The sequence below is a fragment of the Asterias rubens genome, chromosome 12 (genome assembly GCF_902459465.1).
Source record: "Asterias rubens chromosome 12, eAstRub1.3, whole genome shotgun sequence".
Taxonomy (NCBI): Eukaryota; Metazoa; Echinodermata; class Asteroidea; order Forcipulatida; family Asteriidae; genus Asterias; species Asterias rubens.
Genome location: NC_047073.1, coordinates 5,330,364 through 5,474,542, shown reverse-complemented (window position 1 = coordinate 5,474,542; position 144,179 = coordinate 5,330,364). Strand labels below are relative to the sequence as shown.

The window sequence follows — 144,179 nt, the reverse complement described above, 5'->3', positions numbered from 1 at the left end:
TCAACATTTGCATAAAATAACAAACCTGTGAAAGTTTGAGCTCAATCGGTCTTCAAACTTGCGAGATAATAATGAAAGAAAAAACATCCTTGTCACACGAAATTGTATGCGGTGATTTCGAGACCTCAAGTTCTAAATCTGAGGTCTGAAAATCAAATTCGTGAAAAAATTACTTCTTTCTCGAAAACTATGGCACTTCAGAGGGAGCCGTTTCTCACAATGTTTTTTACCATCAACCCATTACTCGTCACCAAGAAAGGTTTTATGCTAATCATTATTTTGAGTAATTACCAATAGTGTCCACTGCCTTAAAGTTTGTGCCATTAAAAATAGCACAAACTCCTAGTAATGCTTCATGAGTGACACAAAATCAGCCTTGGAACAGTTTAAAAGTGAAAACAATATAAGTTATCGAGCCGAAGGCCGAGTTGGATATGGGACGCAGACACGCCGCGAGTGCGCATGTGATAACAAATTTCTCTTCGAGCAAACTTGGCGCTTGACATAGAACACACAGTACGCAGGTAGTGATATTAGTCGTGCAATATAGGTTTTTATCACGACTTCATTCTGCAAATCTGATTTGAGGATTATCTCGTACTTGAAGAAATGTTTTAGTTGCAAGTGTCCGAGAACTGGATCAGGCAAAAACAACGGTGAGATATGACCTCAGTGCATGGGACAACTTTTGTTTGATGAGACAAAGTAAAGTTCAAATTTAGTAGATATTGAATAAAACTTCAAGACTTACCCACTGAAGATAACAGTTACCGTCACATGGATGACCTACAGTTGTTGAAGTGAAGTAGCGAGTTTCTAGATTGCACGACCTGTACAGTCACATGGATAGCCTGCAGTGAATTTCTAGATATGTTCCAAGTTGTTAGACATGTTCATCATCTGTGCAGTCGGCAGCCAACTCTGTCAAAGAAACAACCAGCATGGCAACAGAGACAGAGTTAAAACATACATGACATTAAAGCCGTTGGGCACTTTCGGTAAACGGTATTGTCCAAAGGCCCACACTTCTCACACACAGACTCACAACTTATATATATAAAATAACAAACCTGTGACAATTTAAGCTCAATCAGTCATCGGAGTTGGGAGAAAATAACGGGAAAACCAACCCTTGTTTCCGCACGTTTTCGCATGACATGTGTTTAAAATAAATCCGTAGTTATCAAGAAGTAAAACATTTCATGGAATATATTTCAAGAGAAGTCTTTCACCATTACCTTCTGTAAACCCTGTAAGTTATTTGTAAATCTGTGAACTTTTTGTTTTGTTTTCTGTTCCGAAATTGTACAATAACTTTGACAACCACATTATTTAAAGTCACAAGACAGTCAGCAAAACAATACCAACTTGTACATTGTGTAAACTGTTTAAAAAGCACATTTGCTTGGGGGAAAATATTTAAGGATTGAAAAACATTAGGTTAACAAGTATCGATAGACTTGGCATTATTAGCTTTTTTTTATGAGACAAATCAAAGTTCAATTTACATGTAAGTAAACATGGGATGACACTAAGACTTTCCCATTGAAGAAAATAGTTGCCGTCACATGGATGCAGCAGTGTTCCTAGCAGTGTTCCATCACTTGAATGACCTGCCATGGTTGGAGTGTAGCAGTGAATTCCTAAATAGCACAACCTGTGGCGTCACTTGGATGACCTGCCATGGTTGGAGTGTAGCAGTGAGTTCTGGACAGCACAACCTGTGCCGTCACCATGGATGACCTGCCGTGGTTGGAGTGTAGCAATGAGTTCCCAAATAGCACAACCTGTGCCATCACTTGAATGACCTGCCATGTTTGGAGTGTAGCAGTGAGTTCCTAAATAGCACAACCTGTGGCGTCACTTGGATGACCTGCCATGGTTGGAGTGTAGCAGTGAGTTCTGGACAGCACAACCTGTGCCGTCACCATGGATGACCTGCCGTGGTTGGAGTGTAGCAATGAGTTCCTAAATAGCACAACCTGTGCCATCACTTGAATGACCTGCCATGGTTGGAGTGTTATTATGTAGCAGTGAGTTCCTAAATAGCACAACCTGTGGCGTCACTTGGATGACCTGCCATGGTTGGAGTGTAGCAGTGAGTTCTGGACAGCACAACCTGTGCCGTCACCATGGATGACCTGCCGTGGTTGGAGTGTAGCAATGAGTTCCTAAATAGCACAACCTGTGCAATCACTTGAATGACCTGCCATGGTTGGAGTGTAGCAGTGAGTTCCTAAATAGCACAACCTGTGGCGTCACTTGGATGACCTGCCATGGTTGGAGTGTAGCAGTGAGTTCTGGACAGCACAACCTGTGCCGTCACCATGGATGACCTGCCATGGTTGGAGTGTAGAAGTGAGTTCCTAGATAGCACAACCTGTGCCATCACTTGAATGACCTGCCATGGTTGGAGTGTAGCAGTGAGTTCCTAGATAGCACAACATGTGCCGTCACTTGGATGACCTGCCATGGTTGGAGTGTAGCAATGAGTTCTAGACAGCACTGCCTGTGACGTCACTTGGATAGCCTGCAGTGGTTGGAGTGAAGCAGAGAGTCCTAGACAGCCCAGCATGTGCTGTCAAATCGATAGCCTGCAGCGGTTGGAGTGAAGCAGAGAGTTTACAAATCAGCAAAATCGTGTTTAATAAATCTGCTTACAACTAAAAAAAGATTCAGCCAGATATGAAACATGAAAAACGATATAGTTTTTGGATTGCATGTTTTATTCAATATCAGTTTTAAATTAAAGCTGGTGTAAGACAAACTGTTAGGATTCCATTCAGGGTTGTCTGATTATTTAGTTCTTTAACCTGTCATGTTTCATTCCTAACTAAATTGAAACAATTTGTTTATGGGGAAGTGGCACTCGTTGGCCCTTAATTAATATCTTGTCAATTTTGGAGTGAAAAAGAAATCAACTTCAAGGAAGAATCCAAAGAGTTTACTGGGGATTTGAAATTTTTTTAAGAACAGCACAAACTTTGGTAATATTTCATGAACGACACAAAATCAGCCTGGTAACAATTTAAAAGGGAAAAATATCATGATATTAGTGTTCGAGGACAAGTTTTGTTTGATGAGACAAATCAAAGTTCAATTTAGGTAGATACAAGATACAACTTCAAGACTTGCCCAATGAAGAAAATAGTTGTTTGTCTTAGGTGGTTGAGATGCAGCAGTCACTTGGATGACCTGCAGTGGTTGGAGTGAAGCAGTGAGTTCTAGGTAGCACAACCTGTGACGTCACTTGGATAGCCTGCCGCGATTGGAGTGTAGCAGAGAGTTCTAGACAGCACAACCTGTGCCGTCACCATGGATGACCTGCAGTGGTTGGAGTGTAGCAGAGAGTTCTAGACAGCACAACCTGTGCCGTCACCATGGATGACCTGCAGTGGTTTGAGTGTAGCAGAGAGTTCTAGACAGCACAACCTGTGGCGTCACCATGGATGACCTGCAGTGGTTGGAGTGTAGCAGAGAGTTCTAGACAGCACAACCTGTGGCGTCACATGTATAGCCTGCAGCAGTGGTTGGAGTGAAGCAGAGAGTTTACAAATCAGCAAAACAATTTTTCATAAATCTGCCGACACCTGAAAAAATATTCAGCCAAATATGAAACATGCAAATCGATATCATTTTTGGATGGCATGTTTTAAGTACAATATCATTATGGCATCAAATGGAACACAGTTTTAAATAAAAGCTGGTATGCCCTATTGAGGCAAAGTAAAATATTAGGATAACATCCAAGGCTGTCTGACTATTTACTTCTTTTACCCGTCAAACTAGCATCTATATCAAACAAAATATTTACGTTCGTAACGGAATATAATTTTTTTGTTATAGTTTTTGGGAGGAGCGGCCCCCAAATTGTGTATGGCCTACCTCTTAAGAGCGAGATGCAAGCAGCTCTTTCACCGAATGTCGGGTTGAGCTAGGGGTGCCGTTAGAAAGCTTGCAGTTGCAGAGGAAGTCTGCTGCCTTCACTTGCTCGGTGTCAGGATCGGCATCACCACCAGCATTGCCAACATCTTCAGGTAAATCGGCAACAATCACGGCTGGTCTGTCGTTGCTCAGGCGTTCGTCAGTAGAGGAATCGTTTACTGCTTCGTCGTCCAAACTGTCACCATTTTTGAAAATATGTATCTTATATAAGTAAAAACAAGTAAAAAGAAAAAATTCTCCCCAAAACGACCCATTCCACATGTGTAACCGTCCATTACAGGCTAATGTATTACCAGACATCTGACTCATTTTCACAGCGCGGGTCACAAATAACACAAAATCAGCCTGGGAACAATTTATAAGTGAACGAATATAATGATTTAAGTTACAAGTGTTTGAGGATTGAATCAGCTAAAAACACAGGAAAGAGGTATGGCCTCAGTGTAGGGGACATGGTTTGTTTAAGGAGACAAATTAAAGTAGATACAGCAGATAACTTCAAGACTTGCCCATTGAAGAAAGTAATTGCTGTCAAATGGATAGCCTGCAGTGGTTGAGATGCAGCAGTGAGTTTTAGACAGCACAACCTGTGACGTCACTTGGATGACCTGCAGTGGTTGGAGTGAAGCAGTGAGTTCTAGACAGCACAACCAGCATGGCAACAGAAAAAGAATTAAGAAATACATGATATTATCAGACAAATTGTTGAAAATCAAGAGATTTGTACGTTTTTGAAAGACAGTCAACAAAACAGCACAACATGTACATTGTGAAAAAAAACACCAAAAAACATCTGCTTGAGAAAAAATAAAGATAAACACGAGGTTCATAAGTTTCAAGGGAATATCTTTTTAAAAACAATTTAAAACCGAAAACCAATGATTTCAGTTGCAAAGTCGAATTTTATCGAATATCGCGATATTAATTTGGCAACGATTTCGATATCGGATGGATTTGGTTTTAATCGAAATATCGATATATCGCGATATATTGCGATAATCGTGATATATCGCCATATCGATTAAATATCGCGATGTATTTGCTAGCTTAGACATCTTGCACCCCATGGGTTTGGAGTAAAACCAGAAGAATAGGTCATTAGAACACCTCTCTTATGCTATGACTGTCTCTTCTACAACTTTCACTTTGAGTTTGAAGACTGATGATGTCAAATTTAATTAATCGCGATTATATCGAATATCGCGATATATTGTCGGCGATATATCGTGAATAAAATAAATCAATATCGCCCAAGCTTAGTTCTTAATCTTTTACATGCGTTACACAACAAATGGGACCAATGGCTTTATGTTCCATCCGAAGGACGAAGCACTGGTTAAGTGTCTAGGTTAAGGACACAAGTGTCACGGCTGAGGATTCGAACCCACACTCTGCTGATCAGAAACACCAGTGTTTGAATTCGGTGCTCTGAACAACTCAGCCACGACATTGCTACCAACTTGTACATTATGAACATAAAATAAAAAAATTTGCTTGGGGAAAAATATTTAAGGATTGAAAAACACCAGGTAAAGAAGTTTCAAAGGAAAGAGGCAGCATTAGCTCTTTACATCTAAGCTTGTCTGATTATTATGTTTGTTAACTTCTCAAACTGACGTCGATAAAAGAATGGCACAAACTGGTAATATTTCATGAATGACACAAAATCAGCTTGGGAACAATTCATTTTTTTTAGTTGCAAGTGTCCGAGGACTGGCTCAAGTAAAAATAAAACAGACAGATATGACCTCAGTGCATGGAAAAACTTTTGTTTGATGGGTCAAAATAAAGTATAAATTTAGGAGATATGGGATAAAACTTCAAGACTTGCCCATTTAAAATAATAGTTGCAGTCACATAGATGACCTACATTGGTTGAAGTGAAGCAGTGAGTTTCTTGACAGTCACCTGTACAGTCACTGGATGGCCTGCAGTGAATTTCTAGACATGTTCCAAGTTGCTGGATTTCCATCATCTGTGCAGGCAGAAGCCAACTATCAAAGAAACCCTCATGCAACAGAGACAGAATTAAGAAATACATGACATTATCTGACACTTTGTTTAAAATCACAAGATTGGTAAGTTGTTGAAAGGCAGTCAACAAAACAGTTATAGTAAAATCAAAATTGAAGCCTTATATAGCGCATGTATGTACCAAAAAGGGTACTCAAGGCGCTGAGTAAATTCAAACTTTCAGAAAGATAGGTTATTGCAGTGATTTATTCTGAGACCCAATTATTTAGCATACTTGGTTATGAGTAATGGGGAGAGGTTGATAGTATAAAACATTGTGAGAAACGCATCTCTCTGAAGTACATAGTTTTTGAGAAAGAAGTAATTTTCCACTAATTTGATTTTGAGACCTCAGATTTAGAATTTGAGGTCTCGAAATCAAGCATGTGAAAGCACACAACTTCGTGTGACCTTGGTGTGACAAGGGTTAATATCTCGCAACTTCGACAACCAATTGAGCTCAAATTAATAATAATAATTTGGGGGGCTAATCGTCCTTACTCGCAGCTAAGAGCTGAATTGCGAAGGACGCGGCTACAACGTGTTCGAGAAGCAGGCATGCAAGGGCGCATTCAGCTGCCAGCCACATCAACCCATTATGACCACGAAGCACAGCCAAGATCGAAAGTGTTTGATTTTTTCCTGAGGGAGGAAAACCGGATAGTCTGGAAACCCCTCGTGGCACAGCAGAGAACCAACGCACAACTCAACTCACATATGGCCCCGACCGGGAATCGAACCGGGGTCACCTTGGTGAGAGGCGAGCGCTTTACGCACAAGCCGACCGTGCCAAATTGTCACCGGTTTGTTACTGGTCTTAGACAATTACCAATAGTGTCCACTGTCTTTAAGAGTTGACGGGCCGGGGGATGGAATGGCCCACGTGATCATGGGCCTTGGTTATTTTGACATAGTTGAAGAAAAATTCAATTGTAAAAGAAGGACCCCAAGATTGTACAATTTATTAAATTTTAAACAAATGGGAGTTAAACGATCATTAGATTTGCATTTTTTTTTTTAAGAATGGCACCAACTTTGGTAATACTTCATGACACAAAAACAGCCTTTGAACAATTTAAAACTTGAAACAGATCTGGTTTAGATAGAGGACTTGATAAGGTGAAAAAAACAATAGAGACATATGACTTTAGAGACAAAGTAAAAGTCAAATTTAGTAGTTTGGCTAATGGGATAAAACTTCAACGCTTACCCAATGTTGATAATAGTTGCTGTCATATAGATGAGCTTTACAGTGTTTGTAGGATCCATCAGTTCCTATATATCGGCCTTTACAGTCACATGGATAACGTGCAGTCGGAGTTTCTAGACATGTCCCAAGTGGTTAGACTTTCATCATCATGTGCAGGCAGCAGCCATTACTCTGTCAAAGAAACAACCAGCATGGCAACAGAGACAGAATCAAGACATATACAAAATCACAAGATTGGAAAGTTTTTGAAAGACAGTCAAAAAAACAGTACCAACTTGTACATTGTTATTGTTTAAGTTAAAAAACAACAACGTTTGCTTGAGAAAAATATTTGAGGAGAATAACACTAGGCTAAATATATTCAATGGACTGGGCTGCATTAGCTTTTTAAATCAATAGTTGTCTTATTTAATGTTTAACCTCTCGAACTGGCGATGATTTCAAGCAAATTTTTTTTACAGTTTTTACTTCAAAAATAAAGATTTTCTTTTTTGAGTGGGGGGGGGGAGGGGCATAGCCCCCTTGTGATCAACCCTTGATTATAGTGAAAATCTTGAAGAAAAACTCAGTTTTTAAAGAAAGACTCCAAGAGAGTACGATTGTTTTATATTATTAACTTGAACTATCATTTGCATTTTTTTTAAGAGAAAGGCACAAGTTATAACTGGAAAAAAATATTTTTCTTTGTATTTGTATTGTATGTTTGCATAACTTTTTTTATTATAAATAACACTAATATAACAACTTAAAAACTATGACACAGGTCAAAGGCAAGTTGTAAACGATCTTTAAAAAAACCCAAGTGCCTTTAAGTATTTCCATTGGGCAAAAAACGTGTGTATGGAAAATAAAATCCGGGAGGTGTTATAAATAAAGAGAGGAAAAAGTTAAGCAGTGGAGATTTAAAAAGAAAGATTATGAACCAGTTATTGAACGTGCCGTACAGATGAGACTTTCTCCAACTTTCGAGGTAGAAACATCGTTGTTTTATACCCCAGATGCAAATTGGAGCACGCACCGATTGCGAGGTTTAAAAAAAACTCTATAGAACGATAGACGTGCACTTGCTTTGCATGCAAGAAGAAACAAATCAACACAGCCTTAAAAAGGGTGCGACCCAATTTCAAGGCAACTGTAGAACGTATGCGGTATAAGGTGCCTTGCCGTGACGTCATAGTAGGCAAATCCTATGGTTTTAGGCGGGACTGTAGTGATGAGATTGGTACCTAGAACAAAAACGCGTTTAAATTCGCTGGTTCGTGTTTTTTGGGTTGACAAAAAATTCACAATAAATAAAAAGAAAAACACACGAGAAGTTCTTCCCCCAAATTAAACAAAGACGAATAATCACGATTATTATGTATATCGTATTGATAGCGTATCGATAGCGATAGCGAATCGGTGGCATAAAAGAGTGTCAGAATTTTTCGATAGGATGTCGATAACTGATCAAAACATTTTCTTGCAACTTCAATTACCAATTGAGTCCAAATTTTCACAGGCATAATATTTTATGCATATGTTGGGACATAATGTTGGGACACGGCAAGTTTGAATACTAATCTTTGACAATTTTAAGGATGAAAAAACATTTGGTGTAGAAGTTTTGAGGGAGAGGCAAAAATTAGTTTTGATACAGATTGAGAGATTAACAAAATCAACATGTTGGCAAGTCTTTGAGAACTGGGGCAACATGCAATGGGGAAATTAGAGATTCGATTCTGAACAATATGGGAGCTAAATATCACAGTACATTGGCAACATGTGAATTGAAATGTGAAACTGAAATTGAAATAGAAATCAAACATTTTGAAAAATAGATATCATGCGACTCGATATAAACACCAACCAAAGACAGGACAACATCAGTAATAAATTGAACATTCAAGAATTTTAGATTGGCAGGTAAGTGACAGGATACAAATGAGCAATTTATCGATCAATAAAGGAAAGTATACAAGGTTGCAATCTGTTTGTCTTTGAAATGTGCTAGAGTCCCAGACATCACAACACTGGCTTCACTAGCTTCACGGGACAATTTATCCTTAATACTTAAAAACTTTTCAGGTTTGGCAATTCTGAGGAACCGAGAGATTTACGCAGCCTTAGCCCACAGACAATTGAAGCGGGTTCATACTTCCTGTGAATGAGAATCCAATAAACGAAATATGTTGACGTCACAAATTCACAACAAACAATTCACAGGGGTTGAGTTGTGCTCAACCCTCTTGCTAGTATCGCAGCGAAAACAGAGTTGTGACGTCAAATTAATATTCGCATTCGCAGGAAGTATGAACCGGGCTTACAAGAGAAAGCACAACACCCATTTTAAGATGATATCAGAGTTGAAGAACATTAAAGGCAGTGGACACTATTGGTAATTACTCAAAATAATTATTATTATGAAACCTTTCTTGATTACGAGTAATGGGGAGAGGTTGATAGTATAAACCATCGTGAGAAACAGCTCCCTCTGAAGTGACGTAGTTTCCGAGAAAGAAGTAATTTTCCACAAATTTGATTTTGAGACCTCATCTTTAGAATTTGAGGTTTCAAAATTTTAGCATCTGAAAGCCCACAACTTCGTGTGACCATGGTGCGACAAGGGTGTTTTTTTCTTTGAATATCTCGCAACTTCGGCGACCGACTAGAGACCCGGGTTCACAGGTTTGATATGTTATGCATAACACTAACTGTGAAGACTAGTCTTTGACAATTACCAAAAGTGTCCAGTGTCTTTAACTCGGCAAGTTTTGATAGATTGGGTAACATGTTTTGGTGAAATAAAAAGATGGTGTAAAAATTGGCTTTTGAGAGTTGGGATACAGTTTAAAAAGTTTAAAAAAATCACTAGGATGGCAAGTCTTTGAAGGATGGCACAACAAGCATGGAGAAAATACTATATCCACTTGTGAACAATTTGAGGGCTGTTATATCGGTAGGCCTTAGAGAAAGACTTCATGAGCCTCGAGAAACATCAACCAAATTCAGCTCAACATCGGTAATAGTTTGAACATTGGGATAGATTTGCAGGTTTGTAAGTGACAGGATAAGAATTAGCACAAAAATCAACTCTGTACATATATCTGAGTAAGGACAGAGAAACACGAGTCTTTTAATTTCACCGGGTATTGGACGTGCTTCTGGGCGGGTTGGCACATAGTCGGAGGGTACGCGTTGTCGTTGCGAACAACAGCTCGACGTTAGCTCTCAGCGAATCAGAACCCCACAGTCAATTTAGATTTTTTGTAAAAATGGCTTCCCGTCTCTATATAAACGCATCTCGGAAACATAAATTTTTAATCAAACAATAATAATTAAATTCTGTTGAAAAAATTGTTTTCACTATTAATTTTGTGGATATGATCAACTAGCGTAACTTACGGTTGTTTAATGTTGGGGTGCGTCTCTGAACTGAATACGCAGCAACACCGGCACTGGAGATACTTGGTAGCCTACTTGGTAGTTATCCTCCTGAAACTTCCGCTGTGGCTCTTGACAAGGAGGTCAGATAGGAAGATAACACTAATAACTCTATTAACACTACAAAAATAACATAGCCTCAAGAAATCGCTCATGAAATCTGCTATAGCTGCATGAGTTGCCGATGACGATGTTTCAGAGACACGATGCTTGACGCCGCTCACTACAAAGAAATACCCGGGTAAAACCATGGCGCAATGGTAAAACCCAAACTACACCGACGTTCTGAAAAAGTAGTCTCGGTGCAAGACCTCCCCCACGCACTCAACTATCGCTCGCTCGAAGCTAGCCGCATTTCTGGCCTGGAAAATTGGGGGAAATAGAACCCATGCAGTAAAAGGCACTGGAATTTTCGCCTATACCATCCTATCTTATGTTAACGATTTTTTTTTGTATGTCATAAAGGGTAATTTGTTTTCACACAGTTCTTATTTTCACAGTTTTGAAAAAAACAAATCAGTAGCAAACTAACAGGTAGAATAAGATTAATTGGTTGCATACTTAACCAGTAGGCCTAATTAGCCGTCGTAATTAAGACCTCATCATCCAGGACCATAAAAACATAGCCCTGCTAAAAAACTTGCACTCAACCCCAAAGTAAATGAACCATTGATGAAGTTGCATAAAAGATGAAAATGTACTACCTAATTCGATAGACTATACTTTTTCCATGGGCAGACTTGATTTTGGAGGAAGCTCAATTGGTCCACTAATTAATCCCAAATTAGCCACTAGAATACACAACATTTTCTACGGGATGTTAATGGTACAAAAATACTTACTCCTATAAATGCACCAGCCGTAAAGTAAATGTACCCTTCATGATGAAGTTTTATATTCCATAATCTGACAGACCATACCACTAGGCACACTTATTTTTGGACCAGGCACCCTTCATGAAGAGTCTATACCCCTATGTAAATAAAAACAACATGAATACAAAAAGCATACCATCAAGTAACTTTTGCTATGAGGGCTGCCAATTGGCAAACTTCACAAGGAGTTTATATTCAGATCATGTGTACACTACAGAGTGTAAAGTGATCACAAAAAGACATAAAGTCACTTCTAGAGAGGGGTGCAAATTGGGAAACTTAACGAAGTATCCATTCACATATTATTATATACGGAGGATAGATTGACAAAAAAGCATACCATAGAGTAATTTTTGGTTATGAGATGTGCCAATAAGCCATTTGCGAGTTGGATTTGAATAATGTCTGGTTCAATACTTGCTTAGTTACAATGCACCGCTTACATTTGAATACCTCAGACTATCGAGTCAGTTGCTACGCCACGTGATAAGGGGCAAGCTTTTGTATAGCAACCTCCTGGATGAGCAAACCCTGGTACCTTTGTGCCATACACATCCATTCACAATTGTGTATGGGTGTTCACTGTGTCTCTTACGTAACTACGCAAGGTGACGTTTTCCAAAGCTGCTAAGATACCACTACCATGGCTGTGGTGTTTGTAAAGGTAAACACATAAGAACAGAGCATATGCTGCAACATTAACTTTTATTAATACCTGAACTCCATGAAAACATGGCGCCCGCCTGAGAGCGTAACAAGCAGTCCGTAAATGGCACCCTCATTGTTACATTAGAGAAAGTAAACAATACATGTACATGGAATAATAACGAGTTTGTAAACACAACATATCCCCCCTCCCCTTTTTCAAAGTTCTGAGAAGCTAGGCAAAGTCTGATTTATGTAGTCAAAGTCTTTGAGATATCGGGGCTGGGTCGTGGCTCGCTGAGAACAACGCGTGGCGACAAAAGGAGACAAAGGGAGACAAAATGGTGCATCACATGTTGGTCAGTAGGGGGATAGGTAGGAACAAACTGTGGCCCTGTCATCACTTAGGCCACTCTGTTTGGAGAAAGTGGCACACTTGTTAAAGCAAAGGGTCTTGCTGGGACTCATTTTTCAGTTCTGAGCAAGAGACGAGACGTCCAATAGACTAACTGATGACAGAGCGAACATACGTGTCATCATCATGAGTACACAAGGCTAAGTACATTGCCTTGTGTACATTTTAGGGACAAATATTGGACTCGTACGCAAGGCTGTACCCTTGTGCATATTTTCAAGCAAAATTTGATAAAATACACAAGGATATAGCAATATGCACATTTTAAGGCAAAATTTGATAAATACGCAAGTAAAACAAAGTATAAGCTTTTCGTTAATAAATTTTCTTCCAAACTCCAACTCAAAACAATACTTAAATACAAGTAGAATCAAATTCATGTTATTAAGTCCAGTTTTTAGGGAGCATTAAGAAAACTGATTTGTGCAAAAGATGCCAAACGCATTTCAACATGTAGAACAAATTTGTTGGGCAGCAAAATTGTGTCGAACACAATTGAAAACTACAGAATGTATAAGTTCGTATCAATTTTATATGAGCCTTCAGATTTAAAAGAAACTAAGTATTAAGACTCTAACCAAAAACTGGATGCCTTTGAATGGATTGTACATGTTTGGTATTGGAACTCACTGTCCGTTTAAATCCCACAATATTTGTATATACCGTATTACTAAACTGTGGAAATTTCATTTCAAAAGCTGGTAGGATTTTTTTTAAATATTGCCGAAAAATCAAGAGTGATCTTTGAACTCCGGAGGGTGTACCATTACTGAAGGGGTGTAATAATGATTAAATTCTGTTTAGAAAATAAATAAAAGAAACCGTGAATATGACAGGAGTCTGGCAATCTCATTCTCTTCTGGTTTGACCCTTGACCTTGTGACATCATATCTCCATCATCCTGTCTGCGTCACCAATGACCTCATTGCTGTATTTAGCTGTAATAGGGAAAAAGGGAGAAAAGGGAATGGCTTATAAAATATGTCAGCCTACACAATGAACAGTGGTGAATGCATCTACACAGTATACAGTCAACCCTCCTACTGTCTGACCATTCAATATTTCATACTGTGGTTTTTAACGGTCGATAAAAATTCCAGCCTGCCGCATGATATCTTACGCTACACACATTTACGTGTACACAACACACTCAACCCTCCTACTGTTTGACCATTCAATAACACTTATACTGTGGTTTCCAATGATATATAAACTATGCCAGTCTGCAATATGATATGTAACAAATGTGCCTTACACAGTACACAGTCAACCCTCCTACTGTCTGACCTTTCAATAACACCCAATGTAGTTTACAATGATAAATAAGGTATGCCAGCCTGATATATGGTACCATGGTGAATGTATCTACAGTACACAGTCACCCCTCCTACTCTATGACCATTTAATATCACCCCTCGTGGTATTAAACAGTAGATAGTAAAGTACATGTATCTACCATAAGGAAGCCTGTACTATGGTAAAATGGTAAATACATCTAAACAGTACACAAACAGTAACTGGTGTTTAGCAACTATTCCACGACACACAACCCATACATGTAGTACAGTTGAATTGTTTCAAAGGACGATCAACTTAGTAGAAATAATGATCAAGAGTAAAGTAGCAGCTGATATGGAATATGAACAATATGTACTAATGCAGGAGTCACAACTTCCATATTCAATCATTTTCCCTAATTGCAAAGCTCACGGCGAGTTGAACATCCTTGATGTCCTGGACTGGACCTCATATCTATGTAAGAGGGGTGGGGGTCAGCTCTCAGTTTTTTTGGTTATGCTGGGAAAATAATCTTTGCCATACCCAGCGTACAAAATGGCTTAGCATGAGAGTCAAGAGAGACCACGCACATCCAACCCTATCAACTGCCGGTGATAAAGTATAACCATTCCAGCCGTCTGTTTATTGAATAATGATGTCTGGCAAACCTCAAAGCAGATTTGCCGCTTCCAACTGCCCACTATTCAATTAAATGTGACTGTAACCAGATGACCCTAAACTGTCGTGGCCGAGCGGTTAAGAGCACCAAATTCAAACTCTGGTGATTCTGATCAGCAGAATGTCGGTTCGAATCCCCAGCCGTTACACTTGTGTCCTTAAGCAAGACACTTACCATTGCTTCATCCTTTGGATGGGACGCAAAGCCGCTGGTCCCATGTGTTGTGTAAAGCTTGAAGAGAACCCAGTGCACTTATCAAAAAGAGAAGGGGTTCGCCCCGGTGTTCCTGGCTGTGGCTGCTGTATGCGCCGTAGCACCTTGTAAACCCTTTTTAGGTGCTAACTAATTGGGTTTAAGAGTTGATCACTGCTTTAACCTATCTTTCTGAAAGTTTGAATATACTCAGCGCCTTGAGTACCTTGTTTGGTAGATACATGCGCTATATAAGACTTTGATATTAATATTATTATTATTATAAAAAACTAACCTTTAGGTGAGAGTTTCTGTGAGCTACCAACAAGGCAGTCTTTCATCTCAATGCTCTCTCCTATGTGTGTGTCTCCACAGATAACACTGCCCTGTATGGTGCACCTGAAGCGAATCAGAAAACCATGTCAGAAACAAACAACCTCAAACCTAAAGAGTGTGTTCAGGGCTTAAAAATTACAATGGAGTGCAGGCCCGAGGCCAGTGGTTTTAGCGTCGGCCGGTAAACTCATGATAGGACAGGTCTGGCCATCTTGAGGCTTGCCTTGTCCACCCTAGTAGAGTCTTTCTAGAAAGCTAAAGGCATTAAAGGGACAAATTTGGACAAATTTGTGTGCTTTCAGATAGGAATAAAAGACTTCTAGCTAGAAGTCTATTATTATTTTAGTGAGAAATTCCCTCTTTCTCAAAATCTATGCTACTTCAGAGGGAGTCGTTTTCCACAATGTTTTATACTATCAACAGCTTTCCAATGCTCGTTACCAAGTCAGTTTTTAAGTAAGTATTTGTTTTGAGTAATTACCAAACGTGTACCTTCCCTTTAAGTCTAGCAGAGTCTATTAGAGTCTTGTAGAATCTTACTAGAAAACTAAAGGAATTTAGCTTAACATAGTATGTACAGTTTTTCTAGAAGGTTACAGGCATTCAGCCTAGCAGAGTCTACCAGAGTTTTTCTAGATGGCAAAAGGCAAAAGTGATAACCAAACATATACCTTCCCTATAAAGGCACTGGACACTATCGGTGTTACTCAAAATAACTGTTAGCATGAAAACATACTTGGTAATGAGCAATGGCCAGCTGTTGATAGCAAAAAAACTAAGTGCGAAACTGCTCCCTCTGAAGTAACATAGTTTTTGAGAAAGAGTCACACATTCTCACTAAAATAATAAAAGACTTCAGTCTTGAAGCCTATTATTATGCATGTGAAACGACACCAAGTTGTGCAACATGGGTGTTTTTTATTTTAATTTTTCTCTTGCAACTTCAATGACCAATTGAGCCCATGTTTTCACAGGTTTATCATCGTATGCATATGTTGGGATCCACCAAGTGAGAATACTTGTCTTTGACAATAACCAAAAGTGTCTAGTGCTTTATAGAGAGAGAATGCAATGTTGAAGTTTACTCAAATAGATTTTAACTCACCCCTCGCCGATGGTCACATGATTCATGAGCACCGAGTTGATAATCTTGACTTTGTCTCCGACGGTGCAATGCTTGCCGATGATAGATCGCTTGATTGAAACTTTCTCTCCGACGCTCGACCCTTCCCCTACCATGGAATCTTGTCCCACCTGTTCAATTCACAAAGTGTCTTTTAAAAAGAAAATTCAGTTTTGGGCTGTTCACACCACAGAAAATATCCAAGGCATCAACAGAGGAGGGCTGCATGCAAATTAGGCCAATTAGAATCAGACATAATTTTACACACGCATGACAGAACTTGGGCTGAGATTTTGCAAAAGGCGCCAATATTTAATTCGTAGAAATCCAAATCCGAAAGAAAATTGGCAAGCAACGAATGGAGACAGTCGGCACAGAATGCCTTGGTTGCATTGGTGTTGAAGTGGGATCACATAAATAATGTTTCATATATTATATTTTTCTAGAAGAGGTGGCCAACCATCACAAGGCGTGCCGGCAACTTCAAGGCGATGGTTACACTCAACTGATTTGGTCGATGTCACCAGGGTCATGTTGTCACCTACATGTACTCCTGGAGCTGAACAGGGTTATCCCTTTACAGTCTGTAAGGATGTAGGTATGGGTATCTTGTGCGCTAGAAGCCTGGTTGGAAATACAGAAAGCACTGTACCTCCCCAACTTTTACAAAACAATTATGCCTAGTGCCTAGCTCAAAGGCGCAAGTGTCATGACCTGGATTCGAACCCACACTCTGCTGCTGACCACACCAGACCTTGGGTCCGGTGAGCTGGACCACTGGGCCATGACATGCCATGATACTTACAGATCAAACTCAGTTTTGTGACAAACTCATTTGCCAAAGGATACAGTTCTCATGAAAGTTGAAAGAAAGTTTTTAAGTATTTGACTTCAAGTGAATAAAGTGCAAAACCCCATCATTTTTTACACCCTTTCAATGTAAAAAATGTTGATATTTTGAAAACACCAATCGGCGTCACATATCATTTATATGGGTCTTACCAATTTGAAATATTAGAACTTCCACCATGTTCAATAAAAATAGCATTTGAATATGACCTTTTGACCTGAAGAACAAATTCTTTGTGGAGAGTACCAACACATTTTTTTGTCAATGACATTGTGTTTCATATTTCACTCAAAAATAGTACCAAATGAAATGATATTTTGACGTTAGATTACAGATTTTAAATATTTTTCCCCCTTTCATAGAAACTCTATTAGTCATTGAGTTCAACACAAAACTGATTTTGACCGTGGAGCCCCTCTTTATCATTAAAATACCAGTTCAAGAAAGTAGGTTCTTACTTGACTCTTAGCCTTGATGGTTGCTGTAGGGTGGAACAACGGGTCATCACCAAGAAGCTGCTTTTGTTGTGGGATCTACATGATGATGGACAAGAAACAGAACATTAATGGGAAGGTACACATTTGGTAATTACTCAAAACAAATATTAACTTAAAAACTGACTTGGTAATGAGCATTGGAGAGCTGTTGATAATATAAAACATTGTGGGAAACGACTCCCTCTGAAGCAACGTAGTTTTTGAGAAAGAGGTAATTTCTCAGATGTTAAATTTGCAAATTTAACATCTATTAAATCGTTTGCAGTACCCGCTGCTAAAAACATAGGACTCGAACTGCCTCTAGCTACCGGGCAATCTCGGTGGTCTAGTTGGTATGACACTGCTCTAGAATTGCAAAGGTCGTGGGTTCGAATCCCACCCGAGTAAAATGCCTGTGATTTTTTTCACAGGACTCGGGAAAGTACTGAGTATACAGTGCTTCACACATCGGTGTATATGGGTAAAAAACCAAAAGTTAATATAGGTAATTTCTCACTAAAATAATAAAAGACTTCTAGCAAGAAGTCTTTTATTATTATCTGAAATCACACAAACTCGTCCAACAAGGGTGTTTTTTCTTTCATCATTTTCTTGCAACTTTGATAACCAATTGAGCCAAAATTTTCAAAGGCTCGTTATTTTATGGTTATGATGGGATACACCAAGTGAGGAGACTGGTCTTTGACAATTACCAAACGTGTACCATCCCTTTAAAGGGCCGTGTCACACAAACTGGCCAATTTACAGGAATCCAGTTCCAGGCGATCTTCATTGAGAAAAACACTATAACCGTTTCAATCATTGGCCAGTGATTAACCAATGGTCAATTCAAACGAAACAGTTGTTGGTCAAAACAGCGCCCTCAATGAGTTCAACAAAAGACCTTCCCGTGGCTAAAAGCTATGTATACCATTTCACATGTACATGTATACACATATTGACTGGCAACGAGGTAACTAGTATACGTCTATTCCCACGAGGGACTTTGAGTGACCAGAAGAGGGACCTATTTCCCCTAGGCCGAAGGCCGAGGGAAATAGGTGGCTCTTCTAATCACTCACAGGCCCGAGGGGGGATAGACTTACACTAGTTACCGAATTATGCCAGTCAATATATGTTTTATAACACAACTAGGTCTTAAATGTCAAATAAGAACAGAAAAAGGAGTTTTGTAGTGGTTTTTTACGGTTCAAGTCAAGAGAGGGCGCTGTTACCGCAGGTACTATATTCAAAGACTATTGCCCGCTCTGGTAGTATTCCCGCAAAACACGCGCGCGCGATCACTAGCCTGTATTAGTTCATCCCATGTGACCGTGTTTCAGCCAACCAGAATACAGAACAAGCAAGAGGTGTGTCACAATACAAACTTGAGTCTGTGCAAGCCCAAAGTCCCAACCGTCACTATAAAGAGCCGACAATGGAAACATGTGAATTCTCCCGAAGTGTTCCACGACATAGGCACTCATTTAGCAAATCTAGAAGTTGATCATGACTGCTTGGATTCCTATGTCAGCCAATATGAGAGTACAGTCAATGACATCTTGGATAAATACGCACCTTGGAAAACGAGATCAGTCAAGGTCCGAACTGAAGTCTCCTGGTTCAATGATGATATTCGTACAGCGAGAAAGATCTGTCGTCAACTGGAGCGGAAGTGGCGGAAAAATGGCAAATTGGCAACACAACGACAAGAATATCGCAACCAATGTAAAGTAGTTAGGAATTTGATCAACCAGGCAAAGATCATCCATTATTCATCTCAAGTACAAGAATCCTCAGGAGATCAAAAGAAGCTCTTCAAGATAATTGGTAAGTTGTTGCTCAAACCCAAAACCCCTGTCCTTCCATCCACCTACAATAACCAGGACTTAGCAAACGAGTTCCAGAAATTCTTTGTCACCAAGATTTCAGACATCCGCTCATCATTTTCATCAGTCCCTTACAACGTGCCGCAGACATTGCCACATCTTCAACCAGAGTGTAGACTATCTGTGTTTGAGCCTGCCACTGTTGCTGAGATTCAAAGGGTTATTATGAAATCTCCTTCAAAATCCTGTGAGCTAGATCCAGTATCAACATCCATGATAAAGCAAAACATTGATATATTTGTACCCTACATCACTAAGCTTGTAAACGAATCTCTCAGTTCCGGTTGTTTCCCCGATAGCCTCAAAGTTTCCTACATCAGGCCGCTCATCAAGAAACCAAACCTGGACAAGGAGATATTTAAAAACTACAGACCGGTTGCAAACTTAAAATATCTTGGAAAAGTCATCGAACGAGTAGTGTCATCACGTATTTCTGATCACATTCATACTTTCAACCTGTCCGACGTGTTCCAGTCAGCATACAAGCCTTTCCATGGGACCGAGGCTGCACTAGTCCGTGTGAGCAACGATATTCTCTCTTCTATGGACAATGGTAACCTTACAGCACTAGTCCTGCTAGACCTGAGTGCTGCTTTTGACACTGTTGATCATAACATCCTTCTCTCTCGGCTCCAGAATCACCTTGGCATAGAGGACACAGCCCTAGCATGGTGCAAATCATATCTCCACAATAGAACTCAGCATGTATGTATTGGCACTGCGATATCCGACCCTGTTGTTTTGAACTACTCTGTGCCACAGGGGTCGGTACTCGGCCCGCAGTGGTTTACGCTGTACACTTTACCGATTCGTGACATCATCCTCAAATTTAATCTGAATTACCATGTGTACGCAGACGACACTCAGCTATACATCACGTTTAAATCTTCTCAAGAAAACGCCAATGCATCTATTGCAAGACTTGAGAAATGCATCCAAGAGATTCGACGTTGGACACAACAAAACTTCCTGAAGTTAAATGATGATAAGACAGAGTTCCTTTTATTTGGGTCACGTCAACAGTTAACTAAGGTTTCAGTGCCATACATCTCCATCGGTGATGCTCGGATAGCTCCCTCGCTTAAAGCTCGGAACTTGGGGGTTATTTTTGATTCATCGATGACACTTCAGCCACACATCAACAATATTGTTCGTTTATCATCATATCACATCAGGAATATAGGTAAGATTCGCAAGTACTTGGATAAAAGTGCCACTGAAAAGGTCATTCACGCATTTGTTACTTCTCGTCTTGACAACGGCAATGCTCTTCTATACAGTCTACCTAACAACCAGATTTCCCGACTTCAACGGCTCCAAAATACTGCTGCCCGCATTGTGACACTGTCTAGAAAATCCTGTTCTATCACCCCCATTCTGAAACAACTACACTGGCTCCCTATCTCTCAACGAATCATCTTCAAGCTGATGCTCATTGTCCACAAAGCTCTAAATGGCAAGGCTCCCCACTATATTTCTGAACTACTTCAAGTTTACACTCCATCAAGGAATCTTCGATCAAGTTCCATGCTTCTCCTCATTGAACCCAAGTCTCGACACTCATGGGGTGACAGGTCTTTTTCTTCAGCCGCGCCACGCATCTGGAACTCTCTACCACTTAATCTTCGATCTTGTGTTTGTACCGCAAAATTCAAGTCTCTTCTCAAAACTTATCTTATGTCACAGGTTTTCAATGACTAATTTTGTTGTGTCTGTTTTTCTTTGTGTTTTGTTTTTGTTTTTGTTTTTGGTTTTACTGCGCCTTGAACACCCAGCAGGGTGGATATGTGCGCATTACAAGTCTTATTATTATTATTATTATTATTAATCATTCATTTTTGGCATGGAGGCAATCAGCTTTGTTGCCTCTGTGAAGAGTCAAGCCTGCTCAAATCCGTCACTAAGTGACGCTCATGGCACTCTAAACTCTGATCCCTGGACCATTTATTTGACTCCTTATTACATGTATTAAGTAATGGTTTCTTCTTAAGCAGCTCTATGAAATTTGGCCCAGAGCTTTATTCCAATGCACACATGTATGTAAGTCCGCTCGCCAGAACACTCTAACGAGAGACTTTGGAACAATAGGTGGCAGCAGACTTAAATGGTAAATTTCCATTGTTTTCGCTGTTCTGAGCACAATGCCGAGAACAATGCCGAGAGCAAAGTAGTTGCTTGGTAAATCTGCTGCCACCTAGCGTCCTAACAGTCCACCTTGTACCTCCGTTTGTACGCCCAATTTACGAACCTGCCTATTAGCCTCACAGTAAGCTGCCATTGTGTTTGCTCTGATACAAAATCCACTGTCCATGACGTACGTGTGACAGCGTAACGTGTCTCCCTCTTGGAAATAGTCGGACATCGCCCCCGTGTGTTCGTTCCATGACGACATTGTACGAACTTTCTTGGTCATGTCGTCTTCTTTATCATAGTTGAAAATATCTAAGGAAGCAAAACATGTCACTCTGTTAGTAAAAGTTTAAATAACTGCTTCTTATAAACATGTACCTCTCAAAGGCCTGCATGCTTCGTTGTTTAAAGGGGCAAGGGCACCAAGGCATTTTCTTTATGAGGGCTACCTATGAGAAACTTGTAAATTTCTACTTGATCATTTCAAGGGCACTAAGGTAATGAACAGGGGGAATGGAGGCAATCGCCTTTGTTGCCTCCAGGAAGTATCAGCCTTGCTCTCAAACAATTGACTCCCAAAATGGTGACTGGGGCAGACATAAGCTACGTTTGACATTGGTTTGCACCCAAGGGATCAATAAAGAATAATTTCTGACGCGACACATCCGGTTTTTTTAAAGTCAAGGGGAATTGAGGATGAAAAGGGAGTCTGGTGGAAGTTTATTTACCTTCAATCTCTTCAATGTCCAGAGGTTCTAATGAGTCAGGTTCTGTGGGAACTTCTTGATTTGTCTTGCGTCGTGAGAACTGTTTCTTGACGAGGTGGGGTATCAGTTCCCCCTTCACCGTTGAGTAAGAACTGATGGAAGGGAAAATCCAAAACAAGTAACAAGCAAGGGTTTTTGAACTTTTTAACAGTGCACAACCACACTCATTGGTACACTTTTAGTTACAAAGACACCAGTTGCAGAGCTCCCAACACTTGTAACTTGCAAGCAGGTAGACTGTGTACACCAATCAGGGAGATGTTTAGAATTACATTCCACATAAGGCCAAGTAAAATAAATAAAATGTTGCTAGTCCCAGCCCACCTCGATTTTAGCGCCCGCACCAGTTTTTTTGTTATTTGTTATTTAAAAAAATAATAATAATAAAAATAAAAAATCATTTTTTTAAATACATATTATTGATAGCTATTTCAATTGTACCCTTCATTTTTACTGATCAATTTCATCATCTTTCTTACATGTAGGCCTACAAAAAATGCTATCAAAACGCATAATGAGAAACTTGGTACTTTGAAACGTTTTGCCCTTCACGTTTGCATGCCACAGTTCTATGCACCAGGGCGTGATGCCACACACACAAAATAACTTTGGAGCAAAAGCAAGAGTAATTCTTTGGAAAGAATAACAATGTATCAAAATAGACACAGAAACACACACAGAATTTCAAGACATACAGAACATACTCATAAAACCATAAAACCATCTTCAAATATGATACCGCGGCCATCTTACACATGGTGGCCATCTTGGAAAAAATAACAAAAAAATTGAAAATAACAAATAACAAGGACGTCCCTCATCAACTTTTTCAAAATGTCCGGACGAGCAACATGTTATTTATTTTACTTGGCCAACGGGGAAAGTATCAATAATCAGGTAGATTGTCAAATTTGTTCATCAGAACACGGAAAGATTTGTTTATTTTCAGGGAACTTTCTGCAGAATCAAGGAGAGTTGGCAGCTCTGCAGTTGACCCACAGATAAATATTGAGTACCTGTTTGCAGATCTTGTGTTTGACAAACTAAAGCACTTTTCATTCATCATTGACATGGCAATTGCTTATTGGTATATCAATAACATTGAGACAACTGAAATACATGTATGTGTACTAAGCTTGGGCGATATCTCGATATAATCAAAAATCGCGATACAGTTTCTTAAACGATTACCATATCGTCTTGATTTTTTGTTAATCGAATTATCGGCATATCGTGGTTTCGATGAAGTATCACGATGTCTTCCCTAATTGAGACGTCTTGCAACCACAACGGGCTGTTAAAAAAAAATATAAAGTCCCAGAACCAACGCCAAGATTCCCCAATTGAAAACAAATAACATCAAACACTTTATCGACCAGGCGTCTCCCACAGACACTTCAGTAGTAACACAATGTATCAATTACCTCCCCTGTGTGGGAGCCTTGTGCGCCGCCTCGCAGCCCAACTGCAGACCACAATGGGATCATATTACACAAACCACAACCCATCCACAACTGTTTTATGAATGAGAGGTCACCCCATGTGCATTATGGATGCTTATTGGTTAGCTAGAACAAGATGGGCAGGATATACACACATGTAACAACAGTCATGCGCAGTAGACACTTTAAAAGACACTTTATGTGTGTGTAACTCATAGAGCTACAACACCATGGGTAGACAGTACACCTCACAGAAGCTTAATGTGTACCGATGGCTGGGGCTGTGCATCTTAACGTTTGGGTGGAACAATAATAATAATAACCCATTTTTATATAGCTCTTTTCACACCCGGAGGGCATTATTACCCCTGGTCACTGGGCCTTAAATCACTCCTTAAAGCATGGGAGTATGCAGCCTGTGCAACATTAATATGCGCTACTCGGCTAAATCAATCACAAGAACCATCTCTGCCCTCATAGGTACCCATTTACCCCTGGGTGGAGAGAAGCAATTATAGTTAAGTGTCTTGCTCAGGGACACAAGTGTCACGACCGGGTGGCTGGTGCACTCGCCTCTCACCACAGTGTCCTGGTTTAAAAAACATTGACTAATTTGTTACACTGTACATGTAGCACCTAACTCTCATTGTTGTTTACAAAACACTGGAGCCTCTGTCAATCAATCAATCAATCAATCAATCAACATTTATTTCCATACAAACAAAATATACAAATACAAACAATAGGATGTTACAAGACTGAAAACTGTATGGAGGCATGGCCCATTAAAGCAAAGCTTGTAAGCTGGGATGCCTTTTATAAAACAAAGGAAGGTAATAAGATCATTTAAATTATAAAACAAAGCGTATAGTAATAACAATAACATCAAAACGAGACGGATAAACGAAACGCAAAAAACAAAACACCCAACCAGACAAACAAACACCTCAAACTAACACCTCAAACTAACACCTCAAACAAACAAACAATACAAATACCACAAGACGGCCACGACGATAGAACTAAACCAAAATAATGACAGAATCACAACTATGTTACATAATGGGAGACAATGTGTTTTTTGAAGGAGGCTTTGAATCGACCAACAGAGGACTGCGAGCGAATTCGCCTATCAATTGAATTCCAGAGGCGGGGCCCATGATAGCGAAGAGTGTTCATTGTGTAAGAAGTACGTGCAAAAGGGATATAGAGATTGTTACAGGAGCGTGTGTTATAAAGGTGCGTGTTGCTGACAGAAGGAAAGTAATTGGAGAAAGTGTGGGGCAGAAGATTATTTGTGTATTTGAACATGAAAATGGCTGTTTGAAGTTTGTTGATATCCATGAGTGTGAGTGTGTTCAAGTTAGCAAACAAGGGCGCGGTATGATCACGACGATGAGACATAGAAGCGATACGGATAGCCCTTTTTTGGATTAAGAACAGAGAATGAAGTTTGCTAGTGCTTGAATGAGCCCAAACAATGTTACAATAGTTAAGATAGGGAAGAATAAGAGTGTTGTAGAGAGAAAGTAATGTGTGTGTGGGAAGAAAGGAACGAAGCTTAGACAAAATGCATGTGTTGCGAGAAACAATTTTCGAAACAGAGGATATGTGATCTTTCCAGGTCAGCTTATCATCAATTAAAACTCCTAAAAACTTTGTGGAGTGAACCTGTTCGATTGGAGTATCATTAATACTGATGGTGAAGTTGTCGTTAGCGTTGCGAGTCCTGCTGAAAAACATGTATTTAGTCTTGCTCGAATTGAGTGACAGCTTATTAGATCTAAACCAAGACGAGGCCAGACTTAGTTCCCTGTTGATGATATTGCTTAAAGAAGATGTATTAGAGTGAGAAAAAAGGATAGTGGTATCATCAGCAAATAGAATAAAAGACAAGACGGATGAGCAATGATAAAGATCATTTACATACAAAAGGAACAGTAAAGGTCCAAGAATGGAGCCTTGTGGAACACCGCAGTCAATTGTCTTTAGAGGGGAATCACAGTTTTTTAAAACTGTATTGTTTCCTGTCAGACAGATAACTAGCGAACCATTGGTTAGCCACACCACGCACTCCATAGTGATCTAATTTGGAGAGAAGAATGCTATGGTCAATGGTGTCAAAAGCTTTGGAAAGGTCTATAAAGACACCAATAGTAGACATTTTCTCAGTGAAAGAGTTGTTAAGATGATCAACAAGTTTAAAGAGGACTTTGGAGTATAAAAAGGGAAAATTAATTATTTTTGGAGGAACTATGGTGGGATTCTTACCTTCCTACTTTGTTGTCTGCCAAGAAGTCAATGACCCATTTCTTTAAGATGTACATGTGAGCATCCATCAACCGTGTCTTCACTTGTATGAAGGGATACCTAAGGAGTTAAAAAATTAACGCTTTGGTCAACACCCTAACTAAATCTTTCAGTGCTGACATTTTGTTTGCGTTTTGAACCTGAAATGCCCATGTTATCGAAATTATGTATGAACGAATAAGTAACCAACAGATAAGAAAGTATACAGAGTATACTGTCTTTACAAACATCAGTGTAAGGCTAAAACCAAATAGTACTCTAATCTTGTTCTTATAATTTTGCCACAATTTCTCAGCATTCGCATAAAGTTGGGGAAGTAGTGCTTTCTGCTCTACCAGCCAGGCTTCTAATGGATGATACCCAAGCCTACATCCATATGGACTGTAAAGGGGGTAACCCTGTTTCAGCCCCAGGAGTAGGTGGCTCCTAGTGGATGATACCCAAGCCTACATCCATATGGACTGTAGAGGGGTTAACCCTGTTTCAGCCCCAGGAGTAGGTGGCTCCTAGTGGATGATACCCAAGCCTACATCCATATGGACTGTAGAGGGGGTAACCCTGTTTCAGCCCCAGGAGTAGGTGGCTTCTAGTGGATGATACCCAAGCCTACATCCATATGGACTGTAGAGGGGGTAACCCCGTTTCAGCCCCAGGAGTAGGTGGCTCCTAGTGGATGATACCCAAGCCTACATCCATATGGACTGTAGAGGGGGTAACCCTGTTTCAGCCCCAGGAGTAGGTGGCTCCAAGTGGATGATACCCAAGCCTACATCCATATGGACTGTAGAGGGGGAAACCCTGTTTCAGCCCCAGGAGTAGGTGGCTCCTAGTGGATGATACCCAAGCCTACATCCATATGGACTGTAGAGGGGGCAACCCTGTTTCAGCCCCAGGAGTACAATGTAGGTCGCAACAGACCCTGGAAATTAAGTCGATTGTATCCACACCTTGGAGTGGCCTTGTGTGTCTGGCGACTTGCATAAAAAAAATCAGCCAAGTTAAAGGCAGTGGACACTATTGGTAATTACTCAAAATAATTATTAGCATAAAACCTTTCTTGGTGACGAGTGATGGGGAGAGGTTGATGGTATAAAACATTGTGAGAAATGGCTCCCTCTGAAGTGCCATAGTTTTCAAGAAAGAAATACTTTCCCACGAATTTGATTTTGAGACCTCAGATTTAGAACTTGAGGTCTTGAAATCAACCATCTAAACGCACACAAATTCGCTTGACAAGGGTGTTTTTTCATTCATTATTATCTCACAAGTTCGATGACTGATTGAGCTCAAATTTTCACAGGTTTATTATTTTATGCATATGTTGAGACACACCGACTGTAATGGCTAGTCTTTGACAATTACCAATAGTGTCCACTGCCTTTAAAGAAGAATCCTCAGTCTAAGAAAATGTACCAAATAAGCTTGGGCGATACCACAATATTATCGAATACCGCGATATTAATTTGGAAACGATTTCGATATCTGATCGATTTGGTTTTAATCGAAGTATCGATATATCACGATATATCGCGATATCGATCAAGTATCGCAATATCGCGATGTATTTCCTAGCTGAGACATCTTGCACCCCATAGGTTTGGAGTAAAACCAGAAGAATAGGTCATTAGAACACCTCTCTTACATGTATGCTATGACTGTCTCTTCTATGACTTTCACTGGGAGTTTAAGACTGATGATGTCAAATTTAATTAATCACGATTATATCGAATATCGTGATATATTGTCGGCGATATATCGTGAATAAAATAAATCGATATCGCCCAAGCTTAGTACCAAACTCCAACCTACCTTCTAAGAACTGATTTCCGGACAGAGAGCGCTTCATCGATGTCGGCTTCAGCTGCTAGTAATAATATTCTTCCCCCTTTCTCGTCTAAACCAACGATGTCTCTTTGTTCTGTCACAAATAATAATGGTAAAAGTAATATTGGCTTCTTATACAGCGTTCATATCTGTCACTCAGTGACGCTAAAGAGGGCTTGGTACTTTTTGCAGGAAAAAAAACACAATGTCCACAGATTTCCATTAAACTTATTAAACAGTTTGAAGATAATGATAGTAGAAAGCTTCCCTAAAAATATTACTTGGTGAGGTGCTGTAGTTTTTGCGAAATGAGTAAAACAATGTCATTAAAATCATTTTTGTCTCAGTGATCTTGAGACGAAAATTATTTTAGCGTGTAAAAGCGTGTTTTCATGACATTGTTTTACTCATTTCTCACACCTCAGCAACTAATATTTTTAGGTAGGCTTTCTACTATCATTATTTTCAAACGGTTTAAGTTTAATGTAAATCTGTGGACAAAGTGTTTTGTGTTAACAAACCCTTTAAAGGCAGTGGACACTATTGGTAACTACTCAAAATAATGATTAGCACAAAACCTTTCTAGGTGACGAGTAATGGGGAGGGGTTGATGCTATAAAACATTGTGAGAAATGACACCCTCTGAAGTGCCATAGTTTTTGAGAAAGAAGTCCTCTTCCACGAATTTGATTTCGAGACCTCAGATTTAGAACTTGAGGTCTCGAAATCAACCATCTAAACGCACACAACTTTGTGTGACAAGGGTGTTTTTTCTTTCATTTTTATCTCGCAAGTTTGATGACCGATTTTCAAATTTTCACAGGTTTGTTATTTTATGCATATGTTGAGATACACAAACTGTGAAGGCTAGTCTTTGACAATTACCAATAGTGTCCACTGCCTTTAAGGTGACGCTTAAGGTGAAACAGGTTTTTTTGACCTTTTGTGGACTTGGTTCCTACATGTATGTGCATTACAGAAAACACACTGAACTAACCTCTTTACATCGCATACGAAGGGTTTAGATAAATAACTATGCCGATTATGAACAGACTAAAGGCGTTGGACACTATTGGTAATCACTCAAATTAATTATTAGCATAAAAACTTACTTGGTGCAATGTAGTTTTTGAGAAAGAGGTCATTTTTCACTTATACTTAAAGATGTCAGGCCTGAACCCTTTTTTATGGCATCTGAAACCACCACATTTGTGCAACAAGGGTGTTTTTTCTTTCACTATTCTCCAGCAACTTTGATGACCAATTGAGTCCAAATTTTTGAGGATTTGTTATTGTATGCACATGCCATGTATGCTGAGATGCACCAAGTGAGAGTACTGTTCTTTGACAACTACCAAAGGTGCCTTTCAGTGTCTTGGAAGTGTTTCTTCTATGATGCAGGGAGATGAAGGACAACCCAACATGTCTTGCTACAAATGCCAAAGATCTGGGAACAATTTGATAACTTTGCTTACTGCGCAGTTCTGTACTTGCTAATATACATCATCCACTTACAGGTCTACTGCCAAATTAATTTTCTCATTGCGTAAGCGAAATTGCGAGCAAAAGATCTGGGAACAGTTTTATAGATTTGCTTCTGTATGCAAATCTGTCCCTACAATTTAGTATTACAGTATATTCTCCAGGTTTGCCGCAAAATTTCCGTTCAAGCTGTATAAGCGAAGATTTGATTGCTCAGAACTACACACACACTCTAGCAAGAAATTCCTTGCTACATTGTAGTCTGCAGTAAGCGTTTGATCATATATACCGTAAACAGAGCCGTGACAATTGGCTGTGCACATCTCATACACACTCGTATGGGTCATGGACTTGTCTGTAAATACTTTTAAATAATCTAAATCAAACCATCCCGTTTTCAGCATCATGAATTTCGTCTCCAAACCCACTCACCCGTTTTCCTCTTGGATTTTGTTCCAGGAACCGAAACGCCCTCGGTGGACTGCTCGGCCATTGTGTGCAGTAATACTGTGAGTGAAGCGTCGTACGTTCTGTGCACATCCGCTAATAGATGTAGTTCTACATCAGTGATCAGATCACAGCTGACTACGAGCACATCAGTCTGCAAAGAAAATGGCAAACAAACAATGAAATAGAACTTAGCCTAGTTTAGAATACTCAGTTACAGTGCAACAGTATACACATAATGAATGTTTATGAGTGCAATGGTGCGAATATGTTCATGAGTTGAAAGATGGAATGTTCTATTCAACGAGGCGGAGCCGAGTTGAATGGAACATTCCAGCTTTCAACGAATGAACATATTCGCACCATTGCACGAATGAAAAACATTCATTATTTGTTTTATATAACATCCAAGTAGATCTTTGTCATTTTGATTGAAAGATCCAACTTTCAAAACAAACGATTTCAACTGTAGAAGCTGAATGCTAGTAATTTTACTATGCCTTCTTGCAGTAACACCTGCTGCGTTACCAAAGACACGCGCACGCAGTGATGTTTTTACTCAGCTTTTTCGTTCCATCCGAAAAGTACCATTGCACGCTGCCAGCGTGCAATGGTACTTTTCGGATGGAACGAAAAAGCACGGTGAGTGACTCAGCGTGCAATGGTACTTTTATTTGCTATCATGTGACGGACAATCCTTCAATCAAATGGCAAGGATCTGCTTGGGTGTTATATAAAGACCGACATCCTAAAACAGGACTACTGAACTACCATAGTAAACACTAACTAAGCCTGGGGTGACTATATGTAGTGCAACTAGTGTCCAAGTTGCGACAGTTGATTGCTTAGTTGAGTCATGACTACTGCTTTTCAACTACTCGGTCAATCGTGCGGCCAAGACTAAGACAAAAATAGTCGCGACTACCTGCATGGTGAACCAATTGTGTCGCTCATGACTATTCACGACCACAAAACTTAACTATGAAACACAATCACACATCAGTGTCACAATCTGGTACCCTGCTAAATTTTGCTTAGCAGGATAAGGAATATTTAAGGAATATTTTCATAAGCAGCTCCATGAACTTGGGCCCTTGAAACATTTTACAGTCGATTAGACATTGAAGAATATTCAACCTCATATGTAGGCTTTTAATTAGGTGGCAAAATAGGACTCTTAGAAAAAGAACCAACTAGACCATGGGATGGGTATTGAAAAGGGGCCTATTTTTTGGGTTCCGTGGTCCCCATCTCCGGACCATGAAATGCATGAAATTTGACGCACAAGGGTTTGCAATGGTACTGATTCCGAATTTGGTTGTTGCTAAGCTCTAAAACTGCACAGATCGTGGACAGACCAATTTTTGGGTCATTTTAGGTCAAAAACAGTATTTTTGTATAACATCTGTATACACTGGGACTATTTACCAATTGTTCACGGCACTGCAAGAACCTATTCTAAGTGTTTAATGCGAACGATGTCAATTTCCCCCTTTTCTGTCCGATTAGCATGCAAAGGCCTACATAACAACAAAAACCCATAATTTGTATTGATTGAACATCAAGTACAATGCCATGTGTTTTTCGTTGCTACGAAGTACGTGTGTCAATTTTTTATTATCACACGCGCGGCCGAGTAAGATGGGGACGCAGACGCACTATTTTGTTCGTATTCCACTCGCGCTTGTGTGATAACTTATAATTTTGTCGAACGAGCCTGTGAATCGGCATCCTTTTGTTCAGGGGTTTGAAGAAGTACACTGTATGTTATAATGGTACAGTGTGGAAACGAAATACGATAATGCTTCGAATGACGTCACCCATATCGCAGGCTTCCGAGGATTTTTAGATCACTATTTGTCGCCGTAATTGTTTCTTTTCGAGATTTGGTGCAGGATTTTCGACAAGCAACAGCAAATAATGGATTTTCTGTATTTTATTTCATACCTTCATACAAAAATTGCGTGGTCCAAAAGTGGGGGCTACGGTTTTGAACAATTCTAGCGATCATCCCATGGTCTAAACTTGACCCCGAGCAGATAAATTCACAATCTCGTTAGCCATAAACCAATCAGTTATATATTTTTTCACACTATTTATTAGTTATTAAAGGCAGTGGACACTATTGGTTATTGTCAAAGACTAGCCTTCACAGTTGGTGTATCTCAACATAAGCATAAAATAACAAACCTGTGAAAATTTGAGCTCAATTGGTCATCGAACTTGCGAGATAATAATGAAAGAAAAAAAACACCCTTATCACACAAAGTGTTGTGTGTTTAGATGGTTGATTTCGAGACCTCAAGTTCTAAATCTGAGGTCTCGAAATCATATTCGTGGAAAATTACGTCTTTCTCTTGAACTATGGCACTTTAGAGGGAGCCGTTTCTCACAATGTTTTATACCATCAACCTCTCCTTATTACTCGTCACCAAGTAAGGTTTTATGCCAATAATTATTTTGAATAATTACCAATAGTGTCCACTGCCTTTAAAGAGCAATTATGTGTTTTATTTCTAAACGCACCTTAATCTTATCCCGTATGAATCTCAATGATTCTGCTGTCCCCCAGTCGTCATCGCTGGGTATCGTCACGATGTCCAGCCGGATGGAGAGCTCACTGACGGACTGAAGTGCTTGGATGAGGTCACGTTTTACCGACTCAAATGTGATGATGATTACACCTACAGGTTTCATAAAGGAAAACGTGCAGAGCGTTAAAACGCAGGCTATGGAGGCCATGCCCTCTAATACATCTTGTCTTGGCCTTGGTGCCCCTTCAAAAGTTCCCAATAGACTTAAAGACTGTCCAATTAAAGTGCCCTTTGCAAAATAAACACTGACCTTCTGCCCTAGTCAAAGACGAAATTCCAGGTTGTCATTATCTTTGCTCTGGGAGTGTCGTGGCCGAGCGGTTAAGAGCACCGAATTCAAACTCTGGTGTTTCTGATCAGCAGAGTGTGGGTTCGAATCCCCAGCCATGACACTTGTGTCCTTTAAGCAAGACACATAACCATTGCTTCGTCCTTCGGATGGGACGTAAAGCCGTTGGTCCCATGTGTTGTGTAAACGCATGTAAAAGAACCCAGTGCACTTATCGAAAAGAGAAGGGGTTCACCCCGGTGTTCCTGGCTGGATTGGCAGCATTATTGCGCCTCAGCACCTTGTAAACCATTACATTGTGCTTAAGAATTAGGTCTTATAGGCCTACTTCAAAATTCTCCCCACTCCTTGCAGTAATAATACCTGGCGCTTTGTATCCTCTGGCAAAAGGCGCGTTATAAATACGGTTATTATTATTATTATTATTATTATTATTATTTCATTTTATCACAGCATGCAAAAGAAAGATCTCATTTTCCTTTGTGCCGGTAACTCCTCGAGCCGGGCTACGTCCCGTAGCCTTAGATCTCAAGGGTCTTTCTCAGGATCCATTATTATTATTATTATTATTATTATTATTATTATTATTATTATTATTATTATTATTATTATTATTATTATTATTATTATTATTATTATTATTATTATTATTATTATTATTATTATTATTATTATTATTATTATTATTATTATTAGTCAGAAACAATTGAACCTGTAACTGCCATGTGCATATTGTACATTTTATATAATATATGTAGCCAGGGATCAAACCTAAGATTAGTTACAACCTAAGAAGCATCAGCCAAGGGATCACCTAAAGAAGATGTGACTTTTTACAACAATGCTACTGATATATTATTGCATGTTCGGACAGTAGGAGACTTGAAGTTTTTTTCCCCAAGTCACAAACTCTATGATATAATAGGACCTAGTTACCTGGCAATCTCAGTGTTCTAGTTAAAGTAAGGCACTGCTCTAAAATTGCAAAGGTCAGGGTTTTGTATCACACTCGAGTAGTATGCATGTAATTTGTTTCACAGAGCTCGGCAAAGTGTTGAGTATACAGTGCTAACACACATCAGTGTACAGATAAAAACACAAAATTAATCTTTATCCCATATATGCAAATTTCCATCTTCTAAAATCTATGATACTCTCTGACTTACTCTCAAAGCCAGCTTTCTCCAGCATGTTGACAGGATACCAGATCACTGGCCTGTTACCAACCGGAAGAAGTGCCTTGGGGACGCTTGCTGTTAGGTCAGTCATACGAGATCCCCGGCCCCCTGCCATTATAACTGCTTGAAATTCCATGGCCAGGTTGATGGCGAGTATCGCAAGAAATCTAGAGCCTTGGAAGATATTCACAAAAATTAATGTGTTGTTGTCAAAGATCAGTATTCTCACTTGGTGTAGGCCCTGTACCGACCCCAAAAAATGCACAAAATAACGAAAAGTGTTCATACTAATTAAAATACTATTATTATCATTATTAATCGGTAAGATATAATGAGGCATCTGTCGACACCTCAACATGCTCAAGGTTGAATTGCAGACTTTGGCGCCCAATTTAGCCCGAGTTCAGGGAAATACAGTTGTTAGAACAGTGCCTGTCTTGGAGATTGCTGTCACAATGCAGTATTTAATGGTAAAAAAGTGTTTCATATTATTTGTTTCAAAAATTCTATAGTTACTATCGACATCTCCTCAGGATACTTATAGCATCCATATTTGTCCACATTTTGAACTCAGTTATGATAATGCAAGAACCTCATTCATAGGGACTGCAATCACCAAGCACCAAGTCAATGTGCGCAAAATGTAGGGACGCTGTTTCCAGGGTTAAAGCCATTATACACTTTCGGTACAGAAAAATAATAAAAGTTTACAGATTTACAAATAGTTTACAGGGTTTACAGAAGGGCAATTCCATGGTTAGTTTGATTACACTTTTAGCTGCTTAGCAAAGCTCTGTGGTCTCCAATATTAACATGAAAGCCTATCAAGTCTCCATTTTTGTACCATGGCTACATCTTGGCTAGACCTAATATACAAAAAAATTACAAACTTCTAGACACATTTATTCGGTTGTTATGATCAGTTTAATTTTGGTTAGTTACGTTACAAAAAAGGGACATGGAAAAGAATTGCATGTCTTTGAACTAAAAGTTTCCTCAAACAGGGTACAGCTGAAAAAAAATGTACTATTTCTATAACTACAAGGGTACTAGCAAGTGTTTTTGTAGGGACAAAAATTAAATAACTCTTATCAGTTCCAGGCATTGCCCCAAAATCATGGTTAGTTACGTTACAGTTAGTTACGTTACACTTTGTCCGTGACTAATATTATTTGTGATACACCCTTTGTACTTCACTCACAGCTCTTATCTGGTCTATATTAGTAACTAGTATGCAATACTACACTATATACAAATCAATTAAGCAAAAACAATGGAATAAAGTAATATTTTGTAATAGAATTGCAAACAAGTAAAAAAAGCCATTACCTCGCCATATCATTAACCCGTGTCACATATATTACAAAATGTTTATGTCTGTAACATATAAACTTGTTCCTTTACATTCATAAGCCATGCAGTATTTTAAAGTCACAATAAACCAAGTGAATTTCTCTCTTACATAGATACCAAGGAAAACAAAACAATAGAAAGGATGTTGAATGAGTTCCTTGTCTTGACTCTTGGTCATGTACACTAATCTTAAAGTTCAACAGAAATTTTGAAATGCTCGCGAGTGTTGACATTTTCTGGCACATCTAGCTTGAAAATCATTTTGTCCCTCGTATAGAAGATACATGTACAAACATTTTGAGTGGGCCATTTTACATAAGATGTTTCACTGCCCCTCACATGCCATCCACATGACCTTTGCCATGGGAGGTGCAGAAGAAAGTCCAGTGAATTTCAATCTTGTGCTGCTCTTGAAGTACAGCTATCCCGCTCCACAATGCTTTTCAGCTAAACGCTTAAATGGGCAGTCTCTCTCTCTTCATCACACCCTCCCTCCTTTCCAAACCCCACCCCGGCCTACCAACACCAGTTCCTCTTTGCCCTTCTACTACATACATGTACCCCCTCCCTAATTAAGAACTAAAGCCTTTGATTCTCCATGTACAAAGGAAGACTTATTATAATATTCAACCTTTTGAACACGTTCCGGTCCTACTATTTTTGTGCTTTGTCCTAAACAATATCTCGATGAGATGCACATCAAAATGTTTTTTTTTTTTTTTTTGGTCACACTATTCACATCCCATGGTCTGTTTGCACAGGGCAAAAAGCTTATAAATATATGAGTTTACTTCCCCCTTACACACAAGCTGATATTGTTGACGATTAGACAGCAAACTCTCTTGCTGTTTCTTATGTCACAAAATGTCTTGACGGCCACTGCCTTTTTCTCCTCGTATTTTTCGGAGTGACTAGCTGCCTTTATCTTTTCTTAGTGTTGCTGTTGCTTTTCCTTGTTAGACAATGGCCTGTTTGATCTATGGACATAAAATAAGGAACATAGTCAATCAACTTTTTTGAAAATTGCAATTTCTATAACTACACAATGTACCTGATGAACAATGTTAGAATTATACATGCAGCACTTGTACACAAACTCTCATTAATTTAGTATATAGAAGAGAAATACAACTTTAAGATAACCCTTTAAAATAAAATTCATATGGATTACACCATGTCACTTTATTGTCATCAAACTTACCCCAAAAAATTCACCACAAAAGTTGAAGAAGATGAACTTGTAGGACAGGTGTGTTGCGCATGGATCTTGCATACATAATATGCATACACACAAAATGAGGCACATGGCAAACAAAACATGCTAGAAGTTGAATTGTGGGTCAAAGAATAGTATCATACTGCCCTAACTTGTTTAAACTTTACAACATGGCTGAAAACTTATGCTTGTGTCAACTTAGCAGCATCTTAATAGTCTTTATGTCGGTTAGTTACGTTACACTCAGGTTAGTTACGTTACATAGTTAGTTACGTTACAGTTTTTGACTGCTTCTATTTTCCACATGGTACAATTTTAATGATTTGTCTTTCCTTATTTTAACTAAGGATTGCACCAAGTAGGAAAATTCAAGATATAAACATTTTAATTGATTGCCTTCTCTAGAGGCGGAAACAATCGGAAGTTTTGGTTAGTTACGTTACATAGGCTTTAATGGGGTACAAGCTTCACAGATTGATGGTCTGAATCTATCACAAACACACATTTTGACGATTGCAGCCAAGTGTAGGTCGAATCAATGAATAAATATGACTAGATTGATTTGATACCATGTAATCTTCCCCATTCAGTAGTAAATTGAAGTTGCACAACTTTTTTACACATAATTTCATGATAAAACATTGTTGGCACAAAACATTTTTTTTTATGTATATCCTACCATACAAGCCCAATTTTTACTTAAAAAACACAATTCTAAATTTTGAGGTCATGTCCACTTCTTCATGGAATTGCCCAGAAGGTGAATGGTGAAAGACTTCTCTTGAAATACTGTTCCATGAAATGCTTTACTTTTTGAGAAAACATTAAAACAATATCAATTCTCGCTAGCGAGAATTCGTTTTATGTTTATTCTAAACACATGTCATGACGCGGTGAAACGCGCAGAAACAAGAGTGGGTTTTCCCGTTATTTTCTCCCGACTCCGATGACCGATTGAGCCTAAATTTTCACAGGTTTGTTATTTTATAGATAAGTTGTGATACACGAAGTGTGGGACTAGGACAATACTGTTTACCGAAAGTGTATAATGGCTTTAACCCATGATAATTCAACTGAAACAGGTAAGATTGGTTACAACAGCTTGAGCGCACCCCACGATAACCTAAGGTGCATGTACATACATAAGGTACATGTACATCGGAGCATTGTTTCTCTAGTCAACCTGAATAAAATAAAAATAGTCTTCATTAAAATATGAAACATATTTTTTTACTTTTTAGGATGAAAAAAAAAAGGGTTGCATTTGAAATGCTGCGCATGTTGATTGTTTTAATAAAGCATTGAGGAAGGTAGTTTGCAATAATTTAACGTAACCATCCTCCTGGCGTTACAATTATCGCAACTGGGGGAGAAAGGAAATACCCTCCATTGATAGCAAGAGCGGAACCCTGCAGCTGTGGACGATAAAGTTATTTTAAAATCTAGTGTTTTTCCATAATCAGGGCCTATTAGTAAATAATATGTGTATCATATAATATTAAATTGTTATTGGGAATATTGGCCTTTAAAAAAATGTCAATCAAATGAATCAAAGGACTAATAAATACAAACAAAACAAAAGTAAACACATAAATATTTCAAAAAATTTCAAATAAATAAAACACAATCAATAATAAAAAACATTTCTTTGTCAATTAACATCAATCAATTGCAAACAAAAATGCTCACTGTTATAAAGCACAAACATCGTATTATTTCGCAAAACTGAGGCCAGGAAAAAAAACCTGGAGTTTCATCTATGAGTATGAGTATCAGAGAGTAGCTAGGCCATTTTCATTTTACAACGGGCACTTGCAATGGGAATCTGTATTATTAATTGGAAAAATTTGATGGCTAAACAAATTATACCCCAATCAGCAGCAGACTGGCAGAGCTTGGCCCAATAGACCTTGGATAACTTTCCGTATGGCGCCACCACTTTTTCACTAATTTTTACAAAAAGGGATATATCAATCAGGTAAATTAGATACTATATTATTTTATTTCGAATGAAAAAGTGGTGGCGCCATACGGAAACTTTTCCTAGACCTTATGCACATGACGTCATTTCAGTACGGCGCCCCCGCATTGAGGTCAAAAGGAGGTTGTTCATTGGCCAATCTATGTGCGTTTCGATTGTTTCGTCACCGTTTGACCTCAAAGATGGCGGCTGGATGCATCAATTGTAATAATAGGCAAGAGACTCTGACTGAGAGTACGAGTACGATGTTTATTGTATCAAGACTAAATCCAAGATGGCCACTTACACCAAGTGTTTATATGTGACACCTAACCAATACTAGTCACAAGAGGGCGGTATGACAATATACAATAGATGTGTATATGCTCATTCTACATCAATGCATATCATAAGGTCTATTTCATAGAGCTGCTAAGCAGACAAATTTGCTTAGCATGAAATTTATTCTTTGTTGATAAAAACAGGATTTATACCAACCGAATTTCCATTTGTTGCATATTGCTTGTCACTAGTAATCAGCTGTTGTTTGCTTATCTTGAAAATCACATGGAAATTTGGTTGGTAATCCCTGTTGTTATCATGCTACATTTCGTGCCTAGCAGCTCTCTGGTTAAGAAATTGGGTCCAGATGGCAGGATGCCAATTCCATGCCTATATGGATGCTGTAACTTGTACACATTAAAATTTAATATACTTACAATTACAGTGCACTACTGACGACGACAGTAAACCAGTAAAGAGTTACCAGTTTGCACATCAATATTTTACTTTGAACAAAGTTTAGTTTATACTTTGTGATGTGATTGCTGATTGTAGCATGTGTTCGTCCATTCGTCTGATGCTGAGTTGAGTGTGTGTTGATGTTTTTGCAACTTCGGTCGCACAGCAATCTCACTCCCCTATTCAAGTTTACGTAATTGGCTGTGGATTTTGAGCAGCTGTGGATTTAAGGTTAACTAAAGTCTAAGACCTGACCGTCGTTTAATGTAAAGTATACAGTGACATGTACCGGTGAACTAGCTAATCATTCAACTCGTCGTCAATGTACACAAATTTTGAGGTAATTTCGGTCTCGTTTTTACTGTCAAATTTTCAGGTAAGTATTGACTTCCAATCTAAGCTGCCAGTAATAATTATTAGTCGAGTGTGATTAGTATGTATTAAGAGCTGTACAAGCAAATCTACTCAAGGTCAGTTTGGTTCTGCACATTGTTTACAGTTTAGGCTTTAATCTTGAATTGAACTTGAAGTTATTAATTAAATATTCTGAATCTCATATTTTGTAGACTGACGTTTCGACCGTATTGATTTATACATGTGAATGTACGCCCGTTTATTACTTCTAGCCTAAGAGTACGCCTATGAGTTTCGTTCCGCAATCGTGTCCACGTTCAGACGATAGCGGAACGAACATCGTAGTTCTAGAAGTACCCGTTTATGTAGGCTAGTTCGTTATAAAAAATGATATGTAATTTATAGATAGGCATTTTTAGCAGCGCTGGCTGGACTACAAAAATAGGGAGTAGGGGACTAGGTTACGGTACAGTTATTAACTGTAAGTACACACTACACAGTATAGCAAGCAACAAGGCATTTTTCAGCGACTCTGGGTTCTGTGATTATAATTTTAAATGCAAAAAGGAAAGTTTCTTGTTGGGATAATCTTTAGAAAAAATTGACGATATTTTTTTCATTCGTGTTTTCTAGCAACGCCAACAGTTTAAAAGACAAACAAATATTTTAAAAACTTCTTTTATTTTAAACTAAACCTTAAAAAGCTAAGTGAAAAATCAGTTGTGATAAGTGATCCCCCCATCCTACTAATAGAAACTAGTATAAGGCTCCCCTGTGTGAGCCTTTATAGGGGTCTAATAATATTTTGGGCCTCCTTATTAATGCTTTACGTTTTTAAAATCAGCGTTGATAGGTGAAAGTTTCATGACCGAGTACCACCAATAACTGAAGTTTCTTTTGTACTACACTACCAAAACTTTCCCAACATACTAAATATACATTCATAATGCTTGTATTTCCTTTTTGTTGAGTGAAATAAATAAAAAAAATGCCATTTTCTGCTCGGTACTCACTGTTGTTTTTCTGCCGCATCGCATAGGAGTAAATAAAATATTAGCAAGTTTTACTACTTTCTTTGTTTTTCCTTTTAGTTGTTTGATGCAAGTTTACCCCCAAACAAAAAGGGGCTTGAAAAGAAGAATATTATGATGAAAATAATCCAGTGGAGCTGAAAGTAGGAATTGATATTCCTCTTTCAGTCTACTCTAAATTGTATTGTAGGATGGAGGGAAACATGCACCAGGCAAGGAGTTCCAAGGAGATGCAGTACTGTACCTAGGAAAAATGATGCTGGAATGGCCCTTTTTAAGCTACATCTCAGCATTGATCTCTTTTTCACATTATTTCAGTTTGGACAATAATAAACAAGTGCAATGCACAGAGAGTCTGCTTGATGCTCCACTGATGACAATCACCGTACGCTATGGCACTACATGCACTTTGACCTAGATGCCATGGCAATGACACCACCATTCGTCATGGAGGCTTACACACCACCTGAAGCCCTCTGGAGGCTGGTAGAGGAGAACGTTGCTCCAGGAGAGCAGCAAGAAATCCGAGACATTCTTGGAAACTCCATGGTAGAACAGAGTCTTGAACTTCGTAATGAGGTAAAATGTAGAAATAGTTCTAGGAGACTTAAAATAATTCATCGAACATCTTTTGCGCAGAATCCTCCTCCAGAGTATTGCAGTTGAATTGCTAAACAGACTTTTATTCAAGCTATGCAACTATGTCGGGAACACCAAAAGGTGAACACCAAAGTGATTGTATAGTAACCCACTGTTTAGTCCAGCATTCTCCAGAAGACGATCAGAGCATACTGATAGAAACGTCGAGTTAATCCAACGGTTCTTTTCAGAACCACCCCAACTCATTTAGAGATTGTTATTACATGGTGTTACCGCAAACTTTTCTATATCTTACTTCCACCATGCAAAGTTTCAAATCCTACTTAACCCACTGTTTGTTTGATGTAGAATAATACCTTCAAAATAACCTGTGAAGATTTCATTTGAAATGGTGGAATTTGTTTTAGTTATTGCCGCAAATCTTGGGTGGTTATTTCCGTGCAGGAAAAAAATCTGCAATGTGCCGTATCTACATAGGGTATTTATGTCTTATCCGCAGGACTAAGCAATAATAGTGTCAAGACAGGGTTTTTCCTTGACAAAGAACGTTTGAAGCATAGACCAAGGCCAAATGTCATGGCTTTATTTATTGTAAGTGAAAAAACAAAACCTGAGTCTTTATGTTTCAGGTTGAAGCGTTGCTTGACATCTGGAGTGAGTATAGACAAGAGACAGAGTCGCTAGCACCATCCGTCCCGGTACTCCCTGAACCGCCACTCCTCAGGAAGAGTCTTAAAGGCCAGATCAGAATTCTTGTTGAGAGTCTTAAGGAACGAGCAAAGGAGAGTGGAAGGTTAGCTCTTCATGTATATTGAAGACATGGATTGTAAAGAAAAAGTAGCAGATGTTGGAAGACCAGGGCCCGATTTCATAAGGAGCTTTAAAGCAGAAAATATTGTTTAACAGTCGTCTATTAAGCAGAAAAAAATCATAGAAGTTTGGTTGGTAACCTTATTCTGGTAAGCGTACATGTAGTTTTGTTGTGCTTAGCCACTGGCTCAGGGCAACTTGGTTTCTATCAAAACTCGACAGATGAGGTTTACATGGTTTACAACCTGAAACCAGCTCGTACTTGTTTGTCAAACAGAAACTTGTATTTGTCGATTTTGAATCATTTTTTTGGAAATAAACTTTTGATAATTAGGAATATAAAAATGCAAGAACTTTTAGCACTGAGGCGACAAAATTACACCGTTTCTTTCCAATAGGGCAACACTTGAAAACTTGCTTTGTGAGAAGGCATCGTTAATCAAACATTTTTGTAGTTTGTATTTTTTGGGGGAGATATCTGTAGCTTTATGTCAACAATTTTTTGTGTGTGTATTTACAACAGAGATTCCGGACTGAGTCTGTCCAGGCAAAGCAGTAATGATATTCTAGAGTATGCTCTCGATGATAGTCCTAGAGGTAGGTACACTGGGTCACTGTTGTGATAATACTTACGAAGGACTTGTACAAGTCTACACTCATGTTTATCCATATAATGCTAGTAAGCCCGGTGGATGTCACACAACCAGTTACTCAATAAACCATTGTGTTCAACTTATAACAACAAGTCCCCAACCTTGTAACTATTACAACATACATAACCACATTACTTCGTAGTAAAACCATGGTAAAACGTTCTGAATTTATGCTGTAATACTTTTGAAAGCTGATGTAGGCTTCAAACCGGAAGTTTTTTAGCGCCAAACATTTTAATGCATGTGGACAACATTGGTAGTTGTCGAATACCATATATATCTTGACCTAAACAAACATGAGTGTAGACTTGTACAAGTCCTTCATAAGTATTATCACAACAGGTCACAACTTCCCTTACACACTGTCCTGATTTGCATCATCCAATCCTGTACTTTTAGGGAGACACAATATCCTGGCCAATGCTAGGAAATATTGACTCGTCAGTTGGTAGATTCTCCTAACCTTGCTTATGATGCCATCAGAATATTGTCTATAGACCAAATGGTACTCATGTAAAACAAATTAATAATCACAAAAATTCAGAGTCCATTTAGGCCATCCCAAATACAGCACATGTAGCATGGACAATTTTAAATAACCCATGATTGATTCTTTGACTATAGGAATCTACATCAGTGACCACCTCTGTAAGAATTCCAACAGGATCAATAGTAATTGATTGTAATTAATAAGTCTCTATAGCCAATCCAATCATGTATTGGACAGATGGCTCACAGATGGCTTGACAAGTCCCTTGGTTAAAGACATTGGAAACTATTGGTAATTTTCAAAGACCAGTCTTCTCACTTGGTGTATATCTCAACATATGCATAAAATAACAAACCTGTGAACATTTGAGCTCAATTGGTCATCGGAGTTGCGAGATAACCATGAAAGAAAAAACACCCTTGTCACACGAAGTTGTGTTTTCTTCAGATGCTTGATTTCGAGACCTCAAGTTCTTAACTTGAGATCTCGAAATAAAATTCGTGGAAAATTACTTCTTTCTCGAAAACTACGGCACTTCAGAGGGAGCAGTTTCTCACAATGTTTTATACTATCAACCTCTCCCCATTACTCGTACCAAGTGAGGTTTTAGGCTGATAATTATTTTGAGTAATTACCAATAGTGTTATCTGCCTTTAAGTCCATTTGGAAAGGATCATGCTCACTAACAAAATATATAAAAAAGGTACACTGTCAGCTACATGTAGTAACAGTTTTGGTGGTGCAAGTCTATGTTGTCATGCAGTGATTTAAGACCATCGTTGTTTTCTTTTGTCATTAAAGACTGTAGCTCTGCGGGCAGTTTGAGAAGGCCCTCTACAGCCATGAGTTCAAGGGATGGACGGGATACACCAATGAGAATGACGCCCTCTAGTGACGGGGATGAGTAAGTTTAAACTCAATGGCCTGAAAGTCGTACAGGACACACACTACACGGCTCAGTATAAACTTTATAGAAGTCACTGTTCGTTGCTTAAACTACCGAAAGCTGCCGTACATGTAGGCTTGTGACAAAATATTGTTGTTGCCATTATTTTCAAGAGTGATTACCAAACCGATACCTTCCCTTTAAATGCAGACTTAAAAGCTGCTTCTTTATTCTAATATCTTTCAACAGGTTATCAGCGACATCAACAATGAGTGACAGAGTGGATTCAGTGAAGGATCAACTTAATGTGTTGAAAATTGATGAAGTTGTACAAGAACTGAGGTACATAAAACTAATAACCTAGGAATTTGTAACGTGCCAAATCAATCTTTGCGACGCTAAGACAATGTTAACAAAACAATACATTTTGCATGAACCTCTTTTAAACAAAGTTTTTGATAAACAGAAAAGTAATCCCAGGTCGAAATTCCAGTTGAACCTAGTTAAACTGGGTTTAACTGTTTAACTGGAACTAGTTGAAACCAGTTGATAAACTAGTTAAACACAGTTAAAACCAGTTGGTTTAATATGGAAAATGGACAGAGACCAACTGGTTTATAATTTCAACCTAGTTGAACACAGTTAAACCTAGTCCAAACCAGTTGGTTAATATGGAAAATGGACGAGTTTGATCACTATCCAGTTGAACCAGTTGACCCCAGTTAACTAGGTTCAACTGGAATTTTGACCTGGGATCTGAAGGCAGGGTATACCTTTAGTAATTGTCAAAGACCAGTTTTACTTGGTGTATCCCAACATTATTGTAAACATGCCTGTGAAAATTTGAGCTCAATCGGTCATCAAAGTGGCAACTAAATCATGGACGAAAAATATCCTTGTGATGATTTGAGATGCCTGGCATGAAGCTTTTTTTTAGAATTATAATTTGTGGGTTAAAACAATGTTTTATATTATGTGTTCAATGCTATTTAGCAAGTTTATTTTCATGGTAAATAAATAAATTAATACAAATGTCCACAGAAAAATTCTTTGCGTTTATGATATTTAAAATCACAGGATTGGGACGAGTCAAGCAAAGTAAAATCTGTGGAGTGCCTTTGATTCTGTCTATGACTTTTTTTTTTTCAAAGAGATTAGTTTCCCTTTTTTTTACTTTAGGAGTGCCCTTGAGGAAGAGGTCAGCCAACTCCTACGTGACATCAGTTTCTTGCAAACTTGTCTTGAGGATGAATCAGACTATAGAGGGCAGTCTAGAATGGCCATCCACCCACAAGAACCATCTCTTCAAGGTGACGATTAAGAAAATTCCCTGAACTTGAGGGCAGGAAATTGATCTGGCCACAAAACACTGATTTTGTTTTGTCTTTTTTTTTTAAAGCCTGTGACATATTATACATCTGACTTAATAGAAAGTTGTGTATAGGTCCAAAATTGTGGTGGTTTTGCCAAGGGTTAGGTAGTTGAACAAAAACATTCACATACATACTCGGGTGGGATTTTCACAGAATTCGGGAGAGTACTGCGTTCACAGTGCTTACACACAGTGTAAAAGTAAAATCAATTAATATTCATTATCCCCGATGCAAGTTTAACTTCTATGAGAAAAGGCATGTTTCCGATAAATTGATTTGAAGAGAACTTATGACCAATAAAGTCTACTTATGAGCCCGGGTCTAAAATGTCCCAATCAAAAATATGCACAATAAATATTTAAAATCCATGCAATGCAAATTTTACTAAAATCTGAGTTGACAAAGTATGAAACTGCAAATTAATAAGGACTTCTTGACCTGTTGAGCTGTTGATTTTTTGATCTCTCCTTTTTTTATCTCCAAAGAATTACGTGCTGAGAAGCAAGCCTTGGAGAAGCAACTTGAAGAAGTGTCGTCGTTTGGCACAATTAACATAATAAATTCCATCAAGCCTAAGTCTTCAGTACTATCGTCCCCCACAAAGTAAGTAACTGAGAGACCTATTATAACACTTAAAAAATATTAATATTTGTTTCTTATAATAGTGTTCATGTCTATCACTCAGTGATGCTCAAGACGCTTCAACGTGCAGTACTTTCCTGTAAGGTATTGTTGAGGTTGAAGTATGAGACCTAATCCTTTGCAAAATACTATGTCATGGTTTACAAAGTGCTTTACGTCCAATCCGAAAGACACAGCATTAATGTTTAATTGTCTTGTTAAGGACAAAAGTGTCACGACCGAGACTCAAAGCCACACTACTGAACAGAAATGTCAGAGCTTGAGCCTAGGGCTCTTATCCGCTCGACCATACACATGCCAAAAAGAGGCGTTCCATAAAAGCTGGCCAATAACACATACAATAAAATTCTTCCCTTTGAGGTACATGTACAGTAAACAGAATGTTTTATTTACAACTGTATGGAAAGACTGGATTGGACGAAAGTGTACAAATATGTCACACTTGGCTAACAAGAACAGCAGACAGTGAATTATGAATGACAACTTTGATGACCAATTGAACTCAAATTTTTACAGGTTTGTTGGGATTCACCAAGTAAGAATGCTGGTCTTTGACAGTAGCACAAAGAATATACCCTGTCTTAACAGCACGGGCAATTACTTGGAACACTTTGCTGTCTTTAATTTGTTTTGCCTGCATCACCCTGTGTCTCCAACAGGAAACTTCCAAGCCCTTTATTGCCTTCAGGACGAAGCCCAACAAATATACGGCCATCCCCACCACCCTCAGCGAGCAGCAAGGTCCGACAGGGTCCATTTAAGGTTCCCCATCCTGGAGGGAGAGTCAGACCCTCAGAAGGTAGCACCGCGATGAAGAACGGGAAGCGCCCTAGCAGTGGGGGCGACGACAAATCCACCCAGAGGACTTCAACCATCAAAACAGTAAGTACCAACAGTGTAGTTTTTATCATAGTACTATGAATTATTGTTTGTATCTTGCATGCATTGACTTTGCTAAAGAACTTTTTTGCCACTCATCAATAACCTTCTTGATTTGTATTTAATTTCAGTAGACAACATTCCAAAGATAGGCCATGTTCATTTTCGGATTGCAGTATCAGGAAAGCTCCATTAAAGAAGAACTTTAAAGACAAAACATCTTTTTCATCTGACAACTCACACCTGTTAGGGGCCTGTCTCCATATAATTTCTTTGTCAAACAGTACACTACAAAATCAGACCCCTTCCTGGGTTAAGACACTTAGTATAGAATGCAAGCATGGTACACGTATTTTCAGTCATGCCTTTTGATCTCATCAAAGTCCCCCATTCCTTTTGTGTGCATTGCTAGAGTTTTTACTTATTTTGTTTGCCAACAGGGTGCCTCAAACAAATCAGTTGCGAAGTCTAGAATTAGTACATCCAGTGTGAATCACCAATCTTCCAAAAGCACTTTACCTCGGAGCTCCAAGGCTCCAGCCTCGCCTCCCCCTCGGCAGTTGATTCCATCCCCACCATCCTCTGCGAGACCCCCTCTTGGTCGACCGAGCTCTGCTCAGCGCTTCAGGACAAGGGTGTTGGACTCCAGACAAGGTGGTTCATAGTTGATCAGATTGGCACATTGGTGCTTCCCCATTTCCCACAATCTATGTGGCCTAGGTTCGAATCTCACATGTGAATTCACATTTGTGACTCCAGAAGAATGTTAAGACTCAAGGCAGGGAAGTTGAGAGATGGTTGTATTAGCCCGTTGGTGCTTTTCATTTACCACCATCTCTATGGCTGAGGTTTGAATCTCACCAATGCACTCACAGTGGGTACGGTGGTTTATATTTGGTCAAGTTGGGACAGTATTTCTTTCCATTTCCCACTGTATATATAATCTAGGTTCGTATCTCACCAGTGGGTACACAATGGTGACACCTGGAGAATACTTTGTCTCAAGACAGGGCGGTTCATAGTTGGTCAAGTTGGCACATTACTGCTTCCCATTTACCACTATCTCTATGGCCTATGGTTTGAATCTTACCAGTGGGACTCACAATGGTCACTTCAGAAAGATTATTTAGACTTGAGGCTGGGTGGTTCATAGTTGGTCAAGTTGGCACAATGGTGCTTCTCAATTACCACCATTTCTATGGCTTAGGTTCGAATCTCCCCAATGGACTCACAGTGGTGACTCCTGAAAAAAATATTAAGACTCAAGGCTCGGTGGTTTATATTTGGTCAAGTTGGCACAGTATTCCTTCTCATTTCCGCCCGTACCTATGGCCTAGATTCGAATCTCACCAGTGGACTCACAATGGTGACGCCAGAAGAATACTTTGTCTCAAGTCAGGGCGATTCATAGTTGGTTCAGTTGGCACAACGGTGCTTCTCATAACCCACCATCTCTATGGCTTAGGTTCGAATCTCCCCAATGAACTCAATGGTGACTCCTGAAACAATATTTAGACTCAAGGCTAGGTGGTTTATATAGTTGGTCAAATTAGCACATTAGTGCTTCCCATTTCACCCGCACTCCATTCAATGTGGCCTAGGTTCGAATCTCCTCCAGGTAAAGTCACCAATGGACACTCGATGAGAAGAATGCTGAGGACTCCAGGCATGGTTTCATGGCTTTTCCAAGATGACATGGCCGTACTTCCCTGTACTTTCACGGCTTGGGTTCAAATCTTACTGAGATTTTTTATTTATTATTTAAAATCCAGTCAAGGTTGTATCCTGTGCTTGATATTGTGTGGTTTGCAGCTCTGTTCTCATTGCAAAGGTCTTTGTAGAAATCTATTAAAGATGCTATGTCAGAATTTTTGCCGATTTGACCCAAAAATTTGGATTTAAAATTCAATAGGTATTTTGATGCGGGTCGAGAAAGTTACAAGCTTTCATTTGAGCCATTGCTCAAAAAAGTCCGCCAATTATTAGTAGGAGTTAAGTAAAGTGCTCAAAATTAGTTTTTGTCAGGATCCCGACAATACATGTATATCACTTGACCAATTCTTATGTGTTTTATAAGAAACGTTTACAATTTTTGTCATGGTTCCTGACCATTAAAAGTAAAAGTTAAACTTTTTTTCGTTAGAGCCGGTGATACTCTTTGAAATACCATTCACTAAAAAAATTTTTTTTAATGTCTGGGGCCAAAAATCTGACATCGCATCTTTGACTGAGAATATTGCTCATCAAATGTATTTCAAGTCACAGAATATTACCCGACAAATATGTCTTCAAATCAAAACATAGTTTGCAGGTTTCAGCAAGTCCCATGATTGTTTTAGTCAGAGCATATTACTTGTTTCCTTCTGTGCAGTACGATTTTGTGTTTGTATTACAATTATGATAGCATTAAAGGGAAAGTAAACATTGGGTAATTAAATCTTGAAACTAATGGCCAAAGAAACATGCTTGGTTAGAAGTCAAGCAGCTTGCGTTAGTATAATGCATTTTGAGAATCACTTCACTTTGAAGTAATGTGTTTAAATGGGAAAATATATAAGTATATATTCCCCAAATTTTAATCGGAGAACCGTTACTGGCAGTTACGTCTCTCAGATTGTGTAATCCAATTGTGGATTATTTTTCCTGCATGAAATTATGAAGATACAAATAATTCAGTAATGAATTCAGTAACAAATCAACTTGATGATATTCTTTCTATTTTAGTCTGATTTCTGATTGCTTGATCATTGGGAAAAAGTTATAAAAATTGTGATTAAATAGCCTGAAATGTCTATTCATGCCTGGCATGTAGGTTAAAGGCAGTGAACACTATTAGTAATTACTCAAAATAATTATTAGCGTAAAACCTTACTTGGTAATGGGGAGAGGTTGATAGTATAAAACACTGTGAAACACGGCTCCCTCTGAAGTAACAGAGTTTTTGAAAAAGAAGTATTTTTCCACGAATTTGATTTTGAGACCTCAAGTTTTTGAATTTGATGTCTCGAAATCAAGCATCTGAAAGCACACAACCTCGTGTGACAGTTGTGTTTTTTCTTTCATAATTATCTCGCAACTCCGACGATCAATCGAGTTCAAATTTTCACAGGTTTGTTATTTTATGCATATGTTGATATACAGCAAATGAGAAGACTGGTCTTTGACAATTACCAATAGTGTCCACTGGCTTTAAGTTGGCCCTTTAATTTGAGCATATTTTGCTACTTTTTATAACGACCAAATATATCGCCTATTGGTAGCACATGCTAATTATTTGTGGAGTTACACGAATGGGTCTTCAACCTTGAATAAGTAAAGAGAACTGCAGCTTTTTATTGACGAGAGATTTGTTGCAAAGTTTAGGTGCACATGGTGCAAGGGCACGATCGCCATAATTCATAAGTCACAATAAACTTCCATTTGACTCACAACAACTGAAGAGGAAAGGTCTTATTAAACTCACAAGACTCCATGAGGTTAAATTCTGACAATAATGTTCCTATCAGGGGAACGAAGAGTGTGCTTAGGGGGTTTGGTTACAATAAGATTTGCAATGTAAGATGGGGCAAAACCGATCTCAGATTTAAAGGAAAAGTATACCTTTGGGGTTTGGAACCGTTCGATTGTTTTAATTCTATATGAATGTAGACATTATGCAATAAAAGTAACATGTTAAAATTTCATTTCAAAAGGTGGTAGGATTGTCGCAAAGCTTGAGCGGTAATGTCCATGCAGGAAGAATAATCCGGTTTTTAAAGGCAGTGGACACTATTGGTAATTACTTAACATAATTATGAGCATAAAAAATGACTTAGTTACGAGTAATGGGGAGAAGTTGATAGTATAAAACATTGTGAGAAACGGCTCCCTCTTAAGGAACGTAATTTTCGAGAAGAAGTAATTTTCCACGACTTTGATTTCGAGACCTCAGATTTAGAATTTGAGGTCTCGAAATCAATCATCTGAAAGCACACAACGTCGTGCAACAAGGGTGTTTTTTTCTTTCATTATTATCTCGCAATTTCGACGACCAAGTTAACTCAAATTTTAACAGGTTTGTTATTTTATGCATATGTTGAGATACACCAAGTTAGGTGACTGGTCTTTGACAATTACCAATACTGCCACTGTCTTTAATACATCATCTTGGATTACAATGTTTTTGTAATCCCTCTTTCTCACTAAAACCACATTTCCCATCGTGGATAATAAAGTGAATTGAATTGAATTCATTTGAAGGGAATCTTTCAAAAAATGTACATTTTGAACAGCCTAACGAAGTCAGATTTATGGACATTCATTTTTGGAGTAACTACCAAAGTAAAAGGTATAAACTGTAAACTCCTTTAAAATCAATCAAAAACTGCGGTTAACCATTATCAACGCTAAGGGATCTAATGTGCTAAATTTCACAAGTGTATGTTCCGTAATTTGGTAATTGTTTTTAATTACTTCTCATTTGACATTGATGGACGTACTATCAGGATTCAATTATCAGTGTGTGCCCCCCCCCCCACACACACACACACGACACACAAATAGATCAAACACATTTCAAGTATTAAAGTTAGATTGTGTCGTCTTCAGCAATCTTTTAATTAAGGTTGTAATTTTTATGTTTTGTAAATATTGTATATTTTTATTTGAAATTGTATTTGTATTAATTGTTTTCTCCAGCCAAGAATGGAATGTATAAATTATTAGCGACTGTGTTTCTGCACAAAGTGTGAGAATAAACCATTTGTGGTTTAAAGTTGAATTAAAAACTTAATCTTATTAATCTGCTAAAAATTACTTTCGTGTCATCAACTGAACAACAAGGCCGTGCCCGGATTGGCAGCTACTGTTACGGCTAAATGTCCATGTCATCATGCGTTGAGTCTGCATCAAGTCTGGATGGCGCATCGCTTTGATGACAGCTTTCCCTGCCTTAACCTGGACGGCCCCTGCCAACAAAGAGTTATGTCAGAAAGTATAAAATAAAATGTATATGACGTCCATAAAGGAACACGTTGCCTTGGATCGGACGAGTTGGTCTGTAAAAAAAATTTTGAAACCGTTTGTTATAAAATGCATAATGGTTAGAAAGATGTTTTAAAAGAAGAATATAATGATCCACTCAAAAATTGCACGGTTTTCCCTTTTACGTCGCGAACTGAACACGGTGGACTCCTGTCAATGGCCGATTTAGTCGACGAGGTAGAAATAAAACCACGCATTCGAGGCTTGTTTGTGTAGATCATTGTATTCTACTTTTACAACATCTTTCTACCCATATGCATTTTATAACAAACGGTTACAAACGCTTTTCAACTTGAGACCAACTCGACCGATCCAAGGCAACGAGTCCTTCTACCCATATGCATTTTATAACAAACGGTTACAAACGCGTTTCAACTTGAGACCAACTCGACCGATCCAAGGCAACGAGTCCTTCTACCCATATGCATTTTATTACAAACGGTTACAAACGCGTTTCAACTTGAGACCAACTCGACCGATCCAAGGCAACGTGTTCTTTCTACCCATATGCATTTTATAACAAACGGTTACAAACGCGTTTCAACTTGAGACCAACTCGACCGATCCAAGGCAACGAGTCCTTCTACCCATATGCATTTTATAACAAACGGTTACAAACGCTTTTCAACTTGAGACCAACTCGACCGATCCAAGGCAACGAGTCCTTCTACCCATGCATTTTATAACAATACAAACGCTTTTCAACTTGAGACCAACTCGACCGATCCAAGGCAACGTGTTCTTTCTACCCATATGCATTTTATAACAAACGGTTACAAACGCTTTTCAACTTGAGACCAACTCGACCGATCCAAGGCAACGTGTTCCTTTAACACACCTACAGTCGTAGCCGTAGCCATAGCCGTGCTTCCAACTCGGATACGGCCTCATTCTTGTGAAATACTCGGATGAAAGCCTGTTTTGCCTGTTTTAACTATACGTGGGTCGATCGGGCCAGCTCCTTTATACACAGCACCCAATGATAAACTTTCACAAATTTGCTGAGCATTGGACATTTGGCTAAATGGAATACCAGCCAATTGAAATTATACTAAAAATTCTTGCTCGTGACTGGTTTGATGGTTTCCAATAAATACAAAACGTTTTTTTTATATTAATTTTGTTGTTATGAGATATCGCCCAACTAACAAGGACAGACGGCCACTTCAAGGTACACTTAAAGCCATTGGACACTTTCGGTAAACAGTATTGTCCAAGGCCCACACTTCGTCTATCACAACGTGTATAACAAACCTGTGAAAATTTAGGCTCAATCGGTCATCGGAGTCGGGAGAAAATAACGGGAAAACCCACCCTTGTTTACGCACGTTTCGCCGTGTCATATGACATGTGTTTAAAATAAATCCGTAATTCTCGTTATCGAGAATTGAGTTTGTTTTAATGCTTTCTCAAAAGTAAAGCATTTCATGGAATAATAATAATATTTCAAGAGAAGTCTTTCACCATTACCTTCTGTAAACCCTGTAAGTTATTTGTAAATCTGTGAACTTGTTTTTCTGTTCCGAAAGTGTATAGCCTCAATGGCTGTAACTGATTTGGGCTATCGAACCAAATGTCACGCAGCAACCCGTCGCCGTCTACCCCTGGGGTTGAAACAGGGTACCGATCCACAGTCCATAAGGATGTTTGCATGGGGTATCATCCACCATAGGAACCTAGTTGATTGAGCATTGCACAACATTCCCAACTTTACGAAGCGATTATGGTTAAGTGTCTTGCCCACGAGAGCACATGTGTCATGACCGGGATTCGAACCGACACTCTGCTGCTGTCAACACGAGCTTGGGTCCCGTGATGAGACTATAGCTGGGCCATGACACGCAAAATGTTCATTGTTCATGATGATTGGCAAAGCACGGTACCCAGTGCCATGCCAATTGGATGAATTGATGTGGTCGAGTTTGCCTTCGGGTGAAAAAAGTGACAGTTAGTAACTCATATTTATTTAACCTGTAAACATGGTAAATGACGCCCTTTTCGAAGTTCCTTCAGAAATGTTATGTGCGCTTTCGGTGCAGGACTTTACACATTAGTAGATGGGAAGCCGAAGATGGGAAGTCATGGCTTTCGTAGCCTTGCTCAAGGCAGTCGAATTATTCACTCCGAAAAAAGACCGGCGCTGTATAAAAATCCACCCGACTGTGCGTAAAATGTGTGTAACCACATCGCACGACACGATGCCCCCGTACACTATCCGCATGCGTCCGCCGTCAGGCCTGACGGCCTCCGCATGCGGTTAGTGGTACGAGTGCGGATGACTTGGGTGCACAGTAGTCGTACGAGGTGACAGTGTGCATAGTGTATACGGGTGGGTCATAATGCGGTGTGATTACACGCACCACGCACAGTGTATATACGGGTGGGTTTACAGCGGCGTCTTTTCGGAGTGAATAATGCGTCTGCCTTGAGCAAGGCTATGGCTTTCGAAATTCACAGGAAAAAAATCCCATTGAAAAAAAAACCGATGTGATTTAATGGGATTCCCATTAAATCACATGTGTTTCCTATTACACCGGCCAAAAAATTAGGGTCCGTAGGGACGAAAACACATTTTATTTTGTTGAATTATTTTATTGCTTCAAAACTTAGGGCAGGAACCAATGTTAAAAATATTTTTGCCCTTGCATGTAAATTTCATGTAAATTCAACGATGTCCAAGTTCGACTCGAAAATCTCTTAAAATGACACAGAAAATAAGCCCCAAAAAGCAACCGTTCCGAGGTCTGTAAATTTCACGTAACACAAAAGCAGATTCTACGCCTGTAGTCGTTGTAACTTTGCGTGCGGCAACAATATACAAGAAACATTGAACGCTAGAGGTCGTTTTGGAACAATGCAATACAGTGAAATAAAACGCCCTCTATTGGTAAAATCTACGCGAACCGGCAATAAACGCATTGAGACAAGACTCCCCGTGTCACGTGGGAATTTCAGCGGGTTTACAGGCGGCGCAAATGCGAGGGCGTAGCGCAGCTCGTTGGCGTACGTCGCTCAATCAACATCTGTTGTGCAATCTCAAGATTGAGCAGCGCAATTAACAGATTGCTAGCATTACGAACTCGCCCGTGTAAATGCATGCTGCGACCTCCCAACACACGCTACACACGTCGTCCGTCAGTCGTTGCAATACTAGTACTTGATCAACCATGGATCAACGACGTCTTTTCTCGTAAGAAAATGTGTATTTTCTAATGCTTTATTTTAAATGTGAAAACATTTTAGAAAAAAGGAAACATCAAATATAATAACGTTAAAATCGTGCAGTATTTTGTCAAACGGGGAGTGGGATCGGGGTTGTTTTATTTTATTTTGTCTGTAAATTTATAAAATTCCGTAGGGTCGGCGTGTTTTTCTAGGGTCGGTCGGGTAACCGGAAACACACATATTATTTTGTTTGGCCGAATCCCTTGCGAAACCTTTATTCAACGTCCGGGTTTTCCCCATTTTGTTATTGTTAAACTTTGCTCCAGGAAATGCCATACACCATTATTGGCATGAATTCAAATAATACGGCGACTTTGTATAAACGACGTTAGCTAGAGTAATATGTGTTATGACATTTATAGAGCCATTAAAGGATGATCCCAATATTTCAACTATTACCTTTTTATGGCCAAATAGACATCGTAGATACCGGTTAATAACCATTTTACTCGCAAAAATTGCTTCTATTGATCTATTTTAATGACCCCTTTACGCCAGTGACGATTTTCCCCTAAATTGGGTTTAAACAGAGTTCTCCAGCTTTGGCAAACTGAGGGCGCTATTTTCCACATCAAATAATAATGGAAATTGGACCATATCCGCCACTGACGTCACGATTCCTTTGTCGCGCGGGTTTGTTTGACCCCGCGTTTTTCAGAAATTTGTCTTGTAGCGTTCTGGAGAAAAACCCATTTTTAGCATGTTTTAACGTGAGGTAAGAGACTCGTTATATTTTTGATGTTTCCTATGGACTGCAGCTGTTAGAAAACTGTAATATCTATATATTTTAAACCATCCTTTATTGGCCTTTTAAAGGCAGTGGACACTATTGGTAATTACTCAAAATAATTATCGTCATAAAACCTTTCTTGATTACGAGTAATGGGGAGAGGTTGATAGTATAAAACATTCTGAGAAACAGCTCCCTCCGAAGTGACGAAGTTTTCGAGAAAGAAGTAATTTTCCACGAATTTGATTTCGAGACCTCAAGTTGAGGTCTCGAACTCAAGCGTCAGAAAGCACACAACTTCGTGTGACAAGGGTGTTTTTTCTTTCATTATTATCTCGCAACTTCGACGACCGATGAGCTCAAACTTTCACAGGTTTGTTATTTTATGCATATGTTGAGATACACCAAGTGAGAAGACTGGTCTTCGACAATTACCAATAGTGTCCATTGTCTTTAAGACACTGGACACGTTTGGTAATTATGAAAGACCAGTATTCTCACTTGGTGTATTCCAAGAGATGCATATAATAACAAAACTGTGAAAATGTTGGCTCAATTGGTCATCAAAGTTGCAAGAGAATGATGAAAGAAGAAAAAACACTGCATAACTTTGTGTGCTTTCAGATGCATGATAAAAGGCTTCACAAGCCTGAAGTTTTGTTTGACTATTTAGGTGAGAAAGGACCCTCACTATGTGGTTCCCTCCCTGAGTGGCACCCATACCTCAAACTGACTACTTATACGGCAAGATTGTCGACTCCAGACTGAGGTGAAGACGATCATAACACCGCTACATCACATAGTATGCAGGACACAATAGGGAGGTATCATAATATATAAAAACATGACTGTGTTTCTCTTTAAATTATAATAATAAACCACTTGCCAGGCCTCAGGGTTGCAAAGACATGTTGCGTTCAATAATAATCAATTAACATAGTCTAACGACCCCCCCCCCCCCTAAAAAAAAACACCCACCCAAAACCCCCACACAAGTCGATCCGGTTACGCCACTGCTGTGCCCCCCCCCCCCCAAACCTCAACTTGAAGGTGATGTAAGCTCACGTGACTGCCCACTATCTCGATATTTGTTTGGCACTCAGCTTCATACATAAACACGTAGTGGAAAAATCTCGGGTATTTTCCTGTATATCGTGTGATCACGTCATTTCTATTTTAAGAAAGTCCCATAAAGGGTGCACACAATTTATTACAATAGAAACTACCGTTTAAGTTTGTTTCTCCTTGAGAGGTATATACGATTGAATTTCGATTTCGCAATTCCATAACCATGTTTGAAAACAGTGTTCACAATTTTGTTGTCGAACTTTTATCCTTGGCCTTATTGCGTTTGCTATGATTGTGTCGTAGGCCTATATTTGGGAAACCCACTTCCTCATAGTAACCATTCAAGTTTAGTGTACACAATCAACCGACACTATCTGATCACGAACTTACACTTTCTGTCTGCGAAAGTATATCATACAATCCGGCAACTAGTGACCTGCTTTGCAGCTGGTTGTAATCATAGTACACCAGTGAAAGTCAGATGTGATGTTATTTTCGGTTCCCGTTTATGAGAAAGATGCAGCTTTCAACTCAACTTGGGTTTCGTGGAATAAATCATTAAATGGTGCCTACATGTAGACATCCATGGTTTGTTGCTGTTAGTGTGTACCATAACGGCGTAACCACCACTGCAGCTTTGGCGGCCTTGGGATGACGAAATGCAAACAATAATTGCGTATCAAAGAAATAACGGAGAAGGTTTTTAAAGAGGAAGAAAACAAAGGTAAATACATCTTTATCTGCATGCCTTCAGTGGTATATGAGAATGCTGTATTTGTCACAGAGTGAAAAGCATGCGGTTCTTTTTGTATATATATTTTTGTGTACAATGGATCCGTCCTAGTTGAAGTGTGATGCTTCAAGTTGGTTGCAAATTTTGATTTCTCTTTTCGATTTTTAAGAGAAACCATGCCATGTATGCAAAGACACGTTGCCTTTGAATTGAGCACTTTTAGCTATAAAAGTGCGTTTGTTATGTTGACATGATTGGAAAGATGTTTTAAATTTAGTACAACAAATATTCACATCCCTGAAAATAGTGTTGTTTTCCTTTTGTGAAGTAGCACAGTCTGCCATTTTCGTATAGATTTAAAAATGTGGTTCATACGCTTTTACGTTGAAATGTATTCTGCGCGCAGGCACCGATTGTTTGCTATGGATGAAGAGCCGTGGGCAAATTTTGCTCATTTTACACATTTTGCCCAGCAACGAAGAAAACAGCAGTTTGATTTTAAAGGTCTGCTACTAGTAATGACTCTGAAAATTAATGTCAATAAAAAATCACGTTGAAAGATCAGCTTTGATTACAGTAGTACATTTTGAGAAAACAATTCACTCCGAAGTAAAATGCAATTATGGAAAAATACATCACTTTTTGTCGCTAGAAATTTTATTATAAGAAGCGTTGCCGGCATGGTAATGCTTCTAAGATTATGAATATTCTTATCTTCCTGCGTGAACATTATATACTCGGGTTTTTTGGCAATATCTAAAAAACGGGACCCTTCTAAATGAAATTTTCATTGGTTAGTTTTAGTGTGTTTAATTAATTTTATGTAGGATTGAAACTTTGGAAGGGTTCCACAAAATCACGGGTATACAAGATCCTAAAACGCACTGGCCTCTGTCCGGAAATCTAGCCTGTCGGCCCATTCACTTTCGTATTATACAGCCAAGAGGAAGAGTTCCCGGCTGCTACTTAAAGATTCGGGTACTTTTTCAAAATGTCCGCAGATTTACATTAAACTTACAGGGTTTGAAGATAATGATAGTGGAAAGCTTCCCTTCAAATATTACTAACTAAGGTTGTGTAGGTTTTGAGAAACGAGTAAAACAAGTCAACAAATAATTTTTGTCTCGAGACCAAAATTATTTTAGCATGTAAAATCCCCTTAACCAGTTATGATATTGTACCAAAACCATAGCATAACTGGTTAATACGTTTTTACATGCTAAAACCGAGACGGAAATTATTACTTTTACTCATTTCTCAAAAACTACAGCACCTCAGTAAGTAAAATTTCAAGGGAAGCTTTCTACTATCATAATCTTCAAACTGTGTAAGTTTAATGTAAATCTGTGGACATTGTGTGTTTTGTTAGGAAAAAGTACATATACCCTTTAAGAGCCTATAATACGCGTGTGTTTTTCCCTCAGACAAAAACCGATATGTGTGGGTCAATAAGCCACTTTGAGATGTTGACACATTCAACACTGTTTTGGTTTGGATCAAATTTGTCTGTACACCAAAACCAAACAGTGCACTCCTGTAGTGGCCACCATGCCTAGCAATACTAATAGCATAGTACGAAGTGAACACAACACATTATGTGATTTTTACAAGTCTCACAATGGTATTATTTTTGCCTAACCAGCCGTATATCCGCACTTTAGGCCTAATGTTATAATCTATACAAAAAGTTCAGGAATAACAAACCTGTGACAATCAAGCTAAATTGGTCCTCGAGTCACAAGAATTGAAACCACTTTAATGTTATCGTTTGTTGTCGTTTATAAAAAAAACTTTAGCACTTTAGCAATTCAGGGAGGGGGGTGGGGTTCTACCATGACTATAGTAGTAAAGGCTTATGTGCAAATCTGTGATATTTATGTTTTCAGTCTGACTATATATGTCATGCATACCCCTTTCAAATATTAAAACAATTAAAGGCCTATAACAAACACACATTCTGCCGTTCATGAAACAGTCACCGTGCGATTGCACATTCATGCAGAGATTGGTGTTCGGCAGGCCCTCGGTATTATATAACGCTCTGGTATAGTTTAAGTGCTTGAAAGTTTCCGGGAAAATAAACGGCAAGTTTACACATTGTCTGACAATCGTCCCAAAGTGCAAAGTTTTGACATTTTTGCACTTATATAGTCAGGGCTTTATACGATAGATCGGAGCCTGAAGCTAAATCCAAAGCCAAAGCGTTGGATCATTATTCGAAATGGGACCACAGACCATGGTATTTGTGTTCTTTTCCTACCAAAGCCATACGGAAAAGAGAAAGGTCAAAAGGTTGCGGACCCAATCTTTAAGTTTTTAAAGAAAGTATGTAAATTAGTTGTATCCCGCACAATGAGCCACTAACTCAGTTTTGGGAACAAATGTTCGCCAATTACAGCACAATATTAAAAAAGAACATAAGTATCTCACAATAAGTTGTTCCGATATTTTCTGATAACATTATAACTTCCCTAGTCTTCCTTTACGTATTAATCTCCGACTATCATAAAACAGCCCGGGCTTCCTGTTTTATGAAATGTTATGCTCAGGACAGAACCGACTGTCGGAAATGGTATGTGGCGTTGTATGTTAACAACAGTTTAAAAAGGAAAGGCAATTTTTAAAGAATCTCTACCTCAAGCATCATGTACACATTGTCAACTCCGCGGTCAAAGTGTACGTGAACAACTAGCCAGGTAAGGACGAAATTTCTTAGTGACGATTTTATATTGACAGTATGTAGGGGAATGCTGGCCCTAGTTGCATTTAACATGATCAGGTGACTTGAACACCGGGATGAGAACAAAATGAAACACTTTTGCTAGAAAAAGCCATTTTAATGTTGCAATCGAGCATGTTTTTTAAAGAGTTTAAAGGTTCTATGTACTTTTTGTAGGACAAACAACACAATGTCCACAGATTTACACTATGATTACACAGTGTGAAAATGATGATAGTAAAAAGTTTCCCTGAAAATATTACGTGCTGAGGTGCTGTAGTTTTTGGGCAATGAGTAAAACAATGTCATGAAAGTAGTATTGGTCTCTTGAAACCAAAATTATTTTGAAGGCAGTGGACACTATTAGTAATTGTCAAATACTTGCCTTCATAGTTGGTGTATCTCAATATATACATAAAATAACAAACCTGTGAAAATTTGAGCTCAATCGGTCATCGAACTTGCAAGATATGAAAAATGAAAGAGAAAACACCCTTGTCACACGAAGGTGTTTGCGTTTAGATGGTTGATTTCGAGACCTCAAGTTCTAAATCTGAGGTCTCGAAATCAAATTCGTGGAAAATTAATTCTTTCTCGGAAACTATGGCAATTCAGAGGGTGCCGTTTCTCACAATGTTTTATACAATCAACCATTCCCTATTACTTGTCACCAAGAAAGGTTTTATGCTAATAATTATTTTGAGTAATTACCAATAGTGTCCACTGTCCAAGCATTTTACAAACGTATTTTCATGACATTGTTTTACTAATTTCTCAAAAACTACAGCACCTCAGTAAGTTATATTTGAAGGGAAGCTTTCCACTATCATTATCTTCAAACCCTGTAAGTTTAATGTAAATCTATGGATATTTAAAAAAAAGTACAAAAATCTTAAACTCCATGGATTTTTTTCTTCAAAAGAGCACACACGCATTGACCTATCTCACGACGCGTTAGAGCACACACGCACCTATTTTGGGGCGTGTCAAAGGTACGTATAAACTAGACCGTTGCGAAGGTGTGTTCCACATTTTGCGAGAAGGTAATTATAGTATGCAGTGTATCGAATGTTGAAGGCACTGGACACCATTGGTAATTATCAAAGACCAGTATTCTCACTTGGTGAACATTTGGACTCAATTTAATTGGTCATCGAAGTAAAAGTTGCAGGAGCATTGTGGAAAAAGGAGCCTTTTTGGCACAATGTGTGTGCTTTCAGATCCATAAAAAGGGCTTCAGGGCTGAAGTCTTTTAATATTTGAGTGAGTTGTTGGAGCCGTTTCTCACAATGTTGTTTACTACCAACAGCTCTTTTTACGCCTAACAATTGTTTTAAGTAATTACTAATAGTGTAAGTGCCTTCAATGCACATTATTACGTACATGTATCATGCATTCTTGCACATTGTACTTCCTGTTACAAGACACCACCAATACCAAGCGGATGGGCCAAAGGCACGCAGAGGGAAACCGCTATGTCATAACATGCCTGTTATCATGCTGCCTCCATCTTGATCATGTTCCTCGTATCGATCAACAATAATGAATGCTAATAATAATTTTGCAATTGGGAACCAGACTATTTTGTTCTTCCAACCTCGGTTTGGTAACATTGCACCGGAAAGGTCTATAGCGACCGGGCTTTGGTGTAATCTGTCTCTCTCTCTCTCTCTCTCTCTCTCTCTCTAGTCGACCGGGGTCGGAATCATGCTAAGTTTTGCCCATCCCTGTCGATCTCTCATTAAGTTGGGAAGATCAGCTGGAAGCACCCCGATGTCCCTGGCAACTACATCTGTATAACTGAGCTGTTGTCTTCCTCTGTTTCTCCTTCCATGTTTCGGTGACCAGGTGATTAGCTGAGAGACAGGTTCTTTGGTGCTTCTGTATGAATGCCCTGCTAGTCTCAGACGATGATGTTGTATTTTGGTGGATAGTTTGGTGTAATACCAGGGCCCAATTTCATAGAGCTGCTAAGCACAACAATTTGCTTAGCATGACATGTTTGCGTTGATAAAAACAGGATTACCAACCAAATTTCCACGTGATTTTCAGGATAAGCAAACAACAGCAGAATACCAATAACAAGCAATATGCAACAGTTGGAAATTTGGTTGGTAATCCTGTTTTTATCAAGGAAGAAATTTCATGCCAAAGCAATTTTTTGTGCTGAGCAGCTCTATGAGATTGGGCCCAGGTTTGTTGAAAATAAAGTGTTTATGTGATTGGAGGTGAGGTATCAATGCATCTATAACTTGCTGAGAACTCTTCCGAATTCAGAAAAATCTAACTCCGTGGTGTAGTAGAATAAAAACGTATAATATCAAGACGGTCATTTTAAAGGAACACGTTGCCTTGGATCGGTCGAGTTGGTCTTTGAAAAGCGTTTGTGACCGTCTGTTATAAAATGCAAATAAGTAGAAAGATGTTGTAAAAGTAGAATACAATGATCCACACAAAATTAACATGCCTCGAAATTGCACGGTTTTCCTTTTACCTCGTCGACTAACACGGTCGGCCATTTATGGGAGTCAAATTTTTGACTCCCATAAATGGCCGACCGTGTTAGTTCGCCCAGTAAAGGGAAAAACACGCAATTTCGGGGCAAATTTGTGTGGATCATTGTATTCTACTTTTAAAACATCTTTCCAACCATATGCATTTTGAAAAAAAACCGGTTACAAACGCTTTTTATAGACCAACTCGTCCGATCCAAGGTAACGTGTTCCTTTAAGATTGCCCGTCAAGCCGTAACAAGTAGCACAATATTTGAATACCGGACAATCGGCACCCACAAAATCGGTATCCCACAAACTCGTCACCCTGCAAACTCGGCTCCTTGCAAACTCGGCACCTTGCAATCACTACCTGTTCGCTTGTCATGAAGGGTCAAGTTGAAATTTCGCCCCATGATGTTACCATGAATTAATTTTCCCCCTTTTTATCATTTGCCTTTTCAAGCCATGGAACCGAATCAAAAATTGACGTCTACAACAACCTGCCAGACAACAGCCGTCGGGAGGGCTCTCTTTCAGTTTTCTGACTTTGGTGCAGGAAGTAAAAATCTGAGTGTACTTGTTAACGATAAGGGCTTGAGAAACGCCTACTTGGCCGCAGAGGCAGAAGGTGAACTTCCTACCAACCGGGCACGAGTGCTAATCTTGGGAGAGCCCCGTGCCGGTAAAACAAGCTTGCTCAATCGTCTTCTTGGGAGAGAGTTTGACCACCTTGAGCAGCCGACACACGGCATTGAGACGCGTATGTGCCACGTCACCAATGTGGACAAGCAATGGAACGAGTCGGAAGGTGCTAAGGCAGATGACATTCGAGAATGCGCTGCAGCGGTGACCGTGCTCAAGGAAGCTTCCGCAGAAGGATTTAAAACAGACAAATTTAAGAAAGATTTCCGCAAGTCCCCGTCCACCTCATCAGAGTCCTCTGAAACCCCTTTGGGAGCGGACAGCAGTCTGAGGAAAATCCTGCCACAGTTCTTCGTCGTTATCAATTTGATGGGCACGTTAGCTGTGTTATATTTGCTGGGCGTGTTCCAATATGGCTTTGTGGTGTTTGTGTGGATTTGCATCAGCATGTTTTCTTTATCGGTTGACTATAACAACGCCTATCGCTTTGCCACAACTGGCTCTTTTGTGTGCGTTCTTTTTGAAGCCACCATAAGAATTGATCAACCACTGGAGAAGCTTGCTTGTGATGCTTCAGAAACAAGCCCGTCTTCTGATTTGCTGTTTCAGTTAAGTAAAAGAATCTTTTTGAATTTACTACATACCTCCATAGTTGGGATATCATCAGGGCTTGGCTTCCGTACAGGCATAGCTGTTGCTTTGGCCATGTGTGTGCACCCGTGGGAAACAGAAGGTACGCCAGTCCAAGACATGTTGTCCTGGAATATGTTGTTACTATTTCTGATTTGTATCGCCGGGGGTTTCTTCATTTTGCTCAGCTATAAGTACTGTACAATTAATAACAGATGGCACATAAGGAGAACCATATTTTGTTGTGCCTTAATTACCCTGACATGTGCATTGTTTTGGGGATCTGGTTGTTGGTTCCGAACTTATTGGTTCATCTTTCTGAACTTTTGTGCGATGGTATTTGGAACAACGTGGGGCTGCATCTTCGGTCGTCGACTTGTTCTTAAGTATGGATTTCAAGCAAGTTATGTCATCAAGAAAGTTATTGGATTGTGCATTGGTTTTTACTTTGCTTATATGTGCGGCTGGTCTTTTAGAGTACCTGAGTGTTCGTTTGTGTCTCTGGCAATTTACATTGTTTCTGTCAGTACTCACCCATTGTTCGATCTACACGTTGCTTATAAGATATGGCGTGCCAAGCAAACATTCCCCGTGAAAATGATCAGAGAACAAATGAAAACTGCGGTCCAAGGACAACCTCTCCTTGAGACCAAACTGAGTCTGTGGGACTTCGCAGGAGATACCTTGTACCACTGTACCCACCATGTGTTTATGCCCGATAGAGCCCTGTACGTGATTGTCTTCAACCTAGAGGCAGCTGTCTCTAACGAAGACGTCCAGCTTCAGAAACTTCTCTTCTGGCTTCACTCTGTTTGTGCCCACGCGCGGCACCCAGACGCTGTCATCATGATTGTTGGTACCCATAAAGACAGCGTTCCACAGTCGAAGATAAAACGTTTCACTGACAAACTCCACGATCGCATCACTCCCGAATTCTGCCACCGTCTTGTACTAAATCCAGTCGACGACAAGCCGCTGTTTCTTGTTGAGAATTCAAAGCCTCTAGACGAAGACTTCAAACAGATGAGAGCAGAGATATTCAAGCGGGTCGAGAGTGCAGAGTACGCCCAGGAGAAATATCCAATCAAGTATTTGCATTTTTATCGGGAGATCCAAAACCGCCGGAAACTCGCACAGACGTCAGATTTTGCTAAGAACGTAGCAACACTACGAGAGATTCAAGAACTAGCAAAAGAAACATGCGACGTGGAAAGCGAAGAGCAGTTGAAGAAAATGCTGAGATATTTCCGTGAGGCAGGAGAGATCATCTACAAAGAGGAAGACGAAATACTGAGAAATCATGTGGTACTCGATCCCCAGTTTCTTGTAGACGTCATGAAGAAAGTAATGTTCATTCCACGTGGATCCCATCGCAATCATCGCTACGCCATTGAGTGGAGAAACTATGAAAACACTGGGATTCTTTCACAAGAACTGCTCCTACACATCTACTGTGAAATGTCTCATCTTGTCCCACTGTTCACCAATCTGCTTGAAGCCTACGACCTCGTGTGTCCCATTGCGCCTGTTGTAAATACAAACTGTCGCCCGAATTCACTAGTTGTACCTGCCATGTTGCCTTCATTCCAGGGCAACGAGACGCATTTCTGGAAATCATCGAGCACCGAGGAGGTCTTCTACTTTGACTTTGGCTTCTTCGATCCCAGAATCATCTACCACCGTCTTTTGACAAGATGCCTGACCCATGCCTGCCTGGATAAAATGAAACCCGACTCCAAACCACTTATATTTGCAGATCGTTGCCGATTCCACATCGGAACTAGTTTTGTCTTCAAGCTCCAGTTAGAGAGGAGGTTCTCCCACCAGCAGCTTCTCTCGGTCGCTGTTGTGACATTTGAACCTGATAGTTCAAAGTTACTGAAATTCTTGGTTGGTGCTGTAAGGAGTATCGTTCTGAGAGACTTTCCAGAGCTTCACTTTACATTTGGTCCGCGGTGCTTCTTGTGCTCTAAGACGGGAACAACAAGAGATGAACACCACAACGTGAACCCGGATGCCATACATGTGCTCAAAATGGCCGGCAACGACGAGCCTTTTCCTACAAAGTTTCCAGTCGTGATGCTTTGTGGACAGCAGAGGTGTGAGGTGTCACTGACTCGTCAAACAACGGTAGGTAAAACAAAACTATTGAATCTTACCTCAAAAGTGAAGGTCGATTTGTGCCCAAATGAGATTCTGTTTCAAAAGTTTCTTGCAGTAGCCCACGATTTTAAAAGTATTTTACTCTCACACAGGAGCGCTCCCCGAGCTCTTCACTACCGCCAAGGAAGGTCACATTCGGCCCAGAGACACTCATCACCAAGATACCACCGGATATTTTTGGTAAGGTATGCGGTTTTCTCAACGCATCAGGACAAAGAAACTGGAAAATGCTAGCAGGTGAGGAAGTTTTGACACTTTGAATAACTCTGTTAAAAGTAGACAATCTTTTTAAGAGCGGTTCGCTTGTCCACTTCGATTGTTAGTCTGCCAGCTTGCCCATCATAATAATCTCTTTGATATCTTTCTTGCTGAAGGTGAACTGGGTAAGGATGTTGAATTCGTAGCTGCATTGGACAGTCAGAGGGTGCCCAACCCCAGCGAGTCTCTCCTAAGGGATTGGGCGATGAAAGGAGGCGTCACAGTGGCTGATCTTCTTGAGATTCTTGACAGAGCGTCTCTCGAGAGGAAGGATATCATCGAAGAAGTCAGAGCTGCAATGCAGCAGCAGGACTCAAACATTTGACTTCCATCGACCGAAGCATATTATATTATGATCACCTGGCTCTATAACCACGGTGCTATAACTGACGTCTTTTAAAACAAAGCAAGAAAATATATAACGTTATAATCAAAGAAATTATTATTTTTAGAGAGATTTCGATGGAAATCCTGGCCTTCTTGCCGAGGAATTGTGTAAAACAACACCTGTTTAACTTGCATTTTAAATTGATCCCATGTTTTTCAAAGACATTTCCGTGTCGGGAGCCGGCCCAAAGTACCTGAATAATAATTGAGATAAGTATTGAACTAGTGGAGAATAAGTTAAGGATGAAGAGTAATAGACTGGTCCACTTTCAGGTACTTGCTTTTCAGCACCAATGATTTCATCGGATACAACGATTTCATTAGGTGAACGTGCAGTGACGAAAGCTTTCCAAAGCTGTGTTTTGATTGGTCTGAAGTGATGTGAGTGCGTCTGCCAAACGTCACCTCGGACCAATCAAAACACAGACATTGAAAGCATACTTTCGATCGTCTACATGTTGTTAGCACGACAGTAGGCCCAACTTGCATAATTAACGTTCTTATGTATGTAGGATTTCACTGCATATCTCCATGTGAAATTAATGAAAGGTGAAAGGTGATTAAGGACGGAAATTGACGCAGGCTGGAGGCCCCTTTCTGGCGTAATTCATGAGCTTTGAAATGTGCCGTCAGATGTTCAGGCTAAGGTTTTTTATCTGTAATTGATATCTTTTCCTGTGTATATAGTTTCTGTTTATAGTTGGCTTTTAAATTTTGTAATTTTCAATACATGCACTAGTTTTACAGTTATTTTTCAGATAATTTAGTTGTTTGTAGTATTTTTAATGGTTTAGTTTAGGGAACAGCCGGTCTGGCCCAATTTTATAAAAATAATTGTGGGTTTTAATTGGGTAATTTATATCAAGTTTTATTGTCTTAATGCTTTCCATTTTGCTGTTAAGCGCTTTGAGGAATGTTTATTGCTCTGTGAATACTGTTTTAATATTATTATTATTATTATTATTATTAAGGCTAAAGCTGCAAAATCGAAGATGTAGAGGTCGCTTTTGTTAACATTGATCAGAGCCGTATAAGTTGTGAGAGTTAAGACAACTTGCCATTGTAAGCCCATTGTGTTCCCCAAGAAAGGCATTGGCAAACACGGGGGTGCCAGACTAGTCTGCCCATTGGGTTGTGCTGCGTTTGGAGACAACATGGCGTCCAGAAACCACGTGACCAAAGAAAACTGATCCCTCCATGTTGCAACTCTCTTAATACATTGATCTGACATTAATGTCACAGTGGGGCCTATGGGTGAGTCTCTCCATTTTCATAATTTTCAGAGATTTTTCAAATGATTTGTCAGTGTCCTTGGTGTCTTAGTTTACCAATTAGTAATTAAGAGCGCATCTGGCGACTGACATTGATTTTTGACCCTTGCTTTAATTTCCTTCATTCGTACGTGACTCCGAAGCTTAAACAGCGCCATTTGTGGTGTCAAAGGAAGACAGTCATTATGGCTTAGAGTTGTGCGTTGCAAAAACCATTAATGTCCACAAGTTTTCCTATAATCCTAAGAGAAAATAAAATGAGCAGGCATTTTGAAAACAAAGAGGAGTCCGACTGATCTATACAATCGCTTAAAGGAATCGTATACCTTTGGTTTTTGAAATCGTTCGATTGTTTTAATCCAGTATATGGATGTATAGTTTTATACGATAAAATTAACCTGAGAAAATTTTATTTCAAAAGGTGTTCGCTTTTTAGATTGCCGAAACTCCAGAGCGAATAACGTCCCCGCAGTAATATCCTAAATAGGAGTACACAATCTTAGAAGCGGTTATCCGCGATAACGCTTATTGACATTCAAATTTTGGGGGATGAAATAATGATATACTTTTAAATATCACAGCCAAAATGTTTCTCAAAATTGTATTGTATCCAAAGCTGCTCTTCCACGTAAGTTTTCATTGACATTAATTTTCAGAGTCACAACCAACCGTATATTACACAGGCCCTTTAAATGGTGTCATTGCCCCCCCCCCCCGCCTTCGATATATAGTAGAGCAAACGTTTCTTGTTTCAGTACCTTCCAAAGTTGCTTCCTGGTTTTGCCACGCTATGATGAAAGTCTTATTGCAAGTTGTATTCAATTTGTGAAATTGAAACTTGAAACAAGTATCAATACTGTTATAGTAGGCGTATGACATTGGTCGCCATTTTTGTCTCAATGTGAAAGGATAAATCAGAAGCACTTAAACTGACTGCGCACGCGGCAGTTAAGACTTGATTTCAAGTTTGGGATCGCGTTTTTTTTATCTGCTTGTGCAGCCACGCAAAACACTTCCACATTGGGTAGTGAGACTTAATATAAAGCCACGACTTCCCAAGTGACGGCAGTGTGCAGAACAGTTTCCACACCGGCAGAAAGTCAACGTGATTGTGTTTGAGCACTTATACATCACAGCCAGTGTTCATAACCTGGAAAGCCTCCGAGTAGAACTGACACCACGATGGACCCCGCAGGCCCCACCAGCGTGTGACCTAGACTTGATGACAAGTCGTTAGGCGCTGCCTATTTGTATGCCGTTCATGCAACAGTCACGGTGCAATTATACACACGCAACAGTCGTAGGTAGCGCGTGGGCAGCGACTGACTCACACACACATACTGGGATCGAGGGTGTGTGTATCGTCCCCGTAGCTACACCGCGCTGTAACTACACACCGCGCTTAACAATTACCGTCTTGACTTCAAGACTACGTGTGACCCGGCGATCATAATACAGAAATCATAAACTTTCACCTAACCTTTACAGGGAAATCCCAGGCCATTTGGCAAACCGATTGCGAAACACAAACATCACACCGAGTACCGCACTTCCCTAAAAATAGAATTGCCTGTGACAAAACGTAGTGCGTGACTGGAAATGTACTAACTCAGGTAAGTGTTATTATTATTATTATTATTATTATTATTATTATTATTATTATTATTATTATTATTATTATTATTATTTATTCGGCCAAGATTTCAACAAACAGTACAAGATACAATATTGAAATATAAATAAAGAAATATAACAGTATAAGAAACAATGAATGTAAACTTATGACATCTAGAACAATTGTAAACCAATGATTGAGTGAGACAGAGCACTGGCAATCAAGCAAGACAATTATAAAAACAGACAGGACAAGCCCATTCAAAGATGGCCAGGATTAATAAAAGTGAACCTAACCACTGTGACTCGAAAGCCTATCAATCCAATCTTAAAATAGGAATAGAATCTTTAACAAACATTTAAAAACAGTAAAAATAAACTTTGGAAAATATAATAAATATTTAGAACAAAATAAATATGTATATGTTAAGAAAAACCTATTTATATGTAGCAAGATTATTTGGAAGTGCACATTTGAGTTTAAAAAAAGCTGACCTGTTTGATTTTGACAGCTCACTTGTGTCATAATAAATATTCACATAAATAATTTCGTCGGAGAGGCCCATTATGTCAAAAAGTTAGGAAAATAGCACTCAAACACATCTACCTTTTTTTTGTTTTTCGACTGCAGCAAATCGAAATAGTTTGTGTCCCTTATGGTACTGTACAAAACTAACCGTTGTCTTCTCTTTTACTGCCTGTCCTCCTTTTTTATATCTTGATGTATCTCCCTTTTTACTGTTTTCCAATCCAGATGTATATATTTATATATTTATTGTTTTTAAGAGTTTTATCCTTTACGTTTAAATTATTTGTATTTTGTATTTTTATGTGAATTGCCAAATAAATAATAATAATAATAACCTCCCGCGAAAAAAAGAAATTATTATCTTGATTAATAATGATAAACATTTGTGATTGTTTTTCAAACGTGACCATTGGTAAATTGCCTCATCAGATGATTTGTATACTGCCATGGTTTTCGGTGACCAATTTACTCTTACCAAACTATGTCAAAGTTATAACTTTTCATGCCATGTACGTTCACGTTTTTCCCTTTTCTATGAATATGACAAGCAATCCCTCCTTGCCTGATCGCAATTTGTTCTGTACGTCAAAATTGCCATCCTAAAAAAAGATCCTGATAAATAATGGGTTCCCTCTTTTTAATCGATTTATACAAAAATCCCCATTGAAAAGAACTACGACATTGGCAATTTTGATGTACAGAAAAAGAATTGCTGCCTGATCAACAAAGTACGGCGTCAAGACTGAGCCATTTGTTTTTTAAGATAATGGAGTTTTTTTAAGTTACATAGAGTGATGGGAAACGTTAACACCGCCTGGTTACACTATCCCCTTTCCATTGTCTCGCTAGGGGAAATGAGGCCAGATAAAAATGTGCATTTGGAATATACACACAAAAGCTTCCCATAGCATTTTCACACAAAAAAGGGCACGCTGACAAAACAATTGATATGTATTCTTGATTTGAGAGCGAGGAAAAAATCAAACTTGAGTCCAATATCTGCACGCTAAGTGTACTACAAACTGTACGTCTTATGTCACTTTTCAAGCAGTTGTTATTTGTTTCACTGAATTTGAGACAATCATGTTATCGCCGAAAGCTTGCTTATTTTCTACAGAAGATGTTTCCATGTGATAAATTCATCCTGTTTGGAAAACTCGGCATCCGACTGCCACTTTTATACATGAGCAATACCTCGTTGGAGAAGATACTATTTTGTTTCAAAGTAAATGAAAACAATTTGCAATCGGGTTACCATTTCATTACGTTGCATTCATAAATACCTCAGACAGTTTCGCTATTCCTATTGGTGGAGAGCGCGTCACGTGGGTGTGTATAAACCTTTGTTTATGACCGGTAAAAAATGTTAATTCATGGGCGTGACACGCGACCTTGCACCTGTTCTTTTAAGACAGTTTCTTCATTCCTATTGGTCGAGACCAACGGCTGAAACAGTGTCACATCACGCGATACGCGCGACGCGCACAGCATTCCCTAATATAAGGAGTTGTTTACCCGAGGGCGGCGGAGGGCTTTACCATTTCATAGCCGGATAGTGTTGTGTTGAAAGAAATCATTTAACAATTATAATGTTTGCATTTATTTTACTTTTTGACCAAAAAGTGATGATGTTTTTGACCGAAAAAGTATTTATGAATGGGAATCAAAGTGTGTTGAATCGGTTTTCAACCAGTGGTTTAAACCCGCCGAGGCCTGGTTCTTGGTAATTTACCTCGACTTCGTCTCGGTAAAATTATCAAGAACCAGGCCTCGTTGGGTTTAAACCACTAGTTGAAAACCTCTTTACCACACATTGATTCCTTTATTTGTGAGTGTAAATAACAGGTTCACATTTAACTGCATTTTTTTTACATTCAAATTTACTGCTTCAAATTGTCATAAAAGTCCGAAAATTTCAATCGAAACAGGATTTTAAAGCAACAAATTTGTCTTCTACCATTTTTTCCTCTAAACTGTGAAAAACATGCTCCAGATTTTAGAAATCAATCTAGTTTTGTAAAGCTAAAAATTAAAAAGTTTATAAATTACAGATATTTGTTGGCAAAATAACGCACATTTTGTCATGTTTGTAGTCCAAGGGACAAAACAAAATCTATCCCCTCCTCTTTCTTTGCTGGATATGAGGAACAAGGGATAGAAAATTCTGTCCCCTCATCTTTTTGGCTGGGCTTGAGGAACAAGGGATAGAAAAACCTTGATAGAAAAATCTATCCCTTGACCTAAATTATATCAATTCGAACCACAATTAAACTGTTATTTTTGTCAGCTTTCCAAATATTGAAGTACATAATTGTTAAAGTCACCTGGAAGTGGTATTTTGTCAAAACAAACCTTTTGTCACTAATATATGTGTTTTGATGAGTGGAATGTGAATAAACAGTTAACTAAGGTTAAAAAAATGTTCTTATCTTATTTACAAATTTAAGAGTAGGCCCCGACCCGAGAGGGCGCTGTTCGTGACGTCAATCGAGGCGCAATATTTGAAGAGAAAATGCTGCACAGCGCTGAAAAAGACGTCGGACCGGAACATAGGCACTATTGCTCTTGTGAGTCTGGCCAGCCATGCAGACTGACCCCATCTTTAGTTGTTTTGCTGCATCCGGCATTGCCGGAAAAATGCAAGAACAAAACTTTTTTTCGGATCGTACAAACCCACGACTTGGACTTGCATGTAATTTGCACGTGTGTTTGCTCTGCGCATCAAGGCAAAGTCTGCCTTGATGACGTCAAAAAAGGGGTAGGCGGGGTCAACCCCCAAACAACTTTATCTATTTTTCAAACATATAAATCTTGACAAACAATTACAATTTTTTTTATTATTGTTACTTAAAATTGTATACTCTTATGTTTTAAACAATACAAATTCTGTTTCCAGGTGACTTTAATAAAATGGTGTGCGTATTTTTGTTATTATGGTATGATGCAGCAATAAGTATGAGTACACGATTTGGCAAACTGGTTTGCTAACAAAAATGAATTAAGAAAAAAATTGTAAATAATTTTGTTTAAGTTCACCAGGTTCTAACTTTGTGCCTCATGCAATATTTTATGAAGAAAAATAGCATGATTTTAACATTTTAGAGACAACTTTAAGAAAAAAATGCTATGTATTAAAAACAAATGTGAAATGTGTAAAAGTGTAGTTTAATGTGAACCTGTTATATATGCCGTGGTCTATAATATTAATATGTAGCAAGCCTGGATAGCAGTAATCTTAATATCAGCCAGTCATATTTTGAAAATTTATCGAGTTGAGTCAAACTTATTTGGAAAAAATTGTAACTACATGTATTTACCATTGTATAAGTTGTATGGCCCTTACACATGTTACACCGACGTGTATTGAGCACCGTAAGTCAGCTCTTTCCCGAGTTCGGCTGAAAAAAAAACCCACAGGCAAATCCACGAGATTCGAACCAATGACATTTGCATTGCTAGAGCATGTATCTTACCACTAAACCATGCTCCGACCTATCCCGGTGGTTATAGGCAGTTTGAATCGTTTGTGTTACCGCAACGATTTGATAGATGATTATTTGTTCGAAATGGTCTCTTACATCTGAAGCCCATTCATGAATTCTAAATCAGAAATCTTAAGCTACAGTATACAATTGTTGCACGCTGTGACGGGTTCCATGGCGTTTTGTACACTCGAGGTGGGAAATGGCACCCGAGAGTGTACCAAACCCATGGACCAGTCACAGCATACAACACTTGTTTTGTTAAACCTTTGTATAATTGTTATTCCTCTTCTCGAAGTTCTGTCATCTTCAAACATTATTACGACGATCCATTGTTTAATAAGCAGACGAACAAGAAACAAATCCCTCGAATCCGCGGTTGTTTCGTACACAGCGCTGGAAATCGACCAACGCCGAGAACGATCAAGGTGATGTATACCGGTGTACATCACTTTTCATGTTACCCGGCCCGTCGAGCCATGTAACATGCATTTTTGTTGCGCATGATTGGTTCTCGACCAATGAAACTTCACAGATTGTTACCGAGGTATAACAATGTTGTTTGATTTTCCGTTATCTGCAGGTTGACATGGATTCAAATTTTTTGTCTTATCTCGGTGGTTTCTGTGGCTTCAGTCGCAGTTTCAATCGCAGTGTACTTGCCCTCGATCATCGCTTACACCAAGACTACCGCAAAGCTCTCAACTATGGATCCCTGCCGTGTAATCGGCTCAGAATCCTCACCATTGGAGACAAGGGTGTTGGCAAATCTAGTACCCTGCATTACCTTCAAGGAGATGTGTGTGATCCCCAGGCAGCACCACAAGCTACGGAGGGCATCGAGATCACTATTTGCGAGACATCAGATCGTGATCCGACTTGGAAACTTTGCGACGAGGGTGTGTGTACTTCGGCAGACGACCCTGGCCTGAACGCCGCTTGGTGTGTGTGTAAGAGCATAGACAGTTTAGGTGGAACTTTACACAAAGATAAACCAACTACAGTGGACTCTAAGCTACTAAGTTTCCAAAGCAAGATCAAACGCAAGGAAACTAAAAACTGCACTTCATCATGTCTTACACACGAGAAAGTATTTAAAGCAATTCTACAGCTATCACTCTGCATGGTTTATCAGATCAAGCTCTCAGCCCCAGCCGCTCTAATGTTAATTTTGAGTCCTTTTATTAACGATGGATACGGGGTTGTTTGCTGGCTCTCTGTTTTTGCTTCTGTCCCTGTTTTCAAAGGCGACTTTAATTCCTCCTATCGGTTCATAACGTCTGTTGGATTACAAATTATTGCAATCGACGTTGCCGTAACTGCAAAAGAAAACGTCAGCCTTGTTGTAGATAGCGCTCAGGTGGTCACGCCTTGTTGGTGGTGGGATGTGTTGGCCTTTGTATGCTTGGCTCCTGGCTTGTGTGTCCTAAGCCTGTTGTTTGGGCTGCTTTGTGGCACTGGCTGTCGAAGTGGATTGGCCATAGCTTTCTGCCTTATGACACATCAGTCAGTTGTCCATAAGCACACTAAGGCTGCAGTTGCAATATGCATTGGGAACCTGATAGGCTTATTAATGTTGCGTGGTGGACTCAATATAAACCCGTCTCAAAAAAACATCAGGATGTACTCGTTGATTCTCTTCACTCTGTTGACGTTCATGTGTCTGTTCATTCAACCGCACCAGTTATTTACTTACCATGTGTCTGATGTAATAATTGGTATGTTTATGGGGATCGGTAACGCCCACGGAGTTCTAAAAGGCCGCAAGATTGTGGCTAAAAGGAAGCTTAAACTTCCATACCATGTGAAGAAAACGTTTGGCTTCGCCGTAGGTATCACACTTGGTCACCTAGTTGGTTGGAGGTTGGTAATTAGAAATGGGGATGTTCTATCTATTGTCTGCTCTGTGCTTGCTGCTCTTGGGTTTTTATTTTACGACTTCTTGGTTGCCAAGAAGGTTTGGCATTTGGAAAACAATCAGGGTATTCCGATTTCAACTATCCGACACTTCCTGATGGATTCCGCAAATAAAGACAACCCTGTAACCATTAAGCTACATTTCTGGGACAATGCTGGGGACAGTGTTTACCAAACAATGCAGCAATTTTTCAGGCCAGCGGAAGCAGTATACCTTCTGGTATTCTCATTAAAGACTGCCATGGAGAACGAAGACTGGCAGCTTGATCGTTTGCGGCAGTGGCTGTTTACCTTGAAAGCTCACTCCAAGAATCCAACCACCCTGATTTTCATTGTTGGTACCCATCGAGACAGCGTCACGAAGGAGTTTGTTGACAGCTTCTCGACTCGAGTTGACGGCCAACTCTACAATGACTTCTGCAGCATATTGGCAATCAATGGTGACAAGGGACCTGTCTACATAGTGGAGAATTCTAAACCGATGGACGAGCATGGGATGATCCTACGTCAGGCTATTTTAAACACTGCCAAGACAACACCGCTGATGAACGAGTTGTTTCCTATCCGATACCTGAGCATCCTTAACAAAATCAAAGAGTTGCAATCAGATGAGTGGATCATGACCACATCTGATCTCCTTGATGAGATTGCGGAGGATGGCATGACGCTTACCGATCTGCAGAAGGTCCTGGCCGGGCTGAACCGCACGGGAGACGTAATCTACCGAGAAGATGATGAGATTCTCAAAGAGTATGTTGTAATTAATCCTCAGAACCTACTGGATGTACTGAAGACAGTCGTCTGCATTCCTCCAAAGGCTTCACTAATTTTGACCGAAGCAGATGACTGGTCTGTATTGGAAAACGAAGGTGTGGCTTCTTTGAGACTCATCAAGTCTGTAGTTGGATCTGACTCGCTTCTGCACTGCGTTATACGATTGATGAAAGCTTACGACCTGGCTATACCTGTTCCATACTCCGGTATAGAGACAGACTATTCACAGCCAGCATATAATGGTGACCTTCTCTCCACTCGCGGACAATCAACAACCACACCAGAGCTTTCGGGCTACTTCATCGTACCAAGTCATCTCCCGGAGTTCAATGGAGACAATGAGGACTTCTGGGAACCATCCCAACAGGATGAAGAGTATGTCTTTGACTTCGGTTACGTATCTGCTGACTCAATCTTCCATCGCCTTCTTGCGAAATGTTGGTGTGATAGAGACACTGGTGAACTGGTGAGTGTGACCAAGTTTCTTTGTATTGAAAATGTTGATAATAACATTTCGCTGTTTTCTGTTTCAGCTTCCCATTAGCGTGTAACTATACGTTTTCTGTCTGCAGGTTTATAACACGAGAGGGCGTTTCAGATATCAGCAAGCCAATTTTTACACTATGAGATTACAGAAGATGTCGCTCTCGCAGAATACAATACAAGTGACTATACTCTATGATCGTCACAACTGTTGCTCACTCAAGGTATGAAAAGTACCCGATTTCATCTCCCTTGAAATATAACCATTAAATACCAGTTGGAAGATAAGTGTACTGCATTTATATGGTATTTCGTTTGATGAAATTTATGCATCTCCTTTATTAATATAAAAATATTTTCAGGCCAAAGAAAAACCGAGATTCTATCTCGAAACGTAACTTTTATTTTCTTGTAAATGGTGTAGTCAGGCTGGCGTAGTGGCATCTTTCTTTGCCTAAAGCCCGGTTCATACTTCCTGCGAATGCGAATGCGAAGCGAATTTGACGTGAATTTGACGTCACACCCTCCTTTCGCAGCAATTATTCGCAAGGGAGTAGAGCAGAGTTCAACTGCTGCGAATTGTTCGTTGCGAATTTGTGACGTCAACATTCGCTTCGCATTCGCGTTCGCAGGAAGTATGAACCGGGCTTTATACTTACCTATAGGGCGCTTCTTCGAATCATCTGGGGGCACCGTGTGGATTGGGTTTTCAGTCCCTACCTGGAAAGTCTGGGTTTTCCCTTTAGAAAATCTCTGAGGTTTTCTTTCCACATCTAAACTCAAAAATATCTTCCTTGTCTTTTCTCTATGAGTATAATTACTATTAAGGTATGCGTTTGGTACACTCCTAACACTATTCAACAGCTTTCGATAGTGTAAAGCAATCTGAGGAACATTTCACCTCGGAGTAATGTGGTTAAAAGAATATCAGTTTTTAAATTTGAAACTGAAAAGCTCCGGTAATGCGGCGATATCTCAAAAACGCGACCATCTTTAAATGAAATTTCCGCATGTTAATTTTAAAGCAAATAAACGGTTCCAAAATCGAAGGTACGGGGTTAAATTGCCTTTAAGTTTATTTTCTAAGTGTCCTTGCTTTCACAGCCAGACTTTAAAAAAAATATATGAAATATTTAGGGGGCTATATATAAGACAATAAGTGATACTGTGCAGGTTGTGAATGATTTCCACTGCACAGCTACCTCTGCATTTATGTGTATGTTTTTGTTTTGTCTCCTTGCAAAAGATTCTTCGATATATCCGGCAGCATCTTGAGGAAATTCGCAAGATGGATTTCCCCAAGCTACCGTACACCTGTGGGCCAGTGTGCCGTGTTTGTAGCAAGGAGGACCGCCTGAGAGTTCTGAAGGTGTGCGGTGACGACAAGCAGTTTCCCACTGCTAATATGCAGTATGAGACGTTCATGGATCTGGGCAAATACCACAAGGTTCATCTGACGCCGCAGGTATGAACAAACTTAGAGAACCGAAACCCAGGGCAGGTTCGAGCAGCGACCATTTTGTCAGACCACTCGATGGTTACCACCAATTGCATGCAATACATCCTATGGACAATTGTACTAGGCAAAATGTCACAGTGGTCGACAATAGTCCCTCGCTCAAACTTGCTCCGTGCTGCCGCTGTCATGTTCTGATGATCCTCTATCAAAAATGCAAAATTTTCACAAACGAAGCAAAACTTTTCACTTGGAATCCAGATATTATACTCCTTGCATGGCTTGTCTGCTCTCTCAATTGTCAGCTTCCAATAACAAACACAACTTGGAAATCGGTCTGGTGTACACATTCACGCTGGTTCTCACCTCCACACGTCGCACAAATCCATCCTTATCCGGCATAGTACGCACGACTCTACCAAGTGGCCAGGAATTCCTTGAAGTAGATGTATCCACTACCAGCACCAAATCTCCAACCTTGATGTTCAACTTGGGGCGAATCCACTTCTGTCTCTCCTGAAGCTGTGGTAAGTATTCCTTTACCCATCTCCGCCAAAACACATCCGCGAGATACTGGACCTGCCTCCATCTTCGCCGAGCATATATGTCCGTATCCCGGGTGACTACTGGGGGTAGCTGATTGGCTGACCTCAAAGTAAGCAAGTGGTTTGGGGTCAATGCTTCCAGGTCGTTCACACCATCCAGACAATGTTTGCTGACTCATCAGGGAGAAGAGCACTTTTCTAACGGTTCTTATCTGCCTTTCCCATATGCCGCCATGATGGGACCCCGCGGGGGGGTTGAAGGTCCACTTAATGCTCCTTTGCAGCAAGGCGTTGTTAAGTTGGGTTTTATTCCAACCTTCTATTTCGTTTCTGAGTTCCTTTTCTGCGCCAACCAAATTGGTTCCATTGTCTGACCTCATCTCTTTCACATTTCCTCTGAGGGCAATGAACCTCCGTATTGCATCAATGCATGAATCGGTGTCCAGAGAATCTGCTTTTTCAATGTGTACTGCTCGTGAGGCTAGACAGGTAAACATGACGCCATACCGCTTCACTACACTTCTTCCTCTCTTTACATCAAATGGGCCGAAATAGTCCATTCCTACTCTAGTGAAGGGGGGCTCGTCTGGTCGAAGCCTATCAGAGGGCAGATCAGCCATCTTTTGTTCCATTACTCTGGCTCTCTGCTTCCTGCATGTCACACATTTTCCAATTATCCGCCTAACTGACGTATTGGCACCTGGCATCCAGTATTTCTGCTGTAGACTGGAAAGTACATGGTTCCTTCCACTATGCCCACACATCTTGTGAACATGTCTCAAGATCAAGGTAGAAACATGACCAGCTTTGGGAAGGATAATGGGATGCTTTGCATTATCCGACAACAATGCTCTGCTCAGTCTTCCTCCTACTCGTAACAGTCCGTCTTTCAGGATTGGATCCATTTTGTAGATGGGGCTTGTCTTTTTTACACCCTTTGAAAGTGTATTCCCATCTCCATCTTCATCATCCCTGCTCCTTAGCACTTTAATCTCATCTGCATATGTCGTACTTTGAACATATTGCAAAATTTTGTTCTCAGCCATTTACAGCTCCTTCAAAGTGAGTGCACCCTTCATATCTTGTGAGGGTTGGCCCGACTTGTGCTTTACTTTCATCCATCTTCCAAATCTTAGTATCCAGCAAACTGCTTTCTTCAATCTGAACCAGTCCGAGTAGTGCAGAATGATTTTTTCAGTACCACTTTTTTCTGTATTGCTTGGTACCAGATTAGTTGCGAGAACAACTCTTATCACTTCAGGGTCTTGTGGTGCATCAAACTTATTGAGCTCTATTCTTGAGGGCCATTCATCTTCCTGCTGATGTAGAAACTTTGGGCCATCTTTCCACTCTACCATCTGGAGAAATTGCCCAACATTTTTTCCTCTAGAGCAAACATGGCGACACTGAGTTGGGTTGGAACCATCAAGGATAACTGCTAATCTGTTAGCTACAAAAGTCTTAACTTCTCCAACATCATTCTCCAATCTCAAGTACGAAACAGTGCCGTAGCCTGACTCACTAGCATCAGCAAAGTGATGAGCGGTGACTGACTTGAGTCGCTCATCCTCAAACCCTTCTGGCTTCATGCATCTGTCCATTTTGAATTCTGCTAGCTTTGGCATTTCTGTCTGCCAAGTCTGCCACTTCTCTTCTAGATTTGCTGGGATTTTTTCGTCCCATCCTAACTTTAATCGGCACATGGCTTGCAGAAGTTGTTTAGCTGGGAGCACAGCTGGAGAGACGCATCCTATGAGATCATAGACGGAGCTCACTATGGATAAAATTCCTCTTCTTGCTGGGGGTTTGTCCTTCATTTGAATTCTGAATCCAAACTCATCGTCTTCTATGGACCACATCATGCCGAGTGCTCTCTCTGTGGGTAACTTCTCAATATCGATGTTCAAATCTCGGACACCCTTAGCACGCTCATCTTCTGGGATGTTCTCCAAAACTTTCCTTTCATTGCTCACCCACTTTGTTAGATGGAAGCCTCCTCTTCTACAACTTTCCGTTAAATCTTCCACCATCTTCACTGCCTCTGGCACCGTGGGTGTCGAACACAAGCAATCATCGACGTAGAAGTTGCGTTGAATTACTTGGGCTACTTCTTTGCCAAAGGTTTTTGCTTGGCTCTCTGCCGTTCTCTTCAAGGCGTAGTTTGCACATAAAGGAGAAGAAACTGCTCCAAAGATATGTACTTTCATGCGGTAATCTGTCAGTGGTTTAGTCACATCACCATCTTGCCACCACAACAGCCTCAGCAGGTCTTTGTCCTCTCTTGGCACAAGGACTTGAGAAAACATGCCCTCAATATCAGCCATGATGGCAACCTTGTCCCGTCGAAATCTTGTCAGCACACCAACCAAGCTATTTGTTAAATCCGGCCCCTGTAACAACTGTTTATTGAGGGAGACACCTTTGTAGCTGGCTGTACAATCATACACCACCCTTAGCTTGTTTTTTTGTGGATGCACAACACCATGGTGAGGAAGATACCACAATGTGGCCCTTGGTTAACATTGACTTCATGTAGCTGGTGTATTCACTCTGGAGTTGTGGTTGTCTCAGGAATTTTCTTTGCAAATGGGCTGCTCTTTGCTCTGCCTGCAGTCTGTTATTTGGCATTTTCACTTCTTCATTTTTCAGTGGAAGAGCAATCTCATAATGCCCATCAACGACTCTGATAGAATTTTCCACCTTCTTGGTGAAAAGCAAATCTTCCTTTGATTTCTCTGGCTGATCATCAATGAGCCTTTCATTGAAGTCATAGTTGAACAGCTTCTCCAACTTTTCTTCAACATCATCTCTGACTTTAACTTTTACTCTATGGGAGATGACTCTGTTATGTTCTTGATTTTTTGTTGACCCATAAACCTGCCAACCAAGGACTGATCGACAAGCGAAAGGGCCACCGTTCTCACTGTTGATAACTTCGAGTGGTTCTACCGCTTTCAGGACATTGTTTCCAATTAACAGTCCCACTTCTGCATCTATGGATGGCAATTCAACACGATGTAGGTATGGCCATTTCGCAGCAACTGGTCTGTCTTTCGCAGCAACTGGTATGTGCGCCTGGGTATAAACGTCTGGTAGGCTGATGACTGTTTGAGTATGCAGGTCCATAATCTCCAAATCTTTTACAACACGACCTGTCACAACCTTCTCATCAGTCAAAGTCTGTACTTGGATATTGATGGCTTTTCCTTTTTCTTTTAGCCTGTCCATCACTGCATCAGCACAAAATACTGCATTACTTCCGGAGTCCAAAAAGGCGTATGTCTTTGTCTGTATGCCTGTCCTCCGTGACCTCAAAATTACTGGTACCACTCCTGGGAGGGACTCTGCAGACATATTTTGATTGTCCGAGTTTGTCAATCCACATTTGACGTTGTCTGTTTTTACTTCATGTTTTTCCTCGTGGGTTTTTGCACAACCAGTATTTTCTGTGCTCTTTTTTGGGTCCATTTGTTGTTGGGCAGACTTGTCTTCCCACTCTCTGTGTAACACAGTCGGATGCCATCTGTTGCATTTGTTACATTTCTGCCTCTTTCTGCAATTCTTTGCAAAGTGTGTTGATCCTCTTAAGCAGCCAAAACACAAGCCTTTGGAGCGACAGAACTCAAATCTTTCTTCATATGGCTTGCTTGCGAGTGACTGGCATTCACTCAAATAATGGCTGGCATCACTGCAGAACATGCATGCATCTTTGGCTTGATCAGCAGCATCACCACTTGTGGCTGTGTAGAGACTGGTACTTGATGGTGTCTTGGTAGGTCTCGAATTGGGCTTGACATTACTTCCTTTGTCACTAACTCTACCACCGCCTATGTCTCCATACACAGGGTTGCACAGGATGCGTGCTTGCTTATTGACGAAGACGACGACGTCATAAAAAATGAAACTTCTATTTTGTTCTTCTTGAATGTCATCGGCTTTGTTCCTCCATCTATCTCTTAGCTTGTATGGCAATCTTGATGTAATCATCCGAATATTCTGCGAATGATTAATTTCTTGCTCCATTTCAAGATCCTTTGCCAGATTATGCAGCTCAGTGATAAATACTGCATAGCGGTGAAGCTCGTCTTTGTCTTCCGGTTCGGCCAGTTAACAGCTTTCGATACCATGCTGTCCATGATGCGATGTTTATCACCAAACTTCTTTTGCAGCAGATGTTTTGCCTTAAAGAGTGCTTGTGCAGAATCATCACCATACATACAACTCTTCACGATGGCATTCGCTTCCCCTTTGGTATACTGCTCTAAATAATACAGTTTATCCTTGTCATTGTTGGTCTTTGACTCAATGGTATGCTCAAATGCCCGTACAAAAGCATGCCAATCAAGCGGGTTGCCACTGAAAGGTTGTCTTTGTCTTTGTGGGAGAGATGACCTCATGTGACATTCAACTAGCAATTTCATAAGCTGATTTTGTTGTGTCATTGACTCCCCTTGTTGTTGAAGAAAAGATGAAAGGAGATTTCCTTCTTCACTTACATGTACGTGATTGCAGCAGCAGCAGCTGCTGCTCCTACTGGACTTGCACCAGGTTGTGATAGCCACGGATCCTGATCTTCCATTTTACTTAATTCTGATGAAACTCAATTTCTTAATGAATAGTTTTTCAACTAATGTTCCTGCCGAATTCCAGATTCACAACATTCATGTCGCCATTTTGAAAGGCGCCCTCTGTATTCGGTGTTGTATGGCGAGACGGTGATATGAGAAAAGAGTTCCCAACACTCAACAAATAAACACGCTAGAGTCAGGTTTTACTTTCTGGTGATTCAAGACCCTTATTATTTTCAGAAATTATGCCTTGCCTACTATATTCACCTTTTATAACTTTAAAACAATAAACTATGCTTTACCTTAGCGAAACTGAGTATAGAAGTGTCAATCGTTACGGAGAGAGGTTGAAAAACTGTATTTCACTACGGTCTCGACATCCTGGATAGTGTCCTTGTCAAGAGGGGGCGCTATACACACATAGGGGGTGATTTTGGCACTAACAATCATTATTTTAAGCTGTTGCTGGCATGCTGTTGATTATAATCCCAAGGCGTTTCTTTCACAGGGCATCATATGTAGATCAAGGCACTTCCACACAATTAACCATGCGAATCAGGCATATATGCCATCATTCCTCAAACTTTCCCAACTCCCTGTGGAGCATACAATCCCCAATCTGCCAAAAGTAGCGCCAATGGGGGTAAGCAAACTCATTTCTATCTCAGCCCTCTCAGATTTCCATTGATACACCCGACCTAAGAGAAGCAACAATGGATAAGTGCCTTGCTTGTCGACATAAGTGTCGACATAAGTGTCGAACCCACACACTGATGATTCAGCAACCAATCACTTATCAATGAGACCATTACCAAGATGTACTAAACTGCGCGGCGGCGATACAAGTTGTGACTAAAACTTTACATGTACTAATATTTAAAGGCAGTGGACACTATTGGTAATTGTCAAAGACTAGCCTTCACAGTTGGTGTATCTCAACATATGCATAAAATAACAAACCTGTGAAAATTTGAGCTCAATCGGTCATCGAACTTGCGAGATAATAGTGAAAGAAAAAAACACACTTGTCACACGAAGTTGTGTGCGTTTAGATGGTTGATTTCGAGACCTCAAGTTCTAAATCTGAGGTCTCAAAATCAAATTCGTGGAAAATTACTTCTTTCTCGAACACTATGGCACTTCAGAGGTAACCGTTTCTCACAATGTTTTAATACCATCAACCTCTCCCCATTACTCGTCAGTAAGAAAGGTTTTATGCTAATAATTATTTTTAGTATTTACCAATATTGTCCACTGCCCTTTAAAACATTTATTGGAAGAGATCCAAAGTACGGGAGCGTCAATGACTAGTAAAATTATCGACCTGCAGCTTCTAAAAGCACAGTTATACCAGCATGTTTTAATTGAAACATATTTTACACAATTCTGTTTAGCTTCGGGTAAATTGTGGACGACGATGCTCGTCACCCGAACTAAGTCCATCACTGAGCACTAGCAGAACGTCTGGAGGTACGTCTAATTAACCAAGTTACGATATTAAAAAGAGGGCAATGACAAAGTTTATCAATGCGCATGAAAGCAAAGTCCTCAAAACACGCATTGAGGCCTTTCACTATTCAGGGGGGTACTATTTAAAATTCAAAACTTAAAAAAGGAAATGAACAATATTGTAACATTATCAACACTTGGCCTCTCATCAGTCTCAGTCATTCGAGAGACAGGCTACCAGTGCATATCTTTTCCCTCTTTTTTCCCATTATTGTGGTCTTTGGTACATCCCTACCCAAAGTGACATTAACATCAAATTTAAAGTATGAATGTCTAAGGGAATTAGTCCAGTATCCCATAGCTAGCGGGTCTCATAATACAGTACTGGTGCAGAGAGCTTTTTGAGGTGCCACAAAAAATAAGTGACCTAGACGGCTTTAAAAAAATGAATTGGAAACCAATTACTTTCTGAAGCTGGCAAAACAAATCTGACCTATTTTAATTGTATATTTACTGGTTACCGTAACGATGACACTCAATATATTTGGTTTGCGGTAACACCGTGTGTCGTGGCCGAGCGGTTGAGAGGACCGAATTCAAACTCTGGTGTTTCTGATCCGCAGAGTGAGGGTTCGAATCCCCAGCCGTGACACTTGTGTCATTAAGCAAGACACTTAACCATTGCTTCGTCCTTCGGATGGGACGTTAAGCCGTTTGTCCCAATGTGTTATGTAACGCATGTAAAAGAACTCAGTGCGCACTTATCGAAAAGAGAAGGGGCTTGCCCCGGTGTTCCTGGTCCGATCGGCAGCAAATTGCACCACAGCATCTTGTAAAGCATGACATGGTGCTATCAGAATTAGGTCTCATAATTCATACGTAGTCCCACATCTGGCAGGAAATACGGTATGTTACAGCGCCAGGAGCCTGGGTGACGGACATGTGCGCTTTATAAGAAGCCACAATTATTATTATTATTCACTTGCCAGGTAGAGTTTGTTCTTATAAGTTATAGAACTGTAACTTGGCAAGTAGTTACGCACGTACATGGTGTTACCGCAAACCAATATGCAATTCCCTTAAATCCTAGAAATGACACTAACCCCTGCAGGACAATTAACCAGACATTCACAATGTTGTCACTGTTGCTTTATTTGGACAAACGATTTTGTGTTTTGTAAGTTGTCGAAGCTTCAAACACACAGATGACACTCTGTTCCTGGATAGTGAACATGTTATATCGAGAAGTACATGCTTTAGTACCGTGGGATGTATTGAAGATGTCAATAGACAATACAAAATACAACGCTTATTATAGTTAAAGGTAACAAACTAAAATCGCACGTACAGCATTAACACATGAATAAATCCACAATATGGGCAAGAAATACATAAAACTCACCAGCCAAGCCTCCGCTGTGTTAAAGTAAATCAGAGTACGAAATGAAAGCCCTTCCCAGGTCAAAGCTCCTGTCAAAACTAGGCAACATGTTCTTTCCACATGTGTCTCCATTTCTGCAGTTTGCGTTGTTTACCGCCTTGCAAAGAGTGAGCTTGAAAAACTTTCATATCAATGCGCAGTACAGTTATAACATTAAGTTGCATAAAAGTATCACATGATAAACGAAAATTTATGAAAAAATACTAAAAAGAATAATTAACGACTAAAAGTGTGTAGCCTATGTATATGAACAAAGTATAACAAGATAACAAATATTACAGAGAACTATTTTCCCCCTGGTATTTTCAGTGCGCCCTCTGTTGATTTGTCATTAAGTATTAAGCCTCATAATTCTTTGTAAATTTCAGATGTCCCGTCATTAAATCCCAGTATTTCAGTTGGAGAAACGTCAAACAGGGTGACTGTGATAACTGCAGGTGACAATGCGAAGTTTGATATCCATGGCATAACACACCAAGACGAAAAACCATAAAACAATAACAACTCACTCCAAGTTTAAAATTGTAAAGCTCAACTCATTGCAAAGCAGTTGAGGAGGAATGAACATTACTCCGCACTTTTGGCTGGTAAACCAATATTCTTCTTATAATTGAGACTCTTTACTGATTATGCTAAACAACCTCATGCGCGGTAATTTGAACAAATTTGTAAATGAAATAAACAATAGAATAGTAAGTATTTATTTTAATTAGCGGAGCATGATTAAGTTGGCAAGAGTACCAGTTGGTAAAAAGTATAATTTAATTTGAAGGTAGAAATTTGCACAAGTTGACCAAAGTCAGTTACCAGAGTTGGTTGTGTATATTTAACCTATTTACCTATTTGTTTTCGGAGGGGATGGAAAGTAACCTTCTTTACTTTTAGCAAGGGCGCCCTACTAAAATGATGCATTGTGCATGGTAGTTTAAGAAAACACACCTTAACAAAAAGACAACGAGAAAAAAAATCAATTGTCCACACTGTGTGTAGTTTAATTTGAATGTAAAAAAAATCATTCAACATGCATGTTGAGGTCACAAGTAAGGTCAGCATCAGTGTTAAACTAAAATAATAATTAACAATATACAATAAATGATTGGTAAATTGATGGCTATATCCAATTCAGTGATACTCCCAAGACTGTTGACCTCTTAAACATAATACCATAAAAACTACAATCAATCTTGATTGCACAATTTTCTGGGAGTATAAGATTGATTCCCAGTGACAACATGAAGGTAAAATTTGAGGGGGTACAAAGGGGTCAACTGCACAGGCACATCTAGCCAAGTGGATCTGTAAACTCCATTTCCATCATTTTAAAACAAGACCCTTTCAGTTCTCGTTATGCTGTTTACAAGACGATCTGACATACATGTAGAGGTAAAAAAAAAATAATAAAAAAATGTCTGCATGTTAAATAATTAGTTTAAAATCATTGAATTTACTACATAAAGTGTTGTATTTTATTCAAATAATTTCTTAATCTGACAAGGGGTGGATTTCACAAAGGAAGTCCTAACTTAGGACTAGTTCTAGGCAATGCTAAGAGATAGAACCAGTCCTAAGTTAGAACGAGTTACTGGTCCAGGACCAGTCATATCTCTTAGCATAACTTAGGACTAGTCCCAAGTTAGGACTACACTTGTGAAATCCACCCCTGGTCCAAGTTTCAAATGTAAAGACAACTAAGTGTTCACGAACACCAGCGGAGGAGAGTTTTGGGGCAGGAGCACATGCCACTCGACCCTTAGTTATTCTATGTGTTACTATGAAGAGCACAAGGCAATGCAGTTACATGCAACTTGATAAACGCAGTTACATGCAACTTAATAGGGAATGGACACAAATTGTTAAAGACCAGTAATCTCACTTGGTGTATACCAACATTTTATGGTATCGAAGTTGCAAGAAAATAATGAAAGAAAAACACCCTTGTTGCACAAATTTGTGTGCTTTGCGATGCCTAAAAAAGGCATCAGGCCTAAAATTGTTTAATAATCGAGTAAGAATTAATTACCTCTTTCTCAGAGCCGCTTCTCACAATGTTTTTACTATCAACAGCTCTACACTGTTCGTTACCAAGTGAGTTTTGATGCTATAATTATTTTGAGTAATTACCAATAGTGTCCAGTGCCTTTTAAAACCCTTAAACGGCAGACAGTAGTTGCATGTATTAATCTCAGTCAAAGGGAGTTGCATACGATGCTGTATAAAACTCAAGGGAACAAAAGTGTAATTACTGTTAAGCCTGCCCTTAACGCATAATTTTAGCACCATATTAATTTCATTCTAAGTTGTAAACATGTGCACTTGTAATCATTCCACATGTGGTTTTCGAGTCTGTTTGCCCTTCTTCCCGGTTCCATGCAGCCTCTGATTGTGTCCTGCTGCAGCATTTGTTTTCGAGGTGTTCCCAAAGGTGACTTTGTCAGCTGGCGTTGTGAACTGCAAGAGGTGGAACACGAGAAGGAATGGCACGAAATGTGCGCAGGCGTAGATGGAGACGAGGACGGCAAATAGATCAGGGAATCTGTCCGGTGGTTTGACGGTGACGCTCGCTAAGCTGAGGGCTACGGCTCCAGTCATCGATAACCAAAACTGAAAAAGGAAAAAAATTACCAATCACAACTCATTGGGACGACCAACATTTATTTTAATTAAAAAAAAAAAAATCATCAGAGTTTAATGTCAAATCTTAATGTAGTTTTTAAACTAAATTAAAGAATTCTGTATTTTTTTCCTTTTACATATTGTGTACTGTTGCAACTTAGCATGGCTGCGTATGATAATTTTTTAATAAACCATTCTCTACATTACACCATGGACTTTGATACATTAATCAGACACCCGACACTCCCTTGGCCATAGAAGTGTTGATGGTTGAAGAAGCTAGAAGCCTTTTGTACCTAATTCACAATTTTCACCTTAAAAAAGTGCCTTGGCTCGCCAAAAATCGACTCGCCAAAATGTCTTTAGCAGCCGCATAATTGCTGTAACATTTGACTTTTAAGTTGTTTGTCATACAAATTCAAAAGGGTTTATGCATTGACATTATTAAATGCAGTTTCATGGTGAAGAATATTGCTAGTCAGAATCGACGAAACGATATGTGATTCGAAACAAGGTCTTAGAGGTGGTAGGCTAGGAAAGATACCACTACACCATTACAGATGATAAGCTTACCAGAGTCCTATAATTGAAGGACTTCTCTTCAAAAGCTGTTCTAGCGACGATTAGGAACATCAGGCATAAGATAAAGTACGGCAGAAATAGTTGGTCTTTGATGAGAAGGGGTAACATACTGCAAGAAACAACATCAAGACAGATCATTGTTAAAGCCATTGGACACTTTCGTTGAACAGTATTATCCAAAGGCCCACACTTCGTGTATCACTACTTATATATAAAATGACAAACCTGTGAAAATTTAGGCTCAATCAATCATCGGAGTTGTGAGTCGTGAGAAAATAATGGGAAAACCCACCCTTGTTTCCGCGCGTTTCGCCTCCCATGACTTGTGTTTAAAATAAATCTGTAATTCTCAATGTCGAGAATTGATAATTGTTTTAATGTTTTCTCAAAAAGTAAAGCGTTTCATGGTATAATATTTCAAGAGAAGTCTTTCACCATTACCTTCTGTAAACCCTGTAAGTTATTTGTAAATCTGTGAACTTTTTTTTGTTCCTGTTCCGAAAGTGTATAATGGCTTTAAGGAAAATAGAGTGCCTATAAAAAGCAGTTTCATTGCGTGTTACTACCAATAACGGCATCATTGGTTTTGATACCCGATTTTACATCATTTCTTTTGCAATGACATGAATCCCTACTCACTGTGAAAGAAGATGTATGTAATATAATTACCTGTAGAAGTTTCAACTTCAATAGCTGTCAAATTTTTTTGATTTTTTGTTAGGAGAGACTCGTAAATACCGATACTGGTAAATTTGCTGTACATAATTTTCGACTCATGAGACAAATTATTTTGGGTCATACTGTTTTACTCATTTAAAAAAAGCTACAGCACTTAAGCACCTAATACTTTAAGGGAAGCTTTGTATTATCATCATCTTCAAACCGTGTATCAAGTTAATGTAAAGCTGTGGACGTTGTGTTTTGTGTTGTACAAAAAGTACCCAAACCTTTTAAGTGATACCAACCTGAATGTTGAAATTAGTAAAAACCAGGAACAAAGCAAAGGATGTCGGTCCAGAAGACAACACACAGGCCTGGAATATCAAACAAGAAATACAAGATGATCAAAGTATAAAGTGGTTAGACACAGACCTTGAGGAAGCAAAAAATATACATACAGGCATGATACTTGGTCCTTGGGGAAAAAGTAGGAATATTTTATCGAGTACAAGGGCTGACAAACATGGACACACGGTGTAGGCTTTAATAGACTACTTAGGCTATAATCGCAATTTTTCCGTGTGCATTCCTTAGATGAAATAATACTGCTAGCTGGCATAGTTGATCTATCATTCAAAACCCACTCGATGACAATGAACAGTCAGAGTAAGGCTTTGATTTTAGAATACTCACAATGCTACCAGCAAAATGCTTTTCTCATGAACTTGATAAGAAAACAAGAAGAAGACCAAGGCGCTGTTAACCTGAAAGAAAAAAAACCCAATAATAATATGAGCACGAGCAAATGTAAAATAAAAGGTATTCTAATTGTTTTTTAAACTCTAGGCCTACCTACATGCTAGTTGAAATGGTATGATTTCAAACTAATCAAATCAGTTGTGCAATGTTGACATCTATCTAGGTTTTTCTTTTAAATGCAATCCTTCATACAACAAAATATCCCTAAGACAGCCAAAGTATTTTGAATGGTATGAATACTTATAAAGGTCAAATATATTATGCAATGATTTGACATGTATCTATGGTTCTATTGTAGCTTTAGGCCTATGTATAATGCTATACCATGACAAGAAAATCAACCCTAAATAGACATCCAAAGTATTTTGAATTAGTATTTCAAAATAAATAAGTCAAACAAATTATGCAAACATTTTACAGTTCTGGTTCCTTCAAAACTTTGTTTGTGAGTTTGGTCACAACACTTTGAATGTATACATCCACGTCAATGAGTGGGTGTGTTAACATTGAATTAAACTTGGGTCATTAAACTCAAAGATTGAGCAGTTAATCTGCCTGGTGCAGTCAGCCGCCCTAATGGTTTGTGCATGTTACATTTAAGTCCACTGTTTGGAAGGAATTACATGGAGATAACAGGTGTGAGTTGCCAGAGGAAAAGGATGTTTTATTATGGACCTTTTTTTTAATAAAGCTTTCTAATAGTTGATATACAGGCTAACCCACTGTCATCTCGCACAATTAATAATGAATAAACATAATTAATATAAACAGATCTAAATAAAATATATAACATTTGACAGATATCTATCGCTTAAGTTTTAGGCCTGCCTAAAAGAAAAACATACTTGAACATGGCAGCAATTATTAAACAGTGTTTGAATATGAAAAAAACACAAAATGATTGAACAGAGTTATTTATGGTTATTCTTATGAGAATCAATCTATTACATTTTCATATGAAACAATCGTTAACATTCACTTTGCTGAAAATGGATTTTTGGTGCAAATGAAACCTGAAAACACACACATCAAAATGTAAAAATATCAACTCAAAACACAAAAATAAATAAATATACACCATACAAAATGTAAGATCAAAACAGATATCATAAATATACGCCAAACATCTCAAAACATATCAAGATACACAAATAAATAAAACAAATTTGATGTGTCAGAACAATTAACGATGTAAATAAGAGGCAATACTTGTGACAAGTTTTTGCAAAAACAGATTGAGGGGGGAGGGGGCATTGACAAATACAAATTTCGAATTTGAATGTTATGTTGAAGGGTTTTGTTTTGCCCTTTGTCAATTTGCTTACATTAGTAAATGAGAAAAATTCTTACCAAAGCATACTGGAATTTTAAAACACTATTTGCTGTTTTCGTCCCGGCCCTGAGAAGGTCAACGGATAACGGCATCAAGCCGACTCCTGTGGTAAGAAGGCAGAGCTTGACCAAGGACTCCTGGGACATGATGTTGCGTATCTTGAAGACGACATTGACACTGCACCACACATTGGCCACTTTGTCCTGCAGGGTTGGTGAGAGGTAAAGACAGGCGGTTGGTTATATCGGCAAGACTGTTTCTACTGATCAAAAGAAATAACAACGAAGATATATAAGGTACCCTGTCAACTAGAAAAATTTTTTTTTTTAAAATGGCAGTCATTACAGCACTCTCTTAGTATGGTTTATGGGAAAAATTTTTCAGACCGACCTGTCAAAATTTTTGGCCGCCCTCACAAAAATTGACAAAGTACAAATGAATGCGCCTCTGATCCAAAGCGCGAACATCATACTTACGGGTGTTCGATTACTACATGTACATACCAGGGCTCGAATTTGGGGAAAAAATCCACAAGACCGCAGGGCTTGTTGCTCAGAATATTTACTGGACCGGAAGATTTTTTACATGACCAAAATTTTATTAGGAAACTAAAAAGTTAACACGATAGAACAGTCCAGGCCTTTTTCATCCCTTAGGAGGTTTTTTTTTTGCTGTGAAACCCAATCAATAAAGTTCCATATACCTACTTCACGTCATTCTCGCCGCCTCCAAAAAAAATTCCAATTTGACAGGCAAATCACCAACAAAACACTGCAACGTGCAGCATTCATAAAAAGATCGTCATAAAAAAAGACTGACCAAAAATTTGACAGCAGTAGTCAGAAGCTCATCACTGTTGGTAGCCATACTAAGCAAGACGTTTGTCAACAAGACCTTACTTTTAATCCATGCAACACAGGGATGTGTGGTATTGCAACCAGACCTTCTTAATGCAAATTCAACATTCCTTTGTAAGGTAACAGACTTTACACATGGTCAGTGGTAAACAAACATCGCTGTACTAAGGTGTGCCGCCGCGCCGGGTACCAACACATCACTCCCTCGTCCCCGCTCGCTCACTCCCCGGGTGCATAAACATAAATGGTTTGAGACTAGATGTACAAGGTGTGGGCATGAGTAAACTGAATGGAAAACTTGTATGCAGCCTGAAGCACGTGAAAAAAGGACGGATTGACGTTCCGCAAGCGTGCTCAGAACACTGATTTGACGACAAGTAAAACAAAAACTTTTATTCTAAATGAGATTGAAATACATTTTTTAATGAAAGATAATATATTTCATATAATTATTTGTAATAGTAACTATATTAGTATGCATAAAAAAAACAAGACCGCCGGACTTGTTCGGCATAAAGTTTACTGGACCGAAGCTAAAATCACTGGTCTCGGGCCTGCGGTCCAGCGTGAAATTCGAGCCCTGCATACCAACCAAAAAGTCTGTGGAGAACACTGCATTATGGGAGAATTTTCTCTGGAGGAGACTTGAGGAGGTGAATTTTTTTTTTTAGTTACACTTGCCTCAAATAAGCCCCTGTTGACTGGGAAGAGTCTCTGTAACACCTGCACCAAGACGTTGACGTCAAACAGGAACGGTAACCAACAAACTGCGAATGTACCGAGCACCACCGCCGCAATCTGCACCAGTTTCCAGAATCGGTACAGGAGTGGAAGTCGTGTTTCCCTGAAACCAAAGAGACCAAAAACATTTTTATCAAGACCAGCAACACGACAAGGAACTAAGAAAATAAATGAAATAAAATGAACCGACTACAACGACAAAATTATTAATAATTTGTTTTTACCCTTACACCAATGTGTATTAAGCACTGTACTCAATACTTTCCAGAATTCTGTGAAGAAAAAAAAACTAGCTCGCTGCAATTACAAAAATGATTTGAACCAGCCTCGCTACCATGGGCAGCGTGCCGTGTCGATACCTCTTGTCACTAACCCCTGGCAGGCATGTACTGGGAAACAACACTGATTGGCTCAGGAAATTGGTTATGCATTAGATGTCCAGTGCGTGCGCGCGTAGTTTTAAGATAATTTTCTGTTGATCACGCCCGCGTTTTTTATGACACAAACACATTTTTTTAAAACAAAAACATTCTTTAAGACGAAAGACATGCGTGCGCGCGTAGAAAAGATTGAATAATGAATATGTACGCTCATTTACGGCTTATTTAGGCGCCTTGTCAAAACCTCCAAGCCGTTCCATTCCGCGTGAATTCTGCGGGAGTGCGCGGATTTTTGTAACAAAAGAACCAGTAGCAACCGGGCAGGTCCACGGCCACGACGGCTCATTTACATGTCAATAAACATGAATATTCCGGCGGCTCTACAATAGTGCCCGGCATTGATAGCTCATTAACTTCGCCGCGCTTCAACGCATATGGCCGTTCTTCCGCGAACTGTCCGAGGTCCTTAGCAACGGCAGTATTTGCTGTCCAGTCCACGGACTCTCCACGGAGGAACGCCCGGGAGGTTTTGACAAGGCGCCTTAAATTTAGCATATTAGAGCACATTTAAATTTGCCAATCCCAGGGGGGTTATGATCGAGCAAGGCATGCTGGGAAAAAATGGCGCGGTGAGATCGATCACCCCTGGGAACGAGGTTGGATTCGAACTACCTCTACCCACTGAGCTAGCTCATTGGTCTACTGGTAAAATACCTGCTCTAGCAATGCAAAGGTTGTGTGTTTGAATCCCACCAGAGTGATTTGCCTCTGTTTTTTTCCCACAGAACTCGGGGAAATACTTGTATACAGCGCTTCATACATACCGATATAAGGGTACAACAAATTAGGTTCATTATCCCGATGCAATACTAACATCTACTAAAATCAATCACACAACTAACAAGATAACAAAGTACAGTCGACTCCCGTTATAACGAGGTCCGCCGGACTGGCCCATTTTCCTCGTATTATCCAAATCTCGTCTTAAACGCAGCGCGCTAAATATAGATACATACGTCATCATTGTGCATGCACACAACACGTGTACTTGCATATACATGTACATGACATAATGGCCGCACGTGTGTACACACAGATGCATGGCAGAGCTGCAATTGACTATACATGTACTACTGTGTGCATAGAGTAGTATGTGCGATCTACTGCACAAACAAGCACAACGCTGGGACTATAAAACTGTTTTAACTAAGTTGGTTTAGTTTTAAATTCAATTTTAAAATCAATTTATATTTTACAAGATTGATAAAAAGTGTAAGATTTTAACTTGCGCTCATGTTTTGGGAAGTTTCTCTTACAAAACTTTGGTCGCCGGCAGTTTATTGCCAATGCAATAAATAGAGTCTTGGTTTTCATTGGTAACCACCTGTTTAACGCTGGATGGTTCATTGCTGCTGCGAGACACCAGGGGAAATCTTACTGCTGCAATGCATACTGCACACGCTGTGAAAATTTTCAGTAAATAAAATAAAAGCTGGATTTTCATTGGTAACCACTAGTGTAATAATAGAAGGTTCATTGCTAACGCGAGATACCAGGGAAGATGTTCTGTGCATGTGTGTGCATGTGCAATACACTCGTCGCAGCAACAACAAATAGAATCTTGATTTTCATTGGTAAACACTGTCATGTTAGATGGTTCATTGCCAATGTGGGATACCAGGTAAAATCTTGCTTTTGCATTCAATAATTGATCACGCAACTAGTTTTGATTGTAAGTTGCGGGTGTTTTTTTTCTTCTGAAAATTTATAATGCGCTTATAAACTCAGTGGATCAGTATCTTTTCTTAAGATTTCTCCAATGTTTGAACCATGCAAACCTCCTAATCCCACCATTGTCCGGAGTTTGGAATTAACAACCTTGCTTGCTGACTCGTGACTCCCGATTTCGGATTAGTGTTGCTAGCGGTAGCGTCCACTTAACACCTCTATTGTACGTCTTAAAAAAAAGCCACAAATATCGACTTTACCAGCTGTACAGGTATTTCCTTTGTTGGTTTTTGAATTGTTCTCGTTATAGAAGGGTTTTAAACAATGTTTTGCTCGTAATGGGTCTCCCAAATTACCTCGTTATAACCGTGTTCTCGCTACTACCGTGCTCGTATAATCAGTATTTTAATGCATTGAAACACGCATGGGGCCGTTCGGGACCGGCAAAAAACCTCGTATCAACCGGAACCTCGTAACATGCGAGCTCGTAATAACGGGAGTCAACTGTACATCATTACAAAACCACAGTTGAAATAGAAAACACAGCAAGCAAGTAAAAGAAGAAAAACAAAAAAAATTTACTGACCATATACATGTTGAGAGAAGACAGCAGAAGAATGGCATGGCATGGTAGAGTTCCATCTGTTTGTAGTTCAGGGCCAAGACGAAGGCCATCGACCCCAAGAGGTCATGGTTGGTTGAAATTGCAACTATAGCCCACAAAGCAAAGCCCAAGCTTGCATTGTTGTATCTGATACAATCATGAAGGAAATCAATCGACTGTCAAGCTGTTGTCATTATTGGTAGTTAGTCAAAATAATTGTTGGCATAAAAACATACTTGGTATTGAGCAATGGAGAGCTCAAAGCGTGTGAAACGACTCCCTCTGAAGTAATGTAGTTTTTGAGAAAGAGATAAATTTTCCCTCAAATGGCAGAAGACTTCAGCTGAAGCCTTTTATTATGCATCTGAAAGAACACAAAGTAATGCAACAACAGTGAACAAGGGTGTTTTTCTTTCATTATTCTCATGCAACCTCGATGATCACAGGTTTGTTACTTTGTGCATATATATGTTGGGATACACCAAGTGAGAATACTTGCCTTTGACATTACCAAACGCGTCCAGTGCCTTGAATGAAAACTATTTTAGGCCTTGAATTTCATTGCTTTTGCAAAGGTCACTTTTACTAGAAAATCTTAAGATCTATGGAGAACTTTTAAAAGGTGCACCAAAGCCACGCCCAGGGCAACAGAGGTCGTGCCTGCCAAAGCCTCTGCATTGTGTCATGGTCAAGCGATTTGGACCATAAAATTCAAGTTCTGGTGGTTAGTCATCGGGGTGTGGGTTTGAATCCCTGTCACTGAGCAAGACCTTTTTAGGCCTGGAATTTTTAGGCCTGTAATTGCTTCTCTTCACCCAGGGGTATAAATGGGTACCTGCCAGGGAAGATGTTGGTTTTGTTTTTGAAAAAGCCTTTTGACTGTCATGGCAGCCCGAGGCTGGATACTCCCCAGGGAGCTGAGAAAGACTAAAGGAATTATGGGCCAATGACCAGAACACTTATGTAAAGTGCATTGATGTTATTGTAAAATGTGCCGTATAAGAACTAGTTATTATTTATTATTATGTATGTATCAATTCCTTGGGCCGATTTCACAAAGCAACAAAATTCATCACAAGACAAATTGTCAGTATTACCACAGCGATTTGTATTGTGACCATGATTGTGACACCACACTTAACTTAGCAACTGCGATTGATTTGCGGTAAAGATCAATCGTAGCTCTTTGTGAAATTGGCCCCAGGCCTGTTATCCTGTTTGTAAGTTTAAACATAATTCCACTGTATACCTTGCCCACTTCACACAAACTGCCTAAAATTACTATTATGCTTTCAGCTAGCTTTTCATTGTTGATTTATGAAAGAAATGTCTAGGGGTAATCTACTAATGTTCTCCGTGTTGTTTTCCACTTGTTTTTTTTCTTCTTTTAACTCCAAGAAGATTACAGCCTAGATAAAAACTGAGTGAAAGGATACTGGAAATGACCATGGTCAATCACTATCAGTCCAGGGTACAAAAGGAAAATAGCGGCTATCTTCAACTGGTTGGACTCGGACCTCTGAGGTAGAGCTATGAAACAAAACGCTAAGACGGCTGGTATGTATAACAAGAGATCCACTGCTAAAACTGCATCAAACAGAATGAAACAAAGGAGTACAAACATTTTGGTTATCACTCTTAAAATTAAAAGCAGTGGACACTATTGGTAGTTGTCAAAGACTAAACTCCACAGTTGGTGTATCTCAACATATGCATAAAATAACTAACCTGTGAAAATTTGAGCTCAATCTGTCATCAAAGTTGCGAGATAATAATGAAAGAAAAAACACCCTTGTCACGCGAAGTTGTGTGCGTTCAGATGGTCGATTTCGAGACCTCAAGTTCTAAATCTGAGGTCTCGAAATCAAATTCATGGAAAATTACTTCTTTCTCGAAAACTATGGCACTTCAGAGGGAGCAGTTTCTCATAATGTTTTATACCATCAACCTCTCCCCATTACTTGTCACCAAGTAAGGTTTTATGCTAATAATTATTTTGAGTAATTACCCATAGTGTCCACTGCCTTTAAAGGCAATAACAAACTTTTGATATTGAAGAGGCCTACAGCAGCTTTCGATAGTGAAAGCATTTTGAGAAACATTTCACTTGGAAGTAATGTGGTTTATAAAGATATCATTTTTTATGCCCAAAAATTGAATCTGAGAAGCGTTAATACTTATCAGTCACATTTCTCAGATTGTGTTTCCTATTAGGGACTACATTCTTCTTGATTAGACTACAAATTCGCTCTGGCTTTTTGGCAATATCTCAATCACGCCAGACCACCTTTTCAAATGAAACTTTCACATGCTAGTTTTATTGTATAATTTACTTGTACATACATGTACATGTACATGTAGGATTAAAACAATCAAAAGTTTCTAAAAAACAAATGCCAAACGTACATGTGTATTACTTTGCCTTTATAGACCTTATGCATCTTAGAGGAAAAACGGTGACGAAACAATCGAGACGCACAGATTTGTACACCCGGCGCACAGTATTGGCCAATGAACAACCTCCTTTTGACCTCTAGGTGAGGGCGCCCTACTGAAATGGTGTCATATGCATTTGGTCTATAGGTATTAAACAGGATTGGTATAGGATATGGACAAAAATATTGACAAAATAGGAAGACCACCAGCATTGGAGCTCAGTTGGTAGAGCACTGTCAAGTTAATCCAGGTTTGCAGGTTCGAATTTAGCCGGAACATCTGACGTCACACTTCGAGGCTCGTGAACAATGCCAGACACCTGCATCAAAACTTTGACCCCATACCTTTGACCCCATACATTTCACATAGAGATACACAGTCAAATTCTACTGCAGACGTGACAGGAATTAACTGTTTGGGCAACTATGAAAAGCTAGTTCATGTCACTGTGCACGTTTATCCAAAATCATTGTATCCAACATGTGTCCAATGGAATCACTGGAGCTGAGAAGCTGGGACTGCTCTAGTCAATTTTTCTTTGTTCAACCCATCAGTCTGGTAATACAGGTGTGTCATTACCTGTGTACCTCATAAAAAGTTTATGATTGTAGCTTTCATATCCTCTTGAAGAATTCAACTCTGTCCATTCTGGGTTTATCTTATATGCCCTGTAAAAATGAGTAAGAATAAACATCTAAAGAATGAAAACGTCATAAAATGGTTGGGAAGATGTTTTGAGAGTAGCTTACAATGATCCACACAATATACCTCAATATTCTGTGGTTTTCCTCTTGATCTGGAACTGACAGGGTCCACTATTTTTGGGGACCAAACTTTTGACTCCAAATGGCAGATTGTGTAAGTTCACGCCGTCAAAGGAACACCACTAGTTTAAGAGATATTTGAGTGAATCCTTATATTCCATTTTAAAAGTATTTATTTCATATCATAATCAGTTTTGTTGTTATCCTTTTAAGATTAGGAACAATTTAGTACTATATCAAGAACATTCCATTAGCCTCCCTGACCCACCCAGGTCTCGGTGATGTCAGCACATTTGGTACATGTACACGTAGGCCACATATGTGGAACTGTGGTGTCCAGTTTCCACATTTGGATACTTTCCGGTTAACCTTGTCATATAATAATTTGGGGGGCTAATCGTCCTTACTCGCAGCTAGAGCTGAATTGTGAAGGACGCGACTACAACGTGTTCGAGAAGCAGGCATGCAAGGGCGCATTCAGCTCCCAGCCACATCAACCCATTATGACCACGGGGCACAGCCAAGATCAAAAGTGTTTGATTTTTTCTTGAGGGAGGAAAACCAGATAGTCTGGAAAACCCTCGTTGCACAGCAGAGAACCAACGCACAACTCAACTCACATATCCGTGTTCTCCACACATGTAAATTGGGAGGGCGGGCCGCCCTCCTAAAATTTAGGCCGCCCTGCCAAAGAATTGGCCGCCCTGCTAAAATTATTGGCCGCCCTGCCCAAAATAGTACAAAGAGACTATTTTTAGACTGCATTTAATAAGATCAAACGAGTACCTGACAAGCCAGAGCCGACTTCAAAATATAGCATCAGAAATGCGATCGTAAACAAACGTTAAAACACGATGTACACACACGGCCACATGGTTTGTATTTATATGCCGAGTGCATGCATCAACCAACCATGCACACACCACGCTCACCATCAACGATGGGAATACACACTGCATGCATAGTGCATGAACAGTCCGCACGCTGTGATTGGCCGTTGATATACTCCAACACAACACGCACGTTCACAAACTGCGAAAGAGTTACCACACAGTGCCGCACGCATGTACAGAATGGTACAATGTACAGCCTCGAAGCATGTTCAAACATGTCAACTTTTGCCCATTGAGGGCGTGCGCGATGCGGGGCAAAGTTCATTTATCAATGAATCTCGATTATTTTATTACAAACTAAGTTCTTAAGGACGGAACCGCGAATCACTAATTCATGGAAATGGTTTTGGATGAAAAAAAAGTATTATTTAGGGCCATAATTTGGGGATAAGATCGTCCAAAATTGTGGGTTTTGATTTTTGTTTTTCTGTTTTGAAAATAACAAACGAAGACCGTCCGATCATGGTCCGATCACCCGCTTTCTAAATTCTGACATGCGGCATGCCGATCATCCCTTTGAGGTTATTGGCGCGGCGCACAAAGCAAAATGTATAACAAATTGTAGTTTTGATTTAGTTTTTAAAAATAATAAGGTTGTTCCAACCGAAATGGATGCCCATCAATAGGTAGGTAGCGTCGTCGTAATACATTATTTTAAAAAAAATGGTTTTCTCAAGCATTTGTTGCTTTCACGTCCGCTGACGTCATATCAAAATGGGCGGCATTTTGATAACGTCATATTGACAGGCGCCATTTTGATTACGTCATGCCGCCCTCTTAAAAAAAAGTCTGTGGAGAACACTGCATATGGCCCTGGCCGGGAATCAAACCGGGGTCACCTTGGTGAGAGGCGAGCGCTTTACGCACAAGCCAACCGTGCCACCTAAGCTGGATTGATTAGGTAAATTTTATGGCATCTACATGAACAATACTGTAGTGTGTTAGGTGGATTCTCAGTGAACATGGTGAATTGGGCCATTTCCCACTGGATTGCATAGGTAGCACCCTCATTATTAGGTCAAAACTAAGGTCAACTTACTCTTCCTAAAACCAATAAATTAGTTGGCCTTTCATACTTACACAATCCCACATAGCCAGCTGTGATAAGCAGTCAGAGGAGGATAGTCCAAACCCCAGTACTGTAGGTCATTCGTGGTGCTATTCCTATACCTGTCCGAAAGAACATTCCATCAAAATATGTAATGTCAGACTCAGTGTTGTAGCCACAGTTGGCGGTGCCAGGTGGGCTTGCCCCAGTACTACACACGATACATTATAACAAATATTCAACCAGCACTCTTGAGCAAAACACATTGTGCTGCCCAGCACAGATTTCACCCAGATTTACTTCAGCAATGATGGTCCCATATCTCAACCTGAACCGCTTGCCCATGGTGGACTAACTAAGTTGGATTTAGAGCCCAGCTCTAAAATTTGTTTAGCTACAACACAGGTCAGAATATTTGTCAGTTCCGTTTTTTTTTTTTACGTTTCCCCACTGAGTTAATCAAGTGTTAAACCTTTTAATTTCTTGAGTTAAAGACACTAGACACTATATTGTGGTTGTCAAAGGCCAGTCTTCTCACTTGGTGTATCTTAACATTGAATGCATGAAATAACAAACCTGTGTACATTTTAGCTCAATTGGTTGTCGAAATTGTGAGATAATAATGAGTAACAACACCCTTGTCGTACAGAGTTGTGTGCTTTCAGATGCTTGATTTTGAGACCTCAAAATCTAAATCTGAGGTCTCAAAATCAAATTTGTGGAAAACTTCTTTCTCTAAAACTACGTTACTTCAGAGGGAGCCGCTTCTCATAATGTTTTATACTATCAACAGCTCTCCATTGCTCATTATCAAGTTTGTTTTTATGCTAATTTTTTGGGGGAGTAATTACTAATAGTGTCCAGAGCCTTTAAGAATGATGGCACACCTGCCCATAGTATACAAATATTGACTGCTGACAGTGCTATGGCTAAGATCACAACTCCCTTGGTGATTCCTGGAGTGGTCCATTTTCAAAGTAGAGCCCTCCAAGGATTACCTTTTTGTTGAAAAAAATCCACAGGCAAATCACTCGGTGGTAGTGGGTTCGAAGTCCACCCAAGTGATTTGCCTGGGGATTTTTCTTTCGCAGAACTTTGGAAAGTACTGAGTATACAGTGATTGATACACATTGGTGTAAAGCCTGATCATACTTTTTAAGAATCTTTAATACATGTAAGTTATTCCATAGAGCAAGGAGCAGAAGGAGTTACAACTAGTGGTCTTCAAAGGTTCCATGTGTGTTACCGCGGGCGTATAACGACCAGCGCTAATCAGCAGAAACATCTGTGGGCACATTTCCTAACGAGCGAAGTATAAAGAACTGGCTACCCAGTTACATGGGGTACAAAGAGCTCGCTACGGTCGGAATGTGTACAGCCTTTTACAGGCGCTGCGGTTCACATCCATAGTGTTTCCACGGAGGTGGATACAGCGTTAATCGGATTAATTTGAGCTTCGGGGATAAGACTGGAGTTGTAACTCCTTCTGTTCCTTGCTCTATGGTTCTTCTTACCATTCCTTGGCAGGTAGATTTGTTGTGATTTCCATCCAATGCCTTTGGGCTTCATAATCCCCATACATGGGTGGCTTGTTTGCACCTAAAAGAAAAAGTATTCACAAAACATATCATTCAAAAGCTTAATAAGTTATTGGTAATTGGTAATTACTCAAAATAATTTTAAGCATAAAACCTTACTTGGTAATAAGTAATGGGGAGAGGTTGATAGTATAAAACATTGTGAGAAACGGCTCCCTCTGGTTTTTGAGAAAGAAGTAATTTTCCTCGAATTTGATTTCGAGACCTCAGATTTAGAATTTGAGGCCCCGAATTCAAGCATAAGAAAGCACACAACTTTGTGTGACAAGGGTGTTTTTTCTTTCATTATTATCTCGCAACTTCGATAACCGATTGAGCTCAAATTTGCACAGGTTTATTTCATGCATATGATGAGATACAGCAAGTGAGAAGACTGGTCTTTGACAATTACCAATAGTGTCCACTGTCTTTAATGCATTGCTTAATTGTTTTTTGTCAAAACATACATGAACAAGTGGTGGTTGGTTTTAGCATCTATTTTTACAATAATCAATGGAAATAAAGAAGAGCGGTTGAACTTAAAAGGCACTGTCACTGGGAAGAAGTTAATAAACCATTTCAAATATAAAAAAAGAACTTAGAAGTGGCTCTAACTTACTTCGACTGCTTAGTAAATTAAATTAGTTAGTCTTTACTCTCAGAGTCTCAATACATTAATTTATACACAAAACACGAACGAAGAAATTATTAGACGACTATAAATATAACAATATAACATTATTATTAATATTGTTTGATGAATTATAATTTGTGTATCGAAAACCATTAAATGTTATTTAAATTAATAACATACACTGTAAACCCTTTGACTTGACTAACTTATTTCTATTTGAAAAATAAATCATAATTTAAATTAATGTTATTATTATAATAACATTAATTTCAATTATGATTTATTTTCCAAATAAAAATAAGTTAGTCAAGTCAAAGTGTCACACAGTGTGAGTGACTGACTCTACATCATTGCAATCCAATTTTGTTTTCTAATGGCACCTGACATACTGCAAACAGTTGTTACTATTAATTATATTAAAATGTTTTAATGGCATTATTATGTATATATTTGGTTTGCGGTAACACCATGTGTGTATCTACTTGCCAGGTAGAGTTTGTGAGTTTGTTCTAGAGAACTGTCTTGCTTTATTAATGCTTTGACCCTTTTTAAAAGTAAATTGTGCATTTGCTTGCTCCTCATTTTATATCACAAAATAGACTAATATTAGTACAAATAATATTAAACTTGAAGTGAACTTGTAATATAGTAGTAAACGATATTCATCAATCCATAGACATGATAGAGCAAGGAAGAGATCAATCAAAAATGTCTAATTCAATATCAAAATTGCAATAATGGAATGTAATATTAATAATAAATGTGTTACGGTCAACAGTTACAGTGGTAATAATAATGGCATTAGGTTTCAACTCTTGTGCAAAGTGGTTCTCAAACAAAGCTTTAAAAAATGGCCGGGGGACACTATTAGTATTTGTAATTGTCAAAAAACTAGCCTTCACTGTCACAGTTGGTGTATCTCAACATAAGCATAAAATAACAAACCTGTGAAAATTTGAGCTCAATTGGTCATTGAACTTGCAAGATAATATTGAATAATGAAAGAAAAAAAACACCCTTGTCTCTCGAAGTTGTGTGCGTTTAGGTGGTTGAGTTTGAGACCTTCTGAGGTCTCGAAATCAAATTCGTGGAAAATTACTTCTTTCATGAAAACTAATAAACTATGGCACTTCAGAAGGAGCCTTTTCTCACAATGTTTTATACCATACAACTTACAAGTCAACCTCTAAGTCTAATAATGGCATTACTCATCATGGCAGAATCTGGTGTTCACGAACAAGAAAGGTTTTATGCTAATAATTATTTTGAGTAATTACTAATTTAATTATAGTGTCCACTTCCTATATAAAGCAAATGAAAGGCATTGAATTACGAGGAATGCATTTTGCTCGCCATTTTATCTAGTTGCGATAACCATGCGATAACCGGGTAAGCACGGAAACCCTCCTAGCTCCCGCCGTCGGGAGGAGGGTTACGTTATAAATCGCAACTACATTTTATCACAAAATAGATGCAGCTATTCTAAAAAGTCACTATACGGGTAATTCGCACAAACCTGAATATTGATTTAACGAAACAGCCCAGCGGACTGCAACTGCTACAAGAGCAAAAGCAACAGTCAAAGCTACTCGGTTTTCCATGGTATCCTGAAAACAAAACTATCACTCAAGAAACTTTTGCGAAGTAGCCGACTTTCCAGCTGATAAGCTGATCACCCATCATCATCCATCAAGCCATGATCAAGATCCGTCTTTGACGACAGAGCTAACACACGTGGTAGCGTCCAATGTTTCGTTTCAGTCAAATACCGCCAACGACCGTCAGTCAGTAACCAGGCAGTACGGTCTCCTCCTCGGTGTGGATAGCCTTTAGTCAAGGCGCACGCGGCACATCGGATAGCACGCACAGCCCCAAAAATGTAACGCACGAAAATAGACTATCACCGCGAGAGGCGAAGCCGCGACTGCGCCTTTACCAACTCGTTTTGGGGGCCTTATGTTTTTCTTTACATTTGCCAACGATTTTGGTGGGAGGAAATGTAACGAATTTGCATCGAACGTTCTTGTGACGTCATGCAAGTAGTTGTGCCTTATTGGCCAGCAACTCACCACGCTAATGCATTATGCATTACATTTTCTCCCACCAAAATCGTTTGCAAATGTAATGAAAAACATAAGGCCCCAAAACGAGTTGGTAAAGGCGCTTCGCAGCTTCGCCGCTCGCTGTGATAGTCTTTTTTCGTGCGTTACATTTTTGGGGTTGTGCGTGCCATCCGGTGTGTTGCGTGCGCCTTGACTAAAGGCTACGGTGTGGATAGACTTGTGGACAAGTCGTTAGTCCTCCCACGCGATGCAATAGTCGAGTTATGTGGCGGTGTTTGTTGTCGGCATCTGCAGCAGTTCGCGCGAGAGCACGCAGTGGTCGACTTCTACTCCTTAGAAGTTAGGCATCAGCAGTTCGCGCACCGCCACAACTCGACTATCTCATCACGTGGGACCTTTACGACTTGTCCACAAGTCTACAGTGTGGAGGATGGGAAGCAAACGTCCTCCCCCCCCATGTTTTTGGCCACCTTTATCAAGAATAGTGCACTGTGTATAAAATCCGACCCTTTACGGTCTGCCATCGTCATCAATCCTGGGGAAATGGTCCACTGTTTAAATGTGGGGACACTTCTTATCAACGCCCCCCCCCCCCTTTAAAAATTGGCCTAAGATTGTATGCACCACGAGCATCTAAAATGCACAACCCATATCTAATGCCGTTATTCATGACTTTGCTCAGTAATGTAAAATCCGCATCTGTGATAATTGATGGTCAAAGCCTTTCAGCATCTAATTGGACAAGGTGAGAAGAATGAAGACATTTCGGTTTTCGAAGTAGGAGGAAAACCCAAGGGAAAATCCATCAAGTCATAGGGACAGAAAAACCCTTCCACATAGTGCCCCCAGTCGGATTCGAACCGGGGTCCCCAGAGCCGGGCCGCGCCGGTGAGGCATGCAAGACACCATTGCGCCAGCACAAAAACGACTCATTGATTAGCCTTGCTCAAAGCGGTCGAATTAGTTTATAGTGGTTCAGTGGTACGAGGAGTGCGGATGACTTGTGCATAGTATTCGTACGACGTGTGTTCAGCAATGTGACAGTGTGTACGGGTGGGTCGTGCGGTGTGATTACACACACTACGCAAAGTGCGTGCTCATTGATTAGCCTTGACGGTCGTTGACGAACATTTTGGCCGGCTTTTTTGTTCCCATTCGGTCTGGTGTATGTCTAAGCAGCAGTGTGTTCTACCCGCATTATAATTTTGTTAACCAGACTAGTGCTTTTTGTTCAACCTCGTATATTAAAATTGATCATTCCCTCAATTTTTTACGCTTGATATTTCGTTCACATTAAGCACCGTTCAAATACAAGGTTGTTTGTCAAGAATAGAATTTCTGTACAAAAATGGCGCATGTCCAGAACCCGATGTCAGGTAAAAGTGAAAATTTCCATGTTAAATTATAGTTTATCCTGTTAAGGTGGAGTTGATTAAGCTCACGTCAATCACTTAACCACTAATTGAAATGTTTTCGTGTCTTCGTTTTCCAGATGACTCAAAAGATGAGACCGAGAAGAACGTAGGCGGCGGACAGAACGGTGAGCCTTGTTTCATTGTTTTGATTGATAAGTTGAAATGTCAAGATGGTCGGTCCATATTTACTATTTATTGTATGATTTTCTACCCCATGATTGCGTTCAATTTTCCACCCAAACACAGCTGGTTTCACTTCTTCACTCATTTTCACTCGTAGTCGTAGATTTAGTTATTGTCTTCACAAGAGAATTTTGTGAATTTATGCATGTTTCATTCATTATTTATAAAAATTGAAATGAATTTAAAAAATAGTTAACATTAATCAGGAATGTTGTTACTTTCTAATGTAAAAGACCCAAACCATAATACTAATAAAATGAAAATCAGTTTTATGTTGTTGTTTTTTCAAACAGGATGTTTGCCTAGTCTCGTCAGTCATACATACATGATGTAGATCATAGATGTGCAATTTATAAGCTCTTTTTGTGTCTTTGTGATATTTATGGGGGTCCTACTAAAAGCCGACAACAAGCCGACAACGCCGACAACAAGTCCAGAGCGCCGCCAACACGCCGCCAACAAGTTTTAAATACCTCAAAAATGTCAAATAAACCGTAGATATATTAGAACTATGTGTGTTCTGTAATTTAAACATAAATTTAATGGAAAAACTTCACGAAAAGTGTGAGTTTTTAACCAGAAAAAAAACCTTAACTTTCACGGAAAACGGTTGGACGCCATCTTGGCTTAAAATCGTGTTTGGACCAGTCCATTATGATGCGGGTAAGTCAGATTTAGCAGTAGAGGGCGGGCGTCATGCACTGTGCAAACTGCAGTGAAGGTCTTCACATGAAGCCCGCCCTCTGTTGTTGACAAGTTCTAAATCTACCCGTATCATAATGGTCTGGTCCAAACACGGTTTTTAAGCCAAGATGTCGTCCGACCGCTTTCCGTGCAAGTGCAAGTTTTTTTCTGGTTAAAAAATACACACTTTTCGTGAAGTTTTTCCATTAAATTTATGTTTATGTTACAGAACACATATAGTTCTAATATATCTATGGTTTATTGGCCATTTTTGAAGTATTAAAAACTTGTTGGCGGCGTGTTGTCAGCGCTCTGAACTTGTTCTTGGCGTTGTCGGCTTGTTGTCGGCTTTTAGTAGGACCGATATTTATGTTCATTTTTGTCTGTAGGAAAATAATAACTTGAACTATATTTTATTTGTTAAAAAAACCCAAAAACATATTGCCTTATTTTTAGGTAAGGTACAAACAATTGTTAATGTTTTGCCATTACTGCATGCACTTGGGGGACACTTACACAGGCCTGGAATTACAATTTTTTTCTTTGGCCTTGGATCAAGCCAAATTTTGAAGGGCACCAGCCAGGGCCAGTAGAAAGGGCACCAAGGCCAAAAGTTTCAAAATAAAGAAGGCGCGAAGGCCAGTAAGTAATCGAAGAGCGGGTCACGAGCGTTATTTACAAGTAAATAAAAAAATTTGCCAGAGGTTTCCAGGCCTGTATGCTTCGTTTTTAAAAGGGCTAGGCCACCAAGGCATTTTCTCTTTGGCAAAGGGCACCCGATGAGGAAATTGTAAATTTCTACTGGAGCATTTCAAGGGCACCAAGGCAATGGCAAGGGGCAACGGAGGCAATCGCCTCTGTTGCCTCTGTGAAGTATCAGGCCTGGGTTTCCCTGTGGGTGGCTAACCCAATGGAACAAGTTTTATGAATAAGATATTGATAAATCATATCTTATTCAAGATATTGATAAATCATATCTTATTCATAAAGAAACCAAACGATTTTGTAAAAAGAAAAAATTTAAATAAAAAGTAAGAAAAAAAAAATTTCTATGAAGAAGACCACAAATCATCCCAAGTTAACTTTCTTGCATTTGGGGGCATAGTTCTCAAATTCGTCTTTACATCTTCCTCAGAACGCCCTTTTGTATGCTTTATTTTGGCTTATTCCTTCGTAAACATTTTCAAAGAGTCATTTCATTCACCAACAATATTTTTTGTCCGTTCACAAACGAACGATACCATATATGTGCATTTTAAGAATCAGCGCCCTCTGTTGATCAATGGATTGTGTTAGACTGGTTCTTTGTGAAATCGGGACGTCAGATAAACAAGCATGTGGATTATAAGCGCAAACGTGTGCGATGACTCAGAGAGGAATCGTTCTCCGTTGCGCTTGTAACGTTGAATACCATGACTGCTGAATAGACAGGGACTCGGAGTGGTACAATGTTCACAGTCACAGCATGGTTGATGAGCTCCATGAATTTAACCAATAAAAAAAATTAACAAAACTTTACAATTCAACGTATGTGATCTTCTTTCAATTCAAACAGAAGTCGTATTAAAAGAGTCCCGCAATCGCCCAAATGTTTCCTTTTTGTCTAAGCTTCTTCGAGGCAACAGGAAATTAAATAATTCCATTTAAAGCTGATGTGGCTAAACCATTAACACTCCCCAGGAACATAAATAGTTCCGGACACAGTTATAAACGAAAGGGAAATATATTTTTAGGAAATGTCAACTTGTCAGGGAATCAAGGAGTGTCTCCTATGATTTGGTTTGAGGACCGACTTCATTTGGGGTTACTTAAAGGCACTGGCCACTATTGATAATTACTCAAAATAATTGTTAGAATAAAACATACTTGGTTATGAGCAATGTAGAGCTGCTGGTAGTATTTAAAAACACTGAGAAACGGCTCCCTCTGTAGTAATGCAGTTTTCGAGAAAGAAGTAATTTTCCACGAATTTGATTTTGAGACCTCAGAATTAGACTTTGAGGCCCCAAAATCAAGCATCTGAAAGCACACAACTCCGTGTGACAAGGGTGTTTTTTCTTACATATTATCTCGCAACTTCAACATGTTCGATGACCAATTGAGTTCAAATTTTCACAGGTTTGTTATTTTGTGTATAAATGTTGTGATACACCAAATATGAGAATACTGGTCTTCGACAATTACCAAATTAGTGTCCAGTGCCTTTGAAATTGGGCTGTAGAAAGGTCGGCAGAAAAAGATAAACACAATTTAGGTTAGGGCAGGACTGATACTTCACAGAGGCAACAAAGGCGATTGCCTCCATGCCTCCTTGTCATTGCCTTGGTGCCCTTGAAATGTACAGTAGAAATTTACAATTTCCTCATACATTTGTCAGGTGCCCTTAACCAATGAGAAAATGCCTTTTGTAAGGTGTCCTTTCCCTTTCAACTACGAAGCAAACATGCCTGTTTGGGTTTTCCCAAAACTACATCAAATCATACATGTGTTTAATTGTGGTTTAGGCACAATTAGTGTTGTGTGCTACAATGTACATCCCTTTGGGACACAGCAGCAGTTTTTCCTTTTGTAAAGGGCACCTCTATTTTAGGTAAATTTTAACTGTCTACTCAAGAGCTTTAAATTCAAGGGGCACCAAGGTAATGACTAGTAGCATGGAGCAGGACAATGGAGGCAGTTGCCTCTGTATGAAGTCACAGGCATTGTACATATACAATGTTATAGGTTTGTCATTTGTATGCCTACAACCTGTACATAAAATGCATACCACACTGTATTTGTACATGTACTGTACTTTGGTCAATGTTGTTACTATCCTGCTGTTCATCATTTTTGTTATAAATAGCCTCTGCGAATCTGAGGATCCCATTGGAAATAACCAAACACCAGGTCACATTTTATTTTCAAAAGTGTACATTTCGCACAATGTACATTGTAATAGGTGCACACTCATATGTACATGTACTGTACTTGTGTGTCCTGCAGTTTTACTCATGGTATAGTAGAGTAAAGATTTTTTTCGTTAAGGTAAAAAAGAGTCAAAAACTGCACATCAAACGCTGTAAGGGCTTTAAATAGCCATTTGAAGAGAGTTTGATGCTGTGATTTGACTGTAATCCATCCACCAGAACCCTTAAAATAGGCCTTTGAATTATAATATCAATGCGCTTTCGCTGAACATGCTACATGTAGTGATTCATCTGGCATTTCTATCGGGAATCTAGTTTTCTCCACTGAAATCACTTGGTCACTTTGATTCTGAACATGTACCTGGCCCTGTGCCAAGAATGGTTGTTTGTTTGCTTTGTCGTGGTTAATCAGTAGACTGATCTATTGAGCTCTCCAGGCCTGCCATGCTTCATTGTTGAATTGGGCAAGGGGACCAAGGCATTTTCTCCTTGTAAAAGGCACCCTATGAGGAAATTGCAAACTTCTGCTTTCGAGAGCATTTCAAGGGCACCAAGGCAATGACCTGGGGGCATGGAGGCAATCGCCTTTGTTGCCTTCGTGAAGTATCAGGCCTGTCGTGCTGAATCAACAATGGACTGATCCATTGACCTCTGCCCTCCTAGAATGACCAACTACCGACTACAGCCGCAAACATGCACCCAACATGCCCAAATGTCTGACAAAATTCCGTTGTGTTAAAACCACAAGGGAAACTGACGGGGTTCAACACCAAATCATTTAAAATTTACCCAGTCAGATTTACTTGTGGTCTATAATTTGATATCTGAAATAAAAAGTTACATCCTCCCGCTTCCCAGGTTGTAATCGTGGCAGTAAAGGGCAGTTCCATAGAAATGTAAACCTCAGTGCCAAAATTTCAAAATGGCACTAATGTGGCAAATGAGGCATCATTTTGTAGCTAATTGTATGAATTTTAATAAAATATAATTTGTTACTGAAAATATTCAGCGGCTCAAGTGCTATTTGCGACTGAAAAAATACTTTAAAAATAGTGAAATTGGCTTTAAAATAATGTTTTGCCAAATTAATAAAATTTTTTACTGTGGTTAAATAGTGTTTGTTTTGGTTTTGCACCTGTTTGAAGTTTGCTATGGTAACAACACAATGATGGAAAAAAAAATAAAAATTTCTTTCAAAATTTTATGATATTCAATATTTTAGGAAACTTACTTTTCCGATGTATGTCCGACACCAAAATAGTGAATATTTTAATCTCCCTATTTTATCCGTGGGCAGAAAATTTTCAAATTTACACTACAAAGCACAATTGATGCCCTCTATCTAACCATGGAATTATTTCTTTAAAAAAATCTTCTTAATCGTACAAAATCCTGGTGTCGGACGTGCATTTTGTTCGTACGTCCGACACCAGTACGTCCGACACCTCCAAAATAATTATGTGAAAGCCTTTTTGAATGCCTTTCAAATATCATACAAAGCTATAAATTGGTACCTAGGGTAACTCTCACCCAAATCACTCAAATCTTGCCTCAAAACAAGTGTATTTCATTCCCCTTTTTTTCTACTGGCTGCTAAAAACACAATAATTTTAATCCGCAGAAAATTTTAATTTCCATTTCCAAAACCCACTGGTACTTATAATTAATATAAGAAAAGCTTGGTTTTTGCAGTATATTTGTTAAATTCAGGTACATGTGGTAACCCCCAAGCACGGATAGAGCTCTCATTCATTTAGTAAACTGTTGACAATGCTCTATAGTTGGTTCTTGAGAGAAACTATCAAAACATTTAACACCAAAATTCTTGGTGACCTTTGACCTTGGCAACAGTTACCCACCAAGAACTTTAAACTTTAATTTTTTTAAACACAAGTCCAATCTACAATATATTTGGACCAAATGTTATTTTGCAGACTCATATCTTTCATTGTTAGGCAACATTTTGAAACTTGGGTGTTTTGCCAGTTTTGGTTGCCACAGCAATGCATAAGGATAAGGATGTACATCATGTACAAGTTGCATTACACATGCACATTGTTTCTATTGATCTCAAAACGTGGTATAATTTGACAATTAAACCACTTTTTTCAACAAATAATGATTTAATCTGATATTACAACACCAAATTTGTAAATTAAATCATTATTTTATAACAAAAGTGAAAAGTTGAACTGATTGTTACCTATTTTTGAATGCAATTTCGGACAAGTACGTCCGACACTGTGAAATGTACGTCCGACACCAATATATTAAATGCCATTCCTTAAAATTCAAATTTAAAAACCAATATGTCTTATGGTAAAGTGTAATGACAGAGGTCTGATGAATCCATAAATAAGAAAAAATTGCATTAAAGTTCAAACACATCACAGAGTTTGAACTACAAATATTGGTTTTCATAAAAAGGTGTTTCTCTGAGTACGTCCGACACCATGGTGTTTTGGGCGAATGGCGTCCATATCCAAAGACATGGATGAATAATTTTTTGATAAAATAACTTAAGTGACTGCCTTATACCTCTATCTAGAATAAAAATTCCTTTTATTTATACCACTGTAATAATACACTCTGTTAAAATGTCCGAAATGTATGTCCGACCCCGTGGAACTGCCCTAAACGGTTGCCTGGCTTCTGACTGGTACCAAAGATTTTGCTAAATAGTTAGAGTGCTGGCACATTAATGCGGAGGTCTTTGGTTCAAAACCCGCTCTAGTCAATTTTGTTTTTCAACCCCAAATCATGAATCAAATTACAAAATAATCAATGAGTTTCAGGCATTGGGATTGTCTATTTTGAGTGGCGCAAATTGGGCAAAATTATACAATGACTGCCTGAAGGTAGTACAAAATCAACTGAGCATGCAACAATTTTGCAACAATTGTTTTGTTTATGATAATTAATAGATGTACTCTTCTTTGGAGGTGATCTGTTGTCATCTTCCAACATTACATGTGTGACAAAATTGTCATATGAAAGAGCAGCAGGCCAACAGTGGGTATCAAACTGCAAATAAAAATGGCCGTTGTTGACAGAAAAATAATTCACTGTTCCCTACGGCACATCACACAGGAAAATAATAATAACAATTATAAAATTCATTTATAAGCGTTAATACCAGGAACGAAATAAAGTTACCTAGTACCAGCTTAATTACACTACAGCCTCAAAACCAGCGGTTATTTCTAGCCTCAAAACCAGCGGCTATTTCTAGCCTAAAAACCAGCAGCTACCAGGCTACATGTATTTCTAACGCAAAGCACTGGCAATGGCCCATTGCGGGCACGATCGAGGTAATGTACCCCGTAGAATGTACTTGTATCACTCTGTTATCCTAAGCCAGGAATGCATGTTTGTGGCACCATACACGATACATTTGGTTCTCAATCAGTAAAAATTTACAATCTATTGTACCATGGTCCGTAACAAACAAATTGGTTTGTATGTTTTATTTTTCAAAACAGCGGGGCATTCTCCTGGACTCAAGATTTGTGGATTTTTGAATTTAATTAGGGTCTTCAGAATGTTTTCTACTTGGTGTTTATCTTTGTTTTAAAGTCCTACTGTGCAATCTTGAGCATTCTGTTGTATTACATGGATACATACAATATGCCTTTTTCTTTATTGTGAACAGATTTTCAAATTTAATATATAGCCTATGTTTATATATTAATAGTTTGTGGCATATATTGCACACAATTCGCCTGTACTGCGCTTTTGTCAGCCCACTGTGCTAACTTGATCTGTGAAGAATCTTGCTGTTTATTTATAGACGGTTGCCATGGTCGATGTACAAGTACATCTACACGTAGAAGGCATTGAATGTATTTGACTGTAGTTTGCAAAATACATGTAGCTGTTTGTTTTGCCTTTTTTAGTGTTTAGCACTGTATACTCGGTACTTTCCTTCAGGAGTTCTGTGGAAAAGAATCTGTCAACCATATTAACCGGCTGAGACTTGAACCCACAACATATATGCCGATCTACAGCAGATATCATCGAGAATACCTGGTACATGTAGCTACAACTGTAGAGGCAGCTCGAATCCTTTATTTCAACATGGGGTACCGCAACAATTTTCCACTTGAACGACAGGATTTCAAAATACAGTATCAATACCATGTTTTTGAGCGAGAGTGATTTATTGGGTGACATTTCCTGGACTTTGACTTCATTTCAGATGGATGTTCATGCAGTTGGCCTACTGTAGATGCTTTTTCTCTTGAGGATTGGTTGAATATTAACTTTATAATCAGTGAGGTTCCTGATTAAATTTAATCGTTTTTATTTTTTTATTTTTTATTTTTTTATTTTACCAATTCCAGTACTTTGTTTTTAAAGCAAGTAGGCCCACAACATTCATGCTTTTAGGTTTTGTACCTAGGGGTGGTAGAGCTGACGAAATAGTTGCATTTCAGTTATGTGTGATCAACTGTACACATTTAAACAAACCTGAATGTGACAAATTTGGCTGAATCAGTTTCAAGTGTAAGTCGGGAGGTAGTGAATCCATGCAAAATGTTTAAAAACACATCGTCCTAAGTTTTGGTACATGTAACAACCAAAAGCAGCTGCTTTTAGAGGGTTTTTCGGACACAGTTCTCCTGCTTATGACTTCATTTTAGAGGAAAATAGCTCAAACATAAAAAAAAAAATTGTTCTTGTATTAACTTCATACAAGTTCAGTATAAAATTAAGTTTTAACTGATGCCGATGGTTTTTTATCCCTTCTGTAATAGTAATTTCAAAAAGATATTCCAGATAATTAAAACAGAAAATTGGCAGCCTCCATAGTACGTATTTTGATGCGAAGCCAATTAGAGTTTGTTTGTTATGACAGGAGAGTTACTCTGCAAAAGTTTGAGAGACTAAATATAGTCCGAGTGCAAAGCGTACCCCCTGGTGTGCTGCTTATAGGTCAAGGCCAGCGAAGTTGCCCCATAGTGGAAGAAACCACTGAGACTTGTCATCAGGCACTCTGAGTCAAAGGATGTTCTGGTTAGAAAGAAGGAATACATTATGAAGTTTGAGGAAAGTTCGGAGAGAAATGTACAAAAGTTTGTCAAATTTGTACAGCATGTTTTTTATAGGATTTGAAGTTTTCGTTGAAAACAACCAAGAAAATAGTGACAAAATCACCACAGCTGGTCATTGTTAGAAAATTTGCAGTTTGTATAGTACATAATGTATTTACCACAAAAAGTAAAGATTTGTATTAAGTGAACATCATCATGCCATGCATGCAGGGTTTGCCCTTAACTATTTCAGTGAATACATGTCGTGAGCAGGACTGGTAAGTTTGTCGTTTCACTAGTCTGCCAGCTTTTTCACTAGTCCATGTTTCACAGCCAACTAGCCAACCGGACCTTTTTGGGACAGTCTTTTGACTGGTACTCAGGTGTTTTAACGGCAACTGGCCAGCAGACCACTGTTAAGGGAGAACACTGTTTTGCGACATGATTTCTTTCTTCATGGCAAAAATTGATTAAAACTACATGTTGCTACATGCATAGGCCTCCATAAAATGTAAGATTTTTATATTTTGTTACTATGCCCAAGTGTGTTTAAATCAGGAAGTCCATGCCCTGTGGCTCAAGTCTTTTTGTAATCATGTGATGTGTACAGTGATCTTCAGCTTACATTGTGTCATGTATCAATCGTTCTACACGTACATGTGTAAATGTCTACATTTTATGCCAAGAATGACTGATAAACAGTGGCAAATAACCCTAGTTTTCTTCTGAAAGATACCATGGCTAAGGCTCTCATTAGCAAAACGTAAACTTGATTAATTTCACTCTTCTCGCCCCCAGGTGTTGACAACAGAAATGGAGGAGGTGCTACTGCTGGCGTGATTGGTCCATCATCGTTTGTTTTCGGCCAGAACATGGAAAGCCGGGTTCTGAAGGTAAAGCAAAGATGACTTCTGTCATCAAATTTATTATTGTCTTGTCTTACAACCATGTGTGCTGAGCATCATGTTGACCATGTATTGTTAGTCAGTGTTGGCATTTTCGTGAGTCCTGTGAACTGGTAAAAGAAATTCTTCAGCATTTTGTACAGGGGATATAAGTTGTTAACTTTTTGAGTTTCATTCTATCAGTTATTGTTTGTAAATAACTTCCTTTTTATATTTTTTATTTTGTCTATTGCAGCGTTCGGCAGAGGAGCAGCTAGATAAGAAAACCGCTGAACAAGAAGGTAAGAAACAACAACAATATTTACCTTTAAGCCCGGTTCATACTTCCTGCAAATGCGACAAATGTTGATGTCACAACTTTAAAAAAAAGTAATTATTAGCATACAACCTTACTTGGTAACGAGTAATGGGAAACTTTTGATGGTATAAAACATTGTGAGAAATCGCTCCCTTTAAAGTGACGTAGTTTTTGAGAAAGAAGTAAATTCTCACTAAAATATTTGAAATTGATTACGAGACCTCAGAGGTCTCGAAATCAAGCATCTGAAAGAACACAACTTGTGTAACAAGGGCGTTTGTTCTTCCATTATTCCCTCGCAACTTTGATAAAACCAATTGAGCTCAAATTTTCACAGGTTTGTTATTTTATGCATATGTTGAGATACACCAAGTGAGAAGACTGGTCTTTGACAATTACCAATAGTGTCCAGTGTCTTTAAGAAGATATCAGTTTTATGTCCCAAAATTTGATTCTGAGAAGCATTTCTGTCAGTTAAGTTTTTCAGACTGTATTTTCCAATAATGGATTATTCTTCTTGCACAGACATATTCGCTCCGATGTTAGTTTTATTCTTGCACATACACAAATGTATGTACATCTACAATGTAGGATTAAAACAATCAAACGGTTCCAAAAAACAAAGGTATACTGGACTTTTAAATGAGCTGTTTTGTTTTTAAGCCCCTTTTCCTCCACTTCCTTCTCACCGATAAAGTATGGATGTAAATTTATGCACTGACAACAAGAAAATACATAGTAATAAAATACATGTAGTTCAGTGCACCCACTCCTTGGCAACCAGCATCAGGATGTTTGTGCAAAATTTGGCCTGAATAATGTTAAGATCTTGTCAACAAAAGCAGAGCCTGTCTCCCGTTTCGAAAGGCGATACCTGCCCATGAGAGAGTATTTTGTTTGCCATGCCCTTTATTGTCAATTGAACTGATATCAACAGTATTCTTCATGGCAGATTTTCTCGGAGATGTGTTGTTATTGTTCCCCCCCCCCTCCTTTTAATAAAAAGAATGGTGAATTTCTGTTGGTTTCCATTTTCAAGACATAGGCCTATTAGTGTAAGTGTCTCATGTTGTGTAGTACTGAACTTGATCTACATTTTCTTTCAACTACATGCTCTTTGCAAATTTGTATTGAGCAAAATAGTGCATCAGACGCATAGAGTACATGTCCTAGGATTTTCCCTAGGATTTCTCAGAACTGTTGGCGATCCAAATTTTGGCAATGTACAGGCACTTTGAATTTGAAACAAGGTGGTCGGAATATTTTCTACTTGGTGTTTATCTTGGTTTTAAATGCCCTAATGTACATTCTGGAGCATTGTAATTAATGGTTTTACTTTGAGGATTTTCGTTTCTAATAGTATTTGGTATTATTACAAGCTGTAGTTTTATTATTGTGTGGCTTTTCTGCCAAAATGTTCACATAAATCGCCACGCAATTCGCAAAGGTTTGCCCAATATCGAGCCACCTTACTCGACCAGTGCAGACGAATGGCTTCCAAATGGTTGCTGGAAAAATGGCATTAGAAGAGTTTGTCAGTGTATCCTTTTAATTTTTATTACATTAGGACAATAAACCTTGTCTCTCTCAGGCCTGGAATTACAATTTTTTTTAGGGCAAGGCCACTTTGGCCTTGGAGCAGGCCAAATTTTGAAGGGCACCGAGGCCAGTAGAAAGGGCACCAAAACAGTGAAAATAAAAAAGGCATCAAGGCCCCCAAAAAAATTGACCAGGGGGACGGGTGGTAAACCCAATTAAACATGAATAAGGATATTGATAATCAAATCTCAATAAGGATTTTGATACTGTACCATTTAGTTTTAAAACAATATTTGTATTATTTAAAAATTTAAAAATACTTACCCCCCCCCCAAACAAAAAGAAATTAATAAAGCAGCAGCTTTAAAATCAGTTTAAAAAAATTGACTAGTTTACATGAAGAAGGATATTGATAAATCATACCTTATTCATCATAAGCAAACTTGACCTGATTGGCATTACATTAAATTGATTAACTTTTATTTAAGGCCTACTAAAAAAAAAATCTAAAAAAAAATCCTTAATTACCCAAAAAAGAAGTCAAGTTTCTTGCATTTTGCAGCAGAGCTTTCGTACACGTCCCTTTCAGAACGCTTCAAACGCTCTTTTCGCGGCATTATTCTATTATGAAGTTATATAGTTGACCTGAAAAGTTTTTGCAAGCGATAGTAACTAAAACAGTTTTTCAGATCACCCGGTGTAACAATGCCGCCGTGTAATTCCAGGCCTGCTCTCTTTGACCTTTGCTCTTTGTAAATTTATACGTACAGTGTATGACATCGGGAATATAATGCAATTATGCTAAGTTATTAATGGTGTTGTAACTGAATGAATACTTGACTACATTATTCTTTGTTTTGTATCTTACAGACAATGAGAGCAAAGGAGGAGGAGGAGGCAAGAAGGAAGACCCGGGGGAGTTCCCCAAGGCAACCTCGGCCGTCATGTCTCAGAGACCAATCATCTTTGCAGGTCAGAGAACGTTTTTATTCGGGCCTCAGAAAATTTCTCAGGCTTGCTTTGTTTTTCTTTTAGAAAGATGTAAAAATGTTTGCATTGGGCATGTTGGGGGATAACGACTATCATTTGGTATTTACTCTCACACCCACCGATGTCTACTAAGCACTGTATACTCCGTACTATCCTGAGTTGTGTGAAAAAAATCCACAGGCAAATCGCTCGGGTGGGATTTGAACACAAGACCTTTCGGGCTAGTTCTGGTGGTCTAGCGGTAAGACATCGGCTCTTGCAATGCAATGATCGATGATTGATTTGCCTTAGGATTTTTTCCCCAGACTTCTGGTAAGTACTGAGTTATACGTTTATATTTGTTTGTAAACTCATTTTTTGTAATGTACATGTCTTGACTTAGATTATTCATTGTATAATTGTCATTGTATTCTATGTCTCTTTTGTTACATGTTTTGCTTTTTGTTCTGTCTCTTTTGTTACATGTTTTGCTTTTTGTTCTGCGCCTCGGAATAGTGTCTTGTACACTAGATAGATGGTGCATTATAAATGCATTATTATTATTATTATTATTATTATTATTACATCAATACATGTATGTAAACCTAGTACCCTTGCAGGTACCCATTATGGGACAGAAGGTACATGTAACTTCTTAAAAATGCAAAAGTTGTACGATTCAAATTTGGCACCATGCCAGTGCTATGTACACCATTGGATTAAGTGCCAAATATTAAACACTTCACTTCCTGGAAACACAAACTGGCAAATCTAGTGCTACATGTACATCTATCATGCTAATTAGTGTAATGCTACAAAACTACCAAAACTACTGGTACATTTATTACACAGTAGGTCCAGATACACTGTCAAAAATGTACCATTGACAGTTTTGGAAAACTTAGTGTTTTTTGACATACATGTAGTGAGGGAACATCATGATGTTTCAAACAAAAGTATAGAGTACATACCTGAAGAATGGTCTATATTACATGTATGTAAAATAGAGCGAACATCAAGACATATGAACACGATGAACATGTAGAAAGTTAGATCCACATCAAAGTGGTCTGGTTTGAGCAATGGTATCTTTCCTCACCTTTCCCCTCTAGCATGTCTATAGCCTGAACATCTGACGTCTCACTTCGAGGCTCGTGAATAACGCCAGAGACCGGCCTCCAAACCAGCGTGTTTATTCACCATTAACCTTCATTCATTTCACATAGAGACACACACAAATTCTCCACGAACATTACATGCAAGTACATCCACATGTACTGTATACATGTACATATTTACATAATACCACACACGTGGACACAAATGCAGACGCTCAAAAGTAAGCTTTCCATATCTGTGTTTTGATTGGTCAACCGAGGTGACCTCAGACTAAAATCAAAACAAACCCAGCTACGGTAGCTTTTAGTCACTGCATTTATCCAATGACATCATTGTGCCCAGTGGAATCACTGGATCTGAATAGCAGGTACCTGTCTTTATCCTTGCGGAGAAAGACAGGGGCCCAGTCTAGGATGTCTAGGGCCCAGTTCGAATCACGCCAGGGAACTATTTGGATTTGGTTTTCATTCCCTACCTGACTGCGTGGAGTTTCTCTGGAATAGTTCCCTGGGATTTTCCTCCCACATCTGTAATTGAAATTTCTTTACTTGTCTTCTTTTCATGGGGTTCTTCGCTAGAATTGTGATTAAGTTTGCCTTTCTGTGTTTTTTGTTTCACAGCCAGAATAAAAATAAAATGAAATGAAAGTGTGGTCTGTTTACATGCCTTAGTAAACTGCTTTATTTTAATAGTTTTAATGAACAAAGATTTAACAAATATTTGTTTGTTTCTTTTCATTCAAAAAGGGTCTGGAAAGGATGCCAAGGGAGATAAAGGTAAGTAAATATCGTGTCTTGTTTCATGGTGACCTTTTTTACTTTTAGAACAAATAATTTAGGAATTAATTAAGAAAACATGCGTTTTCCTACTGGGCTTCAAACAAGTGGCGGAGCCCAAGATCAAGCCTTTATTTGAAAAACGTTCTAAATCATAGTCTGTAAACCTCTTATGTTGTAATTTTCTTGGCAATTACAGATGATTCCAAGCCTAGCTTCAAGCTGAATCCTCCAACACTAGTCCATGGAAAAGCAAAATCTGCACCCAAAGCTACAGGTGAGTTTTGTCTTTTTGTTTGTCACTCTATAGAAACTTCAATTCAGATTTGGATTGCATTGGCGGTTTGTGCGTAAAGTGCTCGCCTCTCACCACTATGGCCCTAGAAAGATTCCTGTCTAAGGCCTTATGAGAGAAGAGTTGTACAATGGGTGCGTAAAGTGCTCGCCTCTCACCACTATGGCCCTAGATGGATTCCTGTCTAAGGCCTTATGTGAGAAGAGTTGTACAATGGGTGCGTTAAGTGCTCGCCTCTCGCCACTAAGGCCCTAGATGGATTCCTGTCTAAGGCCTTATGTGAGAAGAGTTGTACAATGGGTGCGTAAAGTGCTCGCCTCTCGCCACTAAGGCCCTAGATGGATTCCTGTCTAAGGCCTTATGTGAGAAGAGTTGTACAATGGGTGCGTAAAGTGCTCGCCTCTCACCACTATGGCCCTAGATGGATTCCTGTCTAAGGCCTTATGTGAGAAGAGTTGTACAATGGGTGCGTTAAGTGCTCGCCTCTCGCCACTAAGGCCCTAGATGGATTCCTGTCTAAGGCCTTATGTGAGAAGAGTTGTACAATGGGTGCGTAAAGTGCTCGCCTCTCACCACTAAGGCCCTAGAAAGATTCCTGTCTAAGGCCTTATGAGAGAAGAGTTGTACAATGGGTGCGTAAAGTGCTCGCCTCTCACCACTATGGCCCTAGATGGATTCCTGTCTAAGGCCTTATGTGAGAAGAGTTGTACAATGGGTGCGTTAAGTGCTCGCCTCTCGCCACTAAGGCCCTAGATGGATTCCTGTCTAAGGCCTTATGTGAGAAGAGTTGTACAATGGGTGCGTAAAGTGCTCGCCTCTCGCCACTAAGGCCCTAGATGGATTCCTGTCTAAGGCCTTATGTGAGAAGAGTTGTACAATGGGTGCGTAAAGTGCTCGCCTCTCACCACTATGGCCCTAGATGGATTCCTGTCTAAGGCCTTATGTGAGAAGAGTTGTACAATGGGTGTGTAAAGTGCTCGCCTCTCGCCACTAAGGCCCTAGATGGATTCCTGTCTAAGGCCTTATGTGAGAAGAGTTGTACAATGGGTGCGTAAAGTGCTCGCCTCTCGCCACTAAGGCCCTAGATGGATTCCTGTCTAAGGCCTTATGTGAGAAGAGTTGTACAATGGGTGCGTAAAGTGCTCGCCTCTCGCCACTATGGCCCTAGATGGATTCCTGTCTAAGGCCTTATGTGAGAAGAGTTGTACAATGGGTGCGTAAAGTGCTCGCCTCGCGCCACTAAGGCCCTAGATGGATTCCTGTCTAAGGCCTTATGTGAGAAGAGTTGTACAATGGGTGCGTAAAGTGCTCGCCTCTCGCCACTAAGGCCCTAGATGGATTCCTGTCTAAGGCCTTATGTGAGAAGAGTTGTACAATGGGTGCGTAAAGTGCTCGCCTCTCGCCACTATGGCCCTAGATGGATTCCTGTCTAAGGCCTTATGTGAGAAGAGTTGTACAATGGGTGCGTAAAGTGCTCGCCTCGCGCCACTAAGGCCCTAGATGGATTCCTGTCTAAGGCCTTATGTGAGAAGAGTTGTACAATGGGTGCGTAAAGTGCTCGCCTCTCACCACTAAGGCCCTAGATGGATTCCTGTCTAAGGCCTTATGTGAGAAGAGTTGTACAATGGGTGCGTAAAGTGCTCGCCTCTCACCACTAAGGCCCTAGATGGATTCCTGTCTAAGGCCTTATGTGAGAAGAGTTGTACAATGGGTGCGTAAAGTGCTCGCCTCGCGCCACTAAGGCCCTAGATGGATTCCTGTCTAAGGCCTTATGTGAGAAGAGTTGTACAATGGGTGCGTAAAGTGCTCGCCTCTCACCACTAAGGCCCTAGATGATTCCTGTCTAAGGCCTTATGTGAGAAGAGTTGTACAATGGGTGCGTAAAGTGCTCGCCTCTCGCCACTAAGGCCCTAGATGATTCCTGTCTAAGGCCTTATGTGAGAAGAGTTGTACAATGGGTGCGTAAAGTGCTCGCCTCTCACCACTATGGCCCTAGATGGATTCCTGTCTAAGGCCTTATGTGAGAAGAGTTGTACAATGGGTGCGTAAAGTGCTCGCCTCTCGCCACTAAGGCCCTAGATGGATTCCTGTCTAAGGCCTTATGTGAGAAGAGTTGTACAATGGGTGCGTAAAGTGCTCGCCTCTCGCCACTAAGGCCCTAGATGGATTCCTGTCTAAGGCCTTATGTGAGAAGAGTTGTACAATGGGTGCGTAAAGTGCTCGCCTCTCACCACTAAGGCCCTAGATGATTCCTGTCTAAGGCCTTATGTGAGAAGAGTTTTACAATGGTTCAATCCCCAGCCGTGACACTTGTGTCCTTAAGCAAGACACATAACCATTGCTTCGCCCTTCGGATGGGACGTAAAGCCGATGGTCCCACGTGTTGTGTAAATGCATGTAAAAGAACCCAGTGCACTTATCGAAAAGAGAAGGGGTTCACCCCGGTGTTCCTGGCTGGATTGGCAGCATATTGCGCCACAACACCTTGTAAACCATTACATGGCACTTAAGGATCAGCCGTCGATTTCACCAAACTCTTCCTAACTTAGGATTAATCTTAGGACTTAGGACGAGTTGAGTTCCGTATCCAATTATGTAGGAAGCATTGAACCCATTCTAAGTTAGGACGGGTTACTCGTCCTAACTCGAGTTAGGATTAATCCTAGAGTTTCGTGAAATCGGCTGCAGGTCTTATATCTCAAAAAATCGCCCACTCCTTGCAGTTATAATACCTGGCGCTTTGTATCCTTTGGCAAAATGCGCGTTATAAATACGGTTATTATTATTATTATTATTATTCGTATTATTATTATTATTATTATTATTATTATTATTTCATTTTATCACAGCATGCAAAAGAAAGATCTCATTTTCCCTTGTGCCGGTAACTCCTCGAGCCGGGCTACGTCCCGTAGCCTTAGATCTCAAGGGTCTTTCTCAGGATCCTCGCTGTTCCCAAAAGCGCTGCCTTCTGTAATAGATCTACCCTCACATTTGTCCCTATTTCATCTAGATGTTTCCCCAGTGCTTTGGGAATGGTGCCAAGTGCTCCAACCACCACGGGGACTACTTTTACCTTTACCTGCCAAATCTTACGAAGTTCCCTGGCCAGGTCCTGGTACTTCTCGATCTTTTCCATCTCCTTCGAAGCTACCCTTATATCACCTGGCACCGCTATGTCAATGAGATGACACATCTTCTTCGTCTTATCTAATAGCACAACATCCGGACGCCTATGTTGTATAACATGATCGGTCTGAATGTTAAAGTCCCATAGGATCTTGACCTGGTCGTTCTCTACAACTTTCTCCGGAACATGGTCGTACCATTTCGCAAGTACTTTGACACCATACTTCTTACACAGATCCCAGTGAATCACCTTGGCCAGCTTGTCATGTCTTCCTTTGTACTCCGTCTGGGCCATCTTACTGCATTCGCTAACAATATGAAATACAGTCTCCTCTGCTTTATTGCACATTCTACACATAGGAGAGACGTTTGCTTTCTCTATCCTTGCCTTCATTACATTTGTCCTTAGAGACTGGTCTTGCGCCGCAGTAATCAAGCCCTCTGTTTCCTTCTTTAGTTCTCCACTCTTTAACCAATTCCATGACTTGCTGCTGGCCACTTCCTCAGTACACCTCAAGAACCGGCCATGAAGTGGTTTGTTCCTCCAATCTTGATGTCTTTCCTCCTTCCTTTCCCTATTGTACTCTTTCGGCCCAACTTCGTCTGCCCTCGTGTACCTTTGTGCAACTTTCAACAAGCTCTCCTCGGTCCTCCTGACATGACAATGCAAGCTTCTGCACTCGATGTTAACACTGTCCGCCACGCTAAGCAACCCCCTTCCGCCCTCTGACCTCGGAAGATAGAGTCTACTAACATTTGACCGCGGGTGTAGCATGCCATGCATGGTCATTAGTTTTCTTGTCCTCCTGTCAGTGACATCTAGATCTTCCTTAGTCCACTCGACAATACCCGCACTGTACCTCATCAAAGACACGGCCCATGTGTTAATCGCCTTAATCATGTTCCCCCCGTTTAGTTTAGACTTCAAACATTTCTTTACACGCCTGATGTATTCTGCCTTCAGCCTTACCTTTGATTCCTTGTGAAGGACATGGTCCGATTCAAGTACACCAAGATACCGATAACTCTCCTCCTCACCCAAAGCCCTCAACTGTGCACCATCTGGCAGAGCAATGCCATCGGAATGTACCCTCTTCCCCCTCTTCATGGTCATTGAAGCACATTTCTCCAGACCGAACTGCATCCCAATGTCATCACTGAAAATCCTGACGGTCTGCACCAAAGAGTCGATCTCGGCCTCATTCTTCGCAAACAACTTCAAATCGTCCATAAAAAGCAGATGGTTGATCTTACATCCGTCCTTCTTCATTACATAACCTGCACTCACCTTCCTTAGAATCATCGACAGGGGCATCATCGCAAGAACAAACAGCAGCGGAGACAGAGAGTCACCTTGGAAAATACCTCTTCTTATGCATACCTTGCCCAGATTATCATCGTTGGCTGTCAGATTTGTTCGCCACGTCTTCATGCTCTCACCTAAAAGACGTTTTACTGCATCAGCCACTCCAACCATATCCAGACATTCCATTATCCATGTGTGCGATACCATGTCATACGCCTTCTTGTAGTCAATCCACGCCATTGCCAAATTAGTCTTTCTGCTCCTGCAGTCCTTCAGTACAGCCTTATCGATGATAAGTTGATCCTTCGTACCTCTGGACCGCTTCTTACAGCCTTTCTGCTCCTCCGGAAACAACTGCTGGTCATCCATATGGCGATATAGGTCTTCTGCAATCATACTGGTCAAGAGTTTATACATCACAGGTAAGCATGTGATTGGTCTATAATTACTGGCAATGTTACCTTTCTTGACATCCTTCATGATCAGCACTGTTTTTGCCTCAGTCATCCAAGATGGGACCTTACCCTGTACTAGACAGTCTTGCAATTGTAGGGCCATTCGCTCATGCAAACTACGGAAGTTCTTCAACCAGTACCCATGCACATGGTCCATACCCGGGGCTTTCCAATTTGGCACCTTCTTTATCTGTCTCTTAACCTTGTCCACGTCAATCTGGAACCCTTCTTGCTGTTGTACCCCTCTCAATTCATCTTTCACATCTGTTAGCCATTCCGCTTGTCGGTTGTGTTTCACTGGTTTGTCCCAAATACCACCCCAGAAAGTTTTTGCCTCTGTTGGTCTCGGAACCGCTTGCGTGCTGTCAGCCTTCCCATCCAATTCCTTAAACAACTGACGCTGATTGGTGTTAAATAATCTATTCTGGTGAAATTGTCTAACCCTGTCGTCATACCTCTTCACTTTTGCAGCCTTAGCCTTAACCCTTTGCTTAATCTCCTCTATTACAACACTCACACCCTTACGTTTGACGTTGTACTTTGTCATAATTGTATTCCTTAAGTCTGAACTATTCAATAAACCCTTATTCATTTGTTCTATTCTACTGAGATCTCTTCGCAAATCTTTAATTTGACCCTCCAGCCGACGTTTCCACCATGGTGTACTGTTCCCTTGTTGAGACACCTCTACCCCTAACTTTTCCCCTACTACAACTGCCCCTGCAAAAATAAGACGGTTAGTTTCCGATAAATTATCCGTACTTACCGACCCAAGGACTTTACTTACCACGGCTGACATTTCTGTCAGCCTTTTCCTTGGGACCCGGCGCAAAGCTGGAATACTCCACCCGTTTGACCCCTTCGCCGCTTCCATCACCTCTTGAAGCCTAGCCTTAATCTGCACTTCCTCCTCCGTGAACTCTACGCCCTCCTCATCGTCGATGCCATCATCATCCTGACCATTTCGCAACCCTGGCTGGTTCACCTCATCTTCACTCTGTGAGCTAGCAGCAGCCGCCTCCTCCGGTATTTGGTGGTTAACAATATCTGTTCCATCACTTTCAGCTTGTACTATCCTCCTCATCTCCTCAATTTCCACATTGGTTAACCACTGGTTCCGTTTGATAGTACTTATCTGGTCTGCAAGACACTGCTCACTAATCTCAAACATTCCTTGATCTTGCCATAGGCTTATCATTCTCCTTCTGTATCCTCTCTTGTCCGGTTCACTCTTAATATAGCAGTCCATCGCAATTTTGTTATCGTTCTTACTCCATTTTCTCCTGGTTCCACCACGAATCCCGTTGTGAGCAGTTTGGATACGATCTGGTAGCACCTGCTCAGGCATACCAACCAGATCGGGTGAAGGACTTCCTCTCTGGGAGTTTGTCACTCTTTCACCGTTGAATTGATGCTCCATAGCACTCATTATTAACATCACAAAATTGTGAGAAAGTTTATAGTTTCAGGGAGAATTACATACAGCAACGCTGTAGAATATCCAACCCTACGAAGACTTAACACTGGTTGTAATCAAGATGTTCCAAAGGACGCGGATGATGCGCGCGTCCGTTCACTGATTCAATGCACACGGTGCGGTCTACGTTGTAGAAAGTTTTCCGAATACGAAAAAAATCCAACCTTTTTCCACCAAAAATAGCAACAAGGTGTTAACTAGTTGCCTTCAAACTTACCCTGCGGTGTCTACCAAGTAGTACCAACAAGGAGTTAACTTTTGGTGCAAAACAAACAGCGGGAAACAATATTTATCTTCTATAGAATCGAGAGCCGATCTGAAGCAGTGTTCCTTGTCTCGTCGCCATTTATTATTATTATTATTATTATTATTATTATTATTATTATTATTATTATTATTATTATTATTATTATTATTATTATTATTATTATTGTTATTATTATTATTATTATTATTATTATTATTATTATTATTATTATTATTATTATTATTATTATTATTCTATTCTATAAGAAAGGCAGCATAACATAAAATCTAATAACAATTGTGCCTAGAGGGTTTTCTCGGGGTTCTCCGGTTTCCCTCCCACCAGACATGCCAGAAAAACCCCCTAAATATTGTTAAGCTTTGGCTGTGCTCTGTGTTCACATGGGATCTCTGTGGCTGGCTGTTGCAAGCACAGAGTTGAAAGGCATTCTGGAGAGTTCCCTCATGGGTGCTGGAAGAGCTCGTTTCCCCACCAAGTGGCCTGGCTGATCCACATGTGTTAAACTATGCTATTTACATGCAATTCCCAAAATGGCAACGTGGCAGACTGAAGCGGCATGTGGCGTTGGTGCCCGGAATTGAGTACAAAATTTATTGAAAACAGAATTACCACTAAGTTTCTTGATTTGATGCTTCAGATGCCGAAGAGAACACAGCAAGTCTATCCAAACCATTGATTCGTCCCTCACATCTCTGCCGAGCCACTCAAAACTGGGCCGCCCTCAGCGCAGGTAAATATCAACCATTTTGTCTAAGATCATCAAGTCCTTCTCACAAAGATTCTGTTTTCTGTATAAACAAAATTTTGGAGACAGGGTTATCATGTGGTCCGGAGGCGGGACATCCTCTGGCGAATCAAATCTTCTCTTTTCCCTATGCAGGCAAACAGCTCTGGGCCCAGTTTCATAGCGCTGCTTAACGGTAAGCACATTTTCGTGCTTACTGTAAGCGCATTTCACAGATAAGCAAGAAATATTAGGCGGCCATTTTGCCTGTTCACCATGGATTTGTGACATTGTTCATTTTCTTGCAGTAAGCAACGGTAGTTTAGCATGCCTTTTCATGTGCTTACGGATGCATTGCGCTGAAATGGAAAATCGCACGGTAAGCAAACAATCGGCCCTTAAAGAGCGCTATGAAATTTGCCCATGTTGTGGTCTCCACACCAGCATCACTCCTGAGGACACCGACATACATGTACATGTAGCTTGTCCAATGTCTATCTTTTAGCCTCACCCCATTAGTTGGTTCCCACAGATCCAGTCTGGCTGGTAGGCCCTACAGTTCTGGAGTTTGTAACAGTGTCCCGCTAGGCCTTTCCGTCCATCTTTTTGTGTCTGACGGGCCTTAATTGTTTACAAACATTTTGTTTGAATTGTAGCCATTCACGTACAAGAGGCACACTTTGTTTAAAAATTACCAATAAATAATATTTTAATTATTCTAATTACAACATTGTTCTTTCAGTCGCCACTGGATTGGCTTTTAAACTTAAAGCAGCCTCCTCCCATCCACTGGCCTCTTCTTTTTCTAAATGTCAGTGGAATGGAAAAGGTAAGGGGTTGTTGACCCATACCTTGCCCGATACAAAAAGTAAAATAAAATAAATTCCCCAGCCATCAGTTTGCATCCGCTATGCTTCTTTTATTTCAAGATGTACAACCCACTATTTTTATTACTTTTGCGGTATTTAATTGTTTTTGATGTGAATTTTACTGCGGGTACTTAACCTTTTAAGCAAGAATATCGCACGACAAGTTTATTTGCTGAGCTAGAAACTAGCAGTAAGCCAGTCATAACCAGTGTGCATTGCATGACATTTTTGGCTGGTAAGCCATTTTTGCTTCTAAGCAAGATTTTTCTGTGCTCAGCCAAAGCTTTGTGCATAACATCTCGTCATGAAATTTGTCTCTTCCCAGAGATTCCATTCCTGTTATAAAAATGCTGTATGAGCTGGATTTAAAAAAAAAAAAATTCTGTTTCCCTGTCCTCCCGCTTCTCTGTCAAAGTCCCCAACTTTTACTAGCAATTATAGAGTGGGTCATACATCTAATAAAGCATGTGGTTTTGTTTGCGTTATTTTGGTTTGGACAAATCCCAAGATGGAAATGTTGCATCTAGCATAACATGCATAGTGAACTTCAATTTTTATTTGCAACTCACTTGATGAAGTTAAAAAATTATATGCCCCAGTGCTTTGCCTGCGCCTTATTTGTTAAGGCAGTGATTTTGTCTGTCATCCCTGGCTAGTTAAGCTCGATAGTGTAGCAGTTAGGCTATCATCATTTCCAGGTCTTAGGTTCAAACCAAATTTGTGGATTTCATTTTGGCAAAGAAGTAGTTTAAGATGAGCCTTCTACTTTTACTCTTGGTAACATTTGCAGTTGACCAACCATTTGAAAACATTACACTGCACAGGCTGGGTGTGGTGGCACATCTGGGACACTGTACTGTGATGATGTAGCCACCATGTGATAGCATATTGCTATAGGCTGCAGAGTTTCTCTTTCATTTGAAACCACAGTGGTTGAGACTGAATGGTCAAACAGTATGAGGGTTAATTGATGTAAGCACACTATTTAAGAGTCTGAGAAGGGGGGGGGGGCTTTCTTCAGGCTCAGAACCTTAAAGCCATTGGACCCTTTCGGTACAGAAAGAAGAAAAAAGTTCACAGATTTACAAATAACTTACAGGGTTTACAGAAGGTAGTGGTGAAATACTTCTCTTGAAATATTATTCCATGAAATGCTTTACTTTTTGAGAAAACAGTAAAACAATATCAATTCTCGTTAACGAGAATTACGGATTTATTTTAAACACATGTCATGACACAGCAAAACGCGCGGATACAAGGATGGGTTTTCCCGTTATTTTCTCCAGACTGATTGACCGATTAAGCCAAAATTTTCACAGGTTTGTTATTTGATATAGAAGTTGTGATACACGAAGTGTGGGCCTTGGACAATACTGTTTACTGAAAGGATCCAATGGCTTTAAGGTTTTAGTAGGCCTATGTAGTTTGATTTTGATATCACAAAATTTCTTTCAATTCCATTTTTTTTTAGAGCATCTTGTAAATGGAGTTTATTGATTCAGAGTGGTCTCCTATTCTTTAGTAATTAATTGCTAAACCTTATTTCTTCCAAATTATAATTGTTTTCTTCTTTTAACGTCCTTATTCATCAGTACGTACTTTATGTATAGTATATAAATTGGTAATTAAGGACCTTTTTGCACGAAGCCAGTGAAATGTACAGGGCTAGGGATTTGAATCTTATTTGTTTGTTTGTTCGTGAGTTTTATTTGAAGAAAGGTAAGTTGTATCCCGAACATGCTACAGCTGCACAGTTTCTTGTATTTTTGATTTCATCCAAACAGATTCTTATTATTTATTTACATCTATTTTCACATAAGCTCTCATGGCTTGTTTGGGTTGTATACAAAATTGTTTTGAACAAAATTGATTGTAAAAATTGGCTGATGAATTATTGGTGAATCTTCCCCCAGTGAAGCCTCCCTATCCTGAACCCTTACTCATGTTAATGCCTTTGCATGGATAAGACATTGTTGTTCTTATTTGTTTTGCCGTTCCTGATCACAGCTCAGATTATAGGAAATTGAGACCACATACACAGATGTATTTTTATTCCCCTTTTAATTTGTGTGGTTTCCACTTGCTGTGTATTAAAGGGAAGGTACATGTTTGGTAATTACTCAAAACAAATATCAACTTAAAAACTGACTTGGTAACGAGCATTGGAGAGCTGTTGATAGTATAAAACATTGTGGGAACCGACTTCCTCTGAAGTAACGTAGTTTTTGAGAAAGAGGTAATTTCTCACTAAAATAATAAAAGACTTCTAGCTACGTAGAAGTCTTTTATTCCTACCTAAAAGCACGCAAATCCATCTAACAAGGGTGTTTTCTTTCATCATTTTCTCGCAACTTCGATGACCGATTGAGCCCAAATTTTCACAGGTTTGTTATTTTATGCTTATGATGGGATACACCAAGTGAGAACACTGGTCTTTGACAATTACCAAACGTGTATAGTGTCTTTAAATGCATTGTGAGTTCTAGTGAGGCTTGAGTCTGAAATCAGTCTGGTGCTCGAAAGAACCCCGCCTCCTTCCCTTTTTGTGAACATGAACACTGATTATATCCAAAATCCATTTGCAGGAAGGATGCAAAACAAAATGTGCAAAGCACACATGTTGCTTACTTATTAGCTACATGTAAGCAGATATCAGCTACATGTAGGAACTTGTCCCGGGCACTTTACAGCATGTTTCATTTTGACCTGTAACCTGTTTATGCTAAGCAAATAATTGTCTGCTTAGCAAGTTTGTTTGACCAACAGTTTTTTTTCCCCACAGGCATGATATTCTTCCTACTTTAGTCTGTTTTTCCCATTATTTTGCTCTTGGACAAATATGAAATCATGTGTTCACTCAACAAAAAATGTACGTGCTATTATAAAATGTACTGTTGGGAACAGTATACATGTAAGCAAGTGCAAAGATTCCAAGGGAATCAGCCATAAAAGTGGACCCGATGTTAAAATTTACCCTTTCTGTTTTTCATGGTAAAGGTACGTGTATTATCGTATAAAGATCAACCCATTACATGTCTGTGGTGTGCTCATCATAATCACTTAAGTCGGCCATATTTGATGTTAATTTTTATTAAAAGTTGTTTGCATTTTCATTTCATGGTGGCGCTTTTCTGATTTCCCCTCCCTGCAAATGCATGGAGTGTTGCCTACAGCGCCCTCGCCTGGTAATGCATGGAGCGAATGCAAAGAACGGAATAATGCACACAATTAAAGTTGGATATTGAAATGGATGGGTTTTGCATAATGTCTAGGGTATATTTTGGTGACCTTAAACGATTAAGTGCAGTTATATTGGTATAAAAGCAGACAATTTAGACTTTGAGAAAAACTCTTAGAAGTTAGTTTGCAATATTAAATTTCCCCTTTTTGTTTTCAAATTTAAAATTGGTGAGAAATCTTGCCGTTTCCTCACCCCAATTAATAATAATGATTGTATTTATGTACATGTAGCCCCCAACGCCTTCAGAACAAAGTCTGTAAGCGCTGAGAAGAACAAAAAGACAATTCCATGTATGATGACTAGGACATACCGAAGAGTCATGAAATGTGAACAGTGGTAGCTTTTTTGATGTGAAGAGAGAGATTGTTCCATAATTGATGTGCAGCAAACTGAAAACTACAAAAAATATACAAGTAAATATGTTGTACTGATTTGAACTGATGGAAGTTTGAAGTTGGATCTATTTGGGGTAGAAAATAAAGAAATAATTTTAGGCGTTGAGCAAAACCCATCCATGTTCAAAAACTGCTGGTGTATCTGTGTACATGTAGTTTACAAACTCTCTTCTTTTTTGTTACTAGATGGCAGACAACGCAACCCTGAAGACGGTTCAGTCGAGGTCTCATCCTCATCATCATCAGCTGCCACTGCCTCTGCTCCTTCCTGCCCCACAGAAGGAGCAGACCATCCCGCCACCGCGGCCGAGGGTAGCGCCGAGGCCAGCACCAATGGCAAACCCAAAACAAACTATTTTATCAAACTCTCCACCAACGACACAAGTCGAGACACCGGGTTTGGCGTCTTTGGAAGTTTCACCGACACGAAGGGTAACTTTGGGAAGAAGCAGAACGGAGCCACGGAAGAGAACTACTTCTTACAGTTTGCTAAAGTAGATAGCAGGTATGACACATTTGAAAATATAGACCTCAAGTAATAGAACCTCAAATGAACTGGGAACCATAGACTTGGAATTTTCATCTCGTAAGGGCAAGGCCTTGAATTACATGCAGGCCAGAAAGGTAATGGCCTCTGTTAACTCAGGTCTTTGCCTTGGTGCCCCTTCAATAGTTTCCCATAGACTTTAAGATTTTCCAATGAAAGTGCCCTTTTGCATAATGTTAATGGCCTTGCCCTCTTAGAGATGAGGGCTCAAATTTAGTGGGAATTTCCTCAAAACTGTCCGCTTGTAGCTCAAATTTTCACTGGACCAGAGTTTACCAGTGATTACTGGCCGGATACTAAATAATTAAACCTTGTTTCTTCACAAGTGTTGTTTTTTTTGGTGTTTGACTCTATTTTGTCCTTTCATTGGTTTTTTTCCAGCAGCAGTAAAGAGGCCACAGAAAGTCCAAAGGCTCTAAGTAACTCCAGTAATTCATTTGTATTTGGCCAAAAGATGGATGAAAGAGTGTCTGTAAGTTTCTTTTAAAACAAATGTTTATAACAATGTTTAACCTGAACTGCCCAAATATCCAACGCCATTCCTTTGGAAACTGTACTTGATAGTAAAGATGCATCATTTAATTAGAAACCCTTATCATGCTGTGATCATCTACATGTACCGTATGTCTGTACCCATATCAAGGCACTCTTTTGATAAGTTTCTTTGTATAAACTTCTTTGTTTCGATTTCTTTTCCTCTCCAGCGCCTCGGATTAGTTGTCTAGATAGATGGTGCTACTGTATATAATGTTTATTATTATTATTATATTTTCATTTCTTTGTGACAGAGCCCACCGAAAAAGGAAGGAGAACTACAAACTGCCGCTCAATTTGCGTTCGGTAAAAACGAAACAAGTCCTGAAGTATCAACAAAGGTAAGCATTTGCAATTTGCCGCTGTCAAAACCGTTGTGGGAGAAAAGGGAGAAAACTTGAAAGCTTGTGCTGATAAATGGTTGTTACATCTGTACAACTTGGACAAAAATGTTGTTCTTCTCAAACTTATATTTAATGTAACTTGTTTGTTTTTTCCAGCCAAACACATCAGACAGTGAGTCACCAGGGGCCCTTCAAGGTAAAATGATTTTTGTTCACAAAGCTTGGGTACTAGTACCGAGTATACAGTGCTAACACACATCGTGTACATGGCAGGGATGAGATTTATTAGACTTTGGCTGAATTCAGACTTTTTTTTACTTTGGCCTGGTGAAGCAAATCAGACAATATTTTTTTTCCACAAATAAAGAAATCCTGCTCATTTGTCTGCTTTGCTGGTTCTTTGGATACTGTTTCCAAAAGCTCCTTGGAATCTATAACCCAAGGGGTTACCAAATGGTAGAAATGGCATCATTTCAACAATCATACTTTTGAATTTGTATCCAAGTTTCAGACCTTTTCGTTAGAAATTGCTCTCACCCCTGATATGGGTAAAACTTTCTGTACATGGGGGGATATCAATGATGTACTATACTTCCAGCAGGGCGGATAAGTGCGCATTACAGGTCTTTATTATTATTATTATTATTATTTTTTTTTTTTTAATGCTATGTTGACTTATTTTGTGGTTTTCTTCACCAGACACAGCTTGTAAGTCGCTTGTAGAGAGCGCCTGCGCTTATGAGAAAGCCAAGAAGAGCAGTGAGGTGACATTCCAGGAGGTGACAAATAAGACGGGAGAGGAAGATGAAGAAAACGTCTTCCAGGTCAGTGAAAGGTCATTTGAGGTCAATTTAAGCACTGGGCATATCATTACACGTACATTGGAACCTTAACATTATTCTTTATCCCATGCGTTTATGATGTTGTTTTTTTAAACGAATGTCATGTATGACTACTGAGGTATTCCTTTTTTATTTGAATTATGTTCATGCTTGATGTATCTGCTTCATATTGATATTGATTTTCTTTTCTGGTTATTGATGAGGATCTTCTCCATTTCCATATGTTTTTGTAATTTTTATGGTTTATTTGCATAGTGTTGACTTTGTATTTACATGTATATTTATTATATGTGTTTTATGACTTTTATGTAATTTTATATTTTGACTTTTCGGGGCTTTCTGACAAATTTATTTATTGCATTTATTTAATGTTGTTTATGCTTTTTATTTTATGTTGTCAGTAAACAAATAACTATTACAATTGCTACTCATGCTTAGATTCATACTGTAGGGTTTAAGACTTGCATTTGACTGATGAATATGTTACTCGTCATGTATATTTGTTTGTCTGTCATCAGTCATTTGTTCTGTGTCCTGTCCCCATTTGTCTGTCAAAAGGTTAGGATACAAAAGTAGTGCTTAACCCCAACCTAAACACTGCCTTGGTAATATGTTCGACTGAAACTTCATACTTCATAACTTCTTATTGTAAATTAACTTTGTTTTGTAATGGTAAATGATAGATTGTAGACAGTTACATAAATGACAACCTCGAAATAAAACGAAAATTAGGCACTCTTTTGATCCTTTTCTTTGTATAAACTTCTTTGTTTCGGTTTCTTTTCCTCTCCAGCGCCTCTGATTAGTTTTCTAGATAGATGGCGCTATATAAATGCTTATTATTATTATTATTATTATTACGTAGGTAAGTGATAAAAATGAAGAAAAAAAACCTGATACTAAATAATGTTGTTGTATTTGATTTGATAGACCCAGTGTAAGCTTTATGTGTTTGATGTTGAGAGACATGTTTGGCAGGAGAGGGGGAGGGGCTTACTCAGACTCAACGACCTCGTACCTTCATCGTCGGAGCAATCATCACTTCAGTCCAGATTAGGTTCGTATACATGTAGTCAAATTTAGTGTCAATTCAGTGTGAATGATATCTTTTCCTTGTCCCTGGTAGTCTTTGAAGTGATTTTGTACACATGGTCACTTCATCGCAGTTATTTTTCCCTCTATTTTTATTTTCAGAGGACCTGTGACTGTGCTTTTTTTTAAATTATTGCTTATTAATTGTTATCACCTATGCAGGTTTTGGTAGTCCAAATTTGAGGTTGTTTCAGTTTAAAACTTCTTGGAGCACTACCGCTATAATCATCTTCTCATTTTTTAATATTAATATTGGTGTTTTATATTTGATTGTTTTCTTGTATTTGTTAGCTCTTTGTAATTTGTATATTTTAAATCTTTGTAAAGTTGACTGTAAAAAGGCTTTTGGCTGCCATAGATGTAGATTCTTCACCGTTTGATATTATTGTAATGTGGGTTGGTTACACCTCTACTGTATATTTCGTCACCCCTAGTGGTTTTTTCTAACCTAGTCCTAACCCTGACCCTAGCATGTATAAATCATCAGGTTTTACTCTCGGAACAACGGAGTGTCAGAAAATAGAGCGAGTGCCCTTTATTTGTTGTATTTTTCTGTGTTTTCATTGGTGTTCTATTGTTTCATACATGTCATACGGCACTTTATAAATTCTGTTTACTACGAGTATTACTTTGATAATGATGCTGCATTTTGGCTCAGAGATAGTAAACATTGTGGTTGACCTAAACTTGAACCAGTACTTGCTTTGTTTCCAACAATACAGTCTCTCAATGTTGATATTAGTCCTGTTTTTGTTTTCAGTGATGAGGACTCAGGGAAGTCTAAGAGTGGTGCTGAATACCAAAATCTGGAGTGGAATGACCATCGAGAAACCCACGCTCAAAAATATACGTCTATCGGCGAGAGACAAAGAGAGCGATAGCATAAGAGTTTTCCTCATTGCCGTAAGTACTTTTTTTTTTTTTTTTTTTTTTTCCATACCATTTTCTTCATGTTTATGATGGATGGGATTGGCCTTGAGATTGGTTGTTGGCTTGTGGCCTTCCTCTGAGAACATGTGGATGCCCGGCGATTAATTCTTTCGAGGGTATCACCGAAGGTTAAGTCTGTACAGCTTTCTTATCCTACCTCTTGATTACTTGATCTACTTTTGTTAGGCCTCACCCAAAGATGCGGAGCAGATCTACCGAGCAATTGAGTACAGGGTTCAGGAGCTAAAGCACGCCGAGCGAGAGAAGGACGACGGTGAGGCACAAGAAGAAGAGGAAGAAGACTGTAAAGACGACGGAAGGAAGGAGAAGGCGTCCGTTGAGTATCCAGAGTCTGTCGAGAGTGACGACTCGCAGTCACCATCCAACTCGCTCGGTACTGACAGAAGTAAGTTGTAAATCGAAACAGTAGAAAATTACCGTATGGCTCTGTCTTAAAGGGTTTGGGTACTTTTTGTACAACACAGAACACAATGTCCACAGATAAACTAAAATGGTTGAAGATAATTATGATAGAAAGCTTCCCCTAAAATATTCTGATGAGGTGCTGTAGTTTTTGAGAAACGAGTAAAAAACAATTTTTGTAAATTATTCTTTAAAAACAATAAATAAATAATAAAAAAATTGGCTTCATTTTCTGATGGGGTACAAAGGCCAAGACCTCTGTAACTCCATGCTTGATTTTCAAAACCTATCAAAAACTTATGAGAATTGTTCGACTTATTTCCTTGCTTTCTGTTTTTTTCTAGGTTCGCCAGATCCAAGGATTGAGGGAGAGCCCCAGACACCACCGACTGATTAAGACAAAAAGGAATAAAAGGAAACAAAAAGAACGGCGCTAGTTTGTTTTCCATTGAGGATCCTGTTAAGATTAGGGTCCTGGGACCTTCAAAGTAGACTTGCGTGTTTGACTTTGAAACTCTGAGAAGAGAAACTCTGAAAAATTGAGATTGCGAGTGACAGCCAGGAGAGGATGTTTTGGGTTGTGCCATCTGTGTTTGAAGTACCTATTGTGCTATGAACAGATTCATAGGAACTCTGGATTTCACTCCTTCAAGTTGTACAGCCATTAGAGTAATTTTCATTGCTTTTGGAGATGACGTGTAAATATTGAAAAACTGTGAGGGCCGAATACTGCCCTCTGTTGATGTGGAAAACAATGAGGAACGGGAATGTTCATACCAAGTCCAAAGAGTATTTTCATCTTTCGTTTATTCAGTATACTGAGTATTCAGGTTGTGAGAGAGGAGACCTTTTTTCATTTGTGATGATTTCATCTCGGAATGAGATGCTTACATTACCCGTCTCATTCTAAACAAGAAAGTCTTGATGATGGGTGATATGGAGATTGGCGTAGGACTAGAAATGATTTTTTATGTATTTTTTTTTGTTTTTTTTGTTAATAATTTTATACTAAGGTATTTCCAGATGTGTACAAAATGGTATACCTCCATTGAAGGTAGGGTCATACAGGAAAGAAAACAAAAATTGTGTTATTTTTCCCGAAAGGCTACTTGTTTAAAAGATGATGGTGGTTTTAAGGCCATTGGACACTTTCGGTACAGAAAAAAAAAAAAAAAGTTCACAGATTTACAAATAATTTTGCAGGGTTTACAGAAGATAATGGTGAAAGACTTCTCTTGAAATATTACTCCATGAAATGCTTTACTTTTTGAGAAAACATGAAAACAATTATCAATTCTCGACAACGAGAATTACGGATTATAGTAAACACACTATGTCATGACACGACGAAACGTGCGGAAACAAAGGTGGGTTTTCCCGTTATTTTCTCCCGACTCCGATGACCGATTGAGCCTAAATTTACACAGGTTTGTTATTTTATATATAAGTTGTGATACACGAAGTGTGGGCCTTTAGACAATACTGTTTACCGAAAGTGTCCAATGGCTTTAACCATCCAGCAAACAATTTTTGTCTGAAGGGCCCCTGTTTGCCAGAAATCAATAAAGGTTTGTCGGATAATGTGAAGCTCAAATGAATTGCTTGAGAAAGTTTCTGTGGTGCCTGTTTGAATGCTGCCTCATTAAGTCGGGATGTGGTTGGTATCCACTGTTGTCAGCAAACTATTTTTCCAACTTGAGTCGAATATCTGATTTGTTGGCCCTTGAAAAAATCAGAAAAGTTGTTATTAAGTAGCATGAAATGTTGTATTTAAAGCTGGGGTGATGTTTCCCTTTAAAGCCTACACCATGTATACATGTAAAATGCTCCTACTTTTTTACTAAGGACCAAATATCATGCCTGTGTTAGTTCACTAAAAGGCAGTCGGAATTGACGTTCTTGAAGAAAAATAACGTGACAGTTTCACTGTTTTCTCAACAAGTAGGCACTGTGTTCAACTAACTTTTTACAATGTTTTTTACAGGTGAAAAAGTATCTCTTGTGGTAATTTACCCCGTTGTTAAGCATTACCTTGACATAAACCAAATGATGACCCTACCTTAACAAGTAAACATTACTGATTGAAACCTACCTTAAAAATATTTGCTTAAATTGTGAATAGTAGTATTCTATTCAATTGTAACTTTATGTTAAAAAAAAGGGGGGGGGGCGGTGGGAGGGGTTTTTTTTTTTGGGGGGGGGGCAGGAAACTTAGGAATGCTCTTCCACAATAAGTGGAATTAAACATTGCCTAAATTGTCTTTGTGCCCAATTTATAACTTTGGTTACTAGCTCGGTCACAGTGTTTGGACTGTATTAAAAAAGCTGGTACATGACGCTGGTATTCAAGTAATGTAATGCTCAATTGGAGGTATACATGTACATGTACATTATCACCCTCCTGATCTGGCAGTATCTTAAGTTTGTCATCCTCTAATGGGCCGATCTACAAATGTATTTCAACTTGTGACTGCACGCCCCCAAAATGTAAATTTGTGACCCGCTCTGTGAAAATGAGTCAGATGTAGGCAATTTCAGGAATTGAGTTGTATGCATGGCTGGAAAGAACACATCAGCAGCAGTAATTTGGTAATGTGTCTAAGCTTTGGGGTGTATTGCGTTGCTGAGTTACTCCCGTTTGAAATTAGCCACTACACCATTTTTTGTGAAAAACGAGTTGCAAGTAAAATGATATTTTAAACTACAGTTGTGTGCAAAAGGATACAAATTAGACATAAGTATGATCACAAATTGTTGTATTCATAGCTTTATTGCCTAAAAGTAAGTGTTCTAAAGGTAAACCATGCAACTAAAGATCTTTAAAAAAAAAAAAATTATATATATTTTTGTTATATTAAATTTTCCACATTAAACTGTCCATAACTCAATATTACATTGGGCGACATGTCACTCATTTTCACAGAGTGGGTCACATTTGACTTGGTGTGGTAGGATCGGTCTGTTCAACTGGTGATGCAGTAGAAGTGGTTTGTTTGAGAATCTTGCTTTGGAGTTCGTACGGTGCCAAGGAACGCCTGTTTGTTGGTGATGCAGTAGAAGTGGTTTGTTTGAGAATCTTGCTTCGGAGTTTGTACGGTGCCAAGGAACGCCTGTTTGTTGGTGATGTACTCATGTACATGTAGGTATACACAAGTTATTCCAATCTGTGGTGGTTTTGAGGCAAACATAATTTACAAGCAATTCTATAAGACAGTCGGGCCTTGGCAAGGCTTTAAAAAAAACAGGAACTTTGTGCATGAGGTCACGGTTTTTCAGAAAATCTACCCCCAAAAGAAGAGGGCCTACAATGTGGACAGTTAATTACATTTTACTAAAGAGGTTTGGACTGTAGTCGCAGTAAAGGCAGTTGACACTATTGGTAATTACTTAAATAATTATCAACATAAAAACCTTGCTTGGTAACGAGTAATGGGGAGAGGTTGATGGTATAAAACACTGTGAGAAACGGCTCCCTCTGAAGTGATGTAGTTTTCGAGAAAGAAGTAATTTTTCCCGAATTTGATTTCGAGACCTCAAGTTTAGAATTTGAGGTCTCGCAATCAAGCATCCAAAAGCACACAACTTTGGTGACAAGGGTGGTTTTTTCTTTCATCAGTGTCTTCAAGTTAGGCAGAAAATAATGTCTAGGTACTTTCTTGCTAAGGAAACAATTAGTGGGGCACCAGTTGTAGCAATTCTATCTTTGTGGAATTTTGGGTGGTAACCTACTTCTGCTGAGCAAACTTGTTCTGAGCTGAGCAGGTTTTTTGTGCTGATAGGCTTTATGAATTTCTAAGGATGGCTGGAATAGACTGGATTCTCATAAAGTGATTAGCCACACCAGGGTTGAAACTGTTGCTATTATGGAACCTTCCCATGGGGTACTAGATGATGATGTTCATTGGGTGAAGTGTATTATTTTTTTTCGAAACGACTTACATGTAGCTCAGATTTCAGTAGTATCTAGATGAGCAAAAATGAGATATTTTCATCCAAAGCTAGTAAGATCTAAGTCATGTATGTACTATTTGAACTTTGTACAAAAAGAAAATTTGTAAAAACTACCTTTAAATCTGTTTTTGTTGTCTGAATGTTTTTGTGGAACACATTGGTAAACTATTAGTAAATCATTATGATGCCGCTGTTTATGCCTTGTTCCCTGTTAAGGAAAGTAATCATGAATATTGATTATCATTATACATGTACTAGTAAGTCAGACCAAGGCCCATTTTTCATGGCTCTGCTTACCATAAGCAAATAATCTGTGCTTAACGCAGCCAGAAATTCCGGCTTATTTCGACCATTATTTCATAGGTTGCAGGGAATTTTTCTTGTACAAGTGCATACTCCATGTTACTAGGCATTCATCGCCTTACATGGGTAGCTTAGAAATTCTGCTTTGCACCATAAGCAGATGATGGTGATCGTAAGCGCAGAGCTCGGGGGTAAGCAGAGACATGAAATTTGGCCCTGCCTTGGGCAGTCGGTGGTCCTACTGGCTTGTGCATGGTCCAAACAAGTCTACAGTTGGGTATAGGAATTGCATAGAGATAACAGGTGTGCGTCGTCAGTTAAAAAGGATGTTTCTATTTAGCCTCTAATTGGAACTTTTCGGTATGCAGACTTGGCCTTATAGACCTAATGTGTTGACATCATTATGCTCCCATCCGTGGGGGTAATACAGTGGACATCTCTGTAAACTGCGGTGCACAATGGACCAATGAGCAACCGTCTTTTAACATCTACACGTAGGTGAGGGCGCTCTCCTCAAATTGTGTTCTGTGCATAAAGACCACAGGTGGGGAAAAACAAAAAACAAGATGGCAGCAAATGATGAAGGTTTTAAAAAAACGTCAAGTAAATCTTCATGTTGCCCATGGACACAACAAATCATCTTTGTTGGCTGTATTTGTTGAGTACTGTGGCGTTTCTGTTTGCAAACCTTTGATTATGTGAATAAAGTATTGTTCGTGTACATAACATTTTATGAGAAGGATTAATAAGAGAAAACCACTAACAATTTATACATATAAATAAGCTTGAATTAGACTGTACCAACAGCCAAACTGTAATATCTTTGTGCATTAGAAGTGTGGTCTAGTTTCCTAACTTCATCATTGTGGTTTAAAGGGAAGGCCTACACGTTTGGTAATTACTCATAACAAATATTAACTTAAAAACTGACTTGGTAACGAGCATTGGAGAGCTGTTGATACTAGTATACAACATTGTGGGAAACGACTCCCTCTGAAGTAATGTAGTTTTTGAGAAAGAGGTAATTTCTCACTAAAATAATAAAAGACTTCTAGCTAGAAGTCTTTTATTCTTATCTGAAAGCACACAAATTCGTCCAACAAGGGTGTTTTTTCTTTCATCATTTTCTCGCAACTTCGATGACCAATTGA

At 39.3% G+C, this 144,179-nt stretch overlaps 6 protein-coding genes across 14 annotated transcripts; 4 read left to right on the top strand and 2 right to left on the bottom strand.

Annotated features, from left to right (window-relative positions):
• Positions 1 to 12,041: 12,041 nt before the first annotated feature.
• Positions 12,042 to 39,250, bottom strand: LOC117297541 (translation initiation factor eIF-2B subunit gamma-like). Of its 2 annotated transcripts, none has more exons than XM_033780635.1 (12): positions 39,061 to 39,250; positions 33,801 to 33,986; positions 32,278 to 32,435; positions 29,737 to 29,905; positions 27,808 to 27,916; positions 25,960 to 26,058; positions 22,208 to 22,338; positions 21,598 to 21,791; positions 17,443 to 17,517; positions 16,117 to 16,265; positions 14,971 to 15,074; positions 12,042 to 13,464 (listed from the first exon to the last, which is right to left on the bottom strand). In XM_033780635.1, the coding sequence occupies exons 2-12, from the start codon at positions 33,946 to 33,948 to the stop codon at positions 13,412 to 13,414; spliced, it is 1,389 nt and encodes a 462-aa protein (XP_033636526.1). In that variant the 5' UTR covers positions 33,949 to 33,986; positions 39,061 to 39,250; the 3' UTR covers positions 12,042 to 13,411. The 2 variants fall into 2 exon arrangements, with proteins under 2 accessions (XP_033636526.1, XP_033636527.1); XM_033780636.1 differs by lacking the exon at positions 39,061 to 39,250 and adding an exon at positions 38,251 to 38,269.
• Positions 39,251 to 39,389: 139 nt separating this feature from the next.
• LOC117297542 (coiled-coil domain-containing protein 24-like) lies at positions 39,390 to 47,564 on the top strand. Its single transcript, XM_033780637.1, has 10 exons — positions 39,390 to 39,458; positions 40,786 to 41,046; positions 41,697 to 41,860; positions 42,401 to 42,474; positions 43,822 to 43,924; positions 44,156 to 44,248; positions 45,086 to 45,216; positions 45,765 to 45,882; positions 46,581 to 46,803; positions 47,241 to 47,564. Exons 2-10 carry the CDS (start codon positions 40,870 to 40,872, stop codon positions 47,463 to 47,465), a joined length of 1,308 nt encoding a protein of 435 aa, XP_033636528.1. The 5' UTR covers positions 39,390 to 39,458; positions 40,786 to 40,869; the 3' UTR covers positions 47,466 to 47,564.
• Positions 47,565 to 56,950: 9,386 nt separating this feature from the next.
• LOC117297485 lies at positions 56,951 to 68,424 on the top strand. Of its 4 annotated transcripts, none has more exons than XM_033780548.1 (5): positions 56,951 to 57,569; positions 61,987 to 62,145; positions 63,256 to 66,194; positions 66,320 to 66,464; positions 66,602 to 68,424. In XM_033780548.1, the coding sequence occupies exons 3-5, from the start codon at positions 63,258 to 63,260 to the stop codon at positions 66,808 to 66,810; spliced, it is 3,291 nt and encodes a 1,096-aa protein (XP_033636439.1). In that variant the 5' UTR covers positions 56,951 to 57,569; positions 61,987 to 62,145; positions 63,256 to 63,257; the 3' UTR covers positions 66,811 to 68,424. The 4 variants fall into 4 exon arrangements, with proteins under 4 accessions (XP_033636439.1, XP_033636442.1, XP_033636441.1 ...); XM_033780550.1 differs by lacking the exon at positions 56,951 to 57,569 and adding an exon at positions 58,922 to 60,274; XM_033780551.1 differs by lacking the exon at positions 61,987 to 62,145.
• A 1,166-nt stretch (positions 68,425 to 69,590) lies between these two features.
• LOC117297473 lies at positions 69,591 to 87,275 on the top strand. Of its 3 annotated transcripts, none has more exons than XR_004519889.1 (6): positions 69,591 to 69,756; positions 74,352 to 76,925; positions 77,032 to 77,166; positions 78,189 to 78,407; positions 78,704 to 78,925; positions 84,906 to 84,981. XR_004519889.1 is itself a non-coding variant. In XM_033780532.1 (6 exons), exons 2-6 carry the CDS (start codon positions 74,358 to 74,360, stop codon positions 86,892 to 86,894), a joined length of 3,123 nt encoding a protein of 1,040 aa, XP_033636423.1. In that variant the 5' UTR covers positions 69,591 to 69,756; positions 74,352 to 74,357; the 3' UTR covers positions 86,895 to 87,275. The 3 variants fall into 3 exon arrangements, 2 of the variants coding, with proteins under 2 accessions (XP_033636423.1, XP_033636424.1); XM_033780532.1 differs by lacking the exon at positions 78,704 to 78,925 and adding an exon at positions 86,770 to 87,275; XM_033780533.1 differs by lacking the exon at positions 84,906 to 84,981 and having other exon boundaries at positions 78,704 to 79,000.
• A 93-nt stretch (positions 87,276 to 87,368) lies between these two features.
• Positions 87,369 to 105,741, bottom strand: LOC117297475 (dolichyl pyrophosphate Man9GlcNAc2 alpha-1,3-glucosyltransferase-like). The gene is made up of 12 exons (XM_033780534.1): positions 105,527 to 105,741; positions 103,314 to 103,398; positions 101,832 to 101,921; positions 99,674 to 99,762; positions 98,095 to 98,245; positions 96,641 to 96,805; positions 93,887 to 94,049; positions 92,366 to 92,551; positions 90,950 to 91,020; positions 90,562 to 90,630; positions 89,588 to 89,705; positions 87,369 to 89,002 (listed from the first exon to the last, which is right to left on the bottom strand). The coding sequence occupies exons 1-12, from the start codon at positions 105,609 to 105,611 to the stop codon at positions 88,721 to 88,723; spliced, it is 1,554 nt and encodes a 517-aa protein (XP_033636425.1). The 5' UTR covers positions 105,612 to 105,741; the 3' UTR covers positions 87,369 to 88,720.
• A 1,558-nt stretch (positions 105,742 to 107,299) lies between these two features.
• Positions 107,300 to 139,966, top strand: LOC117297876 (ran-binding protein 3-like). 3 transcript variants are annotated; one of them, XM_033781048.1, is made up of 18 exons: positions 107,300 to 107,449; positions 107,566 to 107,613; positions 117,096 to 117,190; positions 117,438 to 117,483; positions 119,910 to 120,011; positions 121,874 to 121,903; positions 122,103 to 122,180; positions 129,471 to 129,563; positions 130,300 to 130,386; positions 134,249 to 134,567; positions 134,994 to 135,081; positions 135,398 to 135,484; positions 135,644 to 135,683; positions 136,187 to 136,311; positions 137,260 to 137,386; positions 138,182 to 138,324; positions 138,538 to 138,757; positions 139,119 to 139,966. In XM_033781048.1, the coding sequence occupies exons 1-18, from the start codon at positions 107,422 to 107,424 to the stop codon at positions 139,169 to 139,171; spliced, it is 1,809 nt and encodes a 602-aa protein (XP_033636939.1). In that variant the 5' UTR covers positions 107,300 to 107,421; the 3' UTR covers positions 139,172 to 139,966. The 3 variants fall into 3 exon arrangements, with proteins under 3 accessions (XP_033636939.1, XP_033636938.1, XP_033636940.1); XM_033781047.1 differs by having other exon boundaries at positions 107,301 to 107,449; positions 134,991 to 135,081; XM_033781049.1 differs by lacking the exon at positions 130,300 to 130,386 and having other exon boundaries at positions 107,302 to 107,449; positions 134,991 to 135,081.
• Positions 139,967 to 144,179: the final 4,213 nt, after the last annotated feature.

Coding starts and splice junctions, on each gene's coding strand:
- LOC117297541 (XM_033780635.1), bottom strand. CDS start 33,948: ATGGAATTTCAAGCAGTTATAATGGCAGGGGGCCGGGGATCTCGTATG. Junction 17,518..21,597: donor ACTGTGAGGCTAATAGGCAG/GTTCGTAAATTG, acceptor ATCATCATGTAG/ATCCCACAACAAAAGCAGCT. Junction 15,075..16,116: donor CATGTGACCATCGGCGAGGG/GTGAGTTAAAAT, acceptor GATTCGCTTCAG/GTGCACCATACAGGGCAGTG.
- LOC117297473 (XM_033780532.1), top strand. CDS start 74,358: ATGGATTCAAATTTTTTGTCTTATCTCGGTGGTTTCTGTGGCTTCAGT. Junction 76,926..77,031: donor ATAGAGACACTGGTGAACTG/GTGAGTGTGACC, acceptor TTCTGTCTGCAG/GTTTATAACACGAGAGGGCG. Junction 77,167..78,188: donor ACAACTGTTGCTCACTCAAG/GTATGAAAAGTA, acceptor TCCTTGCAAAAG/ATTCTTCGATATATCCGGCA.
- LOC117297542 (XM_033780637.1), top strand. CDS start 40,870: ATGCACTTTGACCTAGATGCCATGGCAATGACACCACCATTCGTCATG. Junction 43,925..44,155: donor CCCTCTAGTGACGGGGATGA/GTAAGTTTAAAC, acceptor ATCTTTCAACAG/GTTATCAGCGACATCAACAA. Junction 45,883..46,580: donor GTACTATCGTCCCCCACAAA/GTAAGTAACTGA, acceptor TGTCTCCAACAG/GAAACTTCCAAGCCCTTTAT.
- LOC117297485 (XM_033780551.1), top strand. CDS start 63,258: ATGGAACCGAATCAAAAATTGACGTCTACAACAACCTGCCAGACAACA. Junction 66,195..66,319: donor CACTGACTCGTCAAACAACG/GTAGGTAAAACA, acceptor ACTCTCACACAG/GAGCGCTCCCCGAGCTCTTC. Junction 66,465..66,601: donor AAACTGGAAAATGCTAGCAG/GTGAGGAAGTTT, acceptor TTCTTGCTGAAG/GTGAACTGGGTAAGGATGTT.
- LOC117297876 (XM_033781047.1), top strand. CDS start 107,422: ATGGCGCATGTCCAGAACCCGATGTCAG. Junction 135,082..135,397: donor AGATGGATGAAAGAGTGTCT/GTAAGTTTCTTT, acceptor TCTTTGTGACAG/AGCCCACCGAAAAAGGAAGG. Junction 137,387..138,181: donor ATCACTTCAGTCCAGATTAG/GTTCGTATACAT, acceptor TTTTGTTTTCAG/TGATGAGGACTCAGGGAAGT.
- LOC117297475 (XM_033780534.1), bottom strand. CDS start 105,611: ATGGAAAACCGAGTAGCTTTGACTGTTGCTTTTGCTCTTGTAGCAGTT. Junction 92,552..93,886: donor TCAACAGGGGCTTATTTGAG/GCAAGTGTAACT, acceptor CCAACCCTGCAG/GACAAAGTGGCCAATGTGTG. Junction 91,021..92,365: donor TAAAATTCCAGTATGCTTTG/GTAAGAATTTTT, acceptor TTTTTCTTTCAG/GTTAACAGCGCCTTGGTCTT.